Below are 116,357 nucleotides of genomic sequence, written 5' to 3'. Positions count from 1 at the left end.
TAAACACAGCTGTCGTTTATTCTCATTTCCTATGAGGTATTTAATTACACGGATCTGTACTTGATCATGCCAGGGCATAACTGCTACTTAATGCAAGTCTCTTAAATTCCATCATACTGCCAAACCGGTCGACTGTTAATAGAATAAACTCCAGCAGTATTTTTATAAGCTTATCTGAAACAATTCTGTTTGACTGCTCAAATAGTCCTGGATAAAGACATAAAGGGGGAACAGGGGGGATATAGTTTACCAATTCGGTAAATAATAATCCCAATGCAAACCTTGGCTGACATATGATATACTTTATTAAAAGCAGTCCAATTAGCAATGTAATGCATTGTATAATGATTAAACAGTTCAATTTCTGATGCAAGCACGTGTAAAATTTTCCCCATGCACAATCCAAGCAGAAAAGTGTGGCACTGTATCAAATCTTGCAACCTAATACGTGACACTTAACAAATGACCACACTTGGGAAAACCCCTTCATGACTGAAATTGAAACATATGGCATCCCCGAGTGTTCAAAGATTCCTATTAAGCGAGAGGCTAAAAACCGGTAACTGAGCTAGCCGTTAACGGGGCTACGACATGCAAACCTCAGACTCCCATAACAGCTAACTCCTCTCTCTTGGGGACTCTCCAGGGGGCACTTTCCTGCTAAACCAGTCTCCGATCACAGGTCCTAACAATGAAGTCCACAGATCTGCAGTGATGTGTAAAACACATTACTGTCAATACTACAAATAAAAGAAATACTAAGCCCGACCGACATGCCAGGATACTAATCCAGGATGACTTGTGAATACCTCACAGTGGATGAGGTACTATTGAGATGGGACAAGATTTCATGCGTGTTAACTCCTGGATCACTTCACATGGAATAAACATTATCTGTATTTATACGCATGTGCTCATCACCTAGTACTTACCTTAATCCCAGAGAAGCTTTACTCATCTCGCACGTCCTGTAAAACGTCATCTCAAAGTTTATTAATAAGCATTTTAACCTTGACCACTGATTGCTTCTAATCTGGCTTCAGAATAAAATGAAAAATCAGCACTTCCCAGAGAAAATGCCTTACAAAAACAGGCATACTAAGGAAAAACACATGACAGCTATTTTTCCTATAGGACACGATGGAAGTCAACATATTAACCTGAGGTAACCTATATAATCTGTAATTTCGACAAGATCTTTGTGTACCAAATAAAAGATCTTCGCATGTACAATAACAAATAAATGTTACTGACGAAACAGACTCGAGAGGGATCTCAGGGATACACCCGTCGTAAAACACAGTACCGCTTCTCTCCAAGTATTTGAAAAAAACCCAGTGTGTGTGACTGCTCAACAGTGAGTGAAAAGTCAGAAGAGTGAGGAAATCACTTAACACACAAGTAAATACAAAAAAATTATAATAATAATAAATAGGGGAAAGAATGTGTAAACATATATGTTTAGTGTCAAATGTCACTATAAGGTCTCAAGTGGCCCCGTCTGGTCACCTCCAACATGCACAGACATGCCCTTACTGACACTCAACATGAAACAGGAAGCCACTCATACATCCTTCTGGCAAGTCCCTTTAAAGTTTATCCGAAGGTAAAAGTGAAGTTGGTACTTTCAGATTTGCATTAAGAGAACCCAGAATTCACCTAATATCACACTTGTTTTTTTTATTTTCTTCTTCACCCATCTGATGTCTCGCTTCCATCAAATAACGATGTGCATAACTTTTGTTAGTATTATTAACATAGGATTTGGTTTACGTGCATAAATAACCAAAGACTGCCTGAACTCGTACGTCTGGTATCCGAGTCTGTTTACACCTGACGTATCATGGATAAACAGTGGGCAGATTTGAATAGGCTCAAGTGTATCCAATTTGAATGGTAAGTTGCAAAGTAAGAAAGAAAAAATATATATTTTTTAAAAATCCCCAATAGGAGAAAACAAGACTGTAACTTAGTACAGGTCCTGTATTTAGAACATAACCAGGTCATGGATTTACACACGGTGGGAACGTGAAGAATAAAACAGTGCTTAGCAGAAAGACAAAAAAAAAACAGAAATGTATATGTGTTCAGGGCTGGAGTCCTTCAGAGAGGCCTGACACTTAATCGTTCTGAAGAGTTGGCAAAAAAAAAAAAAAAAGTGAGGCTATTGAACAAAAGGAGAGAGTGGAGACATATTTAAATAACAACGTAATAATTACTCTACTACCCAAATCATCTAAACAAGGTACAGAATGCGTGGGACTCCGGCATCGGGACAAAATAAGATCTGGGTAAGATCTGCCTTCTCAGAGTGCGGGGAGGGGTCCGTCCTTGTCGCGCACAAGTGTCCCTGGTGCTGTTACAAAAACAAACAAAAAAAACCTTCTTGCTGCAGTGGAAATACTCTTGGTTTGGCAACCTGAAGCCAGGGAGGGGAACAAAACACCCAGCTGCAATGTTCTGGGGGTTAGACGAAACCCAAGACAGCAACACACACACAGGCCAAACACACACAGGGACAGCTGGGATACCTTCAACATACAACCGTAGATATTTACGTGCAGTCAAACACATATGTACGTATTTATTTATTTAATTATTTACAGTAGAAATTAGTATATAATTAATGAATTATTTCTTAATCATTCCTTACTCTTACACTCTATTGCTTGCTTGAAACAACAGATAAATAAAAACAGCACCAAGGCTGAAATACACATTGTGTCATCCAATAGGAACACATCCCCAAAGCCACAAGTGTGCTTGCTATCTTTCTTTTATCTTCTGTACAGTCTATGCTATTAAAAAAAACTGTACAAAAGCTTACATGACCTTACAATTGGGAAAAAGGACGACCTTGTCTCTTATAATAATGCAACTTAAATGCTCTTCTGCACCGACTTACAATGCCACTTTTGTCGCTCGGGTTTGTGGTGAAGATAGTGAATAGCAGGTGAGCATAAGCTGCATTAAAAATGACAACACTCAAAGACAGCACATGTAAAGGAAAAATAATAATAATAATAATGATAGCTGGGGGGAAAAGAGACCAGTACATCCATTGTTCCTTATAACACACTGAAGCAGTTTTCTTCATGCTGCGCCCTCTAATGGCCAGAAGCGGAACAGCAGATAACAGAGGAGAAAAACAACTTTGATTGGCAGTGCATCAGCATCACAGCACACAAATGCTAACAAAAAAGGGGCCGCACAACACACAGCGTTATGAAGATAAACATATGAATACAGTATGGATACATGTCAGAAATATTTGATCAGGTTTTTCTTTTTGTCTGAGCTTGCTATTTTTAATTTGTATTGTCCAAGACAGCTTTGGATAAGGCCAATGTTCATTCAAACTAGAAAACGATAATCATCTTGCGTACAAGTATTTTTTTTTTTTTTTTTTACAGAAAGCTCTTGATTTTTACATTTCTGTAGGAATCTTAATCGCAAATAAAGTAAAATCCAGTGCTGTTTTCAATTGCTTTATGAATAATAATAATAATAATAATATGCATGCTAGAGCAGGAATATGGAAATGCAATTTTAAAACAAAAAAAATGTAAAAAAAATAAAAAAAATGGATTCTTGGCATTTTCAGTTTTGCACGCACATTCAGGTTAAAAATGTGAAACCCTTTATTACGTATGAGTTGTGCATAAAACGCATTAACAGCATGTAGTGTTTCTTTTGTGCAGCACAGTGAACAAAAAGATTAGCCATCTTCCAGCTACCTATAAAACAGCCATCAGCAACAACAGACTGAGAGATCTGGTGCTCATATAATGCTAGCTGGCTGTTAAAGCACTATTCATGACCATTGCAAACCAAAAGGCTGATTATACGGAGCCAAGATTGCATGAATTGTTGTTTTTTTAGTTTGAATTAGTTAGCTAAGGTTAGCTTAACTTAACACAAACGCCCCCTCAAGTCTCTCTGCTCAAAGGGAAGTTTTAGGTTGAACAGCTACGAGCTAACATCAGCTAGCTAACAATAACCAGACACACCGAGATTACCTCGATTTTGTCAGAGCAAGCTAGATATTAAGATATAGTTTTTTCAGTTAAGCATGTTGAACTGTGTTAGTTATATGTGGACAGATGTACAGTGCTGACTGTGGGCTCAGGGTCTGAACTAACATTTAAAGAAACACACACATTCACAATTAAATCATAAAATGATAGCTAAATGAATCACTGAACGAGACTCGTCGATTAATTATTTCATTCTAATTTTAACTTGCAAGGACATCTTTATCTTTCTGAGCTGCAGGTCAGAAAAATTATAAAGCTATAAAACGATTAAAGTACACAACACAGTGACTCTACCTGAGTCCGGACACGCTGGCACTGAGTTCCAAAGCGATAATCCATATTTTGCACATCACAGATGATCATTTTCCTCAGTGTAAGTGCATGAATACAGCTGCCTCCGTCTTTCCTGAGCCTAAAGTAACTCGCGAACAAAAGCCAAGCTGCTCTGAAATGTAGTTACAAGTCCGGACATTAGCCGCAGTGTTACTGGGTGAAAAGCATAGACTGACACAGCGAGGACGGGATCAACCAATCAGAGCGCCAGACGGGCGGGAGCAACTCGGAGGCGTGTTGAAGGCAAGCGTCCAATCAGCGGACGCATGTACGCTTTTGGCTTACAGCTGTAAGGGATCTCAGCCAATCATGTGGCAAGAAAAGTATCCGCTGCTAAAAAAAAAAAAAAAAAATGCTTTTCTTCAGCTTCTGATGAAACAAAAACGAAAAAAAAAAAAATATAGCCGAACCAACACCAAGTTACCGAGCGTGTTTAGGACGTGTTTCGAGAGTTGAGTTCATTTCTCTTACAGGAAAACACTCAGGAGTTGGGCTCTACAAACACTACAAGGCATTTTGATGCCCTTTTTTTCCTCAGAAAGAAACTACACAACCACATAATCAGTGTTTCATTTATTCCCAAACAGTGTAGTTTGTGTTATTGGACTCTGAAATAAGATATAACAAATATATTAACAGCAACAGGAAGAGCCTAACAGTTCTCTACAAGTCTAACATTGTGTGGGCTTTATGTCTTCTCTTGGTGGAGACCAAATATCTGACAGTTTTTAAATTATGGAGACTTTTAGCTGTTCTGCGTGTTCAAATGTTAGGCTAAGGAGCTTTTATGCAAAATGTGTACAGTTTGTGAGGTCTGGTAATATTCTGCCAGTAAGTGTTACTGGAGCTTGCCATGGCAGTGTGAAACTAAAGTCTAAGCTGCATGATTACGTCAATTTAAGGTCCTGTCAAGGGCATTTAGACAAACATGGATAGATGTTTATGTTAGATGTTTGAAGAAGATTATCCAAATGGTTACATTATTTTTACATTTATACAGTTTTTAGCTTTACCAGATTCCTATGCGTACCTCTTCGCCTGCCTTACCAACATATTCAGAAAAAAATTCACACCACAAGACAGATTGTACCTTTTGGTTAGGGATTTTTCTTCTCTCAGTGTTTATCCTAGCACAATGTAAGGCCCCTCTCTGCCTCAGGGTCATAACCCCAAACCATGTGAAGCCCATACATTAATAAAGTTCTGGCCAGGGCTCTGTTAGACAAAACAGCAACACGCACACAGCAACATATTATTACCTAAAAAACTTTAGGTTTAGTTTGAACCAACCCTGGGTTTTCATGTGATAACAGATTAAAAATACTTTCCCTTCTATAAATGTATGATATATGGGGTTTAAAAAAGTAAAAACCAGAAAGTGATGAGCAATCTGAAATGAGTTTCAGAGTCATTTCTGAATTTATTATAGTTTTAACATGAAGTCTATTTTGTTAAATTTATCAGCCTTTGAGTGCAAAACCTTATCATAGCAATTCCTATAGTCCTTAGGACAGCATAACATTTGCAGTTCTAAGTTATCTTTATGGTTTTTATGTGGTACCATCCATGGTAATCCCATTGATCTTCAGGCTGTCTACGTGGGACCATGCCCAGCAGCAGCAGCAAGTGGTTTTCAGGCGATAAGACCTTCAGCCAGAAGCGCGTCAGGGTGAATCATGCAGGTCTAGAGAGCGGAAGAGTTCAGGGTCTCTGGTATCTCCTGAGGGGCATAAGTACTTACCACTAGTCCAGGTTAGGTTAAATTCAGGAGTGCGGATCATAAACAGCTCTTGGATAAATCAGTTGTCATGAAAGTGTAGTTTGACATACCAGTTCAAACTCTGAAAATGGGTTTGTAAGCAATTTTACAAGGTCACATTCTCAGAGTCTCAGATATAGTGTGTATATCCAACCAAAATCCCTTAGCTTTCCATAATTGGTTCTTAACAGAAGGATCATATCTTACCCAACTTTAGCAAGATATACTATCTGTTTTGTTTGCATGGTAGTGGTGGAATGAAAATTACCCAAGAGCATGAACATTTGCATGATTCTGTCCATGGCCCCAGCAACTCACTTTTTTAACAAACCTTTTTTTTTGTGTTTGATGCAGTTGGAGTATTTTTTTTATCAAAGCACTTAGAAAGGTTTTTCAATAAACCAGTATTCAAGAAAACCACCCTAAGCCCAATGAGTTGGAAATTGGGGATACATTTTTCTTATTTGTCCCAGCTTTGAATGTACACATGAATTTCTGGTGTAGTAATATTGTCCACTCCAATCTGGAAGAATAGGTTCATTAATAACTTTTGGAGCTAAATGGGACAGTTTGTAATTGAAAGTGTTGCAAATCAATTAAACTTTTACTTATATTTAAACAAATAGCGACATTTTAAAAATAATCACTCAAAGAGCTCATTAATTTAATCAGAATTTAAAATATTTTTGGGTGTAAGCTGTAACCGGCGGAAAACTTGTCTAAAAGATTGTTTCTCGAGGAGCGTAAAACACATTGATATCTATTGTAGATTAGCTGCCAAAGAATTTTAGAAGATAAAGTGATGGACAAAAAAACATGTACATTAAGATACCATTCAAACGTTGGGACAGAAGTGTGGATTTATTTTCTACATCTAGAACAGTACTGTAGTTTCAAAACTATGAAATCGCACGTATGGCATTAGGTGATTAAATAACAACAGCGACAGTCAGTTGGTATTTTAAGACATGAAGGTCAGCTGTTCTGGAATAGGTCTTGCAAGAACAGTCTTGTCAAGTACATTTGCAAAACCCATCAAGCACCATGATGAAACTGGCTCTTATGAAGTTCGTCCCTTCATTCGACCATTGCTGTGGGGGAGATGTTTATTTAGAGGTACCATTAAAAAAAATTACCAATTACTAGCCTATATGTCGTGTTAGCTTTAGTAAAATATGTTAACTCCCCTCAAGTTTTCTTTAAATATGTGACACATGTAACTACAGCTTTTGCCTTCCTAAAGGGGGGCATTTTCTGAAAGTTTTTTAAATCCAAATCATTTTTTTATTAAAAAAAAAGATATTTACCGTTATATTTTCACTTCTGGATCTCCATAGTAAACAGTTAATCAGAGTGGCTTAATGTGACAGGTAATTTTGCAACACATTTTCTGATGACTGTACAGAGTTCAGTACAGCAGTGCGCAAACTGCACATTTGTTGTGCTTTCTCTGCTATATCAGAGACTGACTTGGCTCATGAAGGGCTTTCAAACAAGCTATATCAAATCCAGGGGAACAACCACAAAGATACTTGGCACAGGGTAGATTAGATTGATTTATAAAAATGTACATTCACTTTATGGCCTGATTATTCAGTTATTCTGGGGGGAAATAACTCTCCACACTATCTGCCATTCTCAAACTTTGCTAACTACAATAAACTTAATGAAGTGTTTTTATGGAAGACTTGAATAACCACCTTCGATTTTTAAAAGCTTGGGTATTTTTGTTTGTTTTTTTGTTTAGTGGGTTCTCCAGTTTACTCTCACAGTACATGACAAGACAAGTGCTGTTGTTCCCTGGGATAAGCTTCAGGCCCCCTGCGACCTGCCACAGGAAAATTGCTACGGAAAATGTACAGATGCTTGGTGGGGAAGATGGATACATTTTTACTCATCAAAAGTATTTTCTAAAATTTGTCTTTAATGTGACATTCTTAACACATTAATGTTATATTATTTCTTTACACATGGGAAATCCATTTACCTTTTAGTATTTAATACCTACATAATGACATCATGGTGGATTAGTCCTTAGCACAGTTCACTCTCCACTTTAATCCTGTGAGCATGGTTGCTGGGTTTATTCAAATTAGTCGTTGTGTATGCTCTGAAATTTCTCTTGTTCCTAAAGTTTCCCTGGTATAGGCTACATAAGTCACACAAAATAATTGGTATAGAGAATGAATGAATGAAATGACTTACTTTATACTGTCACATTCTAATGTTAGAAGCCTCTCATAATTTTTTGTGTTTTTGTGTAAAAACATAATAAAAATCATCTGACCATAGTGGGTCTCAGTATTAGGCACCATATAACTTTTTTTTTTCTGTGGCATTATTGATTAAATTAAAATGCTTTCAAAAAGAAAAGAAAAAATGGGCCATACTAAGTACCTTTATGATTCAATAGCTTGTAGATCCACCTTTAACAGCAATAATTTGAAGTAATCTTAGATTTTTCTGGAAGACTTTTCACCCATTTTTCTCAATAACATTGCTCTAGTTCACTGATGGTTTTGGCCATTCGGAGAAGATACGATACGATACGATACGATACGATACGATACGATACGATAAGATAAGATTAGATAAGATACGATAAAACCTATCCTGGAGAAATTTGGGATATAGACAACTCCCCTAAGGTCCCACCCCAGCATTGCAGTACTTGAGGTCTAGTCTTTACTAGGCCATTCCAAAACCTTAATTCTTATCTTTTTTAGCCATTCTGATGTAGAGGTACTGGTGTATTATGGACCATTTTCCTGTTGCATGACCGAATTTTAACCATGGTTTATCTGTCGAATAGATGGCCTTACATTTACTCTGGTACATATATACCCTGGTACACCAGGTCCCGTGGCTGCAAAAAACAAGCCCCCATTTCTTACCCCTCCAATGCCGTGCTTGACAGTGGGTATGAGATGGTTCTGCTAAAATGCTGTTTGGTTTATATTGTTTTAGAAGTCTTGTGCTTTGTTCAGAGTCAGTTTTGTGAACTGTCTTGTGTGGAAATTATTTTATAAGCCTTTCCAGATTGATGTGCAGCAACAGTTGTTTCTCATTGTTTATATCCTTTCCTCTCGGCATTGCATTAACGCACACCTGAATACTCCAGACTAGCAAACTGCCAAAACTTCTGCTTTCATAAAGGTTTGCAGATCTTTTCATGATGAGTTAATCAAAGTCTGATGATTATGAAGGTGGTAGATTCTTATTGGGTCAGGTTGCCAACTTCATGCCCAATTGTATCTAAGCAGTTGAGGGTAAACAACCTTGCTCAAGTCCCCAACAGTAGACAGGGGATCCTCCAATCTAAACCCTTAATCTCTAGGTTACCCCAGCCTAATCATGCAATAAAAAAAGAAAAAAATCTGACTCTCACTCACTTACTCATCGTCTATACTGCTTTATTCTGTATTCAGGGTTGCGGGGACCTGGAACCTTACACAGGAGACTTAGGGCATGAGGCGGTCTACACCCAGGACAGGGTGCCAATCCATCACAGGGCACACACATACACATTCACATGCTCATTCACAAACTGCGGGCAATTGGGAATGCCAATTAGCCTAATCTGCAGATCTTTGGACTGTGGAAGGAAACCGGAGTACCCGGAGGAAACCCACCAAGCAGGAGACAGGAATCGAGTCTGGCCGGGAATCGATCCTGGACCCTGGAGGTGCAAGACGACAATGCTAACCAGAAGAAAATTTAGGAGAGAGAAAATCTAAATAAACTGAATATGTGGGAAAACAAAGTATAAAATGCATGAAAGAGTTAAAAATGTTCTTGCCTCAGATTCCAATAGAAATAGGCCTTAATATTTATCTGCAATTTAATCCCCCAACGAGGCTTAAAAAATACGAGCATTGGGTAATCTACTTTATTTATGGAATATTATTGAATTATTGTTTAAAGCAGGAATCAGTTAGGAGGCCTGGAGTGCAGAGAGATAACTGATTCCTTTGGATTATTTTTACTGGCTTTGGTCCTTAAGTAAACAGAACAAACCGTATAAGCAGTAAAAAAAAAAAAAAAATGCGAACACACTGAAACTGGAATTTAGAAGAAATGAAAATCATGATTTATATAAATTGTCACTCGTTTGTAGTGGAGATAATGATTGAATGAGTTAGTTTTCTTGCTCAGTATTATAAGTCACAAAATGCCTAATGAAAACACACTGGCTGCTCCCCAAAAAACTCTTAATACAGGCCTCTTTGGCCTTTCCCTATTTTCTGCTTACCCTGCTAATTCTGTCTTTTCACTGACCCTGAATGAATAGTACCGTTGTTTAGGGAAAGAACTTACAAACTGGGCTTCATTCAGTTCTGCTTATTTAACTAAAGTTGTTTTTGTTTTCTCTAGCCCAAGATCCTTGTGACATTCACCGTACAATTGCACAATGACTGTTTATAAGACAGCCTCAATCATGGCATTAATGACATGTTTACAAGTTCACGCGTGCTAGGTTTAAAGTCGACAGCTTTATCAATGAAGGCTTTTAAAAAGGTTCAACACAGTACTTATTACTCATAATCTTCTGAGAGCAATATCTTCATTAACTTTTCCATCATACTGCTTTTACCCTCAGGTTTTATTTGTTACTGAAGGTGTTTTTCCAAAAGTGCCATATTTTAAGGATGAAGCAAGAATCTGATTAAAAATAGACCATACATGGGCCAAAATTGTCATCGCTACAGGGTAATTAAGGTTAATTATGGCAGAAAGTTCACTGTCACTGGGACCACTCCCTGTCTTTACAGTGTATTTAGTCTATTGCACATTATGAAACATGGAATTAAATAGTCAGATCAAAGGCAATATGCAATGTTTATGAATTCTTTTTTAATGAATAATATAGTAATATACCAAATTTAAAACAAAATAGACAAAAATTATGGATATTTTGTTTTGCATTAATCAGCAATTTTGCCCTTTATGAAGTAATTGAGCATAGAGTCGAAGGTTCATGGAATGAACACCATTAATATAAGAGGAGAGAGACTATGCCTCTGGGGAAGGCAAATGGGATGATCTAGTGTTTATCAAACACAAAAAGGGAAGAGCTATAATCAGAAGCAAAATGAACGCCAACCTTATCCCCTCTCTGTGCCACAGAACAAGTAAGCGATTCAGCAACATCCCTGCAATGGGCCTCTTAACAGTGCTAGTTACTGAATTATAAGTACTGAGAAGTGAACAGGGCCTGTGCTCAGAATTCTGCTCTCTCACACCCACACTGTGCATGGACTCGGTTCCACAGGGAGAGGGCACTTGTGTCTCTGTCCTCTTCACTCAATAAAGCATTCTTTAATAGACAGGCATTATGAGCACACACACAGTGTATAATCAGTGTATAATTAGGAGATTAAGTTTTTTATGTTCTGTAGGACTTAGTGTTTATTAACCAGTGATGGCAAAAATAGGAAGGAAAGCTCACAACAAGGCAGATTCAAAACAGTCTTCTCAGGAATACTCAGTAATCCTCTGAATTTAAATTTTGTCAAGATCCCAGCAAATGATGCATATCATGAGGAGTAGTTTTCAACAATGAATAGAAATTTTACAGCCATTTTGATCATCTGTTTAATATGGGGATTCCAAATTGCCTGTAGTGAATAATTGTGTGTACCCAGCCTTATGCCTCCTGTTACCCTAGGCTGTGCAATATAGACAATCGGTATATATATATTCTATATATATTCCTTTATAACAACAATTAGCCAGTTATTATTTTTATAATAATAATAATTATTATTATTATTATTATTAATATTATTATTATTATTATTTCATTTGTGTATTTATTTATTTATTTACTTATTTTACAGAACATAATGTTTGATTTATAGTCAAGTTTAGATATACAGTGGTGTTCAAAAGTCTTAAACTACCCCTTATTTTTCTTTTTCAGTCCAGTCCCTGTACCTGAAGTTTCAAAGGAATGTTTTTGTACGGTAAGTTACACAGTGACCTATGAATGATCAGGTCGGTGATTAGTATACTAGTGATGCTGAAGGCTGAGTGGTTGGAACAGACGAAAGAGGAAATGAGGTCGCTGCTGAAGTTGTTAACAACCAATTTTTTTTATTTGATCTTTCCTGTTAAAACAAATGAATTTGTTCTAATTCCTTTAATTTAATCAACAAAATTTAATTAAATTAAAATTGAATTAATAATAAAAATACTTACATTTAATTTAATAAGAAGAAATAAGCGGTGGCTCAAGTATTTTTTTCACAGTACTGCATAAAGGCCATACAACAGCTGCTGATTGTGTTATTTATTATGATTGTTATTATTATTATTTTTTTTTTATTGAACAATTCTCATACATAAACATTACAGAAGCAGCTAATTAAAAGGAATTTTTTTTAAATGAAAAGAAAAATGAAAAACTCCCCACCCACCCAACCCACACACAAACACACACACACCCTGGCATCCTTCGGCTCAAACTAATCTGTGTGAATTAGATTGGTCATACATCCAATCCGATGCTTGACCCAGTCCAGATAATCATTTAGGTAGTACCTGTAAGCTTGCGAAATAAGCAATAAATGGTTGCCATTTGTGAAAAAACATATTATTAGAACCTCTCAGTGTATATTTTATCTTTTCTAGCTTAAGAAAAAATAATAAATCTTTAATCCACTGAGAGATTGAGGGACAATTAACAGACTTCCAGTGTAAAAGTATTGTACGTCTGGCCAACAAAGATGAGAAGGCGACGATGTCTTTTTGTACAGAACTTAATGGAACTGAAACATCTGTAATGCCAAATATAGCAGTTAATGGACATGGCCTCAACTGTACCCCAAGTATAGTGGGTTTGAACATGAGATTTGAACATTGAAACATGAGATTTAAAAAATCTGTCCAAAAGTTGTGCAGGTTTGGGCACAAAAAGAACATGTGACTTAAGTTACAGGGAGAGGCGTGGCACCTGTCACATCTGTCCTCAACATCAGGAAATATTTCAGCCAGCCTAGATTTGGAATAGTGGACTCTGTGCAAAACCTTAAACTGAATAAACCCAAACGCGGAAGAACACGAGTAGGCAGGATAATCACGCTATTTAATCTAAGGACTCTCACAAATGGGGAGCAAGGGAAAGACAGAATCTAACCCGCGTCCTATAAATGCACACTCAATCAGAAAGCAAGACCAATAAAGTGGGTACTCACGATTCGACGAACGATTCTGACGAGACATGGGCCAAACTCAATGACTGAGCAAGATGCTATGGTTTGTTTACTCCTTTTATACTTCCTGGTTCGCGACTGCTTCACTTCCAGGTCCTAGTGCCGATCGCGTTCCGAGTGTGCATGACAGTACCCCCCTGTCCAGGACCAGCTCCAGACAGTCCTGAGGTGGAGGATACCCTGTGACGGTAGTCCCGGATGAGCTCGGGGTCGAGGATGAACCGTGCTGGAACCCAAGATCGCTCCTCGGGGCCGTAGCCTTCCCAATCGACCAGGTATTGGGTGCATCTGCCCCGAGGGCGCGAATCAAGGATGGGGGGGGAGGGGTGGAACCATCGATGAAGTGGTGAAGGGTTTCAGTTGAGAAACGTGGAATACTGGGTGGATCCGGAGCGCCGCAGGCAGCTGGAGCCGGTAGGTAACAGGGTTAATTCTCAGAGTGATGCGGTAAGGACCGATGAATCTGGGTGATAGCTTTCGTGATTCTGTGTGTAGATGAAGGTTCTTAGTGGACAGCCATACCTTGTCACATACTCTGTACAACCGTCCCGGAGGGTGTCGGCGGCGATGCTGGGCGACGTAGCTGGTGTTGGTGCGTTGGATGGCGAGGTTGGCTTGGTTCCATATCCGCCGACACCTACGGACCAACTGTTGGGCTGATGGTACGTTCTTGGTGGTCAAACATCGGAGGTTGGAAACCATAGCATACTTCAAATGGGCTTAGATTCGTGGCAGAGGAGACGTAGAGATTGTGAGATAGCTCTGCCCATGTGAGGTAGCGGGCTCAGGAGCGCTGGCGATCAGACACAAAACGACTCAGGAAGCGCTCTAGCTGTTGGTTGGTCCGTTCCGTCTGACCGTTAGTCTGGGGATGGTAGCCAGATGACAGACTACTGGTGGAATCGATCAGACGGCAGAAGGCCTTCCAGAACCGGGCGGTGAACTAGGGCCCTCTGTCCGAGACGATGTCTTTGGGGAACCCATGCAGGCGGACTACGTGTTCCAGTATCAGCTCGGCGGTGTCCTTGGCTGGTGGGAGTCCGGAGAGGGCCACCAGGTGTACTGCTTTGGAGAACCGGTCAACTATTGTGAGGATGGTATTTTTCCCTTCGGAAACCGGCAGGCCCGTGATGAAGTCCAGGGCGATGTGCGTCCAGGGCCGTCGAGGAATGGGAAGTGGTTGCAGCTCTCCGGGGGTGGGTCGGTTTGGGTCCTTGGCCCTGGCACACACCGGAACTCCTCTATGTCCTTTCTCATGGAGGGCCACCAGAACGCCCGTTTTATGAAGAGCCAGGTCCTTCGGTTCCCGGGGTGTCCGGCGACGGGCGAGGAGTGCCCCCATTGTAGGACCTCCGATCTTAAGGTTTGTGACACGTAGAGTCATCCAGGCGGCACACCTGCTGGTTCGGTCTCCGCAGCCTGAGCCTGGCGTACCCTCGTTTCCAAGTCCCAACGGAGGGGTGCAATTACACGTGACGGGGGTATGACAGGCACGGGGTCCGCCCGGGGGGCGTCCTCCTCCTGTTGTCGGGAAAGGGTGTCGGCCTTGGTGTTTTTGGACCCCGGGCGGTATGACAGATGGAAGTCGAATTGTTCGAAGAATAGTGCCCACCGTGCCTGCCGTGGGTTGAGTTGTTTGAGGTTTCTGATGGTGATGAGATTTTGGTGATCCGTCCAGACAATGAACGGCTCACTGGCGCCCTGGAGCCAGTGACGCCATTCCTCTAAGGCCCACTTTATGCCCAACAGCTCGCGGTCCTCTACTCCGTATCGCTGCTGAGTGGGATTAAATTTCTTGGAGAAGAAGCCACAAGGATGTAGCTTCTGGTCTGGACCTCGCTGGGAGAGAACAGCGCCGGCGCCCACATCCGACGCGTCCACCTCCACAACGAACGGTTGGTTGGCATCTGGGTGAAGCAGAATAGGGGCGGTGGTGAAACGGTGGCAAAGTTCTTTGAATGCAGAAATGGCGGCGGGAGTGAGGTGGAAAGGATGAGGTGAGGGCCTGGTCAGACTGGTCAGTGGTGCTGCAACTGTACTGTAGCCCCGGATAAAGCGACGGTAGAAGTTCGCAAACCCGAGGAACCGTTGAAGCTGTTTGAGAGTCTTGGGTAGGGGCCAATGACGAACAGCTTCGAGTTTCTGCGGGTTCATGGCCACACCCTGGGGCAAGAAAAAAAAAACTCAGGAACGTGGTGGAGTGCTGGTGAAAAGAACATTTTTCCAACTTGCAGTACAGTTGGTGAGCGAGCAATCTCTTGAGAACAGCCCGGACGTGCTGGATGTGTTCTTCAGTGGTGTGCGAGTATATGAGAATGTCGTCCAAGTAGACGAACACCCATCGGCCTAGCAAGTCTCTCAGGACGTCATTGATAAATTGTTGAAAGGCCGAGGGTGCGTTACAGAGTCCAAATGGGATGACCAGGCTCTCATAATGTCCGGTGGGAGTGATGAAGGCCGTCTTCCACTCATCACCCTCTCTGATGCGCACCAAGTTGTAGGCGCTCCGGAGGTCCAACTTCGTGAACACGGTGGCACCAGAGAGGTCAGAGCTGAGTTGGTAAGCGGCAATGGGTGACAGTTTTTAATGGTGATCTTGTTTAGCCCCCGATAGTCGACGCATGGGCGAAGCTCGCCCCCTTTCTTCTTCACGAAGAAGAACCCCGCGGCTGCCGGCGACGAAGATGGCCGGATAGTCCCATTGCGAAGGGCGCTGGCGACATACTCCTCCATAGCCTGCGTCTCAGTGGCCGACAGCGAGTAGAGATGGCCGCGGGGAGGGACGGAACCCGGCTGAAGCTCTATCGCCAGGTCATAAGGGCGATGAGGTGGCAGATGGGTGGCTCTTCTCTTGCAAAAAGCTCCAGCCAGGTCACAATAGGGGGGAGGTATGGCGTTGATGTCGACGTCGGTGGGGCCTCGGACTCCGTGGAACACGTCCCAGCCTGGGCCCGTAGGCAAAGTTCAGTGCAGGTCGGTCCCCACTGGAGGATACGATTCTGGTTCCAGGAGATGAGGGGGTCGAGCTGCAGCAGCCACGGGTAGCCGAGAATGATGGGAGGAGATGAGATGGAGGTGAGGTGAAGTTGGAGCTGTTCCTGGTGTTGATCGATTATGAAGGTGATAAGTTGGGTCTGGTGAGTTGGGCTGGATGAGAGGGGCCGACCGTCGACTGAAGTGATGTGAACCGGCTGGGATAACGCCTCGATCTTCATCCCCAATTCTTTGGCATAAGTTGAGTCAATGAAGTTACCAGCGGCACCGGAATCGATGAACTCAGTACTTCGAACTCGTTTGTGGCCAAATTGGAGAATTACCTGGACCGTGAGACGTGAGATGGTGGCGTTGGTCGTGGTGAAGAGGTGGAGAGGGCCCGGTGAGTCTCTCCTCGCACTCACCGGGGCTGGGCGTTTCCCGGGCGAATTGGACAGATCGCCCCGGTGATGTGCCGCTGACCCACAATAGGCACATAACCCCTCTCTGTACCATCGTTCGTGTTCCGCCACGGTCAGGGAGGTGCGTCCTAATTGCATGGGTTCCCCGGCTCCGGTGTCAACCACGGCAGGAGGTGGAGATCCGACAGGTCCGGTAGTGGTGGTGGTGAAGGCTGTAGGTGGTCGTGGTGAGGTGTAGGAGAAGGTGGGTGCAGGCAGCAGGGTCCTTGGGGCTGGCTTTGTGCGAGAGAGAAGGCCTTGGTCTATACCGAGGGAGAGCTGGATTAATCCCTCCAGTGTGGCGGGAAGCTCCCGCCCGACGAGCTCGTCTTTTATTCGTGAAACCAGTCCCTCAAAGAAGGATGTCCGGAGCGCGGCATCCCCCCAGTCGGTCTGCACGGTGAGAGTCCGGAACCCAGCGGCGTACCGGCTCACGGACGATCCTCCCTGCCGCAGATAGTAAAGTTTAGTGTCGGTCTCCACCTCGGGTGTTCGAAGGTGAGTTTGAGTTGGTGGGTAAACTCGTTGTACGAGTGGGCGGTATCTGTATCTGCTCGTAGCACTGCCGTGGCCCACTCAGCTGCCTGCCCGGATAGCAACGAAACCAGAAGCGTGATGCGTAGCCGATCGGTGGAGTACCTGTTGGAATTCAGCTCAAACACCAGATCAAGCGCTGTTAAAAACACACTGCACTTCCCGTCCGTGCCATCCCATTTATCCGGAAGCGCCAAAAATACATCGCAAGGCCGCGACGTCTTGGTGGCCCAGGCGCAGATTAGCGATCTCCCCGGTTAGCTTGTTGATCAGCTCGGCTTGCTGATCTACCACATCGCAGAGGCGCGCATGATCCGCTGGGTTCACTGCGGAGGGCTCAGTCATTCTGTCAAGAACTAACCTGAGGTGACCAGAAGACTTAGCTTTAGCGGTTAGCCCTTTGTAGCGTGAATGGTAAACCCAAACGCGGAAGAACACGAGTAGGCAGGATAATCACGCTATTTAATCTAAGGACTCTCACAAATGGGGAGCAAGGGAAAGACAGAATCTAACCCGCGTCCTATAAATGCACACTCAATCAGAAAGCAAGACCAATAAAGTGAGTACTCACGATTCGATGAACGATTCCGACGAGACATGGGCCAAACTCAATGACTGAGCAAGATGCTATGGTTTGTTTACTCCTTTTATACTTCCTGATTCGCGACCGCTTCACTTCCGGGTCCTAGTGCTGGTCGCGTTCCGAGTGTGCATGACAGTTAATTTTCCCAAGCAGCTCTGGTTTTAGCGATTTTACAATTACCATAAGATAAAATAAAATGATAGATTCTTGATATCACACCTCGCTGATATGGATTAAATGTAATCAGACTTTCCCAGGGCTGCCTGGGAGGTATAGAAGGAAAATTAGGAAAACGCTTGGACACAAAGTTGCGAACTTGCAGGTAACGGAAAAAATGAGATGCAGGCAGCTCACACTCCGAGGACAGACTAGCAAAACTTTTAAATACTCCATCTTCATACAAATTATAAAAATTTGTGATGCCTTTGTCGTGCCATGATAAAAATGCTGAGTCTAAAAGTGACGGGGGAAACAAATGATTTTTATGCAATGGACCCATTGCTGATGCAGATCCAAATTTAAAGTGGCGTCTAAACTGATACCAAATCTTAAGTGTATTAAGTACCACTGGGTTATCAGTGTATTGAGCAGGTTTGATTGGAAATGAAGTGCAAAGTAGAGCTAATATACAGGATGGTTTACAAGAGAGTAACTCTAATTTGCACCATGGGGATTCAAATGAGTTTATCCAAAAATTGAATGATTGTTATTATTATTAACACTGTTATTGAAAGTATACTGTTTTGATGTTTATAGAAATCGGTGAGGAAAACACAATTAATAAAGATTATACTGTATGTTAAATGACATTCATTAAGAAAGTGAGTGTTATGAATAATATTTTTGTATACAGTACTTAGATCAGGACTTAGTTATCCTCGTCATTTTTAGAAATCAAACTAAAAAATCAGCTTCCTTATTTTTGCATATTTCCCCATTTAATATCCAAATAGAAGAATTGACAACACCATGTATTATGGTGATTATGGAATTGATTTTGCAATGGTGTCTTTTTTTTTTTATTTTCACTTCCTTCATGAAAAAAGTTGTTGTTGCATTCTAACCACTTTACCACCCGGTCAGTGTACAATACTGTAAGTGCTACCTCAGCTTACTGCTGATATCTAACTGAGCATGTCAGTCACCACTTAACCCTGTACACTCTCCAGATTTCTACATTTCATAAAACCAAACAACTTGTTTTGAAAGATCAGAGGGAAAAATAGTTCTACACGATCACCAGACTCACAAAAGACAAAGATGCTCGCTGACATTTCACTTACTGCTGCACAGCTGCATTCCACCCACATTTTGCAGAAATATGTCTGGAGCAGCAAAAATGCTCCCACACTCAGGACTGAGTTCTTACCGAAAATTACAACCACATTCATGACTGAAGGAAAGAAGACAGAAATATAAGATAAGGGATCAGTTGTGGGTTGAGATGTCTATAAGGCTCTTTATCTAAAAGGTTTTTGCCTTCATGAGATGTTAAATCCACATCTACTCATTCAAGCTGGCAGAATTAAGCATATATGGAAACGAGCATAAATGTTGGCACAACACCTTTGCCTACACCTTTCTAAATATAAATGTGCGCCTTGAGCGTTTCATCAATTTACTCCCAGCTTGAGTGGATGCGTGGTAACAAACAGGTATTCATACAAACCAATCACAGCTGACTTTGATGACATCATCTGTTATTAAATGTCAAAGCAGGTCTACTGGTGCTCAGAAGTAGAGTAAGATGGAGGATGGAGATAAAAGGCCTAAACAAAATAACACTGGAAAAACTAATACTGCTCCTACACACTTTATAACTGGCACACCTCAAATACATAGACATCATATCAAGACACACTACCAGTCAAAATCTGGACACACCTTCTAAATCCATGGTCTTTCCTGATTTTCATTTTGATCTACATTATAAAATGATGCTGAAGCCATCCAATATATGCAATAATCTCCTTTAAACAGTTGATATAGAGATGTGTCCGCTACTTATGCTCTGTAAAGCCTTCATAACGGCTCTAATCTGGGGTCAAGCAGAGGTCACTTTTGGACTTGTTTTCCTGGGATGGTCTTCTTGAGAGCCGGTTTTATTATGGTGCTTGATGGGTTTTGCAAATGCACTTGACAATACTGTTCTTGCAAGAACCTTTCCAGAACAGCTGACGTTCGTGTCTTAAAATAACAAATGAAAACTTTCACTGTTGTTGTCATTTTAATTACCTAATGCTATACTGTATGTGTTATTTTATAGTAAAAAAAAATCCAGTATTGTTCTAAAATGTAGAAAAATAAATCCACTTGTGTCCAAACATTTGACTAGTATTGTACATACAGTAAAATAGAGTTACTGTAATTCCAACATTATGGATATGACATTTGGGCTCACTGATGAACATAAAAGTCTTGGAGCATAGACATGCCTGGTAAAGTAAAATAATTTGCATAGCTTTTAATGTAATCTATTTAGCTCAAAACAAGCAAATCCTCAGAAGTCATTAATCATGTACACCTTGAAAATATCTTGCAACTTTATCAACTTCATGGATGTGACATCAAAAAAACAACCTTTTATGAAAAAAATAAGTTTTCTGAAAACTGTGAACTTCTAGGAACTGCAGAAATCATTACACGTCAACTATGAAAGAGACTTAAACAAAGACAAAAAAGTGTACATTTGAAAATTTTCATTTTTGCAATAAATAATTTTAATGTGATTTGTGTGGACTTTTTATAAACTACATTATATTACTACATTTTAATAAACATTTAATTATGTTAGTAATTATGAACACATGTAATATCTTTAGTGTATCGGTATGATGTGGTCAATAACCTAAATTAGTATGGAAAACAATTTAGATGTCAATTAACATAATTTAATAATTACTTTATTTACAGGCTAATTCCACTTGACCTTGGTCACCAGAAATGAAACATTCATGTGATGTTAAATGTAAAAATATATGCAATAACACTTTATATGCAGTGTATACAGTGCTTCACAGAAGTATTCACAGCCTGTACACCTTTTCATATTTTTTATGAAGCTTGAAAGCTGACAAACGTACATGAATATGAACTTTGTTTGTTTGAATATGTATAGATATGTCACAAAATGTATATCATAAAACACATATGGCATGAATTATAGACAAGTTACAAGTCATAGTTTTTCTGTGGTGTATACATTTCCATTTATTTTAAACTTGCTAGGGGTAAGATTTAGACTTAAAAACTACAAACAACCTCAAAATGTAAATCTTAAAAATACAAATTTTATGTAAATTAGGTCAAAGCTGTCTGTTTTGGTATTGTCGAGGAAAGTAGTCAAACCTTGCATTTAGCCAGGCTCTTTGCCATGATTATGAGGTGAATTGAGGAGAAGTTAAAGGAGTTGCTTGGAGTAAAAAAGTGCCACTGAAGCTTTTATGTTTTTCTTAAAGCTAGGTTTTATTAATGATGTTTAACACTTGGTACTGATAGTTACTGATACTAGCTAATTATAATGTATTTTATAATTTGTTTAATAAATTTTAATTATAATGTTCTTATAATGTAACACTCTATACAGTCTTTGATGTGTCAGGCCTGGAGTGACACCCAAGCCTACTGATATTTGTGTTTGGCCTCTCCCAAAACCAAATTTACTTCATATAAATCTTAGGAAATGATCAAATATAATCTGATGTGTTTTTAAATGAGGTACAAAGCTAAACTCTGCTGTAATGCATGCTGTGAATAAAGTTAGGTTGCTAAGAGTCAGCAGCAAACAAACATTAGCTTGCAAGAATACTAGAAAAATAGTCATAACAGGCAAATACTGAACATCAAGTGCTTAATGTCACTGTTAAAAGTATCTAGAAAGAACGTAAAAGCTTTTGAGGCACTTACTGTACCCCACTCCAGTTCATCCAACTATGTCTCTATTCAAGTGGCAACATCAAATTCTGAAAAAGGAGTTTAAAGCAGAAGTGCAAAATGTGCAAAAGAGCTCCAAAAGTGAGTCATACCCTATAGATACCAGGGTTAAAATGTCAAACTTCAAAACAGATCTAAACACGTTTGCAGCCTAGTACTGCAATAACAACAACATTTATGCATGCATTATGGGCATGGTTTGAATGACAGCTGAATAACAGGTGTCAAACCACTAGCTTTCTGCTATGCATCACAAAGCTAATCGGCTAACTGAAATCAATCAGTGAATTTGACATTTAGTTGTAATTTAACTTACCACATGAAATAAAGTTCACATGGGATGTCATGTAGGGTCATGATGATGAAGTTTAGTCAAATGCAAGTCAAGTTGTGTTAGCACATACAGTAAATTAAGATTAGCCACCTTAGCATTTTAGCTAAACTAAAGCTAATCTAGCTAGCATGTAGTAACTGAGGTAAGTAGCTGTTTTTTTTTTTTTTACCTGTTCAACAGGTAGGGTCCATTGGCTCTATCAATTTGCTCATTTATGGATTAACTGTGATTTAGGTGGAGTCAGCACCTTCCAAGATAGTGACCACAGCTCCCACAATTGAGCTTTAAAACCCCACTCTGGGTGACGTTACTTAGAGTTTGTACTGTTCTTTTTTTATATAGATCCTTCCATTTTCAATCATTTAATTAGACATGCTCTAGATTGGTGAGTTTAAACTCTCTGAATGAATTAAATGATTCAACTGGCACCTAATTTACATACAATCTGTAAGTTTTCAGAAAAGAAATCATGAATGGAGATAACTTAAATAATGGTAAAGGTGCAAAGTAAAAATGAACAAGAATAAACATATCTATGTTTAATAAGAGCATACATGCACACACAATGTGATTGGGACTAAACAGCTGTGTGGCCATAGAAAAATCACTCAGGAGGGGGTGTTATGATCTCGGGCAGAACCAGTCAAAGGTTTGTACACAAGTTTGGATTTATTTTCTACATTTCAGAACAATACTGGAGATTTTGAACTATGAAATAATACTTGTGGCATTAGATAATTAAGTAACAACAACAACAACAACTAGTTGTTATTGTAAGACATAAAGGTCAGCTGTTCTGGAACAGTTCTTGCAAGAACAGAATTGTCAAGTGCATTTGCAAAACCCATCAAGCAACATGATGAAACTGGCTCTCATAAAAAAACATACCTGTAAAGCAGTTTTTTTTACTGCATTTAGAGTTAGCAGCCTCAAAAATAACCAATTTACAGCACCTCAGATTAGAGCTGTTATGAAGGCTTTACAGATCATAAGCAGCACATGTCAATATTAAGGTGATTACCTCATATTTTGGATGGCTTCAGCATTAGAAATAAAATAAAAATCAGGAAAGTCCAAGGAATTAGAAGGCGTTTCCAAACTTTTGACTGGTAGTGTAGTGTTAGTTGGGTTTATATAAGTATTGGCCCCTTTTTAGTTTGGTGCAACTACTTACTATTAAATTTAAACATCAATTTGAACAATTAATTTGAATTACTGTGAAGCATGAAAAAAGAAAACCTTTAGATGGGAATTTTGGTAAAATAAGATAGATAAAATAAGCTCTTTTCTAGAAGGAGACTGGAAGTACTAAAAAAAATATGACCACAGAGACAAGAAACCTCATCTGTTTGTGGGATTACGTGGTCTGACAGGCTGTTTCTGAGCCACAATCCGTACCGAAGTTTTACGTCTCGCCACAAAATGACGGTTCTTACGACGGGTCTGCTCTAGACTGACCAACTGATTCTGGAGCACTGCTGAAAATAGAACAAACCTAATCAAATAATAATTGTAATAATAATAATAACCTAACAAACATAATAAAAATATTAATAATTCTTTGAAGAACAAGAGGGTCCTTCACATATTATAATGTAATAGTGCTTGGGCCCTAAATATCCAAGCACCAGCTACTTTATTAGAATCACTTGCACACCTGCTTATTCATGCAATTATCTAGTCGGCCAATCATGTAGCAAAAGTGCAATACATAATATCATAAGGATACCAGTGCCTCAGTTAGTGTTAACATCTAAAATATATGCATGGAATATGTTATTTCAGTGACTTTAACCATTGCATGAATGCAGATAGAAAATATTAATCTTCTGGGATCTTTTTTGCAATAGTATCATTTGAACAAAATGATGCAAATAATAACAATAACAATCAAATCCAGTTTTGCATGTAAAAACATTTTGTTGATATGAGAGGTCAACAGAGAATGTCAGATGAATGCAAGCTGATAAAATGACAAAAAAATCTCATACTCTAAATCTGTGGTGAGCTGGAAAACATACCTTAAAGAGGATGTGCTATAAAAAAAATCCAACCTGCCTTGTTGTAAAATATTAGGCTGGTGCTGGAGATGCACATATATTTTTGACACACATCTGAATGCCACAGACTACTGTTTACGAGTATCACTCCTTTCCACATGCGTCACTCAACCTCAGTTAACCGTCTTAAAATGAGTAATTCCCTGATAAGGGTCTATGACACAAAGTACAAGTGATCACAAATGATTTCTATGAATGTAGAAAGAGTTTGGTGTTCTTCAATTGCCTCCATAGTCACAAGATCAGCCCTGGGATGCTATTCAACGCATAAAAAAACTACAGCTGGTAAAATCTGCAGCACTTATGCAATTTGTGGAATCCATGCCACAAATATTTAAGGCTTCTACTTACAGTAGTATTGGCATGTGTCTCTAATAAAGGGGCCCTTTGAATGTAAGTAATTTACTATTAATGCATCTGTGCAATCAATTATATGAATTGCATATATGCGATATATTACCCTGTAGAAGCACGTCAGGATTTTCCTTATGGGGGGTGATGGAGACATATGTTCCATCAGAACCACCTAAAGTAAAGAGGAGAAAATGCAAAATGATTTTTAGCATAGTGAAAAATAATTTTTCAAAAAAAATGAATGAAAGGCTTCTGATTCAAAACAAAGTCTTTAAAAATAGGAACTTACGATTGATGGTGCACACTATGTAAGTGTTGCGAGGGGTTAATATTTGGCTGGCATAATCCTGGAGGTGTCTGAACATGAACAGCAGTGTCCCCATTTCATCACACAGATCTACTAACTCTAAAACACACACACACACACAAGCAGGTGATTATACTGGAACCTATTTTGGGGATATTGTATCAAGGTGTCTCTTCGCACCTTTCATTAGGCAGAGCGTGAAACAAATAACATTAATGACACGGGTGCTACATTAATGCTGGATGAGCCACGGGTGTAAGTAGACACCAGCAGGTATGAGTAAACTGCAAGCTTGAAATATTTACATCAAGGTCAGCTGTAAAAATGAGATTCATTACACATTTCTTCACTTCAAGATCATTTCCATTTACATGTGTCGAGGAAGTTTTGCTATTACAGTACATGATGTTTTTGTCAGAATTGTATTTTCTTTCAATAATTCTGCTGCAAAATCCCTCTAAAAATGGAAGTGTATGTTTACAGTTGTATGGGATGATTTACAAAAGTTGGTGTTAGGTGTTAAATCTCTTGTATATGTCTTGTTTATACAATTCTGAATATTTATTATTTTCTAAACTATAAGGAACTTGTTTATTGCTTACTACAAAAAATGTGCAAATGTGCTGTATTGTTTAAGTATGTTACTTAAATGTGTTTATAAAGAATAGAGAAAAATGTCCAACAACATGTTTTGAATGTGTATACTTACCTGACTGAGGTAATCCTAGCTTAAATCTCAAATACTGCAGCAGGCAAATGATGGAGCAACTTGTGTTGACCAAGAAATCCTCGTTCTCTAAACACATATATTCAGAAACATATTTGAATATTTTTCCATAATTAACCAATCAAAAAAAGTTTTTTTTTTTCATATTGCCTTAAATTCAAGTACATTTCTACAGAGATAGAGAGGATCACAGATGACCTACCATCATGTTTTATGTAAGCAAACATCACAGTAATGTGCAGTAGCGGCCTGGCACACGATGCCTGCAGGTCAGCTTGTCTTTGTCGTGGACTGTAACAGTGACACTACAGGGCAAAGTGATGCCATTTAACACGCGTGTCATGACAAAGCTATATTTAAAGGGCCTATGTTACTATTTTCAGGCATTTTTTATATAACTTTTGTCTAGGCAACACATCCTACGTTTTAAATAGTTGTCCAAAGTGCTTTTTTACTGTCCATGCCACTGATAATTTATCTTCATTAAAACAGCCCTTAATATTTATTAAGATTCAATATACTACCATGTTGCTGAATTCGAAATGATAATGATTTAAAAGCTGTTGATTAATTGCCTATAGCAGAAGCTTTGACAATACTTTGGTTGCATTGCAAATCACAGGTATTTAAAGAATTAATGGACTCAATTGGGCAGCACAGTGGTGTAGTGGTTAGCACTGTCGCCTTGCACCCACAGGGTTAGGCCTGCAGATTAGGCTGACTGGCATTCCCAAATTGCCCGTAGTGTGTGTATGTGTGTGCCCTGAGATGGACTGGCACCCTGTCCAGGGTGTACTCCATCTCGTGCTTTAAGTCTTCCTGGAAAGGCTCCAGGCCACCTGCGACCTTGAATACAGGATAAAGCGGTATAGACAATAAGTGAGTGAGTGGAATTAGTTGAATAAATCATTGTTCCTTTATTTCGCAGACATTTGAATATGTTCTACATGATCTAAACTTATAAACAGAATAGAAATAGCTGTTATTTAATGAAGAACAAGCAGGTAATCTGTAATATGGTAAAGGATGAAGGCAGACAAAAAGGAAATAATCTCAGGCACTAACTTGTTTTATAAATGTTCCACAAAAACTATGTGTAATGATAAGATGAGAAAACAATAGAATGTTTTTGTAAGTGGCAAACTTTGCTATGGTTTAAAAGGAATATGATATTTTGGGAATCGCTGTTATAGGACAATAATCAACAATTAGAAAACGACATACTGTAAGAGTACACCACCAGCTGTTACAGTATGAACACTACAGAGACAGAAAAAAGTAACCATTTCAGATAGGTCATATTATCATCATTCCTTAAGGTAAGAGAAAAATTAAAGCAATTGAAAAGGGTTGAAATTACTGGATCTGGGTTAAGAACTGTCTAATGCACTGTTAAAAGCTGAACCATAAACATCACAAAAAATGTGGCTAAAAATAAAAAACTAATTTGAATAAAAATAATGAAGATCACTTAAATGGTAGGTAATATTGGGTTGTTTATAAAAAAAAAAACAATAGACAAAATAAAATAAAAGAAGACAATGAAACAATCATTATTTGAAAAAAACAGTATTTAAAGAACATGTGGCAAACCATCCATTTACTCTATAAACATTTGTCTTTTTTATAGCAGTTTGAATGCTGATAATGTTATTAAGCTTGGTGTTGTTGGAGGTTGCAGATTCAATTTTGTATAAAGAAATCCAAAAAGGTTGTGTCAATGGCATGCTGGGCAAAATATTGCACTTCTTTTCATACAAATTTGAAATCATTTCAAATCTTTTCTCCCATAGTCCAAAAACATGCAGATTGGGCTAATTGGTGTTTTCAAATTGCTTGTAGTGTGCGTGTGTGTGAGTGTTTACCGGAAGTCCTACCACAGTCATACAAATAAGAATGAATTCACTAAAGATTTCAGCATTACTGTAGGTCCTAAGCGGTATTTATGCAAGTGAACAAGACCATCATTAGGCTGAAAAAACATCATCAACAACAACAGCAAGCATCAGAGTGATAGCAAATACATTGGGAGTGGACAATACAACGATTGAAAAAAATTTTTATTATTTTTTTGGATTTTTTCCTGATTTTCTACCTAATTTAGTCATGGCCAATTCCTCTCCGTCACTAGGGGGCTCCCACATTAAAGCTACTACTACCATTCCACCTGGAAAAAAACCTCACCTGGTCCCTCAATACCACCTCCTTGCACAAAAAAGCCAGCGTCGTTTCTTCCTGAGAAGGCTGAGGAGGGCCCAGCTTCCACCACCGATCCTTACCACCTTCTGTAGTGGGACTATCAAGAGCATCCTGAGGTGCTGCATCACTGTCTGGTTTGGGAATTGTGCCATTGTGGACGGCAAGACTCTATTTCGGATAGTGAGGACAGCAGGGAAGATCATCAGAGACTCTCTGCCCCCTATCCCTGCTGCATCCGCAAAGCCAATAGCATTGTGGCTGATTGGACACACCCATCACACTCACTCTTGCCATCTGGAAAAAGGTACCGATGCATTCGGGCACCCACATCCAGACTGTGCAACAGATTCTTTCCACAAGCCATCAGTCTTCTCAACAAAAAGGGACTGGACTGATAAACACAAACACACACACACACACACACGCATGCAATATACCTCAGATTAACTCAACTACCTCAAAACATTGAGACTGGACTGATAAATCAACACACGTGCAACACACTGATCAACAACCAACAGCTATTGTACACACCAACCTATAAATGCTCTTTTGCATAATATTTATTGCTTGTTCATTGCACAAACTATTTTTATTTTTGCTGCTAATTATAAGGAACGTTTACTGCTTACTGTTTCTCCTTCCACTACCTCAACTCATTACTTCATTACCACTAAGTATTGATATGTCATGTTGTCACTTTGTCGCTCATTTTTCTGTTAACTTAAAATGTCTATCTGTCCTGTCTAAGCTAGCCAGCTAAATAGGTTTTTAAGTTAGCTAATTAGTTTTTTGTTAATTTATGTTGTTCATTTATGTTGTATGTAGCACCTTGGTCCTGAAGGAACGTTGTTTCGTTTCACTGTGAACTGAACTCTATATGGTTAAAATGACAATAAAAGCCTACTTGAACTTGAACTTTTGTCAACCCCTTTGAATTAAAGCAGAAAGTCTTCACTCACATACTGAATGTTTTATTTCTTTCAAACTATATGGTGGCGTACAAAGGCCAATTGCCAAAAAAGTGTCTTTTTTCCAAAATTTATGGACGATGTACATGACTGTGTGTAGATAGATATATAGAGGCGGCATGGTGGCTTAGTGGTTAGCACTAAAGTTAGATCTTCTAAAGATACTGTCTCCTTGCATTTCCAGGTTCTGGGTTTCAGTCCCTGCCTCGGGTCTGTGTGCATGGAGTTTGCATGTTTTTCCGTGCTTAGTGGGTTTCCTCCAGGTACTCCGGTTTCCTCCCAAAGTCCAAAGACATGCAGATTATGCTAGCTGATGTTCCAAATTCCCTTTGGTATGTGTATGTGTGCCCCAGTGGAAAAAAAAAAAAACACTTTCATGTATTACAAATATATGGAAATCCTCGATGGTACATTGCAAATATACTAACCAAAAGTTGTACCATCAGTTAATATATAAATAGTATACTAACATCATGCTTTTACCCAATTTTGATAATAAAAATATATTATTAGAAAATATACTTTAAGTGTAAGGTTGGTCTAATTTCCAAAGTATACTTATTTAAACTTGATTTTCAGTGTATTTTTAGGTATATTTAAAAAAATATATGCTCAAAATAATCATTGTACAAATGTACAGAAAGTACACATTGGAATACAATTTTTAATATACGTTAGTCTCAGTATATTATCAGTTAAATTTAAATGTACTTATTCCTATGTACTGATCTTTAGTGCACTACTCTCTCGTGTACGCTCTGCACGCTGAATCTCTCTCTCACGCGCACGATCTCGCGAACTGAAAATCGTTTTTGCGAGTTCAAGATAATTTATATTTGCACTCTCTCAGTCTTCTGTTTGCTCACTGTCATAAAGCTACACTTGCACAAACTGCAGCAGCGCTACAACCCTGCAACTATTCCAGCCAACCGGAGACTAGAATCGGCGCCACACCAGCCAATCAGAAACTGGAGGCGGGCAGATTCGGGCTGTCTGTTTCCTGATTGGCTCCCCAGTCCTCCTAGTTTGAATTAACGGCTGGAAGCTGCATCATCGTGTGCGTTAGTTTGTATCGTTATTTTTTTTTTTCATCGGCACAAGGTAAATTTTAACGGTTTTTGTTAGACAATTTGTAATTAAGTACATACTTTAAGCTAGAGAATGTGTTATCTAATGTGTTATTGCTAAATCGTAAGTACTTTGCTTCTGGTATAATTTTTCAGTCTCTGTGTAACAGCTAGAATCAAAACACCATGTGTTGAATCCAGTGCATAAACACATGATAAAATGCAAGTCAGGCTACCAGAAAAGAAAATTTAGGATAAATAAAGTGGAAGGAGAAAAGAGAGGGCGACAATAGCTTACTCAATTTTTCACAGCTAAAAAAATTTTTTTTTTATTATTTGTTAGTGTTTCCATCTTTATGCGATTTAATTAATTTTAAGTTCGTAATTAATGTTACTGTAAAGTCAAGTTTGCTAACCTGCTGTAGTAAACCCACTTTATAACAAACTGTAAACCCAGACCGATGAGTATTCAATTATAAAAGGAGTTTGCTACTTTGTTTTAAATGTACCCTGAAGTTTGAGAATGCTAACGTAATCTATGCTCACTATGTAAATGAGCTCTGCCCTGCTGTATCATGCGCAGCTTCAGCAAAATTGTTAAAAAAGTTAATTCTGGCCATGATAAAAAGGCACTTGAACACCCAGTGCACCACAGCTTTCTGAATACGGGGTTTAACTGGCAAGGAGTTCAAGGTTGTTGATCCAGTCCCCAAATTTCCCAGATCTCAATCTGACCGGGCATCCATGGAATGCACTGGACAAACAAGACTGATTCATTGAAGCCCTTATTTGAAACCCAAGTAGCACTGCAGCACTGATGTTCCCCAGGAGTCTTGGTGTCATACCCCAGGGGACCACAGCTGCCTCAGTGAACAATAGGCTTAAAAAATGGCCTTAACTGTTTGCATATTTCTAACATCGTCCTTATTTAAAAAAAATAAAATAAATAACACAGTATTGATTTGCTCATCATCTTTATCACTACTGAATAAAACACCAATGTTAAAATGCTAAGGTATATATTATATTATATATATATTATATATATTATATAGACTATATTAGCCTACTTTAACTAAGAGAAATGATATGATTTGTTTTTATTTAATTAAAGGGAAAAAAAAGAAGAAAATTCTTTATCTGGTTAAATAACTCTTTTGTGGGCGCCCCCCACCCACAGACGTTATGGAAGACCTCCTTCATCCTACACAAGTAAACCGCACTATTTTCACTTTCTGTGTACAGTACATAGCAGTTTCCTGGAGGGCTAGCTTAGTTTAAAGCTAGATACAGTTGGTCGACCCGAAACATGCAATATAGGTGCATAAATACATTATATTAAATGTACACTAAATATAGGTTTATTTAGGGTCACACACTTTAGATGCAAGGGATTGAAAATGTAGTGACTTTTGCTTTGGATCAATAGTACTTGCTGTGCATTTGGCATTTATCCTGATTACTAGAACGTTATGAGAAATTTTAAAATTATTTTTAGCTTAAGGAACAGACCAGACACATGATCTCTACATGAAGGAAAGTAGGGTAATGCCTTTTAGGCTGTCAGCAGGTTAGATTAGGAATAGATTGTCAGCAATTTAGGTCTGATCTAAAACTATAAGGTATGTTGCATAAAATAAGAGCATCACCTTCCTGCGTGGGATGTTATCTATTCTCCTTAAAAGGACAGATTTGATCTGAATAGTAATCCAATTAGCAATAAAGCCCGCACTGTTGTAAAAGGGCCACTTGAGCATCCAAATTAAAATATAATAATTATAATAATAATATCAAGTACTCTTCAGTTATTTATTCAAAGTCAAGTACCCATGACAACATCTGTTTAAAAATCAAGCCTTTCAAAGACTTCCAAGCAAAACCTAGTGCTAACAGGCATAAAGGTTTTTGCTACGGCACGTCTGCATCAAGGCTGAGGTTGTGCATCACCATTGCAAACATGCTGAACAGAAAAGAAACTCATTGACTTGGAGTAATTAAAAACAACAAATGTGTACAGTAGAGTTTAAGAGGCAGGCTGCTTCATAGGAGCATCCGCAGTTTTAGTCTTTAAAGTGGGACTTGGTTCACATACAACACATGGAGACTCTGTGTAATCAGGCTCGAAAGCCTCCTTCAGCTCTCGGGAGATATAAACCCAGCTCTGAAAGAAAAGGGTTGAAAATGGTGTGAGGGATTTAAATTTAGTTATTAAAAAATAATTAAGAATCATTAATAAAGAATCATTACAGAGATAGATACCTCAACATTGCCATTATATTTCTTAAATAAATCCTGTAGGCTCTTGCTTGGGTCAGGTACCACAGGAACGAAAACAACTTTAATCCTTTCGGAAAAACAAGGGCAAGACTTAAAAGAAGAAAAAAACAACAGCAGCCAAAACATTAATACAGTAAATATTAATGTGTAAATCTGTGCATCTGCCTTACCGTTCACTATAGTACAACAGCAAAGAAAGGCTGATGAGGATAATGACTCCCAGAACAGACCCCAACACATGCCAGTACACCTGCGGCTGTGATGTATTCGGTTTATCTGGAAATAAATATGGTTAATGCAAGTTTGTGGGCAGGATATTGACTAGATAAAAGTGACAGTTTTTAGCATTGACATAGTGAACATTTATGTCACACACTGGTAGGCTTGGGGTTATTCCACTGCACTGGATGACTCCAATCATTCAAAATATCCGAAGCACCACAACTCTCTGACATTCTGCTTTGTACTTTGAACGTATACACAACGCCACTGGAGACCATAGACAAGCAGTATGAATTTGGGTCCTTTGGTTTAATGATCTGTTTAGGACAAAAAGACAGAAGTCATATTATTCATGTGAAATAATGTGCCAGTGGCATGAAATAACATGGTAAACACTAAAAAGCAGAAAATACAGTACGACATTTCCACTTCCTGGGCTCACAAGTTCCTGGGACAAATTTTCATTATATGAAAGCCTTTAGTTGTTTTTTTGTATTTATATTCCACTATGCATAACCTTTTGACTCATATATATCCATCATTCTATAAGTGATGGTGCAGGTAAATGAAATTTACTGACAATGATGGAGCCTGTAAGAATAACACTACAGACAGAGCCTGTTCATCTCTACATTAAGGCTGCTTACCTTCCATGGGCCAGAGGCTTTCTGATAGCCTACCACATCCTCCACACATTTTTTGTTCTTGGTATTATTCCTTATCCAAGTCACACAGACTGCTTCGCCTTTATTCTTCGCAGACACGGACAGGTTATAGGGAGGGCTGAGCTTCACTGGAAACACAAACATCACATGATGCATGAGCAATCTCTGCAGTCTTAGATTGGTCATAATGTTTATTGCTTGTAAGCTGTATTTAATGCACAAAACATCATTCATCATGAGTTCTCAAAGTTTTTACATCCACTTCTACTTACGCTTTTACGATTTAAACAACTGGCTTATGTTCAGAAATTACTTGACAAACTTAATGAAGCTATCTACATAGCAGGTGTTTTATTTAAAGTTAAATCATATTATTTTGGATAACCAATGTGGCTATATATATCTGACCGAAAAAAAAAATCTGAAATGTGGCTTGTAATGTGAACGTATCCTTTGAGTGTTCCCTTTTTGTTTTTTTTTTTACGTTTGGCTAAACATAAAATCCTACTGGTTTTGAATGCAGTATTTTAAGCATGTTTGGAGTGGGGGGGGGCAGGGGGGGACGTTTAAGGGGTTAATTATTTTTGATTGACCTCTTTAAGCCATTCAATGTGGCGTTTTTTGTTTTCCAATCATTTTGAGGTCAACTTTCTTTTCTGTAGCACTCAGGAGACTTGGCTGAACGTTTTGATGTTCAGCCAGGGAGATGGAGATGAATGCAAAATTGAGGGATATACGGCCATCTGTAGTGCAACTCCAAAATACATGAATTTTTGGAAAACCATTAGTTCTTTTTCCTTAGAAAAGAATTAAACGTTTAAGTTTTAATTTTAAAAAAAAGTTGTAAAAAAATATATGTACAACATGTATTTTTGTCCAAAGTTTTGGTGCTTAAAAAAGTACCCCTACTAATAATAGCAGCTCCTACTAATAACTCTTGTTACTAATTTGCTTTACTGTAACAAAAGGGGGAAAAAAGCAAACTGTGCTATGCTTGGCGATCATTAGGTCCTCTGTGAAAAGCATGGGCTTGAAGTGTTTTAAAACAGTGGATTCTTTTTTATCTAATCTCAATTTTGTATTAGCAGGTTTGTAATTTAGATAATTATTACCAATTTGAACTTGTTAATCTTTCCTTAATGTACAAGCTTAATGCAAATTTTTAACTCTGACATTCTCTTACCTCTTTGTTTTAGCTCTGCGTAATCTTTACAGGTTGTCAAATTTCCTCCAACAGAGAGATTTGTGTAAAACTTATCAAACCGCTTTATTGGGAGGTTAGGAAACATCCTGCACCCTACATTCTGACCGTCCTCCTGGAGGTACTCTGTACACTCACGGAGTGATTCACCGGAAAACCTGAAGAGAGAGAAATGCATTAATGCACCTTCATCTACGTCAACTATAAACAGAAATACATCTATGAACAAAAATAGATAGAAGGCTTAGTTGCTGAAGGGGAAAAGCGTGCTGCAGGGACTTACATACTGCTGAAGGTGTAGTTTATCTGCTGCATTTGTGGTTTGTTCCAGGTGCATTCAATATACTCCAGGTTGATGATCAAACAGCTGATGTTGAACCTGTCATCTGTAGTGATACACTGCCCATCTGAACATGGAAAAGAAGACGAGATCTTTAAAACACACTGGAGCACGCCCGTGAAATATTCTTATTTATTTATTTGGTTGAGGCAACATTTTCAGAAATCAACCAGAAACACCTGTAAGGTATTTGTAACAACTAAATGTGAAGTACTAATACTTCACTGCACCCTATAGTCATTAATGTCATTACTTACTTATGACATTCCTTTTACACCACACAACCTTTGTGAAACAAGTTAGATCTTAATCCATCACCTACAACCTGCTATATAGAAAATATCTATACCTGCTACTGTAGAAAATACATGGGGCGTTCAAGTCAAACCGAGACTTAAAACACAGTATGGTGGTGAGATTTAGTCGAAGTAACACATTTGAATCCTGCAAATATTTTAAATAAGGCTGTATGTATGTGAATGATGATCCCAGCCAGTGACTCGGAGCCCATAGCATTCTTTATCGAAAACTGCAATTCGAAAATTGGCAGATAAATGGTCGGCAAATTGTGGAAGAGCTGCATCTGTCTGTGGGAACTATACGCACAGTCATTCAGGAACACCACTTGCATATTAAAGAAACTCTGATGGGAGTTACTGCCACATCCCCTGTGCAGTCCGGACCTAGTTTGAAGCCATTTCCACATGTTTTGGCCATTAAAGGAGTTCCTGGGAGGCCAGTGCTTCAGCTGTAAAGCAGGCAATCCAATTATGGTATCCAAGCACTAGTGAAACGCTGGGGTAAGTGCATTAGTGTAGTAGGGGATTATAGAGAGAAATAAAAGTAGTTTTTCTTCACAAAACTGTTAATATTCTGAACAGTCAAAAGTCCTGGTTTGGCTTGAACACTCCTCGTAATTTATTCACCGATTGAATTTTTTCTTTTTTAAACCAATAAAAAAAAATTATGCTGATCACATTACCAAAAAGCTTTCAGTTCTACAGACTTTGCCATGTTGGAAGACTTATAGCTTACAGAGCATCACGCATTTACATAAGAATAGGTCACACAGTAGTATTTCGTTGGACCGCCTTTTGCTTTCATTGCGGCAATGGCATTGTTTCGATAAGCTTACGAATTTATTTCCATCCAGAGTCGTCTTAATTTCCCTCCAAGCTCTTAGGATAAAAGAATCAGACTGCTGCTTAAAGCCTTCTCCAGCACTTCCCAAACATTCTCAATAGGGATAAGATCTAGACTCTGTAGAGGTCAATCCATGTGTGAAAAAGATTTCTCTTGATCCCTGAACCACACTTTCACAATTTGTGCTTGATGAATTCTAGCATTGTCATCTTGGAATGAAAAGTCCATTGATGGAAAAATCTGGGCCCATATGCACAAAGCTTCTTAAGCCTAAAAGTTGCTTCTAGTAATTAAATTCTAAGAAAATTCCTAGAATTTTGACATTTTCTTAGAATTTCCCCTTAAATTTAGGACTAAATCTGAGTAAAGGGAAAAATGATTCATAAAACATCTTAGCCCTAAAAACATCTCCTAAGGTAAAAATTGTTAAGAGTAGAGAGGAAGACTTTTAAGAGGCTAAAGATAGCAGAGGACAAAATGGAGGAAAGAAGAAATATTCTCCAAACACTAAAAGTAAACACTGCTTTTCTGTCAAATTTGATTTTCTTGTTCTTTTACTGTTGGCCACATACCATCCAAAAGTGTAACTTAAATAAACTGTCCTGGAATCATGTAAATTGGTAAAAGCTGTGCCATTTTGCTCCCATCAATCTAAAATGGATTACAAGTAATAAAATCAGTATGGTAAATAAATGTAAGAACTTAAATTTAGTAACTACTGTGTGGAAATTGGTTGCTTAAAAATTAGACACGTTTTCAACATTTGGCTGTTTTAATTATCTTTAAGATATTTAGCCTATAACAAACTTTGCCTGCATTCATGATAACACAATCATGATAACACATGATACAAACATTATGATTTAACTGTATGTTCTATTATCATACATTCTATTTTCACAAAGAGCACATTTCAAGACCTTTACAGAGATTAGAAATTTTTTTTATCAACCAATCACAGTCCTTGAATTGCTGCATCATCCCTAGCAACGGGGTCAACCATACCTTCTCACTAAGAAAAAGGTTTTTGTACTTTCCTTACTTAGAGTTGCTCTGAAAAGTTTCCTACATCACTTTTAGTTTAAGACTCCCAGCGAGGACTTTTTTTTTAGCTAAGATAGGAGCTCTGTGTGAGAAATCTAAGAAGCTTTGTGAATACAGGCCCTGGTCATTTAGTATATTCATGTTATCGGCTGATTTTTTGGGCACATAACATTGCTAACCCTAGACCTGACCACCTGAAGATACCCCAGATCATAAAACTGCCCCCACAGGATTATATGGTAGGAAATCTACATGATGGACTTCATCCACCTCTTTTTTAACCCTGATGCACCCATCACTTTGGAACAGGGTAAAGTCTTATTTATGATTAGCAAGGGGCAACTTTTTATGGCCATGTAGATCACATACAACATGGGAAAGTGTTAAAACAGCATAATCCAATTTGGTTAAAAAGAAAAATGAGAAAGCCTGCATGACAAATCTTAATGTCAAAAGTGAGGCATGGGGAATCCCCTCAAACTTTCCAGACCCATTTTTTTAGTGAAGGTAAAATCTATACCAAAGGAAATTATATTCTATTTAGCTTGTTACATATTTAAAAATATGTGTATTGCAATTGTTCTTTATTCATACATAACTTTTCATTATTTACAATATTTAACACAATTCAGATTCATCCTTATTTTAGTTGATCAACTCTAAATGAATTAAATATTCACAAGTAATTGTGAGGGAGTATTTTAGACTTACTGTGTGAACGTTGAGCTCTAGCTATCCAGCATACCTGTAAAAATAATAATATCACGACCAGTGGTAAACAAGTCATGCTCTCATAGTAATGTTCTCAAAAGAGCGCTGTGCGATAGACACCGCTTGTGAAACACAGGATGTAGGCTAGGACATACATCCTCATTTTAAACTTCCACCCACGCACTTACATGACGTGTCTACGTCATGTTCATGCTGCTCAATGAGAGGAAAGAACGTCACTGGAAAGGACTTCATAGGAAAATATTTTATTAATCATTTAGGAAAGAAAAATACATATACATAATGATATATAGTTGTTATTGGATAAAATTAATATACATAATATTAATAACAAAACCAATACCAATAACCATCTCTGATTAGTTAGATTACACCGTGGTCCTTAATGAAAATCCTGTGTCATTCGACAGTCTGTTATTTCCCAAAAAAGCAGTTTGGTTGCGTTGTTTCTCTCCATACTAATGGCCATAAAAAGTTACTAATGTTCAACACACAACATGTAGGAATGGTCAAACAAATCCAACTGCTTTGTCCAAAAACTTGGCAAAGTTTTCAGGCTGACCACGCTGGAACGGCATCAGTGTAGACAGGTCCATGTCACGCAGAGTCTCTGCAAGACTGCTAGAATTGGGGAGGGGAAAAAAAGGGTTTAAAACCTGATGACTCCTGCCTATGCAAAAAATAGATGCAAAACTGATGCAAGTATGTGAAGTAAGCTTTTGGCACTGACGATCAGATAACTGTACAAATGTTTGGAAGAAAACGGAGCTTACTCCCCAAAAGCTTTTTTTTTCTTTTCTTTTTTTAAAGAAAAGTAGGATTCTGCTGTGTGTGCTGCAAAGATAACTGAATTAGCAAATAATGAAAATGTGCTATGGCATGCTGGGACTCGGCTTCTTATGCTGATCAAATTGTGTTATTCATATCAAAAGGGTAATATTCTGGTTGTCCCTTACAAAAAAAAAAACAACCAACGGTAAATAAAGAAGGCCTAATTTAATGGCATTTTAAGGGCAGAGCTGGAGTGACACATTACATATAAATTCCACAGATGTCACACAGATGTCACAGATGTTAAACAAGATCTTGTAAACCTTTGAGGTTCTGCTCCTTGTTTTTGTCAGTAAATCATGCAATTTCTTTAGATTTTCTGCAGGTTCATGCTATGAATTTTTCTTCATACCACCCCTACATTTATTCTATTGGACTTCAGATGACTAAAATGACTAAGAAGGTCGATATGAAAGATTGAAATCTTTGCACTGGCACATTGGCACATTTTTGGCCAGTTAATAATGCAATAATGCAATGATTACTTCTAGCATGATAATGTGCTGGTTATATGAAAGTCAGCAATACCTAATAAAATGGCCAATAAATGAAGATACAAAGAAGCATGGGTGTGTATATGCGTACAGATGAAATGAAAGCACATGACCCAAACCTGCAGGTGCAGTAGAGGAGGTGGCCATCAGCATGCAGTTGCTTGGCCAGCTCCAGCTGATGGTTGTCCATTAATTTATCGTTAATAATGACAAGAAGGGGCTTTCCAGCTCCTAAAACTTCCAGACAACTCCCAGCACCTAGAAAGACAAATAAAACCAGTTTAAACCATAGAGCATGGACAGAACAAACAGAAACTTAAGGGTGCATTTCAAAATGTTAAGCATAGATGAAAAGCTTAATATGGTGATTAATGTATGAAAACAATGACACAACATCAAATCACCAGTATAATTTTTACAGTTTTTCTCGATTGCTAAAACACCATAACCAATCTTTTGAACTAAAATTTCAAAACCATAATACTATTTTTCAAAAAGCACACCCATTCCCCTGAACTATAAACACTATCCTCCAATAATGTTAACTTAAGTCAGCACAGCTTGAGCTCAATTAGCACACAGTTAACCAAGTAGGAGTCAAAATTTATCACACCAATCAGAAACTTTGATGGCTAGATAACAGGGCCATAGTCAGCTCATTCAGGTTTTAAACAATGGAGCCAAAGAGATGCAAAGGAAGAGGTCGAGGAGGAGGTCTAGAACACCAGGGAGGAGGAGGTTAAGGACGACGGCGCAATTCCGGATAAAAAAGGCATAACGCGTCCCTTTTGAACGAAACTGACAGAGTAAAAAAAAAAACAAGTGGAATATGTTCAGGTATGAGTTTTGATATTTGTATGAAGTATTGTGTTCCATCACTGCATGGTAGTTTATGCTGCCATTTGTGCACTCTTGAACTGTGGTTCAGTATGTATGTGGTTCTATATACTCTACTGTGTTTTGCAGAGATTTTAGAGACCTTTAAGATTGAAGGACGCCCTGTTTCCCATGAAATTCTCTTTGTGGATGAGGCAGGTTTTAACCTGACCAAAAAGAGGAGAAGGAACATAATTGGCATAATTTCCAAATAACTTGCCAGTTTTGGAAATATTGTTTTTAATTTATTGCACCAATGTGTAAGACTATGTTGTTGTGTGTGTGTGTTTGAGGCCTTGTGTGTGATGTCTGAGGGCAAAGGTTGGTTTTTCAGCAAGAGTGAATGGTTTTGAGTGTAGAGCTTCATTTTGACCTGAAACTACGATGTTTGGGAAATTGGGTGAGACGTTATGGATTCGTGTTTACTGTTTTGAGAATACGAGGCATAGTTTCAAGAAATGTGTTTAAGCAATCGAGAAAACCACACTCCCACCCCGATCCTTGCAGTTCACCTGTATGACCAAATGCTCACTTGAGGATGCAGTCAACACAGGCCCCCACTACATCCTTAACCTTGCAGATCATGCCTCATACCATGTGTCTTGGACAGAATTCTTTTTGTGGTTTCAGCTTTCAGAGCATATGTGCCCTTTAAAAGTGCAAATACTCTGCTTTACTAAACTATTTATACATAAACAGTGGTATTTCTGTCTATTAGTTCAGAAATTAGTGTTGCACCGTGTACTGTGGAATGAGAGTTTGGAGAATGGAATTATATTTTTAAATAATCAATACTTTTAGTATGTGCATGTCTATATGACCTAGCTAATAGTAATCTGTCTCTTTAACACCAGTGAGGTTACACATGTTGGATACTACTTTTTAGTAGTAATGGAGTCAGTTATGGAGCGTCTATAAAGTGCATGACATCTGGTTAAGATTTGACAAAGCGTTTTTATTAGATTATTTTGTTCTGTTAACAAAAACTAACTTCATGATTTGCACTATATTATAATAAAATTTCCTAAAAAGTTTTGTAAACGAACATATCTAAATCTTTTGAAATAATATGAAAGTATGACATAACCTACTCCTAGCCTATAATCAATCTAACCATAATGACACACTATAACACATTTATTACACTAACTTTTCTAACCTATTTTAAAAAAAATAATAATAATTTTGTGCCTCTGTCCCAGAGTAAAGGTACAAAAAAAAAGCATAAAAATTTATGACTGTACTGGTATCGGAACAAAAATATTGGTTTTATGACACACAAGTCTGAATATTTAAAAAAAAAAAAAAACTGTTTGGCTTTACAGAGATATTCTGGGATAATTCTGAGAATTTTTTTAATATCCTACGTTACTGTGCGGCGTACCTCTCCCTCCTCTCAGCCCAAGAAACGATAATCGAGTAATGTATACTGCTTACTCGATACCAAGCCTGCTCCTTCCTGTCAATGAGTCGTTCATCACCAAAGCAATGACATGATGGTGCCAGAAATTTGCTAATAACCCCATTCAGGTCAATACCTGTTTTGGAAGCTACCATCAGACGGGTGCATCTAAAGCATTTGCATTTCTTTCCATGCATACTATCCATCTCATCAATGAAGATGTTTTTTTTCCTCTCAGTTTTTAACTCATGTTGTGCGTTAAATTACCCTCAAACATTTTTAGATGCCCTATATCTGGAGTATTATAACTTGTTTAATACTGATGTCCTGAAATGAATTAACAATACATGCTTTTTGCATCCTGCCTCAACAGCCAGCCTAATTGCAGCTCATGCTGTGCAACTTTATAATTCTAATCAAAATTTTTTGTCTGTGTGTTCACATCATGTGTCCACAGACATCTGTTTTAAACTGCTGATGTTTCAGCATTTTGGTTACTATTTCCACACATTAATCTATATTAATTTTAATAGTTTATGATGTAAAATCTAACAGAAAATCTGAACATAATACATGCTTCATAATTATACACCTTTGAAAATGTTTATTTATGCAGTTATTCATTCAGGCAAACATAGGTTTTCACACAAAACAGTTTCTGGATTTTGAACAGAATGGTATACAAAAACTCCTGTCCTGTGTGTGGAGTCCGCAGGCTGAAAAACCTGAAAGGAAGTTTTTAGTAACTTAAATAAGCACTCTTTACATCCATGGTGAGCAGAAAGGCATCTAACAATGATCTAGCGCTAAGAACAAGATTCTAAGGCTCTGTATTACAATAAGAATATATTTTACTTAGACACATACATGTAGTGTGGCTTTAAACCTAATTAGACTTAATTTATGTAATTGTTACACCATAGTCTTTTCATGTTTGCAGGTAACAGACACACTGTATGGCCAAAAGTGTGGGATCTTCTGACTACCACCCCTAACATCAGTGCTAGATCTTACTAATGCTATCATGGCAGACTTCTGAAACAAAAGGTACAAAAGGTGTCTGTCTGAGGGACAACATGGAAAAGGACAGTTTACTGCTCTGGCACTGAAAGAATAGAAATGATTGTAATAGAATTTACATGATTAATGCTTTGTTGCCATTCATTTAACAGCTTTAAAATAAAAAACTAAACCTGGGCTTAGAATGAGATACTTGTTCTAATCAGATCTCTTTCAGACGGCCCATGTTGACCAGGCCATGACCCTGTTGATGTTTTCCCCTTTCCTTTAAACTGAACTGTAATTCTATTAACAGTTGAAAGGGGTAAGTGAAGACTCCTAGCTATTTGTCTCTGAGACAGTCCACCTTCAGCCTAAGCAATGATCCTGGCAGACAGAATTTTTTTTGAAATATTAATTTCAAATAGTTGTCATAAAAACGCACATTATTCAACCGTCCAATTCAGATCTTACCATTTGCACTGGTTCGGAAACTTAGGCGACAACCAGCAGAATAAATTTTTTTTTTTGAAAATGACCATTCAGTATGGCAGACAAGGACATTTTGGGGAAGTGGTGCCTCAAACAGTTAAGGCTTTGGGTTACCGATTTGAAGGTTGGGGGTTAAAGCCCCAGCACCACCAAGCTGACACAGTTGAGCGCTTAACGAGGCCCTTAAAGCAATCTGCTCCAGGGGCAATGTATCCTGTAGTGATGGGTTATTCCTAAATGATTTGTTCATTGAACGAATCTTTAGTGTGTAAGGGAAGAACGAGTAATTTCTGGGAATTATTTGTTTAGTTGCCCATGCGGAATATCTCAGGTTCTGTAAAGGAATTGGTTCATCTGTTTCGAGTCTTCGGATTTCCCAAGTTATTTGTTCATTGCGTGACAGCCCCACACTTAACCAGTGCAGTCTGAGCTGGAAAGACAAGCGATTAGTTCACCTTTTGAGTCTTCGGATTTTTCAGGTCATCTGTTTACCACATGACAGCTCCATAAGCTTAACCTAGGCATTATCAGCCAGAAAGAGAATTGAGTCATTCGAGTCATTATCGTAGACTAAAGACCTAGGTAAATAATTAAATAATCTTTTCTTTTTCTTATGACATTTATCTAGTTTGTTGGGTGATCAACATTTGTGTAATTAGTAGATTTTTGTGACGTAACACCTAAGCTTTTAATTAAATTTTGAACGAGATCGAACGAAATTGATGAAAACTTTACTTGAAAAATTTACTTACTAAAGATTTGTTCATTTTGCTGACCGAGACTTAAAGATCTGAGTTGGTAAAATGATCCGAAATTCCCATCACTAGTATTCTGTCTGACCCTGTGCTCTGATCTCCTCTTCCTAACTGGGATATGCAGCAAAATCTTAAATTGCTAAAATAATGCCAATGGTTGGGACAGGGGACTTTGGACCTAAAGGCAATCGGTTCGACCTGAAGATCTTAACCCTACCAGCCAAATGGGAAGAAAAACACAACACACTAGAACCAGTCTTTACACTTGCTGCTTTGGCAGGTGAAATTTTGGTGCATACATTCTAGAGGAAAAAATATTATTTTACACATTTAAAATTATGATTCTGATGTTTAAATAATTTCCATGGAATTTATTTTATATGTAAAATTGTTTCTTGCTACAAAACCTATTAACCTTTTTCTAGGGTAATAATTTGTAATTAATCATGAATAAACATTTACAGAAATAAACTTAGAAGGTGTGTCAAAATTGATCTGCAATCCAGTTATATTAAACCATCTGTTGGTTTCACTGTCAACACTTTCCATTAAAAACTTTTTTTGGCCGAGTCACTGCTATGCAGGTGTGAACGTGTTCATTTTAAACTGTGGAAGCAGGCAAAAATGGATGCCCCACTTGTGATTTGTATGAAGGAAGATCAGCGTTTTTGTTGTCTGAGGGTGTACCTGGTGCTTTACCAACTCACAGAGAGCACAAGCAGAAGCATTTGGAGCCCCTTTGTACAGATACTCTAAGGAAGTTGAAAATTTCTAAAAAGAAACATTACTGGTGATGAGACATGGATTCATCACTACAAGTCTGAGAGTAAACGGCAGAGTATGGAACGTAAAAAACATTCGTAAACGCTGAACAAGAAAACATTCATATCTCAATTATCAGCTGAAAAATTTATGTTTATAGTTTTCTGGGATTCTCGGCTGTTGCAGACCGTAAATAATTCTTAAAATGTCATATGATTTTTCAAATATTAATTTTATTTTCATGATGATTGTAAATGCCATATTTGACCTGAGTTTATATTTGTTGTTCCAAAAATTGAAGAACTGATGACACTGCAAAACTGTGATGGTTTTGCAGTATTGGAACATTATCAGGAAAAAATAATCAGGACCTCGCATGACAATACACATCTGCAGAAAACACATTCACTTGAGGTGTTAAGGGGTCATCCCTATAGTCCTGATCATGCTCCATCAGACTTGTTTGGTGCAAGCTGCATTTTCAATGAGGGAATATGAAAGCTTGTTGACAGAGGGACAATTTTTTTTTTTTTTGAAAAGAAAGGAGATTGTGTAAAAAAAAAAAATGATGTCCATGTCTTTTCTAAAATTTAATTTAAATATATTCTACGGCCAGAGTGCAGATCATTTTTGACTCCCGCTAGTACTTTACCTTTGTGATGCTGATGCTGTTTATATATATATATATAAATAATTGAGCTTCTTACCAGCATGGCTAATGACTAAATCTGCTCTCTGAATGTTTTCGGCGATGGACTCTTTAAAACGGAAAGCCTCGAGTCTGAGCCCAGGGCAGCTGTGAGCGTCAGGAATATACGAGCCTCGTCCAACCTGAAGCACCACGTCCGTGTATCCTCGGAGTTTTAACGCCTGCGAATAGAAACGAAGCTGTGTGAAGTGAAATTTGCAGCATTTGTTCTGCTAATGTTAGTAACCTGAATATAACGCGTTAAGGCTGACTTTACTACAGTAGCTACTCTTAATATCACTGCTTTTAATTTAATATATGCTCGGCACTGACTAACATTACCTCTGTAACCTCATGTGACGTCAGGCCGACTATCAGGTCGTTAAAAGAAGTTGTTCCAACTGTCACGAAAACTGTTTTCATTGTGACAGAGATGTGATTATGTCCAGAGAAACTGTCAGACTGAGCAAACAAACATGGCGGCGCCGGCTGACTCTCCTCTTCACAATAGTAGTAACTTTATTTATCACAGGGCGAATGACTTTCAACTTCAAATTAATTGACGTGTATATTTAATTTATTTTTTGAATAAAATGATTCTTATGTCATGTATGAATAAAATATAAAAACAGCTGCCAAGCTGTGAACTGGAGGCCGAAACACAGTGCTGTATAGTAACGTTAGTTTCCAGTCAGATACAACAGCGCCATCTGAAGGAGCGGAGACTAAACAACAGCAAGAAGGGAGCATTAGGGATAAAAGCTTAGGCTGTGCCATGTGCCTACTATATTTGAGGGTTTTCTAGCATGAACCGCCTTTTTAAGGTCATGCCACAACATCTCAATAGGATTCAGGTCAGGACTTTGACTAGGCCACTCCAAAGTCTTCATTTTGTTTTTCTTCAGCCATTCAGAGGTGGATTTGCTGGTGTGTTTTGGGTCATTGTCCTGCTGCAGCACCCAAGATCGCTTCAGCTTGAGTTGACGAACAGATGGCCGGACATTCTCCTTCAGGAATTTTTGGTAGACAGTAGAATTCATGGTTCCATCTATCACAGCAAGCCTTCCAGGTCCTGAAGCTGCAAAACAACCCCAGACCATCACACTACCACCACCATATTTTACAGTTGGTATGATGTTCTTTTTCTGAAATGCTGTGTTACTTTCACGCCAGATGTAACGGGACACGCACCTTCCAAAAAGTTCAACTTTTGTCTCGTCGGTCCACAAGGTATTTTTCCAAAAGTCTTGGCAATCATTGAGATGTTTTTTAGCAAAATTGAGACGAGCCTTAATGCTCTTTTTGCTTAAAAGTGGTTTGCGCCTTGGAAATCTGCCATGCAGGCCGTTTTTGCCCAGTCTCTTTCTTATGGTGGAGTCGTGAACACTGACCTTAATTGAGGCAAGTGAGGCCTGCAGTTCTTTAGATGTTGTCCTGGGGTCTTTTGTGGCCTCTCGGATGAATTGTCTCTGCGCTCTTGGGGTAATTTTGGTCGGCCGGCCACTCCTGGGAAGGTTCACCACTGTTCCATGTTTTTGCCATTTGTGGATAATGGCTCTCACTGTGGTTCGCTGGAGTCCCAAAGCTTTAGAAATGGCTTTATAACCTTTACCAGACTAATAGATCTCAATTACTTTTGTTCTCATTTGTTCCTGAACTTCTTTGGATCTTGGCATGATGTCTAGCTTTTGAGGTGCTTTTGGTCTACTTCTCTGTGTCAGGTAGCTCCTATTTAAGTGATTTCTTGATTGAAACAGGTGTTGAACTTAGGTGTGATAAACCACAGTTAAGTTATTTTTTAACAAGAGGAGCAATCACTTTTTCACACAGGGCCATGTAGGTTTGGATTTTGTTTCTCCCTAAATAATAAAAACCATCATTTAAAAAATGCATTTTGTGTTTATTTATGTTATCTTTGACTAATAGTTAACCGTTTTTGATGAGCAGAAACATTTAAGTGTGACAAACATGCAAAACATGAAAAACCATCGCAGTGGTGCGATGGTTTTTCACACCACTGTATGTGTACTACTGAGCATTAACATGTTTTATAGAGAAAAAGATATGATAACTAGTTGCCTATAAGTATTTTAATGGTGCAAAAAGTCACACTTCAGAGGCATGTCATCGGTAACCTTTATTGGTATGTGAATGTACATCCAAGCTTAGCTGCAGGAATCTGTGAGGGCTACATACAAGAAAATTAGTGTACCCAGGGCAAGCTTAGTAATAATTACCCTTGTATGGTTGTCTACAATAAACATTTGTGCTGTCAGAATGAATGATTAATCCAAGTGATTAATCCCCCCCAAAATTGCATATATCATTCCTGTTACCTTCTTCGCGACATTTCGCTCGAATCTTGAGTATCTATCACGGACATCTTCATCTACTTATCACAACCTTATCAACCGAAAATGCTATTTTAATCAAATGTCCTTGCTGGAGTGTGTGACGTGACGTCATGTGCAGGTGCGATGGATCGCATACCAACCAATAGGGTGTCGGAATGGTATGTTTACACTTCTCATCCAACCACAAGCAAATTCGCTCCATCCGATTTATTCGGATGTTTCTTTTTTGTTTGTTTTTGAATGACAAGCTGAAACAAAATAGAAGTAACAAGGTACAGATAAAAAATAATTACTCCAGTAAAGTATAGATACCCAAAATTTCTACTTAAGTAAGCTAACGAAGTATTAGTACTTTGTTACTTGACACCTCTGGATTTCTCATGCATGTTGTTTTAGTCAAGACCTTTATAATTATTCTACCATCATCACTCAGCGAAGTTTGGCCCATAATCTGGTAACTACTAATACCCCTATCTCACCTACGTGGTTTTGCGCCATGACCATAAATACGGTTCATTATGATTCACCGCGAGTTTTGGTGCTGTGATTAGGTTTTCGTCTTTCCGCGCGTCAGTTTTCGCATAGTCAAACTGCATAAAGTAAGAAAAGGGGTATACCAGCAGGAATAACAGAAGGGGGTGGGTAATAGGGGGCAGGGCTTGTAGGACGACTTTCACACACACACTCTCGGATTGGGAATGACTGCTGTCTGACGGATTACATAAATAAAAAAAAAACTAAGTAACTAAGTACTTAAATGACAGATCTAATGCGGTAGATTACTCGTTATGTCAAAAAAGGAATCCAAGTACTGTTACGCATTACACTCAACACTGGTCCTGACCACTGCAGACTGGAAACATTCCATAATGCTGCACTTTTGGAGTTGCACTGACCCAGTTTTCTAGCCATTACAATCTGGCCCTTCTCACAGTAGCTGTAGGATGTTTTGAAAGCAGAAAAATTGGGCAAGCATAAGGATTTATGTGACTTTGACAAGGGCCAGGTTGTGATGTCTACAGCACTGGGCCAGAGCAACTCCAAAACTGCTCCTAGTCTGCAGTGGTCAGAACATACCAAAAGTAATCTAAGAAAGAAAACCAGTGAACTGACAACAGGGTTATGGGTGGCCAAGGCTCACTGTTTATATAGCAGTTTAAACAGTGATCATTGTTGCAAAGCAGCTTTACAGAATAAAAAAAAAAAATAGGGTAATAAGTTTGAAATGAGCAAGAAAATATGTATAAATCAAAATGATCAGATTGTCCCTGATGAGAAAGCTGCGGGTGACAGTGGCAAGAAAACTTCCAGAGATGGCAATAGAAAGAAACCTTAAAAGGAATCTAACTCAACAGGGAACCCATCCTCAACTGGGTTATATCAGATAACAGGAATTGATCTGCTGTCATACTGTGTGTTAGGAGGCTGGAAGTTCAGTATAACAGAAAGGGGTTTAATTCGAAGTCGACTTTTGTTATTGGAGACTCGGGTGCAAAACGGTTTGTAGGCCTGAACTATTGAGCAACTGCAGTCACAAGTCCTCAGAGAAAAGCTGTCTACATCAGCCGAGTCCAAGACCATCTTCATGGTAAAGTGGAAACATCTCAAGCAGACAACACAGGCCTCCATGCGACGAGATCTCCAACCAGAAACGGGACACCAGGATGAGGAAAAAAGGTCCTGAGGGCAGAGGGGGTCTAGATCACTGAGAGCTTAAGAGCACCATGTGTAGTTCAACAGAGAGAGAGAGAGAGCGATAACAAGAGGGAACAGGGAAGTTATGTATGGTCACTGTCACATAATGTATTAGGTGAATGTATATTTAGTGCAAAGTGGAGGCAGTGACTCCGGCTGGACTAACTATTACAGGATAATTTAAAGGAAGAGCCAGAAGGAAACACAAACAGAAATGCATAAATTAATCAAAATCAGTAATTTTTTTAAACCTTCATCTTTGGTGAAACAAATTCAAGTAAAAATAATACAATGGTTTAGGTGAAAAATAGGGTAAAAATGTTTTAAATAAAATTTAGTAAAGGCATCTCTTACTTTTTAAAGTCTAAGAATATTATACATTTTGATTTGGCAATCATATTCCAGTGTTCCTTGCAAAATCCTCAGAATCTATCAAACTGCACAGGTTTTCAGTGCAAAGTCCTCTTTAAGCCATCCCACAGGTTTTCTTTAGGATTTTTAACTGGGCTCTGACTGGGTCAATACAAACACTGATCATCTTCATTCATTCCTTTGTTAATTTGGGCTAGTGCCTGGTCATTTTTATTATGCTGGAAGGTTACATATTTTACATCTTTAGTTATTTAACATAACACATTTTACCACATTATTTGGAATTACATAGTTTTTTTTTTTTCACCCACCCTGAAGCCGAGACCTGAAGAATATTAGATGCAGTGCATGGCATAACCAGTACCCATCAAATATTTCTGCAAATTATTGGAAATCTCCCTAATGACAATAGGAATATCTCCTTGGAAATCCCCCAAATATTTTTTTGTAATGTTGGAGAAACATTCCGGATTACGTAATGTCACTATGGTGCTTTTTCTCCACATGTTAATCATGACCTTCGATGTTCTATAGTAGAGATAATGTTTAAGCAATTGTTTGTTCTCTTCCTTTTTTTTTTTATAACATATTGTACTTGCTCTGTAAGCTATTTGCAGAACATTGATTTAGTGCTCAGATAATGATATTATGAAAATCCTAAATGAAATGGATTTTTATTTGGTTAAACAGGATCACTTCATCGGAGACAGCCTTAGAATGGATACTTTTCAAATTGATTTTAAGATTTTTTTTTATTAACTAACAAGCAATAAGGTTACTAAATGCAATTAAAATTTAACAATATTTCTCATGCCAGATGATTTAGTCCTTGCACTGGTGTTTTTTTTTTGTATAGTCCTGAACCTGCTACTTGGCATTAAAGAAAAACAAACGCGTGAATCTGAGCGGATACCATGATGTTGGTTTATGTGATGATCATAACATGAAACGCATTAAAGCATCCTGCACAACGTTTATAAAAATTCTCAACGTAAACCTTTATATCCACTTTTCAGTTGCCTTTGCCATCTCTGCTATATTATGGTAGACTGAAAATCAAAGTTGTGGAAGTGTGTACATGATTGTGAGAGAGGAAAGAGAAAAAAAAAAGAAAAGAAAAAAATCAGTAAGGCGAGGAAAACGAACTCCACAAACACACAAGTTTGAAAGTGTAATTGTTTAAGGCGTCATTAATGCTCCATTTCAGAAACAATGCATACTGTCACAAAAAGCAAAAAGGCCAATGGAACATAAAAATTCAATATGTATCCATCTTTGTAATTAAACATTTTAATAAATATACTATAAGAGGGGAAAAGCATACATACTGTAGTCTTAAAAAATAAAACAGAAGAAAAGCAAAGTTAGATGGTCCAGGCCTCAAACCTCTGTAATGGCTATCATTTTAAAAGTAGATATCGAACATAAAATGTTAAAAGAAATTCTGGGGATGTACAACTGAGCACCGTCAGCATTTTACAGGTTGCAGAAATCCTGCTCATACATAATGTAGTTCCCCCTCTAAGAAAATAGATATTAATAGCCCTGTCACATTTGGCCCTGTTTCCAAAGTCCTCTGCCCTCCCACTGATGCTCATCATGCAGTTCCCAAAAACACCCAGTATACTGTATATATACTGTATTATATATGTGCTCTACAATACAGACACTGATGAAAGTCAGATTTCAAAGTCCCTGCTTCACGCTGCAGCAAAGCCAAGGCTTGTCAGGTGACCTCGTCAGTCTAGTTCAGACGGCTCAGTGACACTGGTGTGGCTCATGGGGTCAAAACATCACTGAAGCAGACACTGGTTCAAAAGGGCCTCCTGCCAGGTGCAGTGGCTACAGAAAAAAAACAAAACACCAAATTAGTTATTTTAATAGTGTAGAGAGTATAAAAAGTATAACCAAAGATCTTTTGCATATAAAACACCAGACATATGACAATTAAAATGTAGTAAATTGGGTTAAGGTATTAATCACCATTTTTACCTACAAGGAAGCAAACACACAAAGTAGAAGTAACTACTAATACTAATAACAGTGGCTCTCAAAGTGGGTCCAATAATTCAGATATTATAAAACACTTTTAAATGGTCACTGCATTTAAATAAATTTAACAAGAACAAATAGCCTATGAATAATTTCAGTTTAGAGCTAATGTGCGCTCTCTGCAGGTAGCATAAAGGATAAAAAGCTTCATTTATCCAACAAATAGCCAAGATTCCAGTGCACACATTTAAATAATGAGTAATATTTGAATAACTGGATTATATTCATATAAATTTGCACTAAGGAGGTCAGTGAATATATTTCACAGTTGAGTGGATCGCTGGCTGCAAAACTTTTGAGTCCAAACAAACCCCCTTAAATGTTCAGTGTAGGGATGGCAGAATGTTCGAGAATGTTTTAAAATTCCACTGCGCCCAGACTAAACTGAAACATTATTCATTACCTCGTACAATTAAATTATTTTTAAGTCATTACCTAATTTGTGAATATTTATGGGGGGAATAAGTAAAAAATTTAGAAGTTAGTAACAAACAGAAAAGTAGCACACAGATCGAGCATGTGCTTCCTGTTTTTATTGGAACATGAATTGTCACTCAGGACATTAGATTTTCCTCTTTGTTTGCTGGGAATCTCCCTGCTCTGTTGTTTCTGACACTGGCCTACACTGCGCTGCTTCTTCACGCCTCACCAGTCCTTTGCCATCCTCAGACTGGAGTTGTTCATGTCGCATTCTTTGGCCGATCTAATGATAACAGAGCCAAGCATGCCCCCGAGGTGCAGTCAATCTGGAACTTCTCATGAACCAAACTTTAAACACTAAAACGACATTACATGGCTGTAGTTCACTGTGCGTCATAGCATCACAAATTTGTAAAAGGAAGCTTAAGAACTCGTTTAACCTTAAAACTAAAAAGATTCTACACATCTTAACTTTTATACAGAAATTCTAAAAAAAAGTGACAAATGTAGCGTAGGAAAATGTAGAGTGACATTTCCAGAGTGGGAGTGAAAATTTCTTAAAATAAAATGCTACAGTTACAGGACAAACTGATTCGCCAAAGCTTGAATTGCTAAGTATGGTAAATATTAAATAGTAGAGCTGGGGTGGGGGTGTGTGAGAATATTGTGATTCTTTGTCGGGACAGAACATGCTTGACCACACTTTACAGAATAATTTTCTCTTTTGTTTTTATTAACATGTTTGCATTTGAGGTGGTAACACTGCCATTCCCCCAAGTGGTGTACTCTAAACTAGTCACACATACAGCAGAGCATTCTGTGTACTAGGAGCAAATTAGCAGCTAAGGCTGTTTAAAATCGTAAAAATATTTAACACAAATTAACATTGAATCTGGAATTTATAAAAATTGATACTAAAAGAACTGCTAAACTAATCTGATGGTCCCTGATTCCTATCCCTACTCAACAGAAATAATATTTTAAAAGAATAACCCCAAATGTGGGGTTTTTATTATTAGTTTTGTTTTAGTAGTTTTTTCTGACTTGGTTATTTTATCCTGGTCCTGTGTGTGAGAAAGGCTCACGAGCGAGTGAGTGAGATTACTGTAGTCATTGTTTAGCTCTCGGTACTGCACAGCTTTATAAACAATACGAGGAAGATGCTTCCTAAATTTCCCCTTCTTCCCATCCATGACCAAAAAGATTCACTGATCGCCTAGCATGCTTTATCGGTGCTATTCTGTTCTTACACAAGTTTCAAGCATTTGTCTCAGTAGACAGAATTTTACAAGTAAGCACCTCTTCCTCCCACATGCTTACGTTTTACTGGCATTAAAGAAAGCTCAAGTAGACAACTCAAATCACGAACAAAAATATCCACAAAACATTAGTGTATTGATTCAATTTCCTCCTAGTTCCTCAATGCCTTAAATTTTCCTGAAGAAGTGCCATCTAAATCATTCTAGTCTCATGCTTTAGTGAGTCAATGCTCTGATGTAGGCCTTGCACAATATTTGCATTTAGTATAGCAGGAGTTTGATCTTCAAGGCATGTGGTCTTTCTTCCATAAGTCCTGTCTCAATTTGTATAACTGAAACTGATAACTGTCAATTTTTACTGCCACATTTGCCTCATGTGTACGTGGATTTGACCACATTTAGCCCATTCACTGCTTTTAGTGATCAGTTGAATAATTTTTGGTGCCAAACAAAATCAGCAGCCCTTAAAAAAACAAAAAACAAAAAAAAAAAAAAAAAAAAACTGTTTTGGCTTACTTTAAAACAATTTAAAAGTAACTTTAAAACTAAAAGGAGCCTGGTGATCAATTGCGCATGGCTTGGATGGGGTTTTGCACAGTCAGAAAGCACCACATCAACAGGACCCACATACCTGTGGAGTGTGCGGTAAGGCCATGGACCTCACTGCATCACACACGCCGTGCAGCACTGCTCCTGTTTCTCAGGCAAAGTGGCATAGTTCATCTGCCTCACAATCTCAGCAAAGAGCTCATCCACCATGGTCTTGCTCTTGGCTGAGGTCTCGATGAAGGGACAGCCCCACTCCTGCGCCAGGGCTCGGCCATCGGAACCAGCGACCTCCCGCTCGGATTCCAGGTCCACTTTATTTCCCACCAAGATGAGCGGAACTTTCTCAAAGCGCTTCACTCGAACTATCTGGTCACGCATTGGTCTGATGTCCTAGTGAGACACATGACAAAAGGCTAGATGTCAGTCTAACAAACCTTTAGGACATGGTGCATTTATAGTACAGGTGTGTGTGTGTGTGTGTGTGGGGATTATTTATGTAATCACATTCACTTCCTGTTGCTTGATCATAAGCAACACTTTAGTCTTTTTTTTTTTTTAAACAAATAGCCAGACTAAGTGTGATTGAAGCAGAGCTCACCTGAAACGACTGCTGATTTACAAGGCTGTAGACTAGGATGAAGCCTTGGCCGTTCTTTATATAAAGATCTCTCATGGAGGCGAACTGCTCGGTTCCGGCGGTGTCGAGGATCTCCAGCACTGAAGGGGACGAGTCTACCTCGATCTCTTTCCGATAGAAATCCTCGATGGTCGGGTCATATTTTTCTATGAATGTGCCGGTGACAAACTGTACGGTCAGGGCGGACTTGCCCACGCCGCCGCTGCCCAACACCACCACTTTATACTCCTTCATTTGGGACTGGGCGCAAAAACACTAAGCCAATCTCGGCTAGCTAACTAGCTAGCTTTAGCTGCTTCCCCACATAAAGCAAACAGGCTAGTAAATTAACCCGCTTTAAATCCGCTCTTTTTAAAAAGTGTTGCGACTACTTGTTGTTTTCTCTCTCTCTCTCTTTGTGCTCTGATGTGTCTGCCAGGCCGGCTAGCCGTGCTAGCTAGCTAAAACCCAAACGCCCCTGCTCCATCTATGTTCGAGTTTGATTTAAATTTTGCGCAGTGCCGCTGCGTTAGTGCACATGTTTAAAAAGAAAAAGCTAAATATATATATACATACATAAAAAAATCTTTCGCTGACAGCTTGTTTAAAGACCTGTTAGCTAAAGTCGTAGGATATAAACCGCGTTTGTGGTTCCTGCCATTTTGGCGTCCATGTGAATGCACTAGCTATGGAGCCAGCTAGCGTCCTGCACTCATTCGGAGCTAACAGGCTAAACAAGAAGGAGAAAAAGAAAAAAAAGTCTCTGTCGCTGTACATTTACTGAATCTTCCCCAGGGAACCCGTATGCAGCGTCTCTTTTACGTCAACAGCTGGGGAATTGTGCTAAACACAATTATATGGCGTTAACATAAAATTTTTTAACAATCCAGCGCTTGCTTTCTCTCCTCAGCCTAGCCTGGTCTGGCCTCTCCCTCCCGGCCCGCCACCACACTGTCCTCCCCTCTGCTCCTTTAAACGAGCACAGGCGCTCTGTCCGAAACTACACACTACCGCACTACATAGTAAGCAACCTACAGCAGGACCCAGAGCCGCCGAGCTGCGCCACCTACAGCACGCACACTACTTAGTGCTCTGGTATTCTGTTTAAGATTTAGCACCATCCCGAACTCATCGGTGTATTTTGTAAATTCGCTTTATATCAGCGTTCATCGCTAATTTTACGAGAAGCTTTGTTTACAGGTCGTTTTTGTATAAGAGATACTGTAAACTGTATATGCAGTTACTGTAGCTCGTTTGTTGCTGTGCAGTTTCTCAGATTCCTCACCTCAGTCTCTACCCCATATGTTCTGTGAAGGGACCGCCATAAGTAGACTAACTGGGTATTATTAATGCAGTGGATAATTCTCAGTACAGCAGTGACACTGACGATGTATCACGCCTTGTTGGGCAGATAAGGCATATATCAGCACATTAATGTTCTTCCATTCATTGACAGTGTGTACTTTAGACTATGGATCTGATTTTGATTGGTAAATAAATGTGAATCTAACTGTCTGTGCCAGCTGCTAAACCTGTGGCATCCCATCTCTCGCTCTCTCTCTCTCTCTCTCTCTCTCTATATATATATATATATAGCAGGAGTCGAACCCGAATACCTGAGGTGCAAGGGCATAATTCTAACCACTAGGCTCAGAGAGAGAGAGAGGGTTCCATTCCTGCCTTGGCTTCAGTGTGCATAGAGTTAGCATGTTCTCCCATGCTTGATGGGTTTCCTCTGGGTGCTCCGGTTTCTCCTCCAGTCCAAATACATGTTATGTGAACGACAATTGGGTGTCAAGCTGGAAACTCAACCTTCTAAGTAACTGACATAAATACTACAGATACATTTCCAGGTTGGGGAGAATCCATTGCCCGATATGTTGGGGATGGCACATGAATGGACACAAATCCAAATTAGGAATTATGAAACCCAAAAATATCTATTGATTAACTTAGCAATTGGCAAAGATGGTTTGACCAGATCTGCATGTGCTTTGCTGGACTTTTTAGCAGGAAGTGATTAAAATTCCAGCCGCACTTTTTGCTGCACCTAAATGAACACCAGCTAAGATACAGTTAATAAATTCTACCAAGTAATCTGTATATGGTAAGTTTATCTTATAAACTGTCCAATGTGTAGATAAGTGGAGCAAAAAAAGCAGCCACAGAGGCAATAATACCTGTGCATGTGGTGGTCTTTGTGTGCAGGTCTTTATGAGCTTTACTCAATAGTTAATAGCAGTATCCTAAAACGAAGGGTCTTAATGGACATGAGTCAGAAAGGATGCCAGGTTATCACAGGGTACCATGTGCACACACATTTATAAACTTAATCATACATAAGCTGATTTAACACTGCCAACCCACCTCATGGGATGTTTGTGGGGGCTATCAGAGAAAAAAACCTGTAGGAAGCCCACACAGACATGAAAAGTTTTGCATGTTCTCCTCATGTCTCCTCCAGATTAGGAACACTGTTCTATGATGGAATGTTCAAAAATATTAGAACATTTTATATGACATCAGTAAAGTTTAGTTTTCACCTGTTGTCTCCAAAGAAAATGACAGCTTCTTAGAAAAGGATACACTCTTCAGAGTTTTCATTTAAGTGCTTTATTAAAATGTCAACCAAAAAGAACAGATCATGTAAGTATGTATATTTTCTATACATTACTATAATCATAAAAGGGATTGGCAATAAGCACAATTTTTTAGCACATACAAGCACAACACGCTAAATAGAAAGAGAAGCATTTCATATAAAGAGTCAGGGCATTCAGGCTTGTCCTACAGTGGGGGAAAGAGGAATCATTAACATATGGCTTCGAAAAAACAATGTGAACATTCTTTAAGCTGCTTCTGATAGAAAGCACTTATTCTGCGTTTAATAAAACTACACCTGACTGACGCCCTAAAAGGGACAAAACCTCAAATCTTCGACAAGACACTGCATTTACATTTAAATCCATAGCATTTTACAACATAAATATGAAACTTAATCCTATACACACATTTTTTATGGCAATACCGGCAACATCGATTTGCACACAGACTTAAATATGATGTGATTAAATATGAGTGATGGATTTACTTGGATAAAAATGAAATAATCAACAAAAAAGCACGGTCTTTACAGAATGTCCAGGCACAGTAAGGTGGACAGCAGAAGGGCGTTAGTAGTTGTTTTCTTTCTTCCTTTATTTAGCACAGTGGTCAAAAGTGTCCTTTCGATTGCATTCATTTATTTTCAGCATGTTCTGTAAATCAGGACTTAAGATATCAAACTTTGTGCCAAGTCCACTTTATAGTTAAAAGGTTTGGGACCAGTTTGTGAACGTGGTCCAAAGGTGCAGGAACCGACATAGACTCAGTCTCTCCCTCACTACTAGGACAAGTGCCATGGCAACAAAATTCTTGGCTTCCAAAGCAACTTTAGACCACATAATGTACAAGATATCTCCAGGTTTCACTGTGTTAATAAGATTTTGTCTTGAGGAAATGCACCGAAATATTTAGAATTATTGATCAGGTTTTGGGAATGTGTGAGTGTTTGAACACTGAGAGGAAACCAAATACAGACACAGATATGTAACTTAAACTCCTTTTTAACCAGTTGCAATGCTTTCCCGCTGTAATCTGACCCTGATGTTGGTGGTGTGTCCTGTATTGGGATGATGGTCAGCCCTCCTTCCTTACAGGCAGGAGTAAAGGGTTTGGCTGCCTGTTATACCGTTTACAGCCGGAAGGGGGCAGAACTTCACCGGTACAGATGTCACATGAGCTAAAATCCCAAAGCAGTTCCATTTTGAATCCCATTTCTTTTCAGCTCTTAGCATCATGAACACATTAAATAATACTAATACTACTACTACTACTAATAATAATAATAATAGCAGAATATATTGTGACACTAAATAGACAATTCACAGCGAAGAATAAACAAAGACAAGCAAGCTATTTATTCTTTGGTTTCTTAGATGCAATGCATCACCTGCATACATTTGGGGGCCATGCTTCTTTCCAAACACCACCAACACATTTAAGGATCAGATATAAACAGCCTCAGTGCTTGGCGTAATAGGCTTATTTTTGTAAACTACAGCAAACTATAAAGCATCTTTTCATTTTCATCTGTTTTATCAGCAAGCAACAACATGCTTATGGTGAGAAAAAGGGCATTAGCAAAAAAAAAAAAAAAAAAAAAACATAGAAAGAATCCCTCCCATTTCTTGAACAACCTAGTAGAAGGATAGATGTTTACCTGTATTCCGAACAATACAGTTATTTCATTTGAACAGGTTTTTCAATATATATATATATATATGTCTATATATTTGTATTTATCTATGCATATTCAAAATAAATTCTGAATATCTTTACTCATTTATGTACATAAGTGCAAACGAGGTGAAGGACACACATTCGTACACTGATGGGGGCACAGCAGGTCCCAGCACAGCTGGGCTAAAGGCTGGCTAAAGAGCACAGGGAGAAAAAATAAAAACAAACAAACAAACAAAAAAAAAAAACGAGACATTACCAGGAGGTTCACGTTCTAGCTTACTACGCCCTACATCTCGTTCTGCTCCTGACATTATCATGTTAAAAGTTTCAAGCACTCATCAAAATGAGTCAATCTGTTAGATCCTTTCTGGTGTCTACCAGTCCAGAGAGCCCTTAAAAAAAAAAGAAAAAAAGACAATTCCCCACCTGGAGTTTTGCTCCAAAATCTCTTTCAATTGCTAGAGGTTATCGAGTTTTTCTTTTACCTAATGATCGAATAAGTCCACTCTAAAGCTCAAACACTGATTTATATCTCAAGCAGACAACAATCCCCTTAGAAAAATAAGAAATCATAAAAACTAAAAAAAAAACAAAAAAAAAACCCTAAACAACAATTAACATGACATCTCCAAATGGACTTTGGACTCGAGGAATCTTTTTTTTTCTTTTGTACAAAATAGGCATCATTTTTAAATCCAAGGTAAGATATCTACACATTCCCTTTCAGAATAAGTTAATCTTGTACGTGAAATCGATTGAAGTGTGAAAGAAATTCACAATTAAAATTCACAAAGGTAGCCATGTTGTAGTTTTGTTGCCATAGCAACAACAACTTACTATCAAGTTACAATGAATTGATCATTGTGATACAAATGTGTATATAGATTAATATTTATATAGAGAGATATTTCTTATTTTTCTCATGTACTACTAACTACACAAACTATGTATCAGATTATTCAGATTATTTCCATTTCATGCAATGAGAGTTTATGCTGTAGAATAAGTAACTGATAAAAAAAAAGATCAAGTTAACTAAAACATGTTCATTTTCAAAATGTAAAACTCACAATAAATTTGCTTAACGATGACGAAATACAGCTAAAATAAGTACCGTTAAGAATGAGATTAGGGTCATGTGACCTCAAACGGTGACAAAACTATAGCAAGGATGCACTAGTAATATGTACATATCAGATTATCTAACTACATTACACGTGAAGACACACTTCTTAAAAAGTGAGTGTTCTTAAAATGCTGAAGCCCCAAACGAGGCATGTTTTTTTTCCTTAATCAAGTATTTTGTTAATTCCAGCTGGATAGCAGTTGGAGAAGGCATAACTCTTGATATGAGAGAATAAAGTGATAGAAAGAGAGAGATAGAAAGAGAGAGAGAGAGAGAGAGATCTATACCTTGGCTAGGCAATGAGACTCGCCCAACTACAGGAAATAATCCATTATACAAATCAACAGCTTAGTACACTCCTAAACAACTGAACAGCCAACATTTACACACACCCACACCGTAACATTTGATAAGTTGTGTACAACACAGACACTCCAATAACACAGTATATCGTCTTTTTGATTTTGCATTTGACCTCAGTTTACTCTATTGAATTTAAGCCCATCATGCTTATTCTATTTTATAATCATGGGAATAAAGCATAACATTATTTTGGGCCAGTTCCGGTAAGGCTTTAAGATGTTCAAGACTAACTGAAATTCTTAAGTTTTAGTCTTGGGTTAACCTTAATTTATGTCTGAGCATTTGGCCTGGAGAGTGTCCTCTAGACAAAATAAAAGGTCACAAATACACTATTTCCAAAGAGGTCCTCTTTTTTTTTAAATAGGTGCAGTGTTTGACCAACAAAATTTGCTTCTCAGTGTGGCTATCCGTAAAAAACAGCACAGCTGTTTCATGTAACGACGACTGAAAAAAAAAAACCTAAAAAAAACATAAAAAAAAACATGACAAGGTCCTTAATAAGTCTCTTAGAATTTTGTTTCTATAGTACATCAACAGTGAATGGCATTGGGAGAATTTTTCTCCCTTGATATGTTGAAATATGTCGTGATTTGTTTCAGGAGGGAAAAAAAAGGTGAGACAGGCATCCTCAAGCTTTAATGACATTCTTCTTTGTCCTAAATGTCACATTCAAATGTATTTTAAGGCTCTTTCCTGGCAACGTTTGCAAGTGAGGTTCATCAGTACCCCGGCTACAGCAGATCCCCCCCGCCTCTACACCTCGGCATTTTTCCCCTCTTCGAATTACCGCTTTCAGCACAATGTGAAATGAACCGCTCTTATGGCTGACAGTCAGCTTTGCCCTGGTTTTTTAGAGTCTGTCGACTTTTGAACATAAGGACACGATAAGTGGTCAAAATCTGTAAGCTGGATTAAATAAACATGTTTTAGAAACATAACACACAGCAACTTAATCCTGATTAAATCAGAGAGCTGCAAAAGAAAAAAAAGAAGATAAACACAAAAGCTGTAAAAAAAAAATGATTACAAAAATGTTCCAGGCCTCAGTTGGTGCTTTATCTTACATCGTTGTATTTTTTCTTTTAAAACAAGCATCTACTCCAATTAAAGCTTATTAAAGGTTTCTCTGTAGATCAGTTCAGAAATGGCCTTTAGCCAAAAGCTACAAGAGCTCCAGTCAAATGGTATAGTGGTATGAGGTGAATTGGAAAAGATTGAAAGCCTGAATAAGAGCACAGCATTAATGACTGCATTAGCTGTAGAGAAAATAACGTTTTCAATCAGTCTGCTTTTGGGCCTTGGCATGTAATAACTCTACTTTTTTTCTCCCCACTAGTGATTGGCACAGAGTGACCCTGCTCCGAGAGTCATTAGCACATAAAGCAGTACACTTGTTTAAAACTCTACTGCTGCCGTTAGTAATTAAATAGGACAGCCAGACTTACCGTAAACATCTATATTCTGTACAAGTGGACTCTACAAATTTCTTACTTTCTAACCACCATGCTATGATTTATTCTCTGAGCGGTCAACTACATTCATCATTGTGTTTCCTGATTACATTTGCACCTGCGTATTTTGTTAAGATGTTAATTTGTGCACATTATCTTTAAATAGAAAAAAAAAGGTTCGATGAATCTAAAAAGACTGTATAGCTTTGGTTGCTGTCACACTGCGAATATCACAGCATGGACAGTTCCCAGATCTTGTGTTACTGTGATATGTAAAAAACAGGGCTAAGCAATAAGCACAGACAAACAGACTGTCACTCGGCAGGAGGGACTGGGCCATGGATTTTGGCAGAGACTGTCCACTCTATACGGAAAGACAGAAGCAGAGATGGTGGCAGACCTGAATATATCACAATGCCTGTGTTCGAGCAAGTCAAACATACAGCTTGGTGTGTTATGAAAACGAGGAAGAAAAAAAAAAGTACTAGGTTACAGGAGATGAGTAATGCGCTCTGACGTGGCTGACTACAGAGAAACAGTTGGGCTTTGAAATGGCACTGCTCCAATCGACGGCCACAGCTGCTGTGCTGGCACTGCCTATCACAGTATGGTGATAAGACTCATCCTGAGCTAGTCATCTATCAGACCTCCTGCGCAGCGCGGGGCTATAGGGCTGTAATCAGACCCTGCAGATCAGTGTACGTCGTCATGCGCAATAAGACACGGGCGTACGCTGGGATTTCTGCTTAAGGCGGATTGCATTAAGGAAAATGGAGGTATTTATAAAGGAATCTACCTAACCTTAGTCTGAATGTTCTACGAAAACAAATCTGTGGTATCTCCATGCATGAAAAAAAACAACACTATGTCTAGTCAACCAGTTGCACCTTGTTGGGATTGGACTTAAATAAACATCACTCTTATGCCAATGACACACTTGTGGTAGAAAAAGTGAATTGGAACATACATAGAATACGAATATACATCGTACATGTATACATATGGTATACATGTACACTGTTATTTGTTTGTCTGTAATAGGACGGTGGTTTGAGTAACAACTTCAATTCAAACCAAATGCATTTTTAAACACATCACTTGCATATCTGTCTTTTACATTTGTGTTTGAGTGAATCTGCTTAAAAGTAAATATTTAGTGTCATCTATACATCTAAGTGTAATGACCAAAGACCAATCACAAGGGGGCCCATTTGCAGGTGCTGTATGTACGGTACAGGCGCTCATTTTCTTGATCAGAATAAAGTGCAGTAAATGCTATACGGACGTGTTGTTTAAGTGCCGCATCTAGTGTGAATTCCAGGTCAGGGACATCTAATGCACTTTAATGAATAAATTATACAAGCAGTAATGTGTCTGCAAATATATATATATACATATATATAAATATATATACACACCCACATTACTGTATGGATAATTACATTAAAAGTTTAAAAAAGAGAGCTCTCATACACAATCCTATCTCTGACTAAAGCCCTGTGCACATTACATTCTTGTGTTTCCTACACAAGCTTTTGCAAAACCGTGTGTGCTGTCAGGTGACATCAAGCCCTAGCTTTACTACTCACACTGCGTTAATCCGGGTCTGAGACCTCACTCTCGTTTGAGGAGGATGCACTGTTCTCAACTTTGTGTGTGTGTGTGTGTGTGTGTTTGTGTGTGTGTGTGTGTGTGTAAGTGTCTGTGTCTACAAATCTGTGTACTCGTATGGCTGTGAATTCAAAGGAGCGCTCAGATTCAGCATCTTCATGCTTCTTAAGTCTCCTTGCAACATGGCACACTTCCTTAAACAGTTGAAGGTCCTAGCTTAAATATTGCCTGTTTTAGCATCAACAAATCTTTTTTTTGTGTGTGTTGACTTTTGTTGACGTGGGGCATCAAATAAGAAGATGAAAGGGTTGTCCTCGGAGGACGCACTGATTAGGCACACTTTTGTTGCATTCATATGGTGAGGTTGGATTTGGGGATGGCAATAGCGGGGTGTTAACTGAGATTGCGGCTGACGCTTACTGAGTTCAGGCTCACCGGCGCCGCCACCAGCAGTTTGGGGATTGGACAGAGGTGTGTTTCCACAGGAATGCAGTGGAGGTCGACAGGGTCAGCATTCAGTACCTCGGCGGGGTCTACTGAATGACAAGGACACAGGAGGATGGAGGAGGGGAAACAGATAAGGAAGAAAAACAAAAGTGTTGAGAAATAAAGTGGTTTTGGTGCAGGTATCGCAAAATATTCAAATGTGAAAAAAAAGCACAGGAATTGTTTAAAGGCTATCTCAAAACAATATCTAATAATGTATAGAAGAAACTGTAATAACCTTGATCTTCTGTTAAGGTGTGTTAGGAGGTTATGTGGCCGAAAACACAGGAAATTAATAGAAGACTTCTTCACTCCACTGTTCTACCCAAATACTTATAATGCAGGTGAGCAGTGCTGACATCAAGATGGAGGACTCTGCAGTGTTTCCCCTCTTGATTAGTGCAACAGCATCACCGGGAATAAACCCTGCCAGTGACAGCAAATTGTACAGCTGGGACTCAGAACTAAATCCCTGCAGCTCTGCTATATTATGAGGTGTGCTTCAGGGATCTAGAGCCAGATGTATGTACACGAAAAGACGCAGTGTCTTTATCAGAAGTAAAGAGATTTATGACCAGTAAGTAAAAATGATGCTTTATAGCCAGAGTTGCCAGATTTTCACTAAATTGGCCAGTTAAAAAACAATACTAAAGCACACGAAACTGTGGATCATTCAATCAGGTTTTTTTTAACATACATATACAGCGTGTGTGTGCGTGTGTGTTGGTGTGTGTATATATATATATATATATATATATATATATATATTACACACAGTATGTATATATAAAGTATATATACAGTATATATATATATTCATAAACAAATTAAACTAAAATAAAAAACTACATTTTAAATTAAATAAAATAGTCATTAAGAATAACATGTAACATCTTATCTGTGTCAAGAAAACAAAGAAACAAAAACAGAGATGAGGGCTCATTATCTTTTTTTATCCATTTTTAATTTAAGTATAAAATCAGAAAAATGAGCCACTATCTGTTTTTTTTTTCTCTTTCATTTTGGTGTTAAAATAATTGAAGAACTGAACCAATTAAAAATTAATCCATAAAGTTTTTTGGACCTTGAATCTTTCCTTTGGGAAACTCTACATGGAGACCCTACTTGCAATCCGCTTTCCTTTGCACTATCTTTATTTTCAATATGAAATTAATTTCTAAAAGACTTTTGGCAAACCAACCGTTCAACAACACGAACTGTTGTATGTTTGCGCGCACAGAGGGCTGGGGCAGTTCTCATACAGATTTCTGTGTTTGTGTGCTATATAGGGGATGAGTAAATTAATGTGAATAAGATTTTATTTATTTTAAATAATAATTCATATGTGGGGGTCAGTGGTCACTGTAGAGGGCCCCAAAAATAAATTAGTTTATGGGAAACGCTAGATTGTGCCACTAAAATGGTTTAAATACATTTTAAAAATGCAAAATTTGCAACCATAATTACTAGACATGTTGTCATAAAAGAATACAGTACTTATTTAAAAAATTATAAAAATATTCTAATCCAGCAATAAAACCGTGCCCTGGCAACACATAAAAATTCAGGACTGTATAAAAAAATTTACTTTTCCATCATTTTTCATATTTTGCTTCCAAAGAGCCAGATCTTCTTGCATTTTCTTTATTGTAGGCTTGAGGAATAGTTCTCTCTTTATTGGCTTTTATTTTTGGTAGGTTTTAAGCTCTCGTTTTTAGTCTCACTCCATGTACCTGATCAGTTTCGGTAAAACATTTGTTCTCATTTCTTTAATTTAATGTACATAGTTTAATTTAATTTAATATGAATAAATGAGGGGTGGCTCAAGACTTTTGCACAGTACTGAAGATACATAAATGTTTTTTGGCACCCTGTGTTTTTTTAGAACAATCTTTGTTATCGTTTTTTATTTAATTTTAGACTTCATTATAAAGTCAGTACGAAAAGCATTTCCGATTTTCAAACATTAAATGCTCCAGAAAAATATTTATACATCAGAAAAGAAAGCAGCACTTTTTATTAAAAAAAAAAAAAAAAAAAAAAAAGAAACCTGCTGGGTTTTGCATGCAAAAAAGAATTGAAATCAAACAGAAATTAAGTAACAGTAATTAATAAAAACAAAGTCACTATTTTGAATGATGACCCTTTATTCTTTGGTACTATTTATGCAGCTTTATATTGAAATTAGCAACAAAGAGCATGCTGCAAAACCAGCCACAGTTATTTGCATGCAAAACCCGGCAGCTTACATTTAGTTTTTTGTCTAAAAAGTGCTTTCTTGCATAATAAGTTGCTTGCTTTTCTGGCAGATAAATATTTTTCTGTAAAATTTCATTTTGGGCTGAAATACTAATGTTTGAAACTCAGATTGTTTTTAGTACAACAAAGCTTGTACTAAAAATAAACACAGGGTGCCTGAGACGTATTCACAGTATTTTATATATACATTTTTATACAGAAGGTGTTATGTATAGTACATTAAGTTTTTTCGAGCAACAGGTGTAAAAACAACTTATTACATCTGGCCCTGAGAAACTTAAACATTCAACAGCTATCAAAATTGCTAACTGTCACTGATGAAACTCAGAAGCTAACATGAAAAACTGTTCAAAAACCAGAGAACAAATGAAGATGGGCACTTGTAATGTAGTTTCACTACACAGAAAATGCTGTGTGCCAACATAGAGTGGAGACATTTGATAAGGCAAGGTGAATACACACAGAGACACGGTGACACAGGGCAACACAGAGGCTCCGCACTGGTCCACAGAGAGTTTAAATCCAGCTGGGTTTAACTAGCACAAACAGCTAGCTCAGGTGGGTTGCCTAGGGCTGGAACTCCCATGTTAAACAAATCACAAATCTCAGAAAAACAGAAGCTCGTTATTGTGAGAAAGTGACTTGGCATGTACTTTCTGTCAAGATGGTTGTCGTTTACACTCTCATCTATCCTCATTAACCGCTTTATCCTAACCAAACACGGAGCACATGCTAGGTATTCTGGACTCAATGATGCCAAGGCATGTTCACACATTCACACTTAAAGCCAATATCAATCACTAATACAACATGTTATTGTGATTGTTCGTTCAAATTGCTGCCTAATAATGCTGGATGTGGTGCCTGTGGACCAGTGCTGGATGCCATACAGCTGAAAAGAGAAGAGGCCAAAATGAAGGGGCAAACCTGATTGGAGGCAGCTGATTCGGCAAAAGGAACATTGGTGACTGGGGTCGTAGCCGACGAAACAGTGGAAGTGGTGGCACCGTGCATCATGGGAACTTTTTTCAGGCGAATCAGACAAGAAACAAGGGAGAAGGGGGAGGTGGAGGGGAGGAGGAATGTTATGAGTACCATGACATTATATGCCAGAGGAAGAGGCGGAACAGTCATGGCAAGTAGCATTTATGTACTGCCAAGATGATTTTCACCCGAGAACATGCAAGTAAAACTTAAAAGTAACACTTTATAATAAAAAAGGATTAGACGGATTTGTAAAGTTTTTTATTTATATGGGTAGCATTATTTGGTTTATTTTTGACTTACTTTAACAATAAAGGATATTACATCAAAATTAGCAATAAAAGTAAGAAATGATTTTTGTATATAGTTCTACAAGAAAATTTGACCAAATACATTTTGTGCTTCCTTTTTTTTATTTAACTAGCTTCACATGCCATACCGCTAGCACTCACTGGAGTTAACGAAGCCTACTTTCACTGAAAGAGCCAATTTGACTGACCAACCACAAGATTTTACCGCAGTCCATTGCACTGGTCCTACAACCAAAATACGTTCAAAACAACAATAGGCCAATTTAGCTCATTTTGGTTTGTTGAATTAAAACGATGCTTAGAATTGGCAGTTTGCTCTAGTTGTCAAGATACATTACTGTTTTATTATGAGCCCGAAGGAAAAGCCTGAGATCAACTGAGTGTCAACAGGTTTTAAAGTAATGTAGCTAAATGGTGAAAATACTGAAGCGTAGTCATACACAGATCTATACTAAAGTTTGATGCCTTTTTCAGGCAGATTTTTTCCAACAAATTGTGGTGTAGTAAGTGAAGAGTTATTTCATCAGGATACAAGCTCAATAGGAATAAAGTACCAAGGCAATTGGAGTCTATTAATGGTTACAACTGTAAGATTACTGAGCAGTAAAAACAGATGCTCCATTTAAGGAACACACTGGACAACGTTTTTAAGATTTTTTTATTTCTTCAGAGAGGAGAACTGCTCATTATTACTTATTTTGATGCCCTGAATTAAAACAGAACAAATAAAACTACTGATTACCCACAGTTTTCCTGATGTTTGGGTTTTTAGGGATATTTATATATATATATATATATATATATATATATATATACACTAAATTTCACCCTATCTGTATATGGGTTTTAATACAAAAAAAGCAAATTTCTTATACTGTGATGGATATGCATGTCTTTGTGTGTCTCTTATTATTAATGATGTATTATATGTACATTATATATAGGCCTGAAATGCAAACCCAAATATCCTGTTTAATGCAGCACATCAAAATAGATAACAATTATCAGCTTTCCCCTCTGAAGTAAAGAAAGAATCCTGCCATTGAAATTCTGAAGCTTGTTACCAGAAAACTGTACAAAAGAGACACCATGACTCTCTGGAGTGCGGAGACGAGTGCTAAAGTTATTGATCAATTGCTGATCTGATGTTTTTCGTTAAACGAAGATGTTCTGAATTTGCACAAAAAATTATTCTCATTCTGTCATATTTAGTATTCTCTTCCTCTGTATGTGAGAAAGTAACAACAGATGTAAGACTTTAAACAATAAAATCTAAAAAGTAAAGATAGAAATTTGTTTGTAATATATCTTGGCATGTGGAACACTTTAAATGTTATATTGATGGCACCAGGCATTAGAAATGAATAGAACATTTTTATATAGTATAATATAATATAAAATTCTATTGTGTATAAATTTTATTTATATTGCCATATAAATTATATCGTAATGTCTAGGAAATTTTATTTACTAGTGCTGTTTAAAATCACTATACAATGTGAGATGAATTTCAAAACAATAGTTATTATAAAGTGTTACCAACTTGAAATAACTAATATCAATACTGCAGCTGTGCACTTAAAAAAAGTCAACAAAGTCATACAATCCAATCAGACAGATATATCTGATAATTGTATTTTGATGGAGCTGGACCATGTGTTGGAAGAAAGCAAAACTAAAACAAAACTGACAAAAACAGCAGAAAATGTAGCCTACACATACAATGCATTCCAGCACAAATCTAGCTTTGAGAAAATGGCAGCTTCCGTCTTTATTTTGACATATCTGCATGTAAGTGATATTTGACTGATACTAAAGACCAGTTATTTTTACATTACTAGTACATTACAAAAATGTGCGAATGGCACACCATAGGGACAGTTACCCAAACCTCCTCTCTTTATGAACAATCATATAGAGTATAGCAGGGAGGAAACTAATACAGCATGATACATGAACAGCACCAGCATCCTACATGACACAGACACACAGTTCCCCTTGCATACACACACATACACACTTCAAACTGATTAAACTTTTAATTCTTGTTTGGGAGAGATAGCAGTGCTGTCATTGCAAAGCTACCTTAGGAAGACTTCTGAGTCGATTCTACTCTCAGAGCGTATGTGGGAGTAAGACAATGTGTTTATGAGTGTATAACCTACAGAATGCACGGTATAATTTGGGACTGAAGTGGGATTGATGCCTTAGGGCATTGACCTGAACTTCAGCGAAGCAAATGGTGACCCGGTAATGTATCCTTGTGAGCAGTGTATGGATGAGGTGTGTGTTTGTATGTGCTTAGGGGGGCCTAGGGTTCTACCCTCACCAGTCTGTCCGGGCCCTGATAGGTAGCGGCTGTGGGGGGGCCGGCAGCTGCTCCAATCCCGCCTCTCCCAGCGGCCCTCTGCCAGTGGGCCGGGCGGTTTGAAAAGCCCTACAAAGATTTGAAGGGGAGATGACGAAGAGGAGAGGAGGAGTAGGAGTAGGAGGAAGAAAAAGGAGCACAAAGAAAACAAACAGGAACTGCTCTTAGTGTATTAGGAAAAAGGCCTTACTTTGGTCTAGCTAGCTTTGTGGCTCCATCGCTTTCATACCTGAGCACACATACACAAATGATCTGAAAGGATGCACAGAGAGCAAAACTAAATGAGCAAACAAGGAGAGGGAAAGCAAGCGAATAGGTGACAAATAATGTGGCAGACACTACAGACACAGGATTTTACTGTCTCGATTAAAAACTGTCTGTTTTTTTTAGTTTTATTTTTTTTAATCTTTATTTTAAAAACTCCTCACCATTTCTATCACCATGTATTAAAATGACTATGTGCAACAACAAAAAACTTTATCCGAATCTTTAAAGAATATTTAAATTATGCCATACCATCCTACTATCTTACATAAATTTAAAATTATGTAATTAATACTGGCTCGTTTTAAGTTCAGGCAGGTTACTGGCACATTTGTGCATCCTAGAAATGTGGAAGCTGTGTTTGGATCTCTCTCTCTCTCTCTCGCCACAGAGCCTCAACCCTGCTCTAAGTGAACCTGTGGAGCAAAGTGACTCACAAGGGACCTACCAATGCCTCCAGATGGAGCCATGCAGAGCAGGGAACCTGGTGCACCATGCACAGAGAACCCAGCACAGGGGTTGTGGTGAGGATGGGGGTTGGGACTAAGAGGCGAGCCAAAAAAATAGAGTTAGTGTGCCGTTAAAGGCTGTGTTGGTGATCACGAGCCATACAGACAACACAGAGGCCACACATGACACGGGTGAAAAAGCTGAGATGTGCTGAGGGTGGATCTGCAATCGGTTTTGATACAGTATGAAATAATTTAATAAATAGGAGAGGATATGAAACCCGGATATACCAAAGTATTAAATCTGCGTCATACCCATCTACTTACCATTGGGTATAGGAAGAATATGTAGTTGTGGCTTTATGCAGTGCACAGATGCACTGGAGCAGATACTTACAAAGTAAATAATGCAATTCGACACTAGGTCACACCTCAGTGTGTGTACGTGTGTGTGTGTGTGTGTGTGTGTGTGTGTGTGTGTGTGTGTGTGTGTGTGTGGGTGTGGGTGTGCGTATGTTTGTTACGGGGGACCTGTTAGCATGACACATTTGCAGACTAGACTACCCAGAGATGCAGAAGATGCAGGAGCCCAACAGGAGCAAGAGAACAAGCAAGGAAAGAGCACGGCTCAGTACTACTTAACTCTGACTCCTTGTTTGAAAGCACTGAACAGAGTGTGTATGGAGAGGACAGAGTAAATAACAGCTGAGGCTCACCTGTGGGGATAAAGGCCGGCTGCTGAAGCTGCATGCTGGCCAGAGCCTGCTGGTAGTGGAACATGCTGGGGTTGAAGACGGCCGCAGCGCCGTTACTCTTCTCCAGGGTGGGCCTCTTTGGTAGCTGCTGCATGCTGCCTGGAGGCAGGGCCTTAGGAAAGAAGAGAGAAAACGACAGAGAGAAAGGAAGAAAGAAGAATAGAGACAAAGATGAAGTGAGAGATGAAAACAAAAAAAAAATTACAGGTAACGATCAGATGATAAGAATAAAGCAGGTGTAAATCTCGATAAAGCTCTGTTATCTGCGTCGGTAATTAGCTCTTTACGAACAGTGCTATATTTATACTCTTAACTAACGTACGTGGCTACTTACTGTAATTTTTATAAAGGCAATCTGCATATTAAAGACATTATGCTGAAGAAAGCATGACAAGCACACATTCAAAGCTTCTGCGATACACATGGAATAAGATACTGATGCAAAGCAAAGTCCGCACTGTGCTTCAGTTATTACATTTACTATAGGTAACATACTAAAGCGATTCGTTCTTGTCAATACTGTAATATCAGTCTTGTCTATTGGCAAACTTCTCTATGCTTCAATTGTAAACTTGCTGCCGAGTGAAATTAAAGTAATAATTTTCTCCTTTTACAATTAGGTGACTGTGTACCAGCAGACTGCGCTACAAAAACATAAATAATTTATTGTGCAAGCCCAGTACTGCGTAATACGCTGAAGTGTGTGGGTTTGTTGATAACATTGTATGATGATGATACTTTTGACAGTCATGCTTGAATGTGTACACAGTTTAGTATTTGGTGGTGAAAAAAAAAACAGGAAAAAGTTTTTTGCTTTGTTTTGTTTTAAAAAAGGTGAGAGGGCAAAAGTACCAGGTCAAGGGTTGACTGCAGGTTGCGCTTCAGAGGACGCGCTGCAGGCTGAGGCCGGGGTTAGCAGGCAGTGAGCGCATGACGACAGCAAACCAATCAATGAAGACAGACAGACAGGTAGACAGACGCACAAACAAACACAGGGCACACAAGACTGTAACCAATGTGGGAATGGTGTCAGCTGAGATGGAATTTTAAAGCATAAAGTGGAGACAGAATGAAAAAAAATGGAGGATGTTAGGGCAACACAGGGCACAAACGTCAGGTAATCAATTATGGGTAATGCAAGAAGCAGTATAAGGAAAAGAGAGCAAAGGCTAAACAAAAGCTAAATGAGATGAGAACAAACAGAAACTGTGGCAAGCTGATCAGCAAGCTGGAGAACTACAAATTGACACAACACTTCAACCAACCTGCTAAAAACACCCTGCAGGAAAACTGAAAGCCTGCAAAATACTGGCTGTTGCAAAGGGGGAAATGGTATAAGCACTGCAGAGGACACAAAACAAGCGCTTGTGTCATGCGAGGGAGCGCTCACTGCAGCAAAACAGCTGTATGCAGAAGGCAGGCAGTTAGCTGGTGTTGCACAATTTCCTTTTCTCCGCTTTATCTGCTTATCCTCTCGTTTCTCCTCTTGTGTCCTGCCTGCACCTTCGCTGCAGAGCTAGTGCTTGTAACTTATCATCAAGCTGAAAGTGTCCATACATCATTGAGAGAACAAAAGATGCCCGCCCCAAAACACACAAGAGGGATTCTAAATTATTAAACGCATTTTCCATTTACATAGTTTCTTAAAAACGAGTCTAAACCAGTACGGTAGCTGCTGAAGGTGCAGATTGCTGTTCCCACAATCCTCAGCCTGTGACCTTGTACCATGACCATTAGTGATAAGACCAAAAACCCCCCACCTCGGCGCGTTCACACCTGTGAAGATTCCACACTTGTGTTCTCTGGTCAGTTGCCTCATTTCGACTTTAATTGTTACTCCGTTAGTTTTGTATAGTGTATGCCTGTTTGCCAATTACCTGGCCCTTAGGGTATTTCCAAAACCTCAAGTATTACCTTCTTAGCTTACTGATCCTACCATTATTCAGTAAATGATTCTTAATTTTTTTTACAGTGCTGTGAAAAAGTATTTGCCCCTTCCTGATATATTTTTAATGCATATTTATCATGCTTAAATAAAAAAATATATATTACACAAAGATAACCCAAGTAAACACAAAATGCAGTTTCTAAATGATGACTTCATTTATTAAGGTAAAAATGCTGTACAAACCTGTCTGGCCTTATGTGAAAAAGTAATTGCCCCTTAACCTAATAACTGATTGCACCATCCTTGGCAGCAACAACTGCAATCAAGCGTTTGCAATAACTGCCAATGAGTCTTTTACATTGCTGTGGAGAAATTTTGTCCCACTCTTCCTTGCATCGTGCGTGAAAAGTCTGTTTGAGGTCATGCCACAGCATCTTAATCGGATTTAAGTCCGAACTAGTGTACTCCAAAACCTTCATTTTTGTAGACGTTTTTTTTCACAGCACTATAAGTACAGAGTAGATACACTAGAGGCGTGTAGTGTGCAGTGTAAGGATTTATCCAATGATGGAAACTTCATGGGAGCTTTGTAAGTCGCCCTGTATAGCATCTGCCAAATGCCTAAATGTAAATGTAGTGTGCGATGTATGCCTACAATATGAATGTGCCACCTCTTCCCCCCCCAAAAAAATAGACTATACAACAATAGAAAAAAATCACAAATACAACATTAATAATCTTATGTAAGGAAATAAACAGTGGTGGCGAATAAAAATCCCTTCATTAAAATCAACCAACGCCTTGCTTTAAAATCTGAAAAGTGTTTCTTGTATAGGCTAAAAACCTTACCAGCATTAAGTGTGTAAAGCACCTGTGCAATGCTTTAATTAAGGACAATCTCGTGTATAATCGATGTTTTGTACAAGCACTTCCATTATACAGAGAGCTCATTCATTCTCCTTAACCAGGACAACCTTAGTGAATGAGAATGTCTCATTTATTTAAATACTCTTGTTCTTGATTCCTGTACAGGTTTTCCTTTTCCTTTGCACCCTTCACTTCCTCAGACAGAGGAGTGGTTTTAATAAAGGCCATGACACGGCACCTGTGTTTCTGTCTGGAGCAGCATCCAGCGCATACGTGCAGCGTTGCTCCTGGTGTATAATTAGCTTACTCGGCAAACCTGAGATACCAGATTTTGTTTGCAGTTAAGAATTTGAATGGAGGTCTGAATTTTATTGGAAAAGAACCATCTGGCAAACTTTATATCTGGCTACATAAACACGTCTGCATTAGAGTAAAACTGTCAGCTCCCAAGACTTTTGTTTTAATCACCACACAAATACGCGGATCCCTGCAGTAAAATATATTTGATATCTAAAAAAAAAAAACGATTAGAAAAGCTGAGTATTTGAATATCAGCAACTCTTAGCGTTTAATTGGGTATTCAAATATCTGTACAGACCCCTGCTAGTACTAAGTACTAAGTATCCAGGGAATCAGAATGCTTTAAACAAAGGCTCTTCATCAATGATGCAATCAAAGTCCTTTGTGAAACCATAAGTGACACAGTGAACTATGCTGCATTTTCTACAGATGGATGACAAATTAAAAGAAGAACCAGTGGCTGTGTAGTGTTGTCAGCAGACATGGTTTGGGTCCATTTGAGCCCTTAGAGCAAAACCATCAAAGTTACACTGACTGATCAGCATTATTGCATTTCTGTGTGATTGAATACTCTCTACCAGAGTGTCCCCATCCAGACTAACTGAATAATTTATGATGTGTAAAAAGTGGTTTTAATTCTATGTGATATCCTTTACAGTCGCCACATCTCAAACCAATTAAACACCTATAAGAGTCCTTTGGCCCTCTATGCCAAGGTGCAATGCTCTCGTGTCTACTGGGGCTCATTTTAACTTTGTCACCCATCTGTATATGTTTACTGTTTTTATTTGGTGTACTCAAAGCTTATGTAGGACTGCAGTACTCTAGATGCCACTGTTTCAATCTCACCATGGCTGCTGCCGCTGTAGCAGCGGCACTCTGGCTGGCCTGCTGCTGCTGCTGCGCTTTAATCCTGGCCTGCAGGTGTGCCGGTGGGTGGAAGTACTTGCACTTGTCGCGTGAGCAACGGCCCTTTACGTAGTCCATGCACACAATGACTGAGTTCTCGCTGCCATCCACCATGCCCGCCTCTACTGGGTGAGCGTAGCGGCACTCGTTCTCACCCCGTGTGCAGTTGCCCCGCTGAAACTCACGGCACACCTGGAAAGGAAACGAGAGCAAAAAATTCAACCTAGAAGGGTCTCGGTGCATATCTTTAGTTCTAGCTTACTTCAGGTTGGATATTAACGGCTAAAAATGTGGACTGTTCTTTTTAACTTTGCTAAGAAGATAGCAGCAAGCCTCCTATAACTATATCTCCTATAGTGCTTTCCTTAAACACATAGTTTAACATTTTCACTGTTGCTGATGCACTGTAAAGGCTAAATAGAAAATACATACTGCGATAAAACCTGTGAGAATGTACTAGCTGGTTATCATATATTGATTTTTGCATATCCCTTTTGCTTCTTTTTCTATCTTAACTAACACACAACAGGTTAAACAGCTCAGAGCCCAGAGAAATAGACATACCTCAAGCTTGTCTGTGCGAACATGCTTCTGAGCGGAGTTGCCGTTGCCCACAGTGATGCCCGTCGGGCTTCCCGGGACCAGCACGGGAGTGCTGGGAAGCAACTCGGGCATGAGGCCGATGCCAGGGCTCATGTGGCCCATGTATGGATTTAATGCCATACTCTGACTGGTAGCCAACGAGGGTGATACTGGGAACGTGGTCTAACATACAGGAACAGACCAAAAGAAGAGAGAAAATGATGAGGCCAGTAATTTCAGTAAAGGAGTAAAGTCTAGTCAACTGGAATTATACAGGGATTTTACAGTTCAGTTCATTATCTCATTTAGAAAGCTTGCTGTGGCCTTGACTTCCTAATTACAAGGCTGTAGTAAATTACCCTGATTAACCTTCAATCATTGTTTAAAAACATTCTTAATAAACCCCTCATGTTAAAAAAAAACATGGATTTGGGGTTGAACAAAGGAATAGCGCTAGGAATGCAAAAAGTGGGCTCACTATGGGCTGTAGCTGGGCTCCAGGCAGCATGAACTGCACCTGCTGAGCCAACATGGCAGCTGCTGCCTTCTGCTGGATCAGGTTGTTCCGGCCATTGATTTCTAGCTGGGTCTTCAGGTGTGGAGGCGGGTGCAGGTACTTACAGTTATCACGTGTGCAGCGGCCCTGAGAGTGAGCGAGAAAGAGAGAGGGTATGAAAAAGAAAAGTTGAGTGGGGTTGATGATAAATCATTCAAAAGGAATCAATGCTGGGCAAGGAAGAGATAAGGATCCTGTGATTTGGAGAATACAATTAGAAACGAGTTCCTTACATGTGTGTGTGAGGCAAATTACAAAAAGTGGTAAGAAAGCATGAAATGTTTGAAATGAGTACTAGGAGTGCTGAGTATTTACCAGCCATTGAGAAGATAATGTAGGACTAATGTTCATTGTTACTAAAGTTCTACTGGATTATGTGAATAATCATCACAGCGTCCGCAGCGAAATTTAAGCAGGTATCCTTTGAAACATATTGTGCCCTAAATGCAATTTTTTCTCATGTTTATTGAGCTGTAAAGTCACACAAGTGAGTTCCTAAAACAGGAACATTACCGCATCGTCATGTGAGCAATAGTTCAAATCCTACTGCCAAACAAATACTGATACAGAGCTATATTCAGAATGGAGTTGTGTGTGTGTGTGTGTGTGTGTGTGTAGTGAGTTGTGAGAGTTATTACCCATTCAGGAAAATTCAGGGGTAATTTTGTCATTTGGGATTTTCAGACCTAATAATTCTGTATCAAATCTTCTAACTAATGTGACCTCCTATTAGTCTGAAAGGTTTTTGTACAGTATCTCGCATACTGTTTGTGACAACAAAAACTGAACACATAGTTCACCTACAAAGTGATTATAATTATTATTAGTCACCAAAAGTTTTCAGTTATTCTAGCCATGGTCCTGGTGGTGTTTAGAGCCTATCTAAGGAACATTATGAATGAGGCAGCAAATCATTCTGGATAGGACATCGGTCCATCAAAAAGCACCACGTAACACACATATTTATAACCCCAGGGGCAATTTAGTTTAGCCAGTACACCTACCAACATGTTTTTGGCTGAAAAACTGGAGAACAAATAAGAAGCCCACTCGTACACATTGACAACCCACACAGACAGAGGGATCGAACCAGAAGCACTGTGAGGTTGTAATGCTACCTGATGTGCCACCATGTCTATTTACTGGCAACTTACACATCCAGATTGAGGTATTATGTCATAATCTTGTATTATACATACAGATTACCTCATAATGACACATTCATGACTCACATACAGTGTCCCTGAGCAACATGGCCTCAAATGCCTAGACTCTATCAACACTCCGATTAATCAAAAGTCTCTAATGTCTGTTAGAAATGGGGCTCTGAAACCGGGTTCCTACAAGAATCCAGGGTTTGTTTGTTTTTTCATTACTTTTTAACAGTGATAAAAATCACAAACATTTAAATTTAGGCATCTGGAAGACACTCTTATCTAGAGCGACTTACAAAAGTACTTTGAAATCATCACTTGTATTATATTTAACACTGAGTTTTTGTTGTTATCATAGTTCAATCAACAATTAATAAGTAAGTCCAGCCTTTATTCATCACATATACATTATTGCACAGTGAAATTCTTTATTCTTTTTACATCCCAGCTTCTTTTTACTAGGCTAAGGTCAGAGCGCAGAGTTAAAGGTCTTGCTTAAAGGCGGCAACCTGCCAGAGCTGAGGCTGGAACCGCCATCCTTCCGATCAGTAACTCAGAGTCTTAACACACTGAGCCACCTAACTGCCCCTACATTCAGTTTTGTATAACAGACTTAAAGTTACAGTGTTAATGATGCTCACACTCCAGTTCCTAGTAATAAAATAAAAACAAATGAGGTTACAAAGTCATAGAAGACAAATGATCACACGGATGAGGACGGGTTCCCCTTAGAGTCGGTTCCCTCTCAAGGTTACTCATCAAAAAACCTCATTGACCTGAAAATCTGAAACAACTCATCTCATAAGAATATTTTGTTTCTTTTTGTTCACAGAAATGTCAAGAATAAAAACTATTAGTGCTTAAAAAATAATATTAATTGGACCTTTTTTACTAAAAAGGTTAATATTTCAATTAGACTTACATATGTATAACTGGATTATCCAGGCACCCTCGAAGCTTTTAGTGTTTTTTTAAACATTCCCTTGGACTGGTATTACACTGCATGTATGATATTATATTATTAATATTTAAATGGTTATTAATTCATTATACTGTAATACCTATGTATTTATTAGACAGTAATTGGATGTTAAGCTTTCAGACACTGTGCATGTTTTAAGGTGTGATGTATCTGGGTCATAGTTGAGAAAAACTCCTAGAGAAAATCCCATACACACTCAATGTTATTGGCAACACAAAAGCCGCCACTGTGTACCTGTCTTTAGTTCCTGTTTATTCGGCTATTTGCCTAACTGTAGGTTATGAAATATTTATAGACACATTATGAAAGCACATGTTAGTCTTTCACAGCCAATTTTCCCCATATGGAGCCTTCCCATCTCATGACTGATAGAGTTATTCATTTCCCATGCCTTCAGCTTCTCTTATACTGGGGAACCATGTACATTGCAAGCAGGGTACATTAGCCAAGGGTGAAATTCAGTCAACTTACTGTAACTTCATTACCCCTGCAGAATAAATCATACTCTGTTCACAGTCTACAGAGGAAGCACAAACTTTCTGGTTCGCACACAAATACACACACACATAGACACACGGTTCTGTGCAGGTTTCCAAACAAACCTAGAATACTAGGATTTAACTTTGTTAAAAGGGGTCTGGAGTCTACCTTCTGGCTTGACTGGCTATATCTCATTCACCACTAAAACAGTTTGCATCTATATTCAAAATGTTCATCCAACATGCCTTTGAAATTCATAAAGAATTAATTCCTCTTCCACTGACCCCACTCAACCCTGACCATGAATGTACAAGAGTGTGAACTAGAAGAACTAGAAGTGAAAACGTGAAGCATGGAGGGGCTTTCACTCTGAACGTTGATGAACTGCTGGCGAACTAAGATGATAGATGGGGAAAGCTAGAGAGAAGTGTTTACTCCTATCCACTGGCCCACCCACGCACGCACACTCCAATCCTTCACGTGACAAATGAATACTGCAGTCTCTGTCAGAACACAGCCCCAAAAGTCACACCTCTCTCATTAAACTGTTATATTTTTGACTTATCGTGCAACAGATAACAGTCTTTCTCTGTCAAATCAGCAACCGGGGATTGCAACACCCACTATGAAAGTTTGCCGTCTCCTGAATACTAACTACTTGCAACAGCCAGCTATTATTTTACCCTATACCCAAAATACCCTTGACAGGGGTGCTGAAACAAGGCTGACTCCAAGGCCCCTTAAAAATGCCAAGGCCAAGGGTTGTTTGAGGGCCCCGAATCTCTTGCAACACCCTCGACCCTGCAACTTAAATCTCTGTTGGTTTTACCCCTCTATGTTCTGACTGTTTTTGTGTTTTCTGCATGCTATAATTCTTTTCTATCTTCTTGGTTTGTGTGTCCCTGACTGGTTGTATTCTGGTTAACACTAGATCACGCTTGAGCTGGGATTTAATGTTTTTGGCTAGTAATTGTCATAAACAACTGCACCTCTGCAACATAGATTTAGAAGGTTTGAAGGCTGAACTAGATGAGCAGGGAACTTTAGCTGCAAGGTACTTCCAAATCAACTACTCATCATCACCACCAGTTCCTGGCTGCTGCCAGGTTTGGATCATCTGCTGATGTGACATGTCGACCCCAGTGATTTCATGCCAGCTCATACATCCTGACTGAGTTACTACGTCAGTATAATAATGACACAGCTGTGAATCACATACGGAGGTAAAAGAAAATGACGAAGCGTCTCAAAAAATTTGTACTGGCTTAGAGGTGATTGGACGCTTAGCACATCCTCTGTCCCGCTGACTAATGGCTTCACTGCTGATTAAGATGGAAATTTGCAAAAATATAAGGGACTTTCTAATTATTATGCAGGTGAAAAAGAAGATTGGGTTACCACCCTGGTTGCAGAATCAACCAAAAGTAGCTATGATGTAACTGCGTTGCCGAAGCTGCTCACAATTCGAGTGGAGGCCTAAGCAGTTATGACCACACAGTCGATGCAGCAGCAGCAGCACCACCGGTCCAAGCACCTTGCCAAGGCACTGCAGAGATGCAGAGCTGCACACAAAGCAAGAAGACACCAAGTAACCCTGAACAATTTCCATTGAGGCAATCAGCAGACATGCAGAAAAGTAATCAGACCAAACTTATACCTGGCAAAATCACCACTTTAAAACGGGGTCCTGAGCGAACAAACATCACCAGGGCCAAAACACCAAAAAGACAGGAAACATAATGTAAAAACAAAGAACAAAAAGAAAAAAAGAAAAGACGGTGCCTAAGTAGCACAACAGAGAAGCATTCACTATCAATAAAGTGAAATTGGCTATTTGGGTGGGAGGGATGGCATTACTTTTTATTTGTTGTCCATCAAAGCAATACTACCCAGCTATAGGCATCTGTAAGATCATGTATGAAGACAGATTTTCCTTTGAGTCTGTTACATTGCTGTGTCATTTAGCATGAGGAAGAGGTGAAAAGATTTGACTTCCTGTGTCTTGGAGGAGTCATGTGCTGTCTTTTACCCTACCAACTGTTATGCTACCTGAAAAAGCTAGATACTGGGTGGGAACTGGGAGATGACCGAGGTAGGAGAAAAATGGGGGAAAAGCAAGACAAAGAAATAAAAAAAGCAGTGCTGCTTTCATGGACCACAAAACAAACCTGACACTAATACGTAGATTTCTGGTAATGGTTAGGGCCTCGAATTAGGCGTACATGGGCAATGATTTATGAAGACCATACACACTTGTGCTTTTATTTCCAGATGTTAACGGAGTATGAACACAATTATAATGTAAGCATTGGTTCAAGCTAATTTGAGAAAGAGCAGCTTGTGAAGGCTCCTCCACACTCATGGAGCACTGGAATCTGTAGTATGCTTAAACTTTAAAGTGCTTGAATTCCCAACAGGCTTGGTGGGTGCTCCTTTTCCTGCACATTAATTCACAGTAACTTTATAGAAAGTGGTTTTAAAAATACATTTAGTCTAACAGACTTCTTCTTTTTAGTCCAAAACAAGGGTTTTTGGTATAAATTGATTCAAGCTGTGAATTGTATGTAGACTATTGATTAATCCCATTCTTAGCAGTTTTGTATTAAATCGCACTAGTGTCCAATCTTTCTTAAGCATTTAAAAAAATTAAAAACTTTTCAAAGTACTGAATAAAGAGTAAAAAAGTACAAACAGTACAGTAAAATTCCACAAACTCACATGAACTCAAATAAAGGAGCAATACTTTTGCAAAATGTGAGTATTTGTGAAATAATAAAAAAGTATAACAAAAAGTATTTTGTTTGTAAAAAAAAAAAAAAAAGGCTAAATGATTTCAATAGTGTGAATTGACTCTGATCAGACAGATCAATTAAATTGCACACCTGAATAAATCACACTACTTCCACATCTTACTACTGTATATGGCAGCGTTAATGCCATGTTACTTTGTTGGTTACATTTTAATTTTGAAACTTCATAGACTGTAGTCTTATTAATATATACAGTGCTGGCCAAAAGTATTACGACAACACAATAAGACATGAATTGTGGTTCTCTACGTCCAAAAAACAGATGATGTCAGTTCTGGCCTATCTGACTGAATCAAATGCTTCAATTGATTGATAGAACAAAATATGTGAAAGAAATTTCTGCAGACGTTCACTTCTGCACAATGAACCTCACTTTGTGTTCACTTCTGCACAAAAATGGCTAGGGAATTCTTAAGTAAATTGTGAACTTCTATGACAAATACATGATCTTCAGGAAGCAATCAAGCAAGCACGGATTGCGCGAGTGACACCAGAGTATTGCAGATGTCTTTTTGACTCTTTGTCCTGCCAGATCTGGTAGGTTTTGAAGAATAAAGGACTTTATATGAAATATCAATTGTGGTATATTAACTTCCTTGCATAAAATAACAAATTATTCTTATTTACTTGATTGTCATTATTAAAAAAAAAAAATTGAGAATGTCATTCAACACTGGATTTCACTTTTGTTTTTAATCTTTCAACCAAGGTTGGCCATTCAATCCCTGTCTCTTAAGTCTATCTAAACTCATAAATAAGGATGAACAATGATGCTTCATGGGCATTTTTAATGAGTTTTCTCCTGAACTTTGCACAGAGGTTAGCAATCAAACTACCAGCCAAAAAGCTATGTAGCAATACATAATAGCATCTGATTTCTAATATTAGCCAAAGACCAGAGCCGGGCAGGTGGTTCTGATGAAGGACTCAACAGAAAACAAACAGAAAACCATTGTGATGTATTTTATTAATTCTAACTTCATCATCATGTAAACACATTGAGTGCTGTTTCACAAGGGTCTAATGAAAGACCTAGTTCACTGGCAGTGTAATCCGATTGATAAGACGTACCCTTCAGAACCTTGTCACAGGAGCTCTGGGAATGATGTTAGAACTGAAAGTGCAAGTGTTAGGAAATGAAACCAGCCTTAATGCAGTCATTACACCAGGCACAGAAGAGATATTGAAGGCCAACATGCTTGTCTTTTAAATAATGATTATGACAAAGTCGCTTATACAAAATAAAAGCTATATACTGTATCAGACTAGTCTAAACTCCTGCAATAGATGGCATTTTTGCAAGACTGAAAAAGTCAGAAAGTAATTGTTCAATTGTTCAATTGCCCAACCACATTACTGGAGAAAGCACAGACATTTGAAAAAAAGGGAACGTCTCTGGTTTTTAAAAAAAAAGGGGGGGGGGGGGAATTAAAGCTGACTCCTTGGTTCTTGAAAATTGATTGTTAATGAAGTAGTAAGGAAGAATTTTAAAGAGATTCAGTCACAATTTTATCTAAAATCTATTAATGAAAAACAAAAAAATGGAAATCCTATTATCCTTTTTTTTTTACATTTATTAGAATTTTAGTTTTTCTAATAAAATGTATTTATATACATTTTTATGTATTTTTATAACATTTGTAATATTTTAATAATTGAACCATGCTTTACCAATCAGGCATAGCATTAAAATGACCCGTCTAATATTTTGTATGTGCCCCTGAGTATAGCACCTGCAAAATGACTGTGCTGACGGTGGTATCTGGCACCAAGAAGCTGGCAGCAAATCTTTTAAGTCCTGTAAAATGTTAGGTGGAGCCTCTATGGAGCGAACTTTACCCAGCAAATCCCACTGATATGGTCATTTTAAAGACAAAGTTTTGAACACTTTGTCATGTTTTTTTGTCATTCCTAAACTATTTGAGCAATGTGGCATGATGTAAAAAAAATATATATATATTTATCAGATCAGGCCACCACAGTTTTGTAAGGTTCTGACCACTGCATAACACGAACAACTCATAATACCTGCTGTTTTAAAAATCCAGAGAAGTAGCCATCACAATCTGTCTATTGTCGGTCCTAACACTTGCTCATTTTTCTGCTTCCAACACCTTTGAGAAATGACTGTTACATGCTGCCTAATATATACCAACCATAGTGACAGGTGGCACTGTAATAAGATAATCACTGTTATTCACTTCACCTTTCAATGGATTTATGACTGATCAGTACATGTAAGGTTTAACCTAACCTATGCTTCTTCTATTTTAGCTGATGTTCGGCTATTTTGATGGGACTTCTACTTTTGTAACTTGGCACTGACTTTGAACATAAACTGAATTTAATCTGTTCATAGTCTCTCTCACAAACAAAGCACATGTGTTTGCATTAGAAGTAAAGAAAGTATGTTCTGGGAGTATTTAGCAATGAGAAGACAATCCCGTGAGAGCAGAACTCCTCAAAACACAGAGGAGAAGGCAGTCGAAACCACAGATCAGCAACAGTGCTAAGCTGCATTATTAATGGCCAAGCTGGGTGGCTAGACAACCAGAAATCTCTCATGCAAAAAGAAAATTAAGAAGTAACACGACAAGAACTAAAAACATTCTGGTCCATATGTGTACTGAATGCTGTGTTTTCCTCCTGATGCAGAAAGAAGCAGAGAGAGGAATGAAAAGCTGTAAGTCATGTCGTGCTGGATTCAGCGGGTCAGGGATCTCCTCCACGTAGCCATGGTAACGCACCCAGCAACTAGGAGGAAGTTTTGCCTCATCCGGTCTCCTCACCACTCATTGGTCATAGAGAGAGCGGAAGATCTTAACAGACAAGATGCTGTCAATGATTACCCGCAAATATTCCTGCCCATGCCTGTAACTCGTGGCTTGTGTTATTAGAAGAGATTCATTTGAATGAATTTATTATCGCAGCATCAGAGGCATTCTCGAATGTTCATTCTTGAATCGAATCCTCTGCACCATCATGGTTAGTAATACAAATTCCATGTCTGAAATATTTTCTGCACTTTTTTTCCCACACACACAAAAAATGGAAATTCATTAGCAGAACACAGACATTAATCAAAGTAGCACACGGTAGAATGATACAGAATGCATATTTTATGTCTGCCCAGACCGGCATGCTGGCAGGCAGGCTAGTCGGATGTAATGGATAAAGAAGCGTCTCCAGCAGAAGACACCAGTTAGGAGAAAGGACATTGTGGTAGCCATTAAGGGATGTCAATAAATTAGCAGAGGGGAGGAGGAGAACAAGGAAAGAGGGTGGCACTGGGGGATGGGCTCTCGCTCGCAGAGAAATGAATGAGTACTATTAATATGAGGAGTGCTGTATAATTAAAACCTGAACTGCGACTGCAGAGGGATTAAGACAAAGGGGCTTGGGCTGTTCTCTCCCTCGCGCAGCACTCTGACTATGAGCCTACAGCTGACTGCTTTGCTACGTTTGAAAAAATAATCCCATTTCACATTTGTAATCCAGACGGCGCTGCGCTGGCCAGACTATCACTAAATTAACGGCTGACGTGCTTCTTTGGGGAGAAGAATTAGCGTGTGCTGAGCTCCGGCCGCTGCTAGCTCTCAGCCCGGCTTCTGAGGAGAGACATTCTCTACATGAAATACACTAAAACTTTTAAGACTTCTGACGGTGCTGTGTGTGTGTATGTGCTTGTGCTCTGTGATAGGGCAGCACCCTACTGTATCTAGTTGCTGAAATGGGCTCCAGGTCCCCACAACCCTATACAGGATAAGCTGTACTGTGGAAAATTGACATCCACAGTGTATCTGTAGGACAGCAGGTTTAAAATTAGTCAAGCAATTATTTACATCATATTCTTATATTCCTTCACCTTCTACACTGCTTATCACAGGCCACCTCTACAGGCAACAATTAACCTAATATACATGTCTTTGCACTGTGGGAGGAAATAAGAGTACCTGTACGAAACCCACCAAACATGCAAACTACACCCACACAGACCCGAGGCGGGCACGTAATAATGAGAAACAAATAGAGACTGTAAAAAGTACTGACTTTGTCATTTTGACCATATGCAACCTCAGAACCAGTATTTATTAGAAAGTCTAAATTAAAGTTCCAGAACTTTTTTAGATTGCATACTGTAAAGTATTACATTCTGGCAAAAATATTATATAAGATTTTGGTTACGTTTGCGCTACATCTTGGCTATTACTCCGCATTGTGCATACGTGGACAAAAGTGCTTCATCATGTTTTTGCAGACGGAGTTGGCCCAGGCCCGCTCTATACTTTTAAGGCTGACACAGACACACGCTGCTTTTCAGGACATCAGCAGAAGACTCATCGCAGCTCAGCAAAAAAACAGCCAGGAGGTGTTAGCACAAGCGTACTACAGTGTGTATTTATGTATGTTAAATCATACACAGATTTATGTCATAATTCTAAAAGATATATGGCTCTACATTCCGCACCAGAGCTAACTTTGTAAAAGTGTGCACTTTGAGTTAAAAGTGTTTATGTTTGGGTTAGGGTTACCTTGAGGGAGTCGAAGCAGGCGATGACGCGGCCGTTCTCCACATGGCAGGTGCGAGAAGGGTGAGCGAACTTGCACTCGGTGTCAGACCGTGAGCATGAGCCTCTCTGGAACTCGCGACACACCTCTAGCGTCAGCCACTTGGTGTCCCGGCCTACAGCAACGTTGACGGCCATAATGAGCGGGTGGTTAGGGTCGAATTAAAGGTTGTCTGGGGGTAAGAAAGTCCAAAGCGCACGTAGCAGGACAAAGAAAATAATCAGTGTGCCACAGCACAAAAAACACTCTGGTAAAAGGAATGAGACATGCTCTAACGTTCAGACAGAATGGCAAAAAAAAAACAAAAAAACAATGAAGAATCTATGACTCTCTGTGTTCCATATCAGCTGAATAGTTGAGCAAGAAGAAGGATGCTGAGGCAGAGCAGGTCACACAGGCATGCTGCAAAGGCTTCTTGACAGCTTCACTCAGACTGAGGCACTAAAAGTGCAGACAGACACGTACTACTGGGCTGCAGTGGCCGTCCTGGCTCGTAAAACCAGCTTCTTGTCTACGTAAAACGACTTTATTCACTTTTCCCACCCTAAAGGCCACCGTCCCGCTGCTGCAACATCAATGTTTTCTAAAAATGCTCACATTTCCAGACAACAGAAGATGAAGAAAAGCCTTCGTGAGTAAAGTCAGGCGTGTTGAGTACAAAAGAAGAAACTAATCGACTGTCCTTGGATTAACAGGATGATACTGCAAGCGAGGTGGAGTGGGGGGAGGCTTGGATTCGAGGAACAGCAAATTGACCGTTTGCCTGTCAGAGTGAAATATAGTCTGAGTCAAGGCCAAGCGCAATCACAGATACACTTACACAGGCAAGCAGTCAGGTCTGCGGGGAACAGCAGCGTGGGAAAAAGCATGCGCCGGCACGAGGCTGCTGCAGCATCCAGTACATCCAGGCACTTAGTGATGATGCGCGTCCTCTGCCTTCTACTTGAGTCGCATTTTTGTCCCTCCTGTTTCTCCTGTGTCTCTTCTTCTCATCGTCACCCTCCACTGTCTCCTTTAGGTCCTTTAAAGCACGACCACCTGTCTTTAAACAGAAAAGACGAAAAGAATTACAAAAGAGTAATGACAAGCTAAAACATGTGAGAAGGAGAAAATACCTTTGTAAGATAGGATATGCTGAATGAACTGTAGAAATGAGATTGTGAAAGCCAAAGCATAAAAGCGCAAGTGTTTACACTGCAAACCTGCAAATTCAGAGTGTAAGCGTGAGAGAAAGAAAGTGCATGGCGGAGAGTGCATGAGCGGGAGGCAGCGAAAGAGGGAAAGAGAGGTAGAGGAGGCGTGCGGGCTTGAGGCAGGCAGCAATGCACAGGAAAGGGCAGGCTGTGTCTTGATTAAAAGATAGAGGGAGGGAGGGAGGAAGGGAGGGAAGGAGGGAGGAAGGGAGTGAGGGGAAAAGGAGGGGGGAGAGAAAAAACGTGTGAGAGATCACCGTCACTTTATGATCAGAAGGGTCGGCGAGAACAACAAGTTGATGACGGTTATGCCGGTGCTTATTTATCTTAATAAAAAGAAAAAGAGAATAGAGAGAAGAGTTTGGAATTTGTGCATGATCCAAAAATACAGGTAGTGTATACAGGAGTAGACGAGGAAGGGAAAGCCTGGCCCTCGCAACGGCAGCTGCTTAGGGCTCAGTGACGTGACAACCAATCAGTGGCTGCTTTGCAAACAGGCTGAGTGAGCAGCAGCCAATGAGGAGCAGAGCTACGCACTGACAGTCTTCATCTCCTCTCCTGCCTCCTCTGGAACACACTGTCATTGCATGTGTTCTTGGGCTCGACTGTAAAAAGAATGAAGCATGCCGGCCTCTCTCCCCCCCCACAATCCTTATGAGGAGAGTTTCTGTTCGAGTGTATCGCTCTATATGCTTTCACCACACAGCCTGAGTCTTTTCCTGTTTCCCTCATAAACACATACACACACACAGATAAACGATGGCTACATTTCTCAATATTAGTCATATTTAAGATACTGCAGGAATAAGACAATTATAGCTAGAGTATTATAGAGAGAAGAATTATAATCAAAACCCATGAGATCAACACAAGACATGGGAGGATCAGTGGGAGTGAGTTTGCGTTTGTGTTTGCATGTTTGTGTCATGGGTGGTTAAACAGCTGACACACGGTCTGCAGAGAAGAACAATCGGTGATGTAATACAGATGAAGGTGGGCGATACGGTGAAGGACTAACAAGCTTAAAGTTAATCTGTGCCTCTTGCTGCTACTGAGGATCTAAACAGACTCTACAGACTGTATACGATGATGATGATTATTATTATTATCATTATTATTATGAGAATAATTGTCTTTCCTGTTGCTTTTAAGCCCTTTTTTAATATTACATTAATATCCATGATACATTAATAACTGTAAATGATGCCAACACTTCTACTACTTGCCGTTTGTATGAATGTCCCGTATTGTGTAAACGTCTTGAGCTTCCCCTCATTTTGTCATATTTTGCTTCTAAAGAGTTAGACTTTCTAGTATTTCTCAATGTATTGTTGAGGAAAAGCTCCTTAGGCTTCCGGTTGGACTTGCTCACCTTTCTGGCAAGGTTTTGGCTCTCATGTACATTTCAGTACTTGTACCTGACCAGTTTCAGTGGAATATTTTTGTTTAAGAAGTCACACAATGACCTACAAATCCTTAACGTAAGGTAGGAGAGACAGGTATGGATGATGAGAGATGATCAGTCTGGTGATGTACTGATGGTGCTGAATGCTGAGTGCTTGGTACAGACGAGAGGTAAATGAGATTGCTTTGAAAATCTTTGACTAAATTTAGTTTCTAAATTTTAAGTTACTAAATAAATACTATAATTACAGTGTGTTTATAAATGCTGATAAGTTATCGAACTCTGGTCTCCATGTGTAAATATAGATGTACGGGTTATAAAAAAGAAAACCTCCACCACATGTGTGTAACACAAGCTGGCAAGCAAATCACTACACGTCACACTCTGGCAAGCCACAATTTATAATACAACTACAGTACAAACGGCTCATCGAGATTTTTGAATGTGTAGCGAACTGTGGATACAATTCTGAAAGAAAAACCTGCCTTTTGATTGTTAGGTAAGGGGAAAAAATATTAGTAAATAAATACAGCCCATTACTGACTGACACAAAAAATGTTAATTACATAAAACCATGTGCTATAACAAAATGGCCACATTTACATAACTGGGTCATGGTGAGAATATTACACTGAGGTAGTGATGGGCGAGACGAGATGTGTCATAAGGTTTAAACAACAGCAAATAGTTAGCAGCTAACCCGCCGATATCTTTTATACAGTTTATCAGACAACCCACCACTTAATTAGTGCTAAAGCTGCATAAAGGGCAATGAACTGAAGGATGAACTGTCATCATCTGACAGCTCTAGGCTGTTCCTGGCATAAACAAACACAGTAAAAAGTAAAAATAAACTTTTGCAGACAAATTCCACCTTCTGTTATGACTGGTTACAAGCATTCAGATTTCATCCATGTAAAGAGTAGAAAATGAGAGGCTGTGACATATGAACCATTCCAAGAAAACAAAGGCAGAACTTAAAGGCAGCAGTTTTTAGCACCTCATCAGTGGGAAACAGCAGTGAATTGGGGCAACAACAACCTCATAGATGATCCCAACATTTGGTGAGAGATGTGAATATTCATGGCTAGCAAAAGCACCTCAGCACACAGTTTGTCCACCCTTGCTGTTTTGAGTTTTTGAGTTGTAAGGGAATTTTTTACCTTAGGGTCCCAGTATTGTTTCCGAGAACACTTGAACCCATATCTGGTTAATTTTCATCAGCGCGAACAGAATTGTTCCAGGCTCGGGGAACCGTCCTCGAGTCCGCGTGAAAAGGTGGAGCCAAGGTGGAAGCCAACCTACCTTTAACCTACAGCCCCAACAGCCATAGCTGATGAATGAGTAAGGCACGAGAGAGCATTTCTTTTGACCTTCTTTCCTAAATAACAAAATAATATTAGGAATAGCGCAAAAGTTAACTTTCTTGTTCTGTTCTTCTTTTGTGTTTTACACACGGTTCACAAACCGAGCAGGTGCATACCTGAGAATGCAGAACAAAATCAACATGAACGCTATCTAGTGGGCGAATGGGGGGAAGCAGTCATTCCTGGGCACGGTACAAATCGATCAGGCCTAATGTGAAAACTAAAGTGTGCAGCCATGGTGTACCAGAAAAAGACACAGTACAGTAAGATGATTTAAAGGAATGCATTTGAAGAGCAATAACATGCATAACACCAGAAGTGTTAAAATGAGTTCATCATGAGTGGGAGAGACAACTCTGTGTGTGTGTGTAAAAAAAAAGTGTAATCATGTACATGATGCTTTGTATATAAAGTTACAATTTGCTAAAAAGTCCTATTGTCCCCTATACATGGAGGATTTAGGGACATGTACCAGCTTATGACTTTGTAATCCACTGGGTAGACATGATCGAGCTTAATAACTTTAATACACTGATTATGTGATAACTCTAACAAGCCAAATGAGTCAGCTACCCGATTTCACACAGCTAAAGAGACAGAACTCTAAAGTCTAATGACTGCATGTGCTCCACTTGATTAACCTAATAGAACAGTTTGTAGGGTTGATGTTAGGGATCACTTGCCATAACACTGTACGTGGACAGGCATAATTAGGTTCTCCACTGGTTTAAGACATTAAGCTGTTCATCCTGTTCTTTGTCTTTTTTTACCCCAGGAACGACAGGATTAGGGTTAGCAGACAGATGAACAATATTTCAGTCAAATAAGATGTCCTGGGGAAAGCTTGCTTTCATATATAATGCATTTAGTGGATTTGAATAGTACACTTTCTCTCACGGTGAGGTTTGCTTAAGGAGGTAAGAGCATGTCTAATATATTATTTGCATATGCACTTGGAAAAGTTGGAATATTTCCAACCAACGAATGAAAGAGTTCGGCATCACTTTTCCATGCTCACCGTACGAAGTTTAGAACCAAGGAATCAGGAATAATTAGCGGATTTTAAGACGCAGAACATAGGGATGAATGAATATAAGGGTACGGTGAACAAAATAGCACTGCAGTCATTGAAAAAAAAAAAAGGGTGAAAAATCGGAGAGAGGGAGGAGGCGATGGAGTGAGAGCGGGAGACAGAAGGGCAGATAGGATCTGTGCCCATGTCTCACAGAAACACACACAGACGGAGGAGGCGGCGGGGGGTTCGGGAGTGTGACTGCGCAGACAGACAGCCCAGAAGGGAAGGAGAGCACTGCAGTGAAGTGGGAGAGGGTGTGAGCAGGATGATGTGAGCATGTGTCTGTGTGTGGATGACGGTGAAAGTGAGCGAAAGAGAGAAAGAGGTGGAGAGGGATAAGGAAAAGAAATAAGAGAAGAAGGGGGTGGAAATGAAATTACTAACTACATACTCCAGGACAAAGGAACCTCTACATGAAGTGAAAAAAAAAAGAGAAAAAAAGGCAACAGAAGGATGCTGGGTTTTTATACATGCTGCTCTGCTCTTCCTGTGTACTACAGTAAAAAGGCAGCGAGGGGCCTAGAAGCCACACACACACACACACACACACACACCTGTTCTCTGTACAAACACACGCTGTTTCTATTCGCGTTATAGAAACATGGCAGGTGAACTGTGAGTAAAAGTGAACCTGCCATATTCCACCTGGTCCTTGTGCTAAAAAAAAAAGAATTCATTAATTAAATAAAGAAAGAAAAGTCATGGTTTGTACAGCATAAAGCAGCTACAGACAGCTGTGAGTTACAGAGTATGGTTATAAATAAAGCGCTGATGCCATGACATGAATGTGTAGACTGAATAATTAATGATGCAATGCAAACCGGAAGACCAGGAGTGTTTGGAGGGAGCGTTTACGACGTAGGCTGGACCCGGCCTGCTCGTCATGAACCGAGACTGCTGCAGTGCCCTTGAAAAAAAGTGCTCTCTGCAACTAGCAAGATCATACAAATTAGCGCGTGTCATGCAGGTCTCCATGAGAGCTCGTAGCAATGTGCTTCGACAAACATGACTCGATGACTAATGATGTTAGCATGTTGAACAGCAACTGTTTCCTCTGCCTGCTCGAAGACGGCACACAAAGGATCGTCTGTTGGAGCTTAATAATGTTATCAATTTATAGGACGGGCTTCGCTCGGGCGGTGTGGTGATGTCAAGCTGTTTTACAGTAACCTTCTGCCGCTGCTGCGACGTGGCTAAGCAGGGACCAGATACGGTAGACATAGAGCTGTGTGTGTGTGTGTGTGTGTGTGTGTGTGTGTCACCGCTGCATGTCTGAGAGCAGGCCTGCAAATATCAAGCGTCTGGAAACGCTGAGTGTATTGACTCTACAAGGTCACTCAGCCAAGAGCACCAAGACACACACACACACACACACCCACACCGACTTCCAATTGCAATGACCTTCAAGAATGGAGACAAGTGAATGAGTATATACTGTGTGACAATGCTGACAAATTCTTCAAAATCAGACAGTTTTTTTTTTTAAACACATATATTAAAAAATAAAGAATTAAATTCACAGAAGCAGTTTGCTGCATCCATGCCAGCTATCAGTTTCCTCATATTTTTGGTGCAGACATCTGTCTTTCATTAAACATTAACTTTGATAAACCCTCTCACTGAAAATAAAAGCTGCCGGCACTGACGGAACAAAGCTGTCTTCTGTAAGCCGTGCACCAAACAAAGCTAATCTGCAGGCTTCAGACGTTTGATCAACTTGATCAATACGATGTCAGGAAGCCGTCCACGGTGTGCCACTCGCGACGATGAGCCTTTCGGTCACGCTGTTTCACTCTGTGTCAAAACATCCTCCACACTACAGGCCGAAATTTAGTGAGATAATGATTAACCCAGCATTTCCAGGTCTATCCGCTTGCTAAGTTTTACCATCCTGTCTTTTATGCAAACCAAAGTGAGCATTACCATATCGCCCAATAAAACAAGCATGACCAAACAGGCCATAACCTTGAAAAGATAATCAACTTAAACAAACAAAACCAACGCCTTCAGCTGTTGCCCAGGATATTTTAATACCTGATGCAGAATGTTTATTAGATTTTTCAGTCTTACAGAAGACACACAGCTCACACACAGCTCTCCTGACTAAATACTGTATAACCAGGAGGGGGGAACCCAGTGCACCAGTGTTAATATGAACTCCTGTACGTTATTGAATCAGCCAATCGTATGACAGCAAAGCAAGTCATAATCACGCAGGTGCGGGTCAATGCTGACATTAAACAAAATCTTCAGATTGTGGAGAAAAACAGTAATCTCAGTGATTCTGAACATGTCAAGATCTTATTGACACAATGTGTAAAGTGTAAAGAAAAAAAAAACAATTAAGGAAATGCCTCGTTGATGAGACAGGTCAGAGGAGAATGACTGGTTCAAGATGCAGTAATACAGTAACTGAAAGGCATATGCTGAAGTCCAAATCACTGAGATCACATTTTTTCTTATTCTGATCTTGACTCCAGACTGTTAACTGAAGCTCTTGACCTGCGTCTGCGTGATTATTATCATTATTATTCACATAGAAATCAGAGCAGCTGTGGTGTTAAAATACTAATGAAGTGAACTTGCAAGGGAACTGAGGTGTTATGTTGCAGTTGGGGATGGAGATGATTTCCAGGCAAGGCATTGTGGGTTAGCGCTGTCACCTTGCACCTCCAGAGTTTCTTCAGGGCTCTCGAGTTTCCTCCCACAGTCTAAAGACATGACTGGTGATTATAGATTGTGCAGTGTATGATTGGGAATGTGTGTGGAACCAATGGTTTGGAACCCTACTTTGTCTTGCTCCTATATCAGCAAGACAAAGGAGCTGATAGTGGACTTTAGTACAAGGCAGGAGAGGAACTACCAGACCCCCATCATCAACAGGAGCCCAGTGGAGAGAGTGGACAGCTTCTGATACCTCGGTGTTCACATCACGCAGGACCTGTCATAGTCCTGTCACATTAAACCGTGGTGAAAAAGGCCCGGCAGCGTCTCTACCACCTCAGACGCTTGAGAGACTGCCCTCTAAGGTGCTCAGGAATTTCTACTTCTGTACCATAGAGAGCATCCTGACGGCCAACCAGTTTGACATCGCAACCTGGTTTGGAAACAGCACCATGCAGGACAGACGAGCTCTACAGAGGGTGGTGCGATCAGCTGAGCGCATCATCCACACCGAGCTCCCTGACCTGCACTCGATCTACAGCAAGCGGTGCTGGACCAAGGCCAGGAAGATCGTGAAGGACCTCAGCCATCTCAACAATGGACTGTTCTCTCTGTTGCGGTCTGGCAAGCGATTCCGCTCCCTGAAGGCCAACACAGAGAGACTGAGAAGGAGCTTCTTCCCGCAGGCGATATGGTCTCTCAATCACATCACACCACACAGGAGTAATGTCTTTTAAACATTGACACTGAATGGACAATCATGGACACATTCATGCAATACATATTTATATATCTGACCATTGCACATGACACTTTCATAAGTCACTTTTCATGCATATTTGCACAGCCATTGCCACTTTAAAATTTTTATATATACTTTTTTTTCCTTCCCCCCTATATTCTTATATTTCTATATTTTGTAATATTTTTATTATGCCCTTATTTGTACAGTTTATTTTACTAGTTAAATTTATTTTCTTTCGTATTTATTTTTATTAATATTTATTCCTTATATATAGTTTTTAGTTTCTTTTTAAGGTCACTGGCGGTCGTATAAGCATTTCACTGCATATTGTACTGTGTTTAACTGTGTGTGTGAATTTTGAATTTACTCACAGGGTGTACCCCTCACCTTTTGCCCTAAGTTCACTGAGACAGGCTCCAGGGCCCCTGTGAACCTAATGATTTCCAAAGCAAAATAAAGTAAATATCAATTTAATCCTCTTCAGTAAATGCTTACAGGTGTGAGGCAGAAATACTCGCTGGATGGGAAACCAGTTTATCTCAGGGCCACAAGCCAGATTAATTTAGAGTCATCACTCCACCTACCAGCATGGTTTTGAAAGGTAGGAGGAAACCCATGTGGACAGTGTGAGGACACTACCTGCCGCACCACTGTGCCACCCACAACATAAACAGAAAGGTAAAAGAAAGAAACTAGCTCATTTCAGAATGGTATAGACAACTAAAATTTCTGCAATAATTATTTTACAAATTGCACCTTTAACAGTGCTTCATGTCTGTATTAAAGTCTTTGATATACTTACTGTAAAATGTCAGAAGAATTTAATTCAAACAGATTAACATCCTACTGTATTCATTCTGTGTCCTGAAACAGCACTAGCTGTGCCCTATTTGAATGTTTTGGCTAAATCTCCATAATTTGGTCTTGGGCAGTTCCCTTCCATTGGACAGCTCAAACATCAACCAACCAACTAAAAGGATGTGGACAAAGGATGCAGCATAATACATGACACCTACTTCCTTTTGTATAAACAAGCTTCATGACATCTATGATTTGCTATTGCTGCTGTGATTGACAGGAGAGGTCATATGCCACCCCTTCTGCTCTAGGCTCCTGGCCTCAGATAGCTGTTGAGTTGTTGGGATTTAATCTCACACAGAACAAAGCTTTTTTGTTGCGCCCATCAGATTATAAAAAAAAACCTATGTAGCGATCACAAGTACTGTAGAGTAGATCATAGATCCTGTGAGAATCTCTCTGAAATCAGCTACTACACATTCCAATAGACGTCCGCCAATTGTTTTGTTCATGAACAGCACATGGTGATTAAAGACGTTAAATGAAGAGCGAAAAGATATGGAAAAAAGCCCTATGCTAAAAATGATGAGCGCTGTTCCTAGAGAGTTGAAACCTGATTCCTGATAGCTGAGTATTTTACTGCGTAGGTTCTTGTGTCATATGCTTTCCTTCCTAAAGATTGTTATCCTCCTGATTGAATTTCAAGAGCATGCTGGAAACTCTACACTATGTTTTTGGACATGATTATAAAATGTTAAAAAAGGGCTGTTTAATAAAGACAAGCAATTAATTTAACAAATTATAAAATTGTAAATGATGCTCATGTGTGAGTGTGTATTATAAGTGTAAAGGTTTGAGTAAAGCAGAGGCATGATCGACACCGTCAATTACAACGGCTTCCATAAACAACAAGAAGACACAAGAGCTGTGTAATATTGTAGCAAGTAACAGAGTACAGGAAATGGTGTTATTACACACACAAATGCATAGCTATGCTTAGTGGGCAGGTCGGATGGAGTTAAGGGTGGGAGTGAAACACAATTCCTCAGCATGGACACTGCCTACTGGTGCATTGCACAACATGCCCAATGCAGACATGCATGCAGTATGCAGTACTCCTGCACAACAACTGTGCAACCTCTCACACAATGAGCTGGCGTATAGTGATGCACTGACATACAGTACAGTCATGACACAGGATATGGAGAGAAATGTAATTTATCATGCTCACCTTGTCCTTTTAACACTATTTAACACCACAGCCAATATGAAATATGAATTAGCCTATAGGATGGAACTGCAGACATTTAACTCAGCTAGGACTCCTACTAAGCAGAATTTATTTTTTGCTGGGTCGTACTTTAAACATGACCTTACTGTACAGACAAAAGTGATTTCAGAACTTGTCAACCATGAACGTTCTGGAGTCAGACGGTGCAACTCTGCGGCTTGCTTTCAGGAACTTGGCCAATAGTGACACTTCTTGCTTTTGCCTTCCCTGCAAATCCATAAAACTATGCAAAAGCATTTTTCCTATATTCATCTCATTAGATAAGTATATATAGACAACAGTTCTTCAATCCGACTGATTAGGGATTCCATCGTAATCTCAAATAGATCTGCAGTTACATGCACAAAGCATTTAATCAGCACAGAGGTGGAAAGTAATGAATTACATTTACTCGCATTACTGTAACTTTTTAAAGTAGTTTTTAAAATCTGTAATTTTAGTTTTACTTAAGTATGTTTTGTTTGAAGTATTGTACTTCGCTACATTTTAAAATCATATTCACTACTGAGTAGAAAATAAATAAATGAAAATTAAAAATAAAACAAATAATACAACAGGGAAGAAAAAAAATTGCACCACGGAAACCACTGCACTGACTGATTGATGGGCATCGAGAACAAACGTGCTAAATTCACTAAAACGATGGGGACGGACAAAACAGATACCAGTGATGCAGACACAGCTGAAAGAGAAATGCCAACAAATTTTTATGATCAAAACTCTAACTTTTACTCTGAGTAAATTTTTAATGATGTACTTTTTACTTTTACTTGAGTAGATTTTTATAAGAGTAACTTTACTTGCACTTCAGTAAAAGATCACTGAAGTAACAGTACTTTTACTTGAGTACAAAATTGTATTACTCTTTTCACCTCTGAATCAGCATATAACTTTTTTTGATTGGTTGGTTGCTTTACTATGTATAGCATGAAATGGGAGCCAATCAGGTTTCTTCCAAAGCCAGAAACTCGGTGAATGAAAGTACTGCTGTACATTCATCAAATATTGGGAGAAGGTTGTTTTTTACAGAGTTTTGAATTTCCTTCCTGAAAATGTCACCTTATGGAGTGAAAGAATATGCGCAGAAAAAATATACTTATTTAAACAAGAGATAAATAATTGGGATCAAGTGTTTACATGGTTGATATTTACTTACTGAACGGATTATCAAAAGGTTTACCCCACCCCTCTCATTCTGATTTAGAATTCGGTCAGATCAGGTCAGATCAGGTCAGACTTGAGGCATTCACAAGATGCAGTTTTTGCTTTTTCCGATAGCCTGGTTATTTCGTTTATTAGTGGAATAATAGGGTCCAGGTAAATCCCCCTAGTGAAATCCTATTAATCCTTTTTGTTTTGTCTTTTATGGTGAGTCCCTAAAAAATAATGTGCTTTGGGAAAGAGAAAACAACTTTTGAGGTCATTCATTAATGTGGAGATTTGATTTAGAAATAAATCATGGAGGCATAAAACAATGATGCGTACAGTATGTAGACGTAGTCCAACATATTCCATAACGAACAGTTTGCAACAGTTTGTGTGATGCGATGCTGCCAGGTCAGATGCAACAATTAACTGGAAATTAACTGTATTGTAAAACACAGACAGGGTTAGGGTTGGGAGAGCATGATGGAGCAAGCTGCATTATTTGGAGCATATGAATGGGTAAAACTATATGGACATGCAAAGAAAAACAAAGCCCTAGTCTTCTAACTGTTTTACTTGCAGAACTGAAACTGTAGGCAGTGAATCGAAAAATGAGAAGTACACCCTTCTTGAAACTAGACAAGTTGCTTGGTTTAACCATTTATCCCACACAACTTTTACAAATGAATATAACAGAACTGAAACAAAAATTTCATTTATGCTAATCATACAGGAATACAAAAAAAGGAAAAAACTTAATGTGAATTTCCAAACCCGGGCAAAAAAAAAAAAAAAGAAATATATATTCTTTATGTGAACTTATATATTAACTTTATTAGAACTCTCTTTTTAGGAGCAGGTGCAATAAGTGCAGTGAGACAGCAGTCAAAGTGCCATGAAGAAGGATGGGCCATCTTCCACACAGTCATGCTTTCCACTGTGTCGGAGTGAAAAATAGAGAAATAGCAGTTGAGGAGTGTGGGGCGGGAGCATGCAGAGGCAGAGCTTAAAATGGACGCCAGACAGTTGAGGTTGAGGTGAGTAAGAGGAGTGGTTAGGAGACAGGCGCCGGCAGCTGCAGGAGTTAAACTGGAAGGGGAAGGAGAGGGAAAAAGAGAGAGAGAGAAAAAGAGGGACCAGGTCCAAAGAGCAAAATAATTAGGTTAAGTATCTTTAATCTCCTTAACATAGTCCTATGCTGCAATCTCCATTCACAAAAACATTCAGTTTCCTGCATCCCCTTATTACACACATATTACATTTACAGAATAAGAGCAAGAGTCTGTGTCAGTTTACAGCAAACACACTCCTTCATCTGCCATTGGGTTATGGCAGCTCTTTCACAAACTGAGTTCTTGAATATGCTTGTGCCTTCATGGAAGAAAAACTTAATTACTGTAGTCATTCAGTAAATTCAGGTCATCAGCTGACTTCAATATATTGCCACATAACTTTACTGAGTCTAGACCTGACCAACTGAAGCAACCCCATATCATAACACTGCCTCCAGAGGCCTCGTACAGTGAGCACTATGCATGATGTGTGCATCGCTTCATGCGCTCTCTTCTTTCTCTGACACTCCCATCGCTCCAGAATAGGAGCGACCATGTAACCTTTTTCCATTATTCCAAAGTCTAATCCTTATGCTCCCTACCACACTGAAGCCTCTCTTTCTGATTAGTATCACTAACAAATAGTTTTCTTATATCTACACAGTTGTTAAGTTCCAATCTCATGAGTTCTTACTGCACTCTGTAGAAATGCTTTTACTTTCACTATTACACATACTTGTGATTTCTAATGTAGATTTTTGGGACGCAACTTTAAACTCATCTGTAGGATTTTATTTACTGTATAGATATAAAATAAAAACATTGCAATTTATTTGACACATATCCTGCTTTCGATGTAAACTTTGATATGTTTCTAATAAATGTACCATTTGTTTTCAAATGTATTTATCTAGCCTAACACCAAATATTTGGAGTAATGATCTCATTAAGTGCCAATATTTATTCATTACCTTAAATTATATATTTAAAAGAACAAATACTTGAATTCTTGACAAATACTACATAATTCCCAGACTCTGCGTATGTAACATGTAATATATTGCCGCTGTTAGCGTATAATAATTAACATCTGAATACTCAGAGTAAAGAACTTAACAGCACTATGGTACTAAGAAAATGAATCAACATATTGAGACCAATCAGAGCTCGAACCTTTAACAGCACTTTAGTGTAAGTGATATTAAATATTGCTTTCATTAAAACTTTTTCTTTTAAAAGCTACAATACAGATTATGATAAAACCAGATTCTGATAAATATCAGACAGCAACCTGAAATTAGAACATGAGGCAACACATATGGTAATAAGTGCTAAATAAGATGTCTGAGATTACTTGGTAATAAAGAAAGATAAGCATGGGATTATATGCTTACAGCCCTGGCCTAATCCGTTATGCCCATGTACTTTATTACATACACAGGCTCACCCAGGCATTCAGGCTTGGTAAGCAAGTCTTTGTAATGATAATAAAGCAGGTGTTTCTTTATAAAAGATTTAAGCTCAATCGCGGTAAACACCAAAAGGTTTAAATGTGACAACTCCTCTCTGTCCTAGATTGCCAGTTAAGATGGATCATTCATTTCATACTAGTCAGAACTGGCCTGTCAGGTAAAGGGGAAATGAGGACAGGTTGTATGTGTACAATAAAGTCACACAGCGGTGTGGAAACTGTGATAACAGCGCAAGCAAGCTAGACAAGTGCAAAGTCCACGAGTTCAGTAAGGCATAGAGACGAGTCAGGACCTGCAGCGGGGTCACTGTAAACGACAAGCTGTAATGGCAGCACTCTGTGCAGCCGAGCGACTTTTCCGATGACCGGTTGTTCCCTCATATCACTCTGCTCTTCTTAGCTCCCCTGTTCCCATGCACCATTACTAACCCCCAAACACTTTATTCCTGTCCGATAACCTGCAGCAGGTCTTCTGTCTGCGTGTTGCTTTGTTTACAGTCGGAATGCTGAGCTTGAAGGACTAATTATTGCTTTCCCAGTCCTTCATCATGTCCGTAACTGGCCGTTGTTTTGACTGGTTACATCAGCTCGGTGCAATGGTCTAAATGAGGAAGGGCCTAACAACAAGAGCTCTCAGAGTTAGACGTTCCGCCTAAAACAACACAGACGTGTAGAGGCGGATGATTGTGCAAGTGAGCGCTAAGATTAGCTCCAGCATTTAATATTCCCACAACAGTGCAGGAAGAATATCATACCGCTGCCCTGAATCATTCCCTGTGTTCGAAATGTCTTAGCTGCTATTTGTTACAAACACAAAGTGCATTATGGGTATGCATGGCTACTACAGTACAACATTTGGACAGTAATCGCTTGCATTTTATGAGCACACTGGATAATCTAATTTATGCTTTCGCACATTATCTTATCCGAAGACAAAATTCTCAAAAATGTAAACTCTGTAATAAATGTGTGTTGTTATTAATGCTGTATAATCAAACTGAACTTGAAGGAGTAATTATTAATATTTGTGGGAAAAAATTGAAATTAGTGGAATTTTAAGCGAGCTCATTGAGCCAACAACTCATTCCCACCCACATGTCCAAAGGCCCGCCCCCAAGACTCATGATGGTTCAACAAGAGTTTAACAAGGAATTTCATGACATCACTTTCAGGCACACTTGGACATTCGACTGCTTGAAAACCGAGTTATTGCTAAACCATAAGACATAAGCAAAATTCTTCTCGTAATGATTTATGAAGGGATATAAAGTGAGCAGTGCCTATAAAATACCTGACGAGAAGCCAATCCAAATACAAACATACATTCCAAACCGGAAGGCAGCTTTCCACAGACTTTACGGCTTGTTGTTGTCCACTATTTAACATTATGTGTAGTAGTAAGAAATGAAAAATCTCAACTACTGCACCTTCAAACACTGGTTTGAGAAAGAGAGAGCGAGAGAAAATAAGAGAAAGTCACGCTTCCTGATCTTATCAGTTCACGTCGCGTAGTGTGAACTAGAACAGAACAATCTGCCTTGCGTTCACACTGAATGTCCCTATACACCCTCCCTTACCCCTGACATGCTCTGTAACCTTTCTCGGTGTGACTCTTTATACATCGCAACGTGTACTAGACACGCAATGAGATCTGCAGTGAAAGAAAGGAACATGAAGGCAGAAAACAGACAGGAGCAAAAGGTCAGCATGGTCAATCAGGACGCGCATTTCCTGTAGCCTGGACCATTAGAATAATGGCAACTGGAAGCACAGGAAACTGGTCCAGTGGCTGTGGATGAGGGAGGGAAAAAAATATGCAAGACAAACTAACAAGACACGATGGTGGAGATCTGGAGTGCATAAATCTTGAGCAAGTGCTATTTTAAAACCCTTAAAAGGGGTTTAAAATAGCTATTTTAAAACCCTTAAAACTCTTAAGCAGCAACAGATTTGTGCTGGCAACACAGCATAGGTAAATGACGATAAAAAAGAAGAAGAACATAGAAATGTTACCACTACCAAAATATGAGAATGACATGTCAAAATGAGTGTATTAATATTTTGGTCAGAGGAACAACCAAAAAAAGAAAAAAAAGAAAAAAAACCACCACACATGATCCTATGTATTTGTACTTCTTTGCCTTTTTTGCTCTGTCTTGTCTGTATAGTTGGTTAAAATGCTATAAAATTCAGTTCATCATAATGCCTATGCTGTGCTGAAAAAAAGGATGTGTCACTCTGGACTGCACAATCCTGAGCCCTAAATAAGTTTATTTGTTGTGCATGTTTTTTTTATTTGAATTTTCATTTTTTTCTAATTTATATTGTTTTAAAAACTTTTTAAGGGCTACGATTAGGTAACCAACATTAAGTTGTTTTAAGCATATATTCACATAAAGCTCATCAGTGTGTGTGTGTGTGTGTTTTCTCTCTCCTGAACTGGCTGAAATGCTGCTCACCTTTCTGCCTCACTGCTCCTCAATGTGACTACCGAGAGGATCAACAGCTGCAACAGTCAACACAAACTTCAAGCATTTTATCAACAACATAAACAAGCGGCTTCGTCTGTGTATATTTATTTATATGATATGATATGATATGATATATTATAAGCTGTAGCGCAAGAAGAAGAAGAATCCATTAGGAGGAAAATGACATGTCAGGACAGGCACGCTTCAAGGCCATATGCAAAGCCAGGTTAACCCGAGGCTCAGTCGCGTTACCGAAAGGCTCACGAGCGTTAACGTGATTTCACGTCACGTCACGTCAAAAGGCAGAAAGAAATGTCACACACACACACACACTGAGCTGGCACGGACGGACGTGTGTATGGCGCGAGCGCAGCTAGTTAGCTAACTGCGCCAGAGTGAATAAGCACTTACCTGTGCAGAGGCTGTTGTTCCGCTCTAGAGCAGCGCTCAGGACTGCAGCGCTCAGGACTGCAGCTCGGCCCCTCGGTATAAAGCAAAAGCAAACAAGCGAGTCGTGTCTCTAAACAGCTGCGAGCCGCTCATTGGTTCGTGTGCAGCGCGTTTTCTGCTGCTTCTTCTTCTTCTTCAGCCCTTCCCTATGTGCAAGTTTACTTCTCCTCTCAGCTGTCGGGTTTGTGCAGCTTTCAGCGCAACGGGGATTCGGAGGAGAAAGGACGAAAAGCGAAGGAGGAAGCGTGAGGAGAACTTGCTTGCGGCGGGTAGGCAGCAGGCGAGGCGAGGCGAGGGAGGAGGAGGAGAGCAGAGTGTACACGGACTAGGGCACTACAGCGTGCACTTCACTTCCTCCATTTTAGGGGAATCCCATTCCTACTCGAAAGAAAGCCTGTTGCAAGGGTGGAGTCGGTAAAGCTAAGGAAAGGGGGGAAAATATATACAAAGCCACCCCTTGTGGTGGTTGTTTAGTTGAATCTCATTATTCGTTTTGACCTCGAGTATTTACTTCTTTGACCAAACTGTCTATTTGTACAGTTTTAACGTTGATTGATTTATATCTTCTTTCTTTCTTTTTTTTTTTTTTACAAAGGCAACAAAGTCTAATAAAAATAATAATGATAATAATGTACACAGTGTTTGATTAGACAAACAAACTCAAATATACAAAATAAATTTCATAAAATAAAACAGGCATATTGTTTACTTTATAAAGTGTTTATAAACGGCGTCTTAACTGACCCTTTGGCGACACCTGTTGTCGATAAAGTGAACTGCACTGGGTTTTGTCTCAAATACTAATGAAGGTCCTGATTCGTGATCCTGAATTACAGGATTATATATACTGTACAAACACACTGTATATATTGGTTTATCCATGTGCCATCCAGCAAACTGGGTGACAGACACTCTCCACCCAGGAGGAACTCGTATGGCAGTTACCTAAGGGGTCAGGTTGCCAGCTCAACGCCCGATGGTCACACTATGGGCAATTTGGGAACGCCAATCAGCTGTCTGTTAGCGATGTCTTTGGACCTACTCATCGTCTGTATTTATTTCTGTGGAGATTTAGAGCATGAAATAAAGGACTCGAGATGGGGTGACAACCCATCACAGGACACCCATTCCCCAAAAATGGGCAATTTTGAATGTTTTTGGACCGTGGGAGAAAACCAGAGTACCCAGAGAAAAGCCAACAAGCAAGAGGAAAACATGCAAACTCCATGCACACAGACGGCGAGGCGTGGATTGAGCATTGTTTTGTTTAGAATAAACACATAGCACAAATATGTAGCAGCAGCACATCTTTAGAAACCATTTCATTAATAAAAATATACAAAAAAAAAAAAATTTCTCCCTCACACTTTGTTCCCCCGTGCCCAGTTTTGCCCTCTGTTCACCCACAACTATGAAGCATATTCTTCATTTACAAATAACGTTAGCATAAGCTAAGTTGAAATCACCAACTAATCAAAATGATAATACCCAAATTTCAGTGGTCATGTACCAATGTTACAATTAATATCAAAATTTATTTGAGTAGCAACAAATTGCATTCGATTACCAGCATATTCACACACATACCTTTTCATACAATCCATAATATAGCTTATGTTAAGAGTTACAAATAATGTGATTTGCTACAAGATTTTATATTGAAGCCAGAGGCTACATAATCAGTACAGTAAGAATGCTAGAAAATATCACACCGCCACCTACAATCAAATGTCGTAGTGAAAATTCAAATAATTAATAAAAAAAAAATAATAACCATAAAGAAAAAAAAACCTCTTTGATTCGATAGCATTTTCAACAACATAAATTCAGTTAAGGACTTTAAGGTACACTGGTACGTAGGGAGGATTGCAGTGCGCATGGATTTTGTGCGACATTAAAAAAGGCAGACACCAGCACAAATTACTCCTTAGTGTTCCTATTCGAGTCTATCCAACACAAACAAATGCACTTTTTTTCTCTATGTGCTAATCTAGAGCATAAAATCAGTGTTTTGTTGTTTAAATAAGTAGAAAATGCACTGTTCGGCAACTTCCACTCATTTCTGTTGCTTTTAATGCCTTTTGGAAAAATCACCATTGCTCCACGTTGTCCAAATAGTCCTCTATGGTTTCATTCTCGTCATCGTCCTCCCACCATGGGTCTTCAGATTCCAGTCCTATATCTTCTTCCAGAGTTTTCCCTGTCTCATCCTGCTTTGGCTCAGCAAACCTGGTAGCTAAAGTCTGCCTCGTTTGTGGTGGGGTTCTGGTGGGTTTAGTCGCCTCCCCCCCTGTCCAGTGTGGCACCTTGGCACGCAGCCTACGCCTCTCCTGCTGGCGTCGTTGGCGAGCCTGGCGTCGCTCCTTCTGCCGTGCGTACTGAAAGCGCTGCAGGAAGAGGTCACGTGCGTACTCGTACAGCTCCACGTCCCAGGCGTTGAGTTCACGAATGCGCTGTTGTGTCTCGGAAGGGACGTCAACGCTGGCGGCACGTGTGCCATTGAGCTGCGTGAAGGGTGCGATGAAGGCCAGGCGGAAGGTACGCTCAAACAAGTACTGCGTCTTGCGCTGGTACTCGGTCAGTCCATAGAAAGCCATGCGTCTGAGGTTACGCTTGGCGCTTTCTAGTAACACGGAGCCACGCTGCTGCTCGCTCATGATCGACGCGTTGTAGCAGCCCACGAGGCTTAGGTCGGCTAGCATGCGAGTCTGACGATTGTTGGCCAAATTGTAGGGGCATGCCATGAACTCGGCGAGAGAACAGCCTGACCAGTCATCACCCGTATAGCAGCTGGGAAGCTCCGCCAGAGTAGGCGCCCGTCCATCACACACATGCAGTGAGGCCTTCCACGTGGCACCGCGCTGCACGTGACGCCACTCGCTTAGGTAGCGCGACACCGGGTCCCGCAGAATCGTGATGTAGTAGTAGTTCCTGTTGAGAGGGAGCGAGAGAAACAAATTAATAACATATAGCACACTGCCTTTGAATTATAAAAACAAATCAAGTTTTTTATTACACTTGGGTTGACCATACGGGTATAGAAATATCTTCATGGAGGTAGATATTAGGCTTGTGCAATCTAACCACTTAATTGTTGGGCTATGAGGCTGTCAGATGCCATCATTATATAAATATTATTATTACCAGACCAGGCAGCCTTTATGTAATCTTAAGTATGAGCTCATAAGCTTGATGTTTATTTCAAAATGTTTGATCCCATTGTTAAGATCAGGTAAAAACGCTATCCTCGTGACAGAAGGAGCTGATGCTCAGGTAAACTACACCAGCTGATAGACAAAGCAATACGTAAGCCTAAGCGGGGAGATCTTCATCTTACTCAGATTTCCAACTATACAGTCCCCTCCGGTTTACATATAACTGAGGAACCTTTAGTCAGTGCAGCATCTTCAGAACCGATGCGCCAAGTAACGCTTCCCCCAGCGCGCGTGTGCCGAGCCCACTGCTGTTCACACAGCTGACTCACATCTGTGCAGATAACATCATCCATCACATCCTGAATCTTATAACAAAGGTGAATTATTAAGACCGATGGAGAAAGATTAATGTTTGTGTATCATGTGCAGAAGACAATGAGTAGATTTATTACAAAAATTTATTACACATATGCAGTAAAGGATGGCAACAAATAATTCACTTAACCCGATTTAATTGACCAGCGATGCCATGTAACATCATCGTCCATCATAACAGAACTGGGAGAGAGGATAATGTAATCAGATACTGCCAGTGACTAACATATGATCAGTGCTGGTCACCGACATCGTCACATTTAAAAAAAAAAAAAATTTGTTTGTTTGTAACAGCCTAATATTTTCTACATTAAGATTTACATTTATTCTACAAATGTAAAGGTTATTTTACAAAAGTTAGTTTTTGTGGGGCATTCTAAAATTGAATTGATATGATTGTGGTTTCCAGAAAATACATTTTTCATGCTGTGTAAAGTAAATATTAAAAAAAAAAAGTAAGAAAGAAGAAGTATTTTTGTTGCTGTTCATGAAACTTAGTTAATTATAGAAGACATTTTATCGTAGACAGCAGGCTAAAAATCAAACAGAATGACAATAACTAATGTTTTTATGTTTTTAGATCAGGTTCAAATTCCAACTTATTGTGTCAGAGCACAAATATACATTAATACAAAATTATAATTCTGACTCATCTTGGTTGGTTATACAATAGCTTGTTCATTAGGCCATTTCTTAAAGCCTGAATAACGTATGTGTTTGTTTGTTTGTTTGTTACCCCCTACGTAAAATTTATGGATTAATCTGCATGGCTTTTAAAAAATGCTATACCGCGTGGATAAAGTAAGCATATTTTACTGTGTCAGGTAAAAAGAAAAAAAACTAAAAAAAGATCTGCGCACATGTTTATGATGCTAATGAAGACAGGGAACACACAACACAAACGCAACATACAAAAGTTGCTATAAACGCTTACTCTCCAGAACAGCCGTCATGATCATGAAATCAGGCTGATAATTCGTTGGGGAACAAAATTTTACTGAGAGTTTCGTTCTGGGAAACTATTAACTGCTTTTCCAGTGCAGTGATTCATGAAGGTCGCGACACCATTAAATACTTAATATTTACTCAGCCAAACTTCAAAAGGAGCATGATGTAATATTGCTGTTCAAAACACTGATGTGTTAAACAAGCAAAAGCTCATGTTATAAATTGATGCTGCTTAACGGCGCGTGCACACTTTACTTGCTGCTTGCGCAATACTATTTTTAGCATCATAACCATACAGTACAGATCAGACAGCTACAACTATAAGTGATCAAAAATGTGTATTTTAGAGAACATAATTATCTGACTAACTGATTTAATTTGTTTTTCTCGCAGAAAGTAACATTTTGCCATTACACCTGGTATAGTGAAAACACAATTATGCAAGGGAAAAATGTAAGGAAACATAACAGGGTGTAAAGTTATTGAAACAAAGTACTGTATGGTTGATGCATGCGTCATAAAACCCTTGTTTGTTACAAGGCTGGGCGATAAAACCATCTCAAAACGGTATTGCGATAACCTTTATATGGATAATGATATGCTGTCTGCAGCTTTTGGTCTGCATTTCCCACTTCAATGCTACAAGCGAAAAAACCTACCTGGAAAGTTTTGAAAAAAGGAGGAAAAACAAACAAACAAAGAAACAACACACAACAAGCACAAAGGCAAACAGTCAAATTGCACTATCCTGCAAAGCTGAGGCAATTGTCAACACAAAGGCAACACAATGTCAATTATATATACATAAAACAGTTTACAAAATGTCATCAGGTGGTGCCAACCGAGACTCACAACTAAATTATTTTCCATATTATAAAAAGATGGCATCCAGCGACCAAACAGAGAGAATGAAATCTCAGACTTTGGGCACAAGACGTGGTGCGAATCCATTGCAGGGTGCACGCACACACACACACACACACTATAAAATATTAAATTATATCTTGTGATGAATACCAAAAACAAAATATAGTGTGAAATAAATACACAGCAGAACCTTGGATTGCGAGTAACTTGGTCTGCGAGCATTTATTATAAGACAGGTGAAACTTTTATTCATTTAAACATGATAAACGAGCGTGGTCTTGATATACGAATAGTCCACATGGACTTTGTCTGCTGAGCATCACGTGATCACAACTGAGTCAATGGTGCTTCTCTCGCTCTCGTGCTGTGGGATTGTGGGTAATCGTCTCCCATGCTCAGTCTCAGTACATGTGCGTCACTCGTATAGTCAAAATCTGTGCGCGCATGTAAAGCATTTTCTTTTTTTTACCTTGTGTCCAAATGTAGTGACTGTTCTTTGGTAACAGTACTGCAACAACATGCACAGTGCAGAAAAAGGTTAAAAAGGTAGTACCAGTGCGGGAAATTATGCTGTTTAACAACAATGCAACATCACATTTCCGCGAAAGCCTCTAAGGAGGCAAAAGCAAGCGTCATTAGAGAGGTTCCTTGTTAAGGGAGTTTGAAAACATGAAAATAAATTTAAATGCACTAATGTAAACATGTGAGCATGCCTGTAACAAACCAGTACCGACTCAAACCACATCAACTTCACTCTGGACGTCTAGACAGATTTTGTGTACATCACTTGTGAATTACACACGACTCCTTTTAATATCATTTAAAATGCAAAGGTCTGTCATGCAACCAGAGCTGTATTAATTTATTTAGTGGAACTTTTACCCCCTACAATATTACAGAATTTAAGGATCGAGTTTACAAGGTTTAAAAAGCACATGAAAAAGATTTCAGTGGGAGAATTACCTTGGAAAGATTGGTGTTTCCGTAGTTACAGTGCTTATCAAACAAAATGTCCAAACAATGCTACTCTCAAGCAAATATTAAATGTGAATTCACTGGACCAAATTCCAGAAGTCCAGGAATACAGAAGTGCTTATCTTTCTAACATAAGATAAATTGTATTTATTTAGAAGCAATTTTCATATGTTTATTCATCTTCATAAACAAATGCTTTGTACTTTATCTTGCTCAGGGTCGCAGTAGAGAACTCATCCACGTACCATAGAGACTCTTCACTAGCTCTTTACGACTACACTGCCTGTCCAGAAAAAGGCACCGTTTCAAACAAGTACAATTATTAGCCTGCACCAAGGAAAGGAAAACATTCAATTACTGGAATTGCATCCACACACAGACACACGGACGATGTGTCAAGAACATAAAGGTGATGAAATATTAGTGTTTGTAACTTTATGGCCAGGCAATGCATATATATCGAGAGAGAGAGAGAGAGAGAGAGAGAGAGAGAAAGAAAATAGATCTTGTGCATATAATCAAATTAACCACTTAGGCTTTACAGACCTTTTTTTTTTTTTTTTTACAAAGTCTCAGACTCAGAGTTTACAGAATCTTGGGCTCAAAAATAATTACACAACTGAAATATGTTTTGCCACATGGCCAGTGTGGGTAGGTTTTAGAGTTGTTTCATGACGAATTATGCAAATAAAAGGTCTGGCATTCAATCCAAGTGTGCCATTTGGTAAATTAAGTTTAAGGGAGCTCTAAATATGCAGTAAAAAAAAAAAGAATACTAATTCAAGTGAATTAGGCCATCATCAGCCTTAAAAAAATAAAACAGACTTATCAGAAAGATAGTAGAGGCATTAGGAGTGTCCAGATCAACAACATTCTTTAAAAGAACAAATGCACCGGTAGCTCAGGGACACCAGAAGGTGATTAAAATGGATTATCACAGAATTCTTTCCTTGGTGAAGGAAAACCTCTTCACAACATTTAGCCGAGTCAGGAACACTCCAGAGGAGGGAGGTGTGTCATTGTCAAAGTCTACAGACAAAAGACGGCTTCATGAATGTAAGTACAGAGATTATTGCAACATGCAAACCACTGAACACAAAGAACAGATGAGACCCTTCAAAAGGCCCTTCTGATACGAAAAAAAATAAAAGCAGCATGTTTGGAAAAGAAGAAGAATACAGGCTCATGTTCCAAAGCTCATCATACCCCCCCTCGAATATGGTGGAGGCAGTGATATGGCATGAACATGTATGGATTCCAGTGGATGTTTATTGATGTGACTACTGAAAGAATTAGCAGGATGAATTCTAAGGTGTATAGGTTTATACTAAAGTCAGATGCTGCATAACTGACAGAACAGTGCTTTACAGTGCAGCTCAACACTGACCCTGAACTCACAGTGAAAGCAACAAGAGGATGAAACGGAATGTTCCATCACCGAGTCAGTCAGCTGACCTCAACCCAAATGAAAATGCTTTTCATGTACTGAAGAGAACGTCCCACAAACAAATAAAGGAGGCTGCATTGAAGGCCTGGGAAAGCAACTCATAGAAGAAAACTATGAACTTCAAGCAGTCTTTGACTGCAAGTTATTTGCATCAAAGTGTTACAAATAATCTTTATATGTATAATAATGCATGTTTGTCCATTTACATATAAGCCTGGAAAGGGACTTTGTAAACAGTGGCTGTTAAACAGTTAATGCAGTGTATGTTTGTTACACCAGGAATTAAAGCTGACCGAGTACCATTTGGTAAATGAAGTTTATGAGAACTCTAAATACGCAGTTTTTTTCCACTTCAATCGCATCATGATTGCTTCATTTCAAATCCATTGAGGAGAAAAAAAAGTGTTTTTTTTCCCCTCACATTGAAAATGTCAGACTGATTAATGTAAAGGGCAGCTCTCTTTTAAAAAACATAAAAATGATTGTGTAGTGTCCACAATCCATCTACAAATATCTCTATTCGATTTTACAAGAGTGTCGTTATTCTCTCCACAGTACACGGCACTAAATATAAAATGAGGCGTCATTTAGTTTTCACTTTACAGAAAACAACGCTCCATTTAAGACATTCTTTCAGTGTTTAATCTCTATGATATAGCTAAACGTTTAAACACACCAAAGAATCTCTATTTAAACACAGCTATACAAGAAGTAAAAGAAAAAGTGATTGTTCTACTACAGAAAAGCAACCAAGCAGGATTCTTCTTTCTTTTTTCATGCATATGTTTGCTATCACTTTAATTATCACACACCCAGTTTTCCCCCACCTGGCCCTTGTATTTAGAGCAGTTTGGCCAGGCCTAGTCTAAGGAGTGAATAGATGTAATAATAGACCTCCTGTGGTTTAAGTTATCTAAAGAAAGAGTGTTGTCAATGACCCCTCTGTGGCCTTTTTGTCTTGGTGCATCTGGTTTCCCAGTGGATTTTCTCACTTAACAATAGTGCAGGTAGAAGACAATGTGAGGGGGAGGAGAGCTCAGTTCCATCAGGATTAATAGTTTTACAACACAGATAGCTGAGTAGAAATGAGTGAGAAACTGTGATTTTAAATAATAATAATAAATAAATAAATAAAAACCTAAACACACAGAAATCGAGCTGGACCTGGAGTTCTACACAGGGCTGTTCCTCACCTGGTGTTCCTGCGGATTTGAGGAGCCTCTCGGCTGTTCATCTTGTTCGGGACGCAGTTGGTCAGCTCGGTCCAGTCGGCGTGCAGTCCGCAGCTCCAGCCGGTGGAAAAGCGCGAGAACAGCCACGTTTCTTTCTTCCCGGGCCGGTAGCACGTGCACTTCTTCTGGCCGACGTGACACTCGCACGGCCGCTCGAGCTGAATGTTGCGGACGAGGTGGCGGCCGAATGTGGTGCCCCCGGTCTTCTGGATGTGCAGGAACACGATCACGTCGTCGCCCTTGATGTTGAAGTCGACGACGCGGTCCAGGTCCTGCGGCGTGAAATTGAACCGCGGCACGAAGCGCGCCAGAGCGCCGTCCTCCGCCACATACGGGTCCCCGTCACGCCCGTCGCTTCCGCCGCGCAGCTCGGAGAACGAGCCCAAGTGGAGCAGCTGGCACTCGGAGCCTGGGCACACGTACTGCAGCACAATGACGCCGAACAGCAGCAGCATGAGCAGCGCGACCAGCACGCGACTGTAGCTGGACTTCTCATCCATCTTCTCGCTGGAAAATGGGAAGCATTACTCACTCAGAAAGGCGCCTCGCTCACTCACACTCTCACTGCCCTGCCTCGCTTAAGTTACCCCTCACTGCTGCTCCGCGTCCGTGTGTGTGTGTGTGTGAGTGAGTGTGTTGTCCTCTGGATGCTTTGATGCTCGACAACAACCCGAGACTGGTCGAGCAGCTTTAGCACAGAATCCCGGAACTGCTGCTCTCTCTATCTCTCCCTAAAGCGCGAGCTCCCGGGCTAAACCCAAACCCCGGGGCTGAAACTCACATCCACAGGCGGTTATATACGAACGAGAGTGTGATTAAGATCCCCAGCGCTCCATTACGGATCCGTACTATTCGACTCTGACCCCCTTTTTCCCAGCAGGACTTGCGTTTTTGTTTGTCGCTCCGCTTTTCCAATATAAAAGTCCTTCCTCAGCGCCTGTAAACACGCTGCTGTCTACACCACAGGGATTCACATTGTGTTAACCTGTATTTAACTCAGTCTCATTTAACTTTCCAATTACATCAAGCTTATGAGATCATAATGCGCGTGCCCCATTTATGTCTTCTTTTGTATTTTTTTTTGTAGTGTTTAATTAATGCAACTGTCACCAACTTTGTTTTAATTGTGGCTCAAAACAGAATAGGGATGATTTTTTTTTTATACAAAAACCTGTTGACTACCAGATTCACTCACTCTCTTGTTGTTTATATCTATTTCTGTATACAGGGTTGCAGGGGCCAGCACTAGAGACAAGGCGGGGTACACCCTGGATGCAGTGCCAATCCGTCACAGGACAAACACACACTGTCATACACTCATTCACACACTACGGGAAACTACTATGACAATGTTTTCGGACTATGACAATGTTTCTGGAAGGAAACCGAAGAACATTAAGAAACCCCACTCACACAGACCTGAGGCAGGAATTGACCCCAGACCCTGGAGGTGCAAGGCAGCAGTGCTAACCACTAAAGAATGATATGATATGATCCTTTATTTATGATCCTAAATGATGTCATTTAGTTCATTCAGGTCATTATCTTACTTTAGGTAAAGAGGATGAATTTCCACACCTCCACACTCTCCAAATTTTTTGTAATAATAATAAATAAAAAATACCCAACCCATTTATAAAATCTGTTGATTATTTACAGATTTTTATTTTATTTCATATTCTAAAGAAACCATCATGTACCATTTTCTTCCTAAACCATTTTAATCACACATTTTCATTGCTTTGGGCATTTATTTTCATCCTGAATAACACACTGAAAACATTATGTATTTGTTATTTACTAATGACATTAGTAAATCAAATTATATTATACAATAATATTAAAATACTGCAGAAAAACAGCAGCCCAAGTAAAAAACTGACTTCATATTTAAAAAATTGGCTTGCGTACCATTAAAAATTAATTTGCTACTGCAATAAGAACACAAATAGTATTAATATTTTATAAGCAAACCTTTCTAAATTCAATATGAACAACATTAGAGTGGAAAACCATATTTATAAGTTATTTCTTGTAGTAGCAACATTTAATAACATTAAATAAAAAGAAACAAAGCCGCAATGAAGTAATTGTTAGCACTGTGGCTTCGCACCTCCAGAGTGTGTGTACAAGGTGTTTGCATGTCTCTGTGGTGGGTTTCCTCTCACGGTCCAAAGACATGCAAATTTGGTTGACTGGCATTTCCAAATTGCCCATAGTGTGTGTACATGTGTGTCATGTGATGGATTGGCATCCTGTCTCCTTGTAACCCCTAGAGCCCAAAGTCTCCTGGGATAGGCTTCAGGCTTCCGTGACCCTGTACAGAATAAGCAGTACAGATGATGATCGAATAAATGAAAAAAGTAAACCATTAATATAAATTCCAAAAATTCTATGAATACAATACACTTACTTATTCACTCACTCACTCACCGTCTATGCCACTTTATCCTGCATACAGGGTCAAAAACAGTCCTTGTGCAAACTGAAGGGTTCATAACCCAGTAATTTTAAATATCTTTAATTGTTTCTTTGCTTGATGCAGCCCAATAATTTAACCATTCTGAAACGGCAACTGTTTTGCCCAGGCAGTGTATTATCATAGTCAGGGTTTAGTAATAAGAGGTTATAGATTGTATTATGGTGATTGGGAAGACTTATAAACCACAACAATCGCAGACGGCTATTTGGTCAGACTAGTAATTAAATTAAAATATTTGGAGACCACAACCTTAACAAAACAAGTCAATTTATTAATAAAAGAAATTGTAAACACACAATGATGTTTTTTCATCATTAACCATGCTCAGTTAATTTAGTTGGATAGTTAGATAATTTTGTCATGTCTTTAGTTAACATGTTTTTACAGTCAATTCATTTAAAGTTATTAAAATGTTATGTTATAAATACAATTTTTATACATGTATCAAAGGTTTTTTTTCTTTAACCTCTGCAGCTGAAATGTATAGTTTGTTCTGAATGTTCTGAGGTTTGATGCTACAGACTTTGCAATCATTTATAAACACTCCACTTACACTGGTAAGTGTGTTAATTGTGTGTAAAATATAAAATGTGTAAATAAATTTGTGCATTTTTATTCTTATGGAAAAAAAGAGATATTATACACTAGGTCTATAGTTTCTGGAGTATTACAGGGTTCCATGATATCCTTAATCCAAATATATGTTTGACAAAATGATCATCTTAGCATTTATTATTGTATTATAATATATTCTTAACCAGGATGGATCTCGCTACTGGGAAACCGAGAAACACGTCTTTCTCCATGGTACTTAATTGCAAATCCGGATAACAAAAGTTATCTTCACATGACCTGTCAAATCACATTAAGGTTAAGATCTGAGGCTGCGTTAAGGCAGAGCTTAACAGTATTAAGCAATAATACACAGTGAAACCCTAGCGGTAATCCAGGGTTTAAGGAACCACAGTTAAATACACAACACCTCTTTTTTTTGGCATGTTGTGACTTTCAGTGCACAATATATAATCACCAGAGAGCCTACAAATAAACCAACACAACAATTAGTCAATCTGTCATTGTCAGGCCCGCACTTAATTGGCAGCAGTGGCTCAGTGGTTAATGTGCAGGGTTATTAATCAGAAGGTTGAGGGTTCAGTCACTTCCAAGCTGTTAGTGTGTCCTTGAGCAAGGTACAGTATGAAACCCTTTCTGTTCCAGGGTTGTTGTATGGATATGTACAGAAAAGAATTTTACTGTGTTGTAAAAATGTAGGGCTTTCTGAATAGCATACCCACAATACAAAAAAAAGCTAATTCAAATAGTTTACCCCCAATTATTTAAACACCATATTCAATTACCTACAGTACCAGTCACAAGTTTGAATGTATTTTCTACATTTTAGAACGATACTGGGGATTTTATAACTATGAAATAAAACCTATGGTATTAGGTAATTATGGAACAACAACAGCAGTCCGTTGTTATTTAAAGACGCGGAGGTCAGCCTTTCTGGAATAGTTCTTGCTAAAACTGTATTTACAAGTGCATTCGCAAAACCCATCAAGCACCATCATGAAACTGGCTCTCATGAAGACCTTCCCAGGAATGCAAGACCAAAACTTACCTCTGCTGCAGAGAAGACTTTACAGAGTACAAGTACTGTAGCAGACACATGGCAATATCAACTGTTCAAAGGAGATAATCGCACATTTTAGACGCCTTCATTGTTTTACGATATAGAAATAAACTACAATCAAGACCATGGAATTAGAAGGTGATTCCAAACCTTGACTGGTAGTGTAGATAACTGGCCAGATTAACTATCATTTGACCAGTTCAGTGACAAGAGTGTTT

The 116,357-nt window shown here is 39.0% G+C and overlaps 7 protein-coding genes across 16 annotated transcripts in view; all 7 read right to left on the bottom strand.

Annotated features, from left to right (window-relative positions):
- sesn4 (sestrin 4) overlaps positions 1-4,508 on the bottom strand; it is a 15,304-nt gene extending 10,796 nt beyond the window's left edge. Inside the window, exon 1 of the mRNA XM_053506361.1 lies at positions 4,332-4,508. Coding sequence (XP_053362336.1) covers positions 4,332-4,400 — 69 coding nt within the window. The 5' untranslated portion in view covers positions 4,401-4,508. The remainder of the gene's footprint in view (positions 1-4,331) is intronic.
- An 18,994-nt stretch (positions 4,509-23,502) lies between these two features.
- c10hxorf65 (chromosome 10 CXorf65 homolog) lies at positions 23,503-25,836 on the bottom strand. The gene is made up of 5 exons (XM_053505528.1): positions 25,812-25,836; positions 25,592-25,678; positions 24,865-24,981; positions 24,682-24,747; positions 23,503-23,639 (listed from the first exon to the last, which is right to left on the bottom strand). Exons 1-5 carry the CDS (start codon positions 25,834-25,836, stop codon positions 23,503-23,505), a joined length of 432 nt encoding a protein of 143 aa, XP_053361503.1.
- A 5,805-nt stretch (positions 25,837-31,641) lies between these two features.
- Positions 31,642-37,577, bottom strand: il2rgb (interleukin 2 receptor, gamma b). The gene is made up of 8 exons (XM_053506242.1): positions 37,450-37,577; positions 34,495-34,618; positions 34,194-34,369; positions 32,993-33,138; positions 32,500-32,662; positions 32,294-32,399; positions 32,106-32,190; positions 31,642-32,007 (listed from the first exon to the last, which is right to left on the bottom strand). Exons 1-8 carry the CDS (start codon positions 37,523-37,525, stop codon positions 31,870-31,872), a joined length of 1,014 nt encoding a protein of 337 aa, XP_053362217.1. The 5' UTR covers positions 37,526-37,577; the 3' UTR covers positions 31,642-31,869.
- A 122-nt stretch (positions 37,578-37,699) lies between these two features.
- Positions 37,700-45,392, bottom strand: zgc:92907 (uncharacterized protein LOC436733 homolog). Of its 2 annotated transcripts, none has more exons than XM_053505307.1 (4): positions 45,112-45,392; positions 44,789-44,951; positions 38,915-39,053; positions 37,700-38,088 (listed from the first exon to the last, which is right to left on the bottom strand). In XM_053505307.1, exons 1-4 carry the CDS (start codon positions 45,190-45,192, stop codon positions 37,980-37,982), a joined length of 492 nt encoding a protein of 163 aa, XP_053361282.1. In that variant the 5' UTR covers positions 45,193-45,392; the 3' UTR covers positions 37,700-37,979. The 2 variants fall into 2 exon arrangements, with proteins under 2 accessions (XP_053361282.1, XP_053361281.1); XM_053505306.1 differs by having other exon boundaries at positions 37,700-38,091; positions 45,112-45,371.
- Positions 45,393-50,348: 4,956 nt separating this feature from the next.
- rap2c (RAP2C, member of RAS oncogene family) lies at positions 50,349-55,043 on the bottom strand. The gene is made up of 3 exons (XM_053505989.1): positions 54,069-55,043; positions 53,553-53,860; positions 50,349-51,032 (listed from the first exon to the last, which is right to left on the bottom strand). Exons 1-2 carry the CDS (start codon positions 54,339-54,341, stop codon positions 53,582-53,584), a joined length of 552 nt encoding a protein of 183 aa, XP_053361964.1. The 5' UTR covers positions 54,342-55,043; the 3' UTR covers positions 50,349-51,032; positions 53,553-53,581.
- Positions 55,044-56,683: 1,640 nt separating this feature from the next.
- mbnl3 (muscleblind-like splicing regulator 3) lies at positions 56,684-103,348 on the bottom strand. 9 transcript variants are annotated; one of them, XM_053505981.1, is made up of 9 exons: positions 102,984-103,347; positions 85,858-86,936; positions 75,822-75,986; positions 75,326-75,526; positions 74,702-74,953; positions 70,759-70,909; positions 69,291-69,398; positions 66,594-66,688; positions 63,305-63,454 (listed from the first exon to the last, which is right to left on the bottom strand). In XM_053505981.1, the coding sequence occupies exons 2-9, from the start codon at positions 86,029-86,031 to the stop codon at positions 63,437-63,439; spliced, it is 1,164 nt and encodes a 387-aa protein (XP_053361956.1). In that variant the 5' UTR covers positions 86,032-86,936; positions 102,984-103,347; the 3' UTR covers positions 63,305-63,436. The 9 variants fall into 9 exon arrangements, with proteins under 9 accessions (XP_053361963.1, XP_053361960.1, XP_053361961.1 ...); XM_053505984.1 differs by having other exon boundaries at positions 63,329-63,457; XM_053505980.1 differs by lacking the exon at positions 63,305-63,454 and having other exon boundaries at positions 64,513-66,688; positions 85,858-86,066; positions 86,715-86,936; positions 102,984-103,348.
- Positions 103,349-104,535: 1,187 nt separating this feature from the next.
- Positions 104,536-112,912, bottom strand: hs6st2 (heparan sulfate 6-O-sulfotransferase 2). The gene is made up of 2 exons (XM_053506641.1): positions 111,983-112,912; positions 104,536-105,953 (listed from the first exon to the last, which is right to left on the bottom strand). The coding sequence occupies exons 1-2, from the start codon at positions 112,519-112,521 to the stop codon at positions 105,113-105,115; spliced, it is 1,380 nt and encodes a 459-aa protein (XP_053362616.1). The 5' UTR covers positions 112,522-112,912; the 3' UTR covers positions 104,536-105,112.
- Between the last annotated feature and the right edge of the window lie 3,445 nt (positions 112,913-116,357).

Source organism: Clarias gariepinus, chromosome 10 (genome assembly GCF_024256425.1).
Source record: "Clarias gariepinus isolate MV-2021 ecotype Netherlands chromosome 10, CGAR_prim_01v2, whole genome shotgun sequence".
NCBI classification, from domain to species: domain Eukaryota; kingdom Metazoa; phylum Chordata; class Actinopteri; order Siluriformes; family Clariidae; genus Clarias; species Clarias gariepinus.
This window is presented reverse-complemented; position numbering and strand designations above follow the sequence as displayed.

Bases quoted from the DNA above. Each gene is read 5' to 3' on its own strand.
- rap2c (XM_053505989.1), bottom strand. From the start codon at position 54,341: ATGAAGGAGTATAAAGTGGTGGTGTTGGGCAGCGGCGGCGTGGGCAAG. The intron at 53,861-54,068 runs GTGAGCTCTGCT...GTGTCTCACTAG, and splicing joins TAAATCAGCAGTCGTTTCAG to GACATCAGACCAATGCGTGA.
- hs6st2 (XM_053506641.1), bottom strand. From the start codon at position 112,521: ATGGATGAGAAGTCCAGCTACAGTCGCGTGCTGGTCGCGCTGCTCATG. The intron at 105,954-111,982 runs GTGAGGAACAGC...CCCTCTCAACAG, and splicing joins CAAATCCGCAGGAACACCAG to GAACTACTACTACATCACGA.
- c10hxorf65 (XM_053505528.1), bottom strand. From the start codon at position 25,836: ATGTTTGCTTACATAAAACATGATG. The intron at 24,982-25,591 runs GTAAGTATACAC...TGTGTGTTTTAG, and splicing joins GCTAGGATTACCTCAGTCAG to AGTTAGTAGATCTGTGTGAT. The intron at 23,640-24,681 runs GTAATATATCGC...TTCTATTTTCAG, and splicing joins TCCTGACGTGCTTCTACAGG to CAGTGCTCCAGAATCAGTTG.
- il2rgb (XM_053506242.1), bottom strand. From the start codon at position 37,525: ATGACTTGTTTACCACTGGTCGTGATATTATTATTTTTACAGGTATGC. The intron at 34,619-37,449 runs GTAAGTCTAAAA...TTCCATGTTCAG, and splicing joins TAGAGCTCAACGTTCACACA to ATGGGCAGTGTATCACTACA. The intron at 32,663-32,992 runs GTAAGCAGCCTT...TGTCCTAAACAG, and splicing joins AAGCCTCTGGCCCATGGAAG to ATCATTAAACCAAAGGACCC.
- zgc:92907 (XM_053505306.1), bottom strand. From the start codon at position 45,192: ATGAAAACAGTTTTCGTGACAGTTGGAACAACTTCTTTTAACGACCTG. The intron at 44,952-45,111 runs GTAATGTTAGTC...TTCTATTCGCAG, and splicing joins CGTCACATGAGGTTACAGAG to GCGTTAAAACTCCGAGGATA. The intron at 39,054-44,788 runs GTAAGAAGCTCA...TTGTCTTTCTAG, and splicing joins TTTAGTCATTAGCCATGCTG to GTGCTGGGAGTTGTCTGGAA.
- mbnl3 (XM_053505979.1), bottom strand. From the start codon at position 86,031: ATGGCCGTCAACGTTGCTGTAGGCCGGGACACCAAGTGGCTGACGCTA. The intron at 75,987-85,857 runs GTAACCCTAACC...GCTCACTCTCAG, and splicing joins CCTGCTTCGACTCCCTCAAG to GGCCGCTGCACACGTGATAA. The intron at 75,527-75,821 runs GTGAGCCCACTT...CCTGTATGTTAG, and splicing joins GAGCCCAGCTACAGCCCATA to ACCACGTTCCCAGTATCACC.